This window comes from Pleurodeles waltl, chromosome 5 (genome assembly GCF_031143425.1).
Source record: "Pleurodeles waltl isolate 20211129_DDA chromosome 5, aPleWal1.hap1.20221129, whole genome shotgun sequence".
Classification (NCBI taxonomy): Eukaryota; Metazoa; Chordata; class Amphibia; order Caudata; family Salamandridae; genus Pleurodeles; species Pleurodeles waltl.
Window position 1 is genome coordinate 329,489,102 of NC_090444.1, and position 144,179 is coordinate 329,633,280.

Genomic DNA, 144,179 nt, shown 5'->3' on the forward strand with positions numbered 1-144,179 from the left:
GCTGGTCAGCTTCTTCAGGATTTGATGCAGGGGACTCTGGTTAGCTATTTTTTCACCTGTAGCAAACAGGGAGTCCCTCCTTGAACCAGTTGAAGCCAGGCAAAGTCCTTCTTGTGGTGAAGCCCAAGTGTGTAGCTGGAGCAGTCCTTCAGAGTGCAGTGTCCAGGTGCAGGTCAGGGGTCCAGTAGGGCAGTCCTTCTTCTCCTGATGTTCTTCTTTGTAGAGATCTGGTGTGTGGGTACAGTTCTGCCATATTTTTTCCTTGCTCCTAGGTGAAAAACAGGGGCTCCTGGGTATCCAATCAGAGGCAGGCTCCTTCCCCTATTGATGACCACTTCCTGGGAAGTGTGGCAAAAAGCAATGCCAGGGAGCAACATTCCTAAAAAATTCAACATGGCTGAAAGTGATTTTTGGAGGTTTTAATCTGGCTGAGCCCACCCACTGGTGCAGCTAAACAATCCTAAACACACCCCTCTCCTAATCTAATTGTCTGGGGTTGAGGATGCGAGGGAGGTGATGGGCTGCGCTAAATATCCTTCCCTGCCTTTGAAGACCTGTATGGCAGCCCTCCCCCTTACCGCTTCCCCATGTCCTGAGGCAGAGCTCCTCCCCCAGGCAAATCCTTTTAGTTCATCCCTGGCCACTTCACACCTCATCAAGGAAGCCTGGCCAGGCTGCCAGAGCTGGCCAATCAGAGAAGGGCATGGCAGAGTTGAGGTTGGTAACTTTCAGGTAGAGTTTTAAAACTTTTTACCTGAACTAGATATATTAAATCCAACAATTCTGAGTTGAGGGATTTATTATAACAATGAATTTGAAACCATACTTAAGGTATCTGACAATTAAGGGGAACTTATTAATTAAAATAAAGTCTCCCCATTTTAGCCTTCGGAGTCCATTCACTGCAGTGAGAGAAAAACACATTTGGCACATATTTTAGCCTACGGAGGCCATTCACTGCAGTGAGGAAAAAACACATTTGGCACATATTTTACCTTACCAGGGCTTATAAAACAATTCTTATAAGGTCCCTGCCTATAGTTACATGGCACCAAACCCTAGGGGCACATAGGGCACACCTTAGGGGTGACTTATATGTAACAATAAGGTAGTTTAAAACTCTGGAAGTACTTTTAATTCCAAAGTCGAATTTGCATATAACTTTAGTTTAAAAGCAGCCAGCAAGACAGGCTTGCCTTTAAAATGACATTGAGCACCTCACCAGTGCACCTATGGGTGCACTACCTATGCTGTAGTCCCTAAACCTACATGCCCTACCATATACTAGGGACTTATAGGTAGGTTGATACTGCCAATTTGAATTAGCCTAATTTGCATAGCCACTTTACACAGAGCACTGGCCCTGGGACTGGTAAGCAGTACCCAGGGCACAGATAAGAGTCAGTCACCACCAGTATTTGTCCAAAAAGTTTGGGAGTGGCCAGGGCAAAAAGGAGGACTTTCCTACACCTACAAGGAGAAGCAAGTATGTTACCACATTCTTAGATAATGTCACTACCTGACTTCACTGGCCTATGTTTTCTCAATAATTAAATATATTTGTTATTCATAAAAAGACCCCTCACCCACCAACCTAGTTGCCTAGAGCAGGAAAGCTGTGCTTCAACGCCTGATTACAGCGTAGCAGTTTTTTTATTTTTTTGTAGGCAGTTTTCAGGAAAGAGAAAAGTGAATTAAAATTGTCTTCAGGGTACCCACTAGGGTGGTGTATTTCAATGTCGGGCCCCTAGACAAGATTAAAAACAGTGAGAGATGTGCTGAGAGATCCTAATGTGCTTTCACTCCCTTAAAATTGGTCAATATTGGTTTACATGTTTCAGCCATTTCTTCCTGGTTGCCCATGCAAATGTTTAATGGTAGTTGAATTGCAGTTTAAAACAAGTGATACATTGCATTCCGAATCACAATTTGGAAGGAATGTCCCTTTTACAAATTCTCCATATTGTGATTTGGTATGGGTTACAAAACCCATCTTACACTTGTAAAAAGGGGCCTCTACTTAGGAAACATCAGTTTTGTTGCTGCAAATCGTGGAACTTTGTGAATGGCACGGTTTGTAATTGTAAAATTGGTTTATACTTCTGGCCCTTTGTTCTTCAGAGTAATTTGTAGTTCAATACCATAACATATATTGAAATGAGACTCTGGGTCTGATTTAGATCTTGGTGGAGGGATATGCCGATCCTGATACCTCCCTAGGATATTGTGGGATTGTAATGAGGTGGACGGGATATCGATCACATATGTGACTGAGCATTCCTCTTTGCCAAGATCTAAATCAGGCCCTCATCTCTTTATGTTGGTGACAGGTGACTGTAGGTGAATACTAATATAATAAAAATCTTATATTTTAAAATGTGCCAATTTTAAAATATCCTCATCAAGGCGAAAATTGATGAAGTAGCCAACAGTTTGTACATATGATCAATATTTGTAGATCAACAAAAGAAAGATGTACTGAGAGGTGATTTTCTGATTTCATTTGGATAGCACATAATACGATTATTCTAATATGTCATTTTGTATCTTCAGAAACAGGATCTACTAAGTATGAAGTGTAACTGAGATGGATGCCAGATTAATATAGACAACTTTTTAAATTAAATAGGATGCGTGAATAAAAAGAGCTATATTTTGCTATATTTAGGCATTTTTGGGAATTATGTTAACTCCATACTTTGGCATGAAGGAAATTTAAATTTTTCAAAATAGGTTTGTGATTGATAAGAACGGGTCCTGAATTTTCCATGTATGGTATGATAAACAATTCAAGTTTATGAGAAAGGATTTCCTTTTGACAGTAATTACAATTGCGTCTTAAGTACAGTTAGATCTTCAAATTTAAGAAATAGCCTTGTGAAGTAGAAATATCTTTGTATAGAAAAGTATGTACAAGTAGAATATAAAGCTTGGATACTGTTATTTTCCAGACCAATCCAATAGTAATGAACTAAGCATAGTGTGATGTAACACTATTCAGACCTGTTGGCATATCGCCACTGATCAAACGTTTTATTTCGTCATATCTACATTCCACAGTGGCACAAAAGATAGCTTCATAGTGGGTTATAAAGATATAGAAAAGCAGGTTCCTGCTTCATAGAGCTCTACAAATGTTTTCTGGCATGGTAATCACTGATGTAGCACAATCTGTCTTTTCATTAATTTAGTAGCTTAAAAAGGACTTCAACCAATTTGGATCTGGTGTTTTTAACTTTCATATGTACTGCTATCTTTTCAGCGTCTTTTGGGTATCTCTGTGAAATTTTATCCTTTACATTCAGTTTAAGCTCTGCCAAGTGTGGGGAAATCAAGGGTACTGATGGGCTCATACGCCAAAGTATCCTTTTAAGCAGGATAGTAGTATTTATTGTTTTAGCTATAAAGTTAGTACACTGTGGTGCCATCACTTATAATTTGTCATAAAATAATGGTAGAATGTGTTTACCGATTAGAAAGTGGTGTGGGTTGCCAAAAGTCTAAATCTAGGCCTACAAGCTTTGTTGGAGTTGAGGAAAGAGAATCTATAACGTTTTTTTGTTGTCAATCATAAAGGCGATGGCATAATCATCCATCCTGAATGAACCATACTATATGCTGTTATGGAAGTGTTAAAACAAATAAAGAGGGGAAATGTGCATCATGAGTCTGCACAGTGGGGGGTCTTCTCATGGTTAATAACAAAGGGAAGGCCACCCTGATGCTGAAATTTCTTTCTACAATAATGTGAAAATTGGCTTTAACTTGGTACTGAGGTTATGAGAACATTTTGGAGACCATGGATGTGCTCTTAGAACAAACATGACTTTATCACAGTGCGTTTGAGATAGGACTGATAAAATACTGTCAGCCTCCTTGTAGTTCTTGGAGTTCTATTTCTCTAGAGTGCATTAAAGAAAAACACCACAGCCCTGTTGACAGCTTTTGATACGCCAGAAAATGCAATATCACAATGCTCATCAACTAGTCCACCATTGGAATGCTAAGAGCCATAAGGATTGAGTCTTTGCAGTCTGTTACCAGCAAGTTTGTCTTCAGAAAACTACACATTGACTTATTCCTAAAAAGAGCAAGTTTTGTGAAAATAGTTCCAAATTCAGTACTCTCTCATTGATAGCGTGTTGCTTCATCTGATCTGAATCGAGGCAACACTATCTTAGCAAACCATTGTTCATATGTTTGCAAGAGTCTTTTTTTAAATTGAGTTGGTCTTCTTTGTATTTGTATTTTGCACTATTGTTTATGCCTACGTATATGGCTCCTACTAAGATAATAGTACTGTGTATTAGGATGACGGAACTTCTGAATGTGAATGCTAGATTCTGCAGCACACATATAAAGAGCAAAGCACCAAGAACAATTATTTATGTGCCAGACGATTTCCCTTCCTGTACATAAAAAAATAAATCATTAAATAATGACGATTTGCTACTTCTATGTCTGCTGCAGGCTGCACAATTGCAGCATACATATCTATAGCAAATCGCCATTATCAATTGTTTATGTGAAGGAAGAGACATCGTCCTGCACATAACCAATCATTCTTTGTAACGCAGGCAACCTTGCACTCTGGTGCTAGCCAGCTAAATTTAGCTCCAGCACTAGGGATACTACAAGGGTGTGCCATATTTTTGTAAATACAGTGCACCCCTGCATTTCTGAAGTGACGCAGCACCGCACTGCCAATTGTGGTGCTGTGCTGCGCCACTTCCTCGTAAATGAAGCCCTAGGTTTATGCACAATGTAATTATGCACTTGTATACCACATACCTTACACCTCATATACTCAAACGTATACCTGGAACTGATGAGAAGCCATGCCCTAGGTGTGCTTTAAGGGATGCAGATTTTCTACATATGATGTGAACTTACCCAGTGCTTACGACCTTCTGGTTGATGGTGACCTTGGTATTGGAGATGGTGGTGGATGAACACACCTGCTATTGAGACCTACCTTCTTGCGCTTTTCGACTGACCAGAAGAGAGGAGAGTGGGGTCTAAATTTCCAGACCTGGCCATGCTGCTAGCCAAGAAATCAATAGTGATACACTGGAGTCTCCAAAGGGTGCAACAGGTGCAGATGGAAAGACAAAGTAAACAAAAATGGTAGCTGCAGAGGGTGCCACCCTAGATATCAAGAAACAACTAGGGCAATGGAAATACACTTTGCAGCTCCCTGGGATGAACTAGTAAACTTGTTTATGGAAACCTCTAACTAAATACAATGTATGCAAGGGCCAGATGCACTCCAGATGCATGGAGAAATGTGCGCTAATCGAAGTGCTTCAAAAATGTATAGAGGAAAAGACTGCTGGTTGCCTTGAGTGAGTAGGCACATATACTGTAGTTTCTCTTCCTTTTAAAAAAAATATAGGCCTAATGTTTGGGACGGGCCAGGCGAGGGTTCTGTTTCATTGTTTTGTTAAACTAGTCTACATAATATATGGACTACCCAGCTCCCTCCATCCACATGTATGATACCACATTACTGGGATTAGGTAAACTTAAGAATGGTTAAAATGAGGCTCAGATAAATGCTTGTTCAAGGAGAGCATTGATTGCAACTTAGCTTTAATACAAATGATTACAGATTGAAAGACTAACATTTTGTAAAATCAATCAAAATAATTACAACAAAAAAAGTCCTTGCAATGAAAATGCCTAAAGAGCTATTTTCAATGTGGCAGGGTCAGCTTTTCGATAGGCAAGCATTGGAATGTTTCATTAAAGTTAATGCAGTTATCCCTGCCTAGAAACAAGATACAAAGTTAATCTTGGGATTTTTTAAATATTTATTACAAATCTAATTAATTGGTCAAATGAGATTTGTTTTAGAAATTGGATTTCTAGTTGGCAGAGGTATGCATCCTGTCTAAGTAGGGACCACAATTATAGTCAGGATAAGTATGATACACACCCTAAAATAGTCTGTGCTCACCCTCTGGTAGCTTGACACTGAGCACTCAGGCTTAACTTAATAGACAATGTGTAAGGTATTTGTGGAACACTATAGTTACAGTAGCACAAAGAAGGACACTGCAAAAAGACTCTACACTGGTTTAAAAAAAAATGATAATATATACTGGGGTAAACCAAGACCAAGATGACAAAAATCCAATCAGTAGAAGCCAAGATATAAAAAATCTAAGGGCCTGATATAGAGTTTGGTGGATGGGGTTACTCTGTCACAAATATGACTGATATCTCGTCCGTCATTTTACAATCCCATTATGTCCATAGGAAGGCCCTAAATATGAATACAGTGATTAGATGGCAATAGGGGTCAAAAGGTTACTTGAGGTTGTGAGGGTCCAGTGCAAATCCAAAATCCAGACTCACTGTGATGGAGGGTAGTTCCTCTACAGAACCCACGCAACGTCAGCTCAAACAGTACCTTTGATGGAGCAATGTGCCGATGGTGTGGGCATGATGCGTCCATACTTTTCTGCACTCAGGCACTGCATCCTCGTCAGGCTTGTGGAAGTGAATGTGTGGCATCATCGTCAGGCCATGCAGAGTGTCGCTGTAGGGCAGCCCAGACTGTGGATTCACTGTCATTGGGCAGCCTCTGCATCACCGTCAGTAAGTGATGCTCTGATTTTTCTTCCACACTTGGGGGGATACAATGCCTTTTTCAGGTTTTAGCAGCAGAACCCACTTCGGAGGCCCAGGACTGGAGGGGGCAAGGTGTAAAGTATCTGTGCAACACTTAATTACAGTAACACAGTGACGGAAACCACAAAAAGACTCCACACAAGTTTAGGAAAATTGATAATATTTATCTGAATAAAACAAAAACAAAATGACAAAAATCCAAACAGTAGAAGTCGTGACATGAATTTTTAAAGATTAAATGTGAAAACAGTGCTTAGAAGTCAATAGCGTTCAAAGGGTTACTTGAGGTTGTGAAGGATCGGTGTATAATCAAAATTTAGGCTACCTCAGATGGATGGTCGGCTGGCTACAGAACCCATGCAGGGTCTGCAGAAACAGTTCCTTTGATCAAGCAATGTTTTGATGGCTAGGCTACGATGCATCAATACCTTTACTACATTCGGGGCACTGTGTCGTCATCGGGATCCATGGCAGTGGATGCAATGCATCATTGTCGGGCTGTGCAGTGTTGAGTCATGCAAACTGTGGATCGGCTGTCATCGAGCAGCCACTGCATAGCTGTTGGTGAGTGATGGGCTGGTTTTTCTTCTGCATTCGGGGCGATGCATCGCTTTTTGTAGGTTTTAGCTGCAAAACCTACTTCTGTGGCCCACGACTAGAGGGAAACACCTCAGGCAAGTGTGGGACTCACAGGTGGCTTAGCCCAGCAGCACCAGGAGAGTTGCAAGCAGACTTTGATGTCCCTGAGACTACAGAAGAACAGGAGGCAAGCCAACAATCCCTTGGATAATCTTGGTTTCAGGGATGTAGAGAGCAAATCTAGTCCCTCTCAATGCAGACAAGAAACAACAGGCAGCAATCCAATTCAGCAAAGCAAGTAGAAAAGTGGCACTCCTACAGCACAGCAAGCAGTAGGCCAACATAGCAATGCAATTGAAGAGTGCCAGTCCAACCTTTGCAGCAAAACAGTCTTTCTTCCTGGCAGAGTGTCCTTGGTTCTGGTAGAGGTTTGATTTGCTGGTGTTCAGGCCCAACACTTACACCCAAATGTGCCTTTGAAGTAGTGGAGACTTCAAAGAGGCCTCTGCCCTTCCCTACCCTAGTGCCAGACACTCTACAGAGGATTATGCAACCCTATGTGTGAGGCGCGACACAGCCCTCTAAAGGTAATGGTAGCATTTTGTAACACATATTTTACAAGAGGTACTTAAGAAAGCCTTTACAAGCAATTTGCTGAGCCTCCAAATGTCATCCAGCCACTGAGGAGCTTCTTGAATAGGGGTAAAGTGGATCTCAGGCCTTTGGGTGTTGGGAGGTATTGTATTTCCCTAACAGGATGACCATCTAGACATTGGCAAGGGACGTATTTATATTCTAGGGTGCCTGCCCTGTCACAGGCAATGTAGCTCACACCAGGGCCTTCCCCAGCTATTGTTATTTTATGAAGATTTTGATAATGTCTAATCACCCACAAGGGTAGCCTGGCATTTCGAAGATTTGTGGTGCTGGGTGTGAGGGGCCAAGTCTTAATCTGCTTGCAGAATTAAAGAAGTGATGATCAGTGTAGGGAAGTCATTCTTTTTGCCCTGACCACCCCATTGTTTGCCTGATACTGCTGGTAGCTGACTCTGAAGTTCCCTGGGCTCTGCTAACCAGGCCCAAGGCCAGTAATCTGCATATGTTAATTGGTCTGATTCAAATTGGCCAAGATACCCTACCTAGTATACTTAAACAAGCACAGCTATGGTGTCTAGTGTCATTTTAAAGCCCAACCTGCCTTGCAGGCTGATTTTAAAATAAAACGATGTCCAAATTCGACTTTGGAATGAAAAGTACTTCCAAAGTCCAAATGTACTTTTTTATTATTTATAGGTCTCCCCTAGATGTCTCAGGTTTAGGGTGCTTTGTTATATAAAGCAAGGACAATATAAAATATTGTTTTATGCCCTGGTGGGGAATACAGCCAAAGTTGTTTTTCCCATTGTAGTGCTGCTAGCCCCCCAGGCTAACACTGGAAGGCTTTATTCAGCTAAAGTCTAGCATTTGATTGCAGTTAGCTAGCAAAATGGCTCAAAGAATCGAAATAATAGTTACAGTAAATCCAACATCTTCTAAGGTTGGATTTATTATAACTATTACAGGAAAGTAGTTTTAGAACTACTATCCTGAAGTTACGTTAAGCAGCCATGCAGCAGCCTCTTCTGGTTCTGTCAACTTTTTACAGCCTGAGCCAAGCTGCTCCTTGAGTAGGTGTAAAGAAGCCTTGAGGTGAAACAATACAGCCATTTGTGGGAGGATATCCGTGTCTTGGAGAAGTCCGGACAACAAGAGGGACCAGGAATTGAACTGAACCTCAAAGGTAGAAGCACCAATGTCACAGGACCCAGGCCAGCCCCAACTTCATTGATTGAAAGCCAGATGGGTGCACCCTTAATTAAATTAATAGAGAGGCTGAAAGTGGAGTGTAGGTGAAAGTTATCCACACCTGTTGAATGGGTTTCCCAGGCCTGCACTTCAAGGAGATAACTTCTCTATTCTTATTTTTGAGGAGCTGTGTATTCTGGGACAAAAATATGCCACACTTCCAGGATGTTGTTATCACAGAGGATGACAACTTGAACCCCACTGGCTGGTGTGTTACCCTTCATGCCTGCCCAGCATGTGGAAGAAATATGGGAGATCTGCAGGAACCCCATAGATACGGTGTGTTCCCCCTCATGCCAGCCCAGCATGTGGAAGAAATATGGTATATCTGCAGGAACCCTCTAGACACCTGCCTGAAACATTTAAAGAAGTAGGACTGCCCTGCTGGACTCTTTGACTGCATAAAGGAGGACTGCACTCAGAAGGATTGCATCTTATGCAATTTGAAGGTTCCACTCAAGAAGGACTTTGCCTGTCCTCAAGGACAAGGAGTGGACACCTTGAGTAGCAACAGGTACAAAAGTGCTGGAAAAACTGACCTGCAGCATCCACTAAGAGGACAACTCCAGCTGACCAGCTTCACCTGGTTTTTCTTGGACGGACCTAGTGCATTGTGGGATTTGGAGTCCCAGACCCCCAAGAAGCAAATCAGGTCTTCTGAACCCTTGGCTGGTGCTGTGGACCATTTCTGACCCTCAAGGAACCTTTCAAAAGATGATCTGAAAGTTTGGAAGCTTTTTGCCAACTTTTGTGCTAAAGCTTCAGAAGAAGACAGGTATCGATGATGAGAGTCAAGCAGGTGACGTTGAACGCCGATTCGGCCTGACTGCAGAGGTTTGCCCCGCTGAAAGCTCCATAGCTCCTTGCCTTTGAGACAAAGACAAAGGGGGCCATTCTGACCCTGGCGGTCGGTGACCGCCAGGGTCACCGACCACGGGAGCACCGCCAACAGGCTGGCGGTGCTCCTAAGGGCATTCTGACCGCGGCGGTTCTGCCGCGGTCAGATGCGGGAAACCGGCGGTCTCCCGCCGGTTTCCCGCTGCCCTGCAGAATCCTCCATGGCGGCGGAGCATGGGGATTCTGACACCCCCTACCGCCATCCTGTTCCTGGCGGGTCTCCCGCCAGGAACAGGATGGCGGTAGGGGGTGCCGAGGGGCCCCCGTAAGAGGGCCCCACTCAGTATCTCAGTGTCTGCTATGCAGACACTGAAATACGCGACAGGTGCAACAGCACCCGTCGCACCTTCCCACTACGCTGGCTCAATTCTGAGCCGGCGTCCTCGTGGGAAGGTTGATTTGCCCTGGACTGGCGGGCGGCCTTTTGGCGGCCGCCCGCCAGCCCAGGGCAAATCCCAAAATACCCTCCACGGTCTTTAGACCGCGGAGCGGTATTTTGGTGGGGGAACTTCGGCGGGCGGCCTCCGCCGCCCGTCGAAGTTAGAATGACCCCCAAAGACCTCTGTGGCTCACCAAGGCACCACTATGTAGCAAGCCACCCTTGTCAAATCATAATCAGAATCCGAGGAACCGATCGTTGGATATCGGGAGAGAAAGCTCTAAAAAAAAAGTGACTAAATGTGAAGGCAAAATCTTGACCTGGACTTGTAGCATTGGCTTTCATTGTACCAATAAGGCTGCTGGATTTGGGAGGCATTATCACCTGAATTATGGGGAACTGAGTCCAATCCAGCCAGCTAGCAGCACCTCATCTCTGCTCAACAGGAAGGATGATTGGTGGCAACTGTGCGCATGACATTGCGACTACTTGGGGAAATCGTGGTGCATCAGATATCATCCTTTTATCACAGTTACATTTGTCTCACACATGCAAAGACAAACAGAGGAAGGAAATGGTTCAATAAGGTTTAATGAATCAGCTGTGTGTAAGATAAAATAACATGAAATGCAATAACTAGAGTGATGAAACATACTAGAAGCAAAATGTTGACAAGAAAAGTGAAACACAAGAAAAGTCCCACCATACTGTCACTATGCAAGATGTGTGATTCCTACCTATGCTGCTAATGTTCTATGTTAGATTACAGCTGATTAAGCCCCAATTCGGCTTTCAGGATCCCCACGGGAAGTCATCATCCCCTAAACCTGATTTTGATAGTAGTGGTCAAACCGGTGGTCTCAGCAAGCAGCTGTAACAAAGTCAGACAGCATGCAGTTGTGTCATCTGGCTAGAAACTCCCTCTAACGTGCACGGAACAGGGAATTCTTTTTTAATAAAACAGCTGATGTTCTGAGAAAAGTAGCCCCACGTAAAAACACATATGTTTCTTTGAAATGTTAGAGACACGGTGTACTGACAATCCTATCTCTTTGCTGTCTTGAAGAAAGCACAGAGTGAAAGAATGTTGTGCTAAGAAATGTAAATGCTTTACTAGGTGAAAGGACAGCAAGATAAAGGAAAATAAATGTGGCTGATTCTATAAGAATACAATAAAATAAAATAAAACATTACTAGGCTAAAGGGCACAGGCAGCATGCCTAGTTGTTAAAATAATTTGCCCACTAAAATGGCTCCACAATAGACCAACCACTTAACCTATCCCACCCGCACTCTATCAGGGTCCATGTAGAACTTTGACTTTGACTGTCCCAGTCCAGCACGACCAGTTTGACTCAGTTGGCAATTTATGTTTTTTGGCGCTAGAATGCACAGTATAATATTCTCATTTTTATAAACTGATGTTGTTTTTTATTGTGTTGTGTCTTTTGCTTATTTACTGCTTTGGTGAGGTTAAATGCTTTACACTTACCTGTCTCCTAAGTTAAGCCTGACTCCTCATTGCCAAGCTACCAAGGGTTGAGCAAGTATTAATTTATTGAGACTTTACTGGACTTCATTAGTGATTGTGATATTATTACTAACTGAAGGTGCATACCTCTAGCTACTAATAATCCACTTTTCCACTAGGAGGCTCTAATGTGGTGTGGAAGGTTGTTTTAAGGTTTAGGAGCTATGCATGAAAAAGCTTGATCTTTTGTGTTGTTTTGCGTATGCATTGTATGTGTGCAGGTAAGAGTTCAGTTGAGCAGACATGGCCAGTGGGTTGGTGGAATTGCACTTGGGTATTCAGGTAGGCAGGACTTGTGTTGTATAGCACTTTGTATGTGTGATTAAGGAGCTTGCACCATGTGGCTTCTTCTCTTTGTCTGAAGTATTTTAGTGAGTTATGTTGATGAGACCCATTCAGGGGATGTTCCCGTATTCCAACCTGCTGGTCAAGAGGGCTTAGGTGATGGTTTTCCTGATGTTGTTAGGGAGCGACTTGAACATCTTTTGCAGCAGGCTCAGGGTGTGGAAGCAGGCCATGGAAATGGCACTGACTTGGATAGGCATGTCTTGCTTGCTGTCAATGATGATCATGAGTTTTCTTGCTTGTGTGCTGGTGGTAGGTCTGAAGTCCATTGGCCACCTGGCAGAATACAGTGACAAGGCATCTTTTCCTAAGATCGCTACTTCTGTCTTGTCTATGTTGCATTTGAGGCATTTGGACTTCAACCAGGTGGCCACTTTGGTCATGCATGAGTTGAAGTTCTTTCTGGTCTTGGGTGTTCTGTCTGAAAGGGGCGTTATCAGTTGAGCTGTTAGTGATACACCCAGCTTGCTTTTGATTTCTATGATTTGGTGGTAGTAACATCTCTGTGTGTGATATATGTATATATGTGATCTGATGTATGGATGAAAAGTAAACCAGGGGCAGAGCAGTACTCTGTTCAAATGCAGCGAGAGGTTAAGGTCAAGTCATCACCCAGGTAATGATAATGCTATATGTCATATTACAGAGTCATTGACATCTCTAATTGTGTCTAATTTCAAATTGCGGCCAAGATTCATTGGGCGTCATTACGACCCCAGCGGTTGGTGATAATGTGGCTGTAAGTACCGCCAACAGGCTGGCAGTACCTACCACCACATTATGACATTGGAGGGTTGGCTGAAGCCAACCCGCCAATGTACCACTCCGACCGCCACGTGGTAACAGCCGCCGAGCTGGAGATATCCATCTCCAGACTGGAGGCCGCCATTGTGCCGCCTGCAGGATTATGACCCACCCTACCATACCGCCATGGTTTTCGTGGCGTTCTTAATGCCACAAAACCATGACGGTAGGCCATATCAGTGACAGGGAATGCCTTTCCTGTCAATGATAGGGGCCTCCCCCCTTCCTCTCCAGTTACCCCCATCCCCCTTCACACCCTCTTCATATACACACGCATACACACACCCATTCCCACATGCTTACAAGCATGCATTCATCCAATCACACACACATCCGTACGCACTTCCAAACATACACGCACTCATTCACATTTCACATATACATACCCTCATACGTCCACACATGCACACAGGCAAACAACACACACCCGCATTCACACATACACATACATTCACACCCCCCACACACACAACACCCCTCACCTCCCTCCCCTGTCAGAGACTCGACTCACTTGGATCCAGGGGTTCCTCCGGCAGGAGATGGGACGAGGCTCTGCTACCACCAGCAGCGCCTGCCAGCAGAACACCACCAGGCCATATTATTGGTCTTTGTTAGAAATGGGGTCTTTTGTTGGCAGTCAGATTACCCCCTGTCCAAGCAAGGACCCTCACTCTAATCAGGGTAAGTCACACACAATCCAAATTATCCTGTGCCCACCCTCCGGTAGCTTGGCACTGAGCAGTCAAGCTTAACTTAGAAGGCAATGTGTAAAGTTTTTGTGCAATAAATCATTCAATAACACCATACAGCACCAGAAAAATACACAACACATTGTTTAGAAAAATATATAAAATGTATCTGATAAGATGCAAGTCAAATGATTAAAATGCAATAAGTAGATGTTGAGATATCACTGTAAAAGTGATATAAAGTGTCTTAAGCCTTTGCAAAACAAATAAATGTCTCTTAAAACCAATAAAGGTCTCTTGCAAGCACAAAATACCTGGTTCGCATTCAAAATGTCAACAAGGGACCACAGAGGAGGTGTGAAAAAAATGGAGGTGTGGGTCGGTTTCGCCCCTCCGCACACCGACTTGCGTCGTTATTTTCCACGCAGGGAAAGACTTTGCTTTGATTTCCGGCGAGCTGACTTGGTTCCTATTCGGGTTGCGGGGTTTTCTGGCGTCCCGGGGATGGTGCGTGGAATCCTGGGCTTGCGGAGCAAAGTCACAAGCGCTGTGTTAAAATTTCTCCTGCACGGCAGGTGCTGCATTGATTCTGCTCTGGAAGTGGGGCTGCGTCGTCCTGGGTCATCTGTGCGTCCATCTGGTGGCCCGTGCGTCGAAGTTCCGGTCGCAACACAGGCGTTGCCTCAATCTTTTCCTTGCCAAGTCAGGCTGCGTCGTTACGGTTCGGCGTGTGTTGAATTTCTGACCGCGGGGCAAGCTGTGCGTCGTTTTAGCAGGCTGTGCATTGAATTTTCACCGCACAAGGAGTCCATTTGCAGAAGTGAAGTCTTATTGGTCCTGAGACTTCAAGGAACAGGAGACAAGCTCTATACAAGCCCTTGGAGAGCACTTCTCAACACAGGCAGAGAGCAGCAGGGCAGCAGGGCAACAGCAAGGCAGCAGTCCTCAGAAAAGCAGTCCCAGTGAGTCCTTTAGGCAGCCGGGCAGTTCCTCTTGGCAGGTCTGGTTCAGGCATTCTTCACCAGCAGGTTTCTTGTCCAGAAGTGTCTGTGAGGTGGAGTGTGTACCCCAAGAAGTGTCTAAAGTCTGTGGTTTTGGGTCCTCTTCTTATACCCATTTTGGCCTTTGAAGTAGGCTTACTTCAAAGGAAAGTCTCACTTGTTTGTGAAATCCTGCATTGCCCAGGCAAGGCCTCAGACACACACCAGGAGGTTGGAGACTGCATTGTGCGAGGGCAGGCATAGCCCTTTCAGATGCGAGTGACCACTCCTTCCCTCCCTCCTAGCACAGATGGCTCATCAGAATATGCAGGCTACACCCCAGCCCCCTTTGTGTCACTGTTTGGGGAGAGGTGCAAACAGCTCAACTGTCAAACTAACACAGGCAGGGAATCCACAAACAGGCAGAGTCACAAAAATGGTTCAAGCAAGAAAATGCCCACCTTCTAAAAGTGGCATTATTACAACTTTGGAGGAGGTGGTAATCCGTCCCAAATGTGACGGATTTACCACCAGCCGTATTACGAGTTCCATAGGATATAAAGGACTTGTAATACAGCTGGTGGTATATCCGTCACTTTACCATCACTTTTGGGACGGATTACCACTTCCTCCAAAGTTGGAATAACCCCCACAATCTTAAAACAAACTTTACTAAAAGACATATTTTTAAATTGTGAGTTCAGGGGTCCCAAACTCCATATGTCTACTTGCTCCCAAAGGGAATCTATGCTTTAATCATGTTTAAAGGCAGCCCCCAGGTTAACCTATGAGAGAGATGGGCCTTGCAACAATGAAAACCAAATTTGGCAGTATTTCACTGTCAGGACATATAAAACACATTAGTATATGTCCTACCTTAACCATATACTGCACCCTTCCCATGGGGCTGTCTAGGGCCCAAATTAGGGGTGTCTTATATGTAGGAAAAGGGAAGGGTTAGGCCTGGCTAGTGGCAGGTCTGAGACATGATTACAGGACTACGTATGTGGGTGGCACAACCAGTGCTGCAGGCCCACTAGTAGCATTTGATTTACAGGCTCTGGGCACCTCTAGTGCACTTTACTAGGGACGTACTAGTAAATCAAACATGCCAATCATGATAAACCAATTCATAGTACAATTTACACAGAAAGCATATGCACTTTAGCACTGGTTAGCAGTGGTAAAGTGCTCAGAGTTCAAAAGCCAACAAAATAATGTCAGGAAAAATAGGAGGAAGGAGGCAAAAAGTTTGGGGATGACCCTGCAAAAAGGGAAAGGTCCAACTGTCACAATACAGCTGGCTTCAGTCTGCTGGTGTGGCACTGCTGGTGGTAGCAGGGCCACCTTACCATCATCCCTTCCTGTGGCAGAAATCTGGCTGTGGTCATAATATGGTAGACGGCTGGTTTTTACAGCCAAAGTTATAATAAGGGCAATAGTGTAGGCAATCACTGGCTGAACTTTCTGAACTCATGTTAAATCAAATAACATGGGTGGATATGAATATCACACCAACAATCCAAACCCTACAGAAGAGGGAATATCTATGGTAATGCCCAATTGAAGCAGTTGCAGTGTTTCCACTGATGGTGGAAAGAGAGAGCCTGCAGACGACAGGGAAGACCCAAAAGAAAGTTCAAAATCTGATGTTTTTGACCTAAAACCTTCTGTAAACAGGCTCACATTCAATTCTTGAGATCCTGAATGGCCAGAGAACTTTTACCTGACCCTTCATATTGAAAATATTGTGACAGAACCCTAAATTAAATATGCTACAAGATCAGTACATACTTCTTGAAAGCAAAAATGACAAAATGGAACTTATTCTTAGATTGAAGTCATTATTGTTGTAATTGGACGTAGGACGAACAAACATGATTACTGTTACAGATATCACAGATGGTAAGACCAGACAATTTACAAAGCTATAAGACATACAATTATGCTATAAGGTAAGGGAGTAATTTTGTTGTTCTTTACTTTCGAGCGTATTGCACAATCTATACAGCCATTAGGCAAATTAGCTAATAGTAATTGTAAGGATCTCCCAGCTACCAGGACACTCACCACTCAATTTGGGACAGAATATAGGCCACCCAAACCTCTTTACCCCTCCAAGTAACAATGGATGAACAATAAAAGTTTATCTCAACAAAGGTAATGTGAGGTCGAGTTGGTGTACAGAACAATGACATTGTCCCTACTGCAATAAAGCTTCCTTCGCATGCCTTGACCAGACTACTGTGTTCCTACACTCGTCATCTCTTAACCAATATGAAACTTTCACACCCCTCAGTAGTTTTGGGTCGAAAGAGGTTATCATAATTATTTCTCTGCTGGGGTCCTGGTCCATTCAAATGATTGTTTCCCCATGTCTTCATAAGCACCATGGTACTGATCCAGAGATAAGTGTCTGCTACAAACTCACTTAGGTCAGTGTGTGTGGAGTCCAATACTTGTTGCTTCCCTTCCATAAAATAATTTCTTTAAAGGTGTTCTTTCACCATCAAATTATACAGTCCACTATATGAATTCACTTTGCTGACTTTCTCCCACTGCTTCATTGATGGGGGAATCTTAACTGGTGGATTTAGAGTTTTCTGTAGAAAATGTAAAATGTTCAGTTATCTGATCGCGAAGGCTTACGTCACAAAGCAAAACTTTTGACTGGTGACAATCTGCCTCCCACTATCCATTATGTTTGGCCTGGAACCATGTCTAAGTTCTGGTCTACCACAAATATTGACACTTATTGGTACTTTATGATTTCTAGATTATTCTTATTATTTTTTTTAGCTACAGCTCTAATTCTCTTAATCCAAATCATACAATTTTTGTGTCTTGCTTATCATAATTTCATGATTTTTTAAAATTGATTTGTGTTTTTTCTTAGGGCCTAATTATGAGTGGCTTGTTTTATTCCTTACCTATTTGTAAACCTATTTACTCAAGAGGACGAATCACAAGATTGGTTTTATTTAATGCATCTGATAATTATTGGATGCATTTAATACCCCAACATTAATTACATTTTGGAAGGTTAAGCCTGCTGACAATTATCAGGGGAAAACATACATGATTTACTGTATCATGCAGATTTTGGTTGTTAACCACCACAGTCCCAATGTTATTCCCCATATACTTATGATAGGTGCTGTTAAATAAAATACCCTGTTGCATTGTTATTTTATCAGGAGCAAGTTATAATGCCTCAACTTGAATCAGGCCCTTGGTGTGTTGTCTGGCTCTGCTTGACCCAATCAATCATTTCTCTAGGGACAGCCTGGCACTTGTGCTATAACTATCAGGAATGGAGCACAGTTACTCAAGTTAACTGTATTGTAAATGAGCAAGGATTTGTCTTCTTAACATAATGCCCACCACACTAACATCTCCGTTTCTCCCAGCAACAAGGAATCATAAATGCTGAGTACTTCTTTGAGAAATCACATGATAAGCATTTCACTTCTTGGCGTAGGGAGTCACGTGACCTTTATAATTTATTTTACCTACCCAAAATAAACCACAAATTTGATTGATTACAGTGCGTTGGAATACAATCTCATGGACAGGGTTTTCATCATGCTTCATTTCATAAACCAAATTAGGATAAGTAATGTTATTGAATAAATATGTAATGTGACCTTTTATTGAAAACATAGTACAGTTCTTGTTTAAACAGACACTCTACTGAAGCTCCTCTACATCCCTAAGCACAGAGTGAACCAATACAGAGTGAGCAAACGCAAGTGAAGGGCAATACAAAGAAAAGAGAACCGGTAGGCTGTTTAACAAAAATTTGCTATTCAACCATAAAAGGTTACAAGTTATTACTACAAATAGTTTAATATTTCAGAGTACATGACAGTACATTTGAATTCGGCGGATTGCCATCTTAGTTTCAACGACATGTGGAGGGTAAAGCCAAGTAAAAAAATGCATCACACTTTAAAGTAGCTGCCCTTGCAGCCTAAGTGAATAGGCCTTATGATAACATGCAAGAAATATAATTTCAATTAGAGGGCCTTACCACTAACTCCATAAACTTGATGAGCAGTCTGTTATCTAAGGTGATTCTAATTATGTTAGAATTGTGTGGATGTCAACAGGTCATCTTTCATTATATCACCACAGTACAGAATTTATGCTAACTGGGAAACAAAATCAGTCGGGACCTTTTATTGTGATGTTCCTGAGAGGATCAGTCCTTCTAAACATTTACTCTCCATGCACGCCCTACACATTTTGCTGGACATGCATATTGAGCTAAAACAAAGAGGAGGGGTGTGGCCAAAATGGCGGCAGTTGTATATGCTCTGTAATTGTCTCCAGTACGGGCCCATCTTTATCCTGTGTTATCCTGCCCATCTCACCTCAAACAACACGTAATCTGCCTTTTGGATGTCACTGGGGCACATACAACCAATTGTGCCCTTGTATTAAATCCTCACAGCAATCAAATGACTTAATTCCTTCTTTATTTGTACAGAATATATATACAGAGCTGTAACTGCCTTTATGCACATCTAGAAGAATGAATCTTAACACTCTCCTCCACCCTTTTTATCCCCCACATCAGTGCATTCTAGATTCCATATTGCTACTACATTCCAAAACATGCTAGTCACTATCCATCCCCTTTTCTACCATTAAAAAAATGTAATCAATATAAACATTAATACTAACAATACACACTATTATAATTACTTGAACAACCCCCACTTCCTCCCATCATAAAAAAAAAGAAACAAAAAAAAAAAAAAAAGAAAAGCTTTAACCTATCATTCACACAGAAAGTTTTCCAGATTTCGTTTTTTTCAACATTCTTCCAAATTTGCTCCTTTTGTCACCCATCGTTTTTACATGGTCATTCTTCTCACTATTGCTTGCATCACAGCTATCACCAAAATAATCAGACCTTTCTTCCACATTTTGTGACACAACTTCTTCTACATCGGTTCAATAGTTCTATTCATTTATTCATTTTCCTGATCCAAATTAATCCACCAATATTTGTCATATTTGAATCTTTGTATATCATTTCTTTGTACATTATCCTCCATGCTCTCAATATTTCACATGCCCTCCTAGCAAATGCAATACGACTCAGACACATATATTCCCATCTTCCAATTGTACTGTATTTTTCCTGACTGCTTTAAACCTTTTAGGTTCCCTGAATCTGCTCTCACCCTTAGCCACTTTCCTGACAGATTTTGCTCCCACCCATTGTCCAGCCTTTAGATGCACCTCTTTAACACCATGCCTGCTGTTCTAATACACCTCATTCTTTTCCTGAGGCTTCAAAATATTTTTCCTGACATCCTCTGTGTTCCAAATCAATTACTTTCTCCTGCACATCCATCCTGAATTTAATTTGGAAAAAGGTACTCAAACCCTCATCAAACCAAAAAGACTCTACCCAACAGACTCATGAGGTGTTGATCTATATGACCATAGCATTTTCTTCAGTTCATATTCCCAATTCGTATACCTTTAATAACTCTATTTACTCTTTCCACTACAGCATTACCTCTAGGATGATACAAGGCTGTGAATCTTTGCTCTAGACCAGCCAACTTCACAAAATTCCTTTTCTCTTCTGACTTAAACTGAACTCCATTGTCTGTTAATATGGTAGCTGGAAACCCTTGTCTTATGAATACTTCCTCTAAGAACTCAATAACAACATTACTGTTGATCCTTTGAACTACTTCCATTTCTATCCATCTAGAAAACATATCCACAAGAACTATTATGTATTTGCATGTACCATCCTTCCATGTAATGGGACCCGTTATATCCAAAGCAACTTCCTTCCATGGTACATCTGGACACTCTAATGATGACACAGGTGGATTTAATGTTTTCTGAGTCTTGTCACTTGTCTCAAAATCAACACAGTTACATACAAATCTTTCAACGTCTGAATCAACTTTAGGCCACCAATACAATTCCTTTATAATTTTCTTTGTACAAGTTATTCCTAAATGTCATTCATGGCCAATAGCTATCAAACCTTGCCTAACATCACAAGGAGGAATAACTTTCCCACTCCTACATACAAAAGTTTCCTCAACACCCAGTTCACCCCTTACTTCCCAATATGCCTTAAATTCCTCTTTTATTTTTGCCTTCCACATTCTTCCCATCCATTCACAATCTTGCTTCTTACTTCTTTCAACACTACATCTTTCTCATACTCTTTCATTCAGACATCCTTCTGTATACTTGTTCCAACCCCATCTATGAAAATTCCAACTACCCCCCATTCATTCCAGGGATCCTGATTTAGTTCTTTCAAAGGTAACGTTCTGCAAAGAAAATCTGCAGTCACATTTCTTTTTCCTGGTACATATTGTACTTCATAAAGGAAATCTGGCAAGCTCATCGACAACCTTGCAATTCTTGCAGATGCTATAGACAGACTCTCTGTCAACAAAAGTTTAGAAAGTGATTTATAATCAGATCTTACAATGCATTTCCTTCCACAAACAAACGTGCAAAAATGTTCCAGTGCCCAGATAACTGCCAATGTCTCTCTTTCTATAACAGAAGGCGTCCCTTCACTCAGTGATAGTGACCGAGAAGCGAATGCAACAACACACTTTCCATTTTTGTTCTTTTGCGTTAGAACTCCACCCAGTCCTTTACTGCTTCCATCAGTGGTAATGACTGCTTGTGCCTCTGGGTTAAAACCCTGCAGAAGTGGAGCCTTTACAATTGCCTCTTTTATACCTTCAAAACGTTTTTGACAATTATCACTCCATTCGAACTTTGTTTTGTTTTTCAATAATAACCTCATTTCATGTGTTTTGTGGGAAAAATGCTCTACACATTTTGAGTAAAATTCTGCTAAACCTAAAAAAGGATCTTAACTCATTCTTCGATTTAGGAGAGGGTGCATTTACAATTGCTTGAATTAATTTCTTTTTAGGTTGAATTCCTCCTTGGTTAATTTCATGACCTAAATACGTAACACTCTCCTGAGCAAACTTACATTTACTACTTTCTGCTGTTAAACCTTTTCCTTCCAAAATAGATAAAACGTTCCTTAAAATGTCATCATGTTGTTTTCTGTGTTTTCCCATTACTAAGATGTCAACCTGAAAGAAAGTTACTTTGGGTATATGCTCAAATAGTTGTGTCATCAGTCTCTGAAATATTGCTGCCTCTGACACTTTGACAAACGTCATGCGCTTGAAATGGAAACATCCAAATGGTGCTCAAAACGTTGTAAGATGAACAGTGCTACGCTGTAGAACTTCTTGGTGGTAAACTGCAGACATGTCTAATGTGGAGAACCACTTAGCTTGCCTAGTTAACAATAACATCTTATCAATCCTAGGTAATAGAAATCGATCCACAATGATGTTATTGTTTAACCACCTCAAATACACACATAAACAAACCTTTCCATTCAATTTCTGAGCTACCACTATAGATGAAACCCATTTGGATGCTTCCACAGGTTCAATTATATCAAGTATAAGCAACTTCTTTAATTCTTTTTTTACTTCCTCTCTTACTATTAAAGGGATATTCCTAGACTTATGACTTTTTGATGTGTCTTCTTCCTTCATCTGAATGTTATGAATGAAACCTTTGAGTCTCCCAGTACCTTCTTTAAAAACTCTAGGAAACTCTTGGAAAACCCCTGCTTTAGTATCTTCTTCCTCACATGCAATTAAGACTTGTTCTGTGCTAATGGGGTCCAAACTTATATTCAACAACTATTGATCCTTCCTCCCCAAAAAGGAAGTTCATCTTTGGCGACATACAGTTTACCTACTGCCTCCCTGTCCTTAAATTTAAAAAAACGAGTTCTCTGAACCCTATGATATATATTATAGCCCCAGTATGACTTTCTGGGGAAATATCAGGGAATTCTAGATGTTCTCCTAACTTGTTGATGAGCAGATTATGCCATATATTCTCTGGTATAATGGTGAAGGGAGAACAAGAATCAGTAGCAACTTGTAAAGATACTCCTCCAAATGATACCCAACACAATGGCCTAGTACCTTTTCCTTCAGCTAAATTCAACACTACTTTATTACTTCTTTTGTATTTAACCATTTCATTAGCTTCCTCACTTTCTCCTGATGACCCCTCTTCATCACTTTCTTTCACACGTGCAACCTTCTTGTCATCACCCATCTTGAACTCCTGTTTACAAACTCTGGCAAAATGTCCAACTATGCCACACTGAATACACTTTGCATTTTTCACTGGGCACTTTTCAAATTTGGCCAAATGAAACGTGCTACCACATCGATAACAACACCCATTAAAGGTATTAAAACTTTTAACCTGACTTATATTGTCTCCCTTTTTTCCCTTTTTTAACATCAACATCACGTCCTCCAGTAGGCTTATACTTTTGTCTTCCTGCTAAAACCTTATTTATCATTTCTACATTTCTTGTCCTAAAGTGGCTTTAGCGCAACAATCTGATAATTCTGCTTTTTTACCATTGCAATAATTACATTAAGATTTGCTTCCCCTTCTACCCATAACCTTTCTTGTATAGCTCTGTTTTTAGTGTATCTAACTATCTGGTCTCGTATTCGTCACGCAAATTTCCAAATCTACTTGATGTTGCTAACTTCCTTAAGGAAGAAACATAGGCCCTCATTACAACATTGGCGGTAAAAGCCGCTTACCGCCATGCAGAAGACCGCCATCACATTCCGAAAGAAGGCCAGAGAGAGACAGCACCAGCAAGAACAACAGCATCCACAGGCACACAACACCATCACCCACAGAACTTCCACGCACCTCACACAACACACCACTACATATCAGCACACTTATCACCACACACTCCACCCCACACATCACCTACACCACCCGATGGCACGGCAAAGACACCCCAGGTTCTCGGAGGAGGAGCTCAGGGTCATGGTGGAGGAAATCGTCCGGGTAGAGCCACAGCTATTCGGATAACATGTGCAGCACACCTCAACTGCAAGGAAGATGGAGCTATGGCGAAGAATAGTGGACAGGGTCAACGCAGTGGGACAGCACCCAAGAAATAGGGAGCACATCAGGAAGAGGTGGAGCGACCTACGGGGGAAGGTGCGTTCCGTGGTCTCAGGACACCACCTGGCTGTCCAGCGGACTGGGCGGACCCCCACCTCCTCACCCACAACTAACAACATGGGAGGAGCAGGTCTTGGCGATTCTGCATCCTGAGGGCCTCGCAGGAGCAGGTGGGGGAATGGACTCTGGTAAGACAAATCTTAACTATTACATCCCCCACCCTACCTGCATGCCATCACATACCCCCACCCTCACCCTCACCCCCAGCACTCCAACTCCTCACATATGTCCCAACATCACAAACCACCCATCCCAACACCAAGCCCTGCATGCAAAAACAAAGCATGGACACCCATCACTAAAGCATGTCCATTGCACATACCTATACACCCCCCAAACCATCATCACACAAGGTCCCACACAGGAATGCAAGCACTGAGGTACAGGGTCACCCACCCATTGCACACCATGCCACACACAGATGTAATAACCATCCTTTTATACCCCTGCAGGACCCCTACCCAACGTCACCGGACAAGAGGGTCCACACATGTCCACACCACCAACAGAAGAGGCCCACAGTGATGACAGCAGCTCTGTCCAACTGGATCTAGATGACCAGCCCGGCCCATCGGGGACCTCGGGACAGTCGGTTCCCCTCACCCAGTCACAGGCCACCACAGACCTTCCCCCCTCTGGAAACACCAGCACAGCACCCACCCAGCGGGCCCATACCTCCGTCCCCAGGACACGTCAATCAGCTGTGTGTCCACCACTACAGGGAACCCAGGCTAACCCACCACCCCAACAACAACAGGGACCTGGGGGCAGTGGCAGTAGGCACACGGTCCAGGGGACGGAGGCCCAGGAACACAGGGGAAGTGGGAGGGCTGCTGTGCGACAGGGGGCGGACAGGCCAAGGGAACCCACTCTCCATGAGGCCCTCTCCTCCATCATTGGAGCCTACCACCACTCCCACGAGACGATGGCAACGGTACTGGCCAAGTTTCAGGAGACCCAGCGCCTGCAGGAGGAACAGTATATGGGCTTCAGGGAGGAACTCAGAACCATCAGCTCCACCCTGGGCACCATCGTAGGGGTGCTGAAGGAACTTGTGAACACCAGGAGGGACACTGTGGCACTACAAGGGGCCCCTGACACTAGCAGGGACGATGAACTGCCCACCACCTCCGCCGGCGCTAGTGGACAGGACGCCCCGCCACAGGACCACCACACCAGCACCCCGCAAACGGTCCCTGAGATCCAGGAACAAGACAGAGCACGATGCCAAGACCCCCGCCAAAAAATGAGACCACCCTGATTGTCATCTTACTGTCCCACTTTGTCACCCTGTCCATACTTAAACTGCCCCAGCTCCACTTCATATGCCCATGTGGGCAATGCACCTGTGACACTAATAGACTGGACTCTGCCATGGACATTCCTCCGCCATCACCCTTCACCATTTCACTACCCCCTCCAATATTGAGCACTTAAATAAACACACTTAAAGCACAAAACAATCTGGAGTCTGTCTGTGATTTCGAAATAGTGTATTAGCAATTACAGTGGCAAAATGCTCTTTCAATTGTAATGTCAACATACCTATGTCACACAGCTCTAGTCCATGATGAATCTAAGCAGATGTCACACAGTGGGACCCACATCTGTGAAATCGTAAGGGAAAGTGCCAACTCAGTGACCATACACTGGGTGAAAACAACATACAGTATAGAGGTAGTAGTGTTAAAGTACATGTAGTAGGCAGGTCTGTACTCTTACCTGGCTCTCACTGGAAATATTGCTGGATCACTGAGTCCCTTTTGTCCATGTCTTCTTCCTCTGCTTCCTCGTCTTCACTGTCCACAGGCTCCACAGCTGCCACAACACCGCCATCTGGACCATCCTCCTGCAGAAAAGCCACTTGTCATCGCAAAGCCAAGTTGTGAAGCATACAGCAGGCCACGATGATCTGGCACACCTTCTTTGGTGAGTAGAATAGGGATCCACCTGTCATATGGAGGCACCGAAACCTAGCCTTCAGGAGGCCGAAGGTCCACTCAATCACCCTCCTAGTTCGCCCATGGGCCTCATTGTAGCGTTCTTCTGCCCCTGTCCTGGGATTCCTCACTGGGGTCAGAAGCCATGACAGGTTGGGAAAACCAGAGTCACCTGCAAATGGCAAGGGAAAACTGTTAGACACGCACTAACCTGGAGGGATATCCCCAGACCCAGACAACCATTCCCACTGTCATGCTCCCAGGTGCTCACCTAATAGCCACACACGGTGCCTCTGGAGTTGACCCATCACAGAAGGGATGCTGCTATTCCGCAGGATGTAGGCGTCGTGCACTGAGCCAGGGAACATGGCATTCACATGGGAGATGTACTGGTCTGCCAAACATACCATCTGTACATTCATCGAATGATAACTCTTCCGGTTTCTGTACACCTGTTCACTCCTGTGGGGGGGGGGGATCAAAGCCACATGTGTCCCATCAATGGCACCTATGATGTTGGGGATGTGTCCCAGGGCATAGAAATCACCTTCCACAGTAGGCAAATCCTCCACCTGTTACGACTCGGTCGTCCCATTTCCAGGGGGCGCTGTAAGGGGACTGTCAGAAGCCTGGGAATCACCTTCAACACCTATCTAGAGTCCCTTGCTGACTCCTGTTTGTTTCTCTTTTCTCCATGGTACACTTGTGTAGGACTACATTTGCTTCTTGGGACTGCAAATCCCATAATGCACAGCTTGGTTGTCAGGAAAACCCGGATTCTGTTTCCCATTGTTTTCAATGGGAGAAGTCCAGTTGCTCCTTTTCACTGGATCCTCTCCTCCAGGACTTGCAAGTGTCTGAAATTACACACACCTGTGACCACTCCTGTGCAGCCCAGCATGGAACTGCTTATAAGCAGCCATTTCCTCAAGCTCCCCGTCGTGCATCGGACTTCGATTCCTTTGTGTTAGACCCTTTGTCGGATGGTGTTCCAGTTTTGTTCCTGTTCTGTTCCAGCTTGATCCTGTTTCCTGTTTCTCTGCCCTGCTCCTGATTGTTCCAGCCAGAGTCTGCTCCCTATCTCTTAGCCTTGTACCTGTTTGTTTCTTCCAAAGCCTGCTCCCTGTTTCTCTGCCCTGCTCCTGCCTTGTTTCAGCCTGAACCTTCTCTCTGTTTCCCAGTCCTGTTTACTGCTCATTTCCTACTCCCTGTATTCCAGTCCTGTCCTTGCCTGTTCCAGCCAGAGCCTGTTCTCAGTTTCCCAGTCCTGTCTCTGTCTGTCCCAGCCAGAAGTTTGCGCCCTGTTTTCAAGTCCTAGACCCGCCTTTGCTTCAGCCTGAGCCTGTTCCTAGTTCTTGCCTCTGCCTCTTTGTTTGTTCCCTTCTGTTTCTGTTTCTTCTTGGTTCTTTGTGTCTTGTAAGTGTTCTATCAGTCTTCACCAGTGCATACGTGTCCTCCTGTGTACTGGGGTTGGCTCCTGGTTTCCAGGAGGCAATTCCAGCCCCCATCCTTGTCCAGTGTTATACGTTGTATTTCGTGCCTAACAGTGACAGTGCGCTATTGCTGTTTTCTCAGGAATCGCCACTGTGTTTCCAGCTGGACCCACAAGAGCGTGTCCTGTGTATGTAAGTACTATCCTTGTTTGTGCTCTAGGGTCCAGAGACAGAATCACTTCTGCTGCCTCCTTTTCTATGGGGCTGGCTGGGTGACTATCTGTAAGAGCAAACTGCACAGAGGCATTGAGATTCCCTGTCACTGTAGGAGGTTCTGTGCCTTACTCTGTGTACAACCCCAGCATGTTTGTCCACTGGTAATCCGTTTCCTGTTTGTTCACACAAGGGTTGCTCTGCTTTTACTTTCCTGTTTTCTGTGCCTATCCATAGCTGTCCTTTCCGTGTATGCCTTTAGCTGCTCCTCTGCCCCAGTGTACTACCTCTTTAGGATATTCGGTGACCTCAAGGGGTGTCCCAACCAAAGTCCTGATCAGCCCCGCCCGAAACCGTGACAGAATGCACGACCCAAACATTTCAAGCTCCCCAGGCAGCAAAGGCACACAGAGACCTAAAATGCTTTCCTATCATGTTAAGACACCCCTTTCTAAGCCTATACATTCTCTGAAATCCTCTAAAAAAGGCCTTTGTTTAAAGGATTGACTTGTTAAAGAAAATCAAAGATTACAAATGCAGTACTACATTGCGTGGCTTGCTGATCCATCAATGTTCAACTATTATAATATCTGTGATTATGACCCCCAATCCCTGTCTGTGGAAGAATTACAAAGTAATATTGAGTTTTTGGAGGTTCTGTTACCTCAAACAGGGGAGAATGTTCCTAACAGTGAAAGTGCTTTTGCTACTTCTGCACAAGACATTTACTCTCAAGAAAAGATGGTTAATTCCTTGCCTCATGCTAGTGCATCCCAAATTCACTTCCAGGACTCTGTCAAAACAAAGAACCCTGACACTGTTCGAGAAGCCACACTAGGGATTCCCTTGTTTTCTGTTGAGTGATTCAGCCCATCTAGGCCAGTTTCTCAGAATTCAAAGTGCAGTGCTGACTCTTATAAAGACCTCTCAGTCCCTCAGAGTTTTCAAGTCAGGAGGCTAGACCCTGTATCTAAGGGATCAGTAAAGACTGTGGGATTCCTTAGTTCCACTCATAAGGCTTGTGCTCTTCCCAAACTATTTGATAATACACCAGTCTCAATCCCTAAAAGCTTTGCTAAACCCTTTTCTATTTTGAGTGGGTTTGATAACAATATGGACATACACACACTAAAAGAGCAGTTTTGGCAGATTAAAAGGCAGATATCGGACTTCTATGATGAATATGTTGTAACATACACAAGAAATCTTGCACATGTGCTCTTTTCATCCATACATATTTCACTGTTGCCAGAACCAGACATTCTGTTTATCTGTAAGGTAGAAAAAGTAACAGAGCAGATGACGGAAACTACTGCAAGGCAATTTGAAAACCTGAAAAAAGAAAATGATCACCAGCTTTGGCTTAAAGAACAGTATGCTACTTTGTGTGCCTCTCCAAAGACTACTATAGAGCAGATTTTCCCTGCTATGAATGAATGTCAAAAGACTGCTCCAGTTATAAATACATCAGCCTCTTCTTCGGAATCTCTCTCAGCTAGTAGTTTTCCAGAGAATATCCCTGTACAATTGACTGAATCTCTGAGAGATTTGACACCTCTTGATTCAAAGGATGGATCAGAGTCTTCAGAAGGAAGTGTCTCAGCCCCTCTAACAGAACAAATAAAGCCAAAGGAAGAAGAGAGTCATGATACAGATTCCAATAGCTGCACCTTAAGAAACCCAGATATGACTTTTCTGGAGATTAATGGAAAGTTGTGCAACAGTGTTGAAGAATCTGAATCTAGTGATGACAGTGGTTCCTGCCTTGCCGTGAACAAACCTGCAGATAGTGCTGTTCAAATGGCGCACACACCAGAATTTTCAGATTGTGGGGATACTCATGCCCTTTCAAACAATATCATAGAATTTTCAGATAAGGAAGAGACAGTTTCTGTTTCAAGTGAACTAATGGATTTTTCTGACTGTGAAGAAATACCCGCAATTACTAAGAATGTAATGGACTTCTCAGAAAATTTAAAAATCTCTTCTGTGTCAAAGCAAACCGTGGAGATTTCAGACAAGGAAGAAAGCCAGCAATCTGAAACTAAACAGCCTGTCATAAGAAATGAGAGCCTTCTCCTAGAACTGGACACAGTTGCAGCCTCAACCACTGATCCTGACCTGCTGATCCCTGCCAATGTGTATCCTGTTTCCAGCTCCACGATTAGTGAAGAACAGATCTCTGATCTACCGGTATCTGATTTTGATGTAAAATCAGCCACACCAATGCCACCTGCTGTGTCTCTGAAATTAAAGACTCCTGAAAACCAGCAATCTGAAACTGAAGCTCAAGTACTGAAAGATATATGTCCCACTAAAAGTAAAGACTTGAATTTGAATGTTGTATTCGAAGATCTGATGATAAATACTGTTCTTAGTGTTTTATTGCAAGAAACAATCATCAATTCAAAGGCAAGAGCTGAAAATTTAGATACCAATGTAAAGGCGATTTCTGAAGAGACTCCGGTTCCATTTCTTTCCAAAGAACAACCTTTCAGTGTTAACAGAGTTGAAGATCAACTACCTGTAGGAGAAACGCCTTGCAAAGAAACCATTTCTGATACCACGAACACACCACAGAGCACTTGCAATGAAGAAATCCCAGTCTTGTCTGAAGATCACCCTAAAGAATTAGTTTGTGGAACTTCTACATTTTCAGATGTTAATCCAGTTTCTAAAGACTTAAAAACTCTTGTTGCTCCTGAATTTGATACTCCGAAGTCATCCAAGACGAAAGAAAATTCTGACTTTTTCATGTTTACTTTGAGAACACCAGTTACCCATGTTTCCCAAGTCTCTATGCTTTGCAAGCCTCAGACCACAATCAATGTAAATACTGCTGCAGAAATAGACAAATCCTGCTTGTCAGAAGGTGTTCCAGACCTGACAGTTACTAATACACCAATCAGCTCCTCCAAAGAGGAAAGTATTGAACAGGAAACTAATGTCATAAAGATAACTGCCCGTAATGCCATTCCAGATCTCCTTGCTCCTGAATCTACTTCACCAGAAACCAACTCCATGCACTCCTCCGATATCAATCGAACAATAGAGAGGAAAGACATCGGAGCCCATATGGGTATTAATACATGCTTTGCTCATTGGAAGTTTCACCTATGGCAGGACTGTAAACTTATCCACCAAGGTTGGTGTTGGATTTTCTTGCTGTGGCTGTTCCTCTTCAACTTTTTTCAGCCAAAGGATCGCCTTCTCTTCTTGAGCAGACTGGTGGGAGGGGGTATACTGTTACGACTCGGTCGTCCCATTTCCAGGGGGCGCTGTAAGGGGACTGTCAGAAGCCTGGGAATCACCTTGAACACCTATCTAGAGTCCCTTGCTGACTCCTGTTTGTTTCTCTTTTCTCCATGGTACACTTGTGTAGGACTACATTTGCTTCTTGGGACTGCAAATCCCATAATGCACAGCTTGGTTGTCAGGAAAACCCGGATTCTGTTTTCCATTGTTTTCAATGGGAGAAGTCCAGTTGCTCCTTTTCACTGGATCCTCTCCTCCAGGACTTGCAAGTGTCCGAAATTACACACACCTGTGACCACTCCTGTGCAGCCCAGCTTGGAACTGCTTATAAGCAGCCATTTCCTCAAGCTCCCCGTCGTGCATCGGACTTCGATTCCTTTGTGTTAGACCCTTTGTCGGATGGTGTTCCAGTTTTGTTCCTGTTCTGTTCCAGCTTGATCCTGTTTCCTGTTTCTCTGCCCTGCTCCTGATTGTTCCAGCCAGAGTCTGCTCCCTATCTCTTAGCCTTGTACCTGTTTGTTTCTTCCAAAGCCTGCTCCCTGTTTCTCTGCCCTGCTCCTGCCTTGTTTCAGCCTGAACCTTCTCTCTGTTTCCCAGTCCTGTTTACTGCTCATTTCCTACTCCCTGTATTCCAGTCCTGTCCTTGCCTGTTCCAGCCAGAGCCTGTTCTCAGTTTCCCAGTCCTGTCTCTGTCTGTCCCAGCCAGAAGTTTGCGCCCTGTTTTCAAGTCCTAGACCCGCCTTTGCTTCAGCCTGAGCCTGTTCCTAGTTCTTGCCTCTGCCTCTTTGTTTGTTCCCTTCTGTTTCTGTTTCTTCTTGGTTCTTTGTGTCTGGTAAGTGTTCTATCAGTCTTCACCAGTGCATACGTGTCCTCCTGTGTACTGGGGTTGGCTCCTGGTTTCCAGGAGGCAATTCCAGCCCCCATCCTTGTCCAGTGTTATACGTTGTATTTCGTACCTAACAGTGACAGTGTGCTATTGCTGTTTTCTCAGGAATCGCCACTGTGTTTCCAGCTGGACCCACAAGAGCGTGTCCTGCGTATGTAAGTACTATCCTTGTTTGTGCTCTAGGGTCCAGAGACAGAATCACTTCTGCTGCCTCCTTTCTATGGGGCTGGCAGGGTGACTATCTGTAAGAGCAAACTGCACAGAGGCATTGAGATTCCCTGTCACTGTGGGAGGTTCTGCGCCTTACTCTGTGTACAACCCCAGCGTGTTTGTCCACTGGTAATCCGTTTCCTGTTTGTTCACACAAGGGTTGCTCTGCTTTTACTTTCCTGTTTTCTGTGCCTATCCATAACTGTCCTTTCTGTGTATGCCTTTAGCTGCTCCACTGCCCCAGTGTACTACCTATTTAGGATATTCGGTGACCTCAAGGGGTGTCCCAACCAAAGTCCTGATCAGCCCCGCCCGAAACCGTGACACCACCTGAGGAAAAACGATGTAGCTCCGCATGTGTTTCAGCAGGGCAGAGAACACTCTGGAAAATACGTTGGAAAACATAGGCTGGGACATCCCTGATGCTATGGCCACTGTAGTTTGAAAAGAACCACTTGCAAGGAAATGGAGCACTGACAGCACCTGCACTTGAGGGGGGATTCCTGTGGGATGGCGGATTGCTGACATCAGGTCTGGCTCCAACTGGGTACACAGTTCCTGGATTGTGGCACGGTCAAGCCTGTATGTGATAATCACATGTCGCTCCTCCATTGTCGACAGGTCCACCAATGGACGGTACACCGGAGGATGCCGCCATCTCCTCACATGTCCCAGCGGACGGTGCCTATGAAGGACAGCAGCGAGCACAGAGTCAAACAACTCAGAGGTACGTACCCACAGTTTACACAGAACACCATTCATACATAAAAGGTGGCCTGTATGTTTGTTGAGTCTAGGCCTAGGTATGTGTGACGCAGTTGAAAATGAAGCCATGTGGGCCCCTGAAATGGCGGCTGCCTGACCTCTAAAGTGGGACAATGGGATGTGAGCACAGCACAGAGTGAAAGAATGTTGTGCTAAGAAATGTAAATGCTTTACTAGGTGAAAGGACAGCAAGATAAAGGAAAATAAATGTGGCTGATTCTATAAGAATACAATAAAATAAAATAAAACATTACTAGGCTAAAGGGCACAGGCAGCATGCCTAGTTGTTAAAATAATTTGCCCACTAAAATGGCTCCACAATAGACCAACCACTTAACCTATCCCACCCGCACTCTATCAGGGTCCATGTAGAACTTTGACTTTGACTGTCCCAGTCCAGCAAGACCAGTTTGACTCAGTTGGCAATTTATGTTTTTTGGCGCTAGAATGCACAGTATAATATTCTCATTTTTATAAACTGATGTTGTTTTTTATTGTGTTGTGTCTTTTGCTTATTTACTGCTTTGGTGAGGTTAAATGCTTTACACTTACCTGTCTCCTAAGTTAAGCCTGACTCCTCATTGCCAAGCTACCAAGGGTTGAGCAAGTATTAATTTATTGAGACTTTACTGGACTTCATTAGTGATTGTGATATTATTACTAACTGAAGGTGCATACCTCTAGCTACTAATAATCCACTTTTCCACCATGAGGCTCTAATGTGGTGTGGAAGGTTGTTTTAAGGTTTAGGAGCTATGCATGAAAATGTTGACCTTTTGTGTTTTGCGTATGCATTGTATGTGTGCAGGTAAGAGTTCAGTTGAGCAGACATGGCCAGTGGGTTGGTGGAATTGCACTTGGGTATTCAGGTAGGCAGGACTTGTGTTGTATAGCACTGTATGTGTGATTAAGGAGCTTGCACCATGTGGCTTCTTCTCTTTGTCTGAAGTATTTTAGTGAGTTATGTTGATGAGACCCATTCAGGGGATGTTCCCGTATTCCAACCTGCTGGTCAAGAGGGCTTAGGTGATGGTTTTCCTGATGTTGTTAGGGAGCGACTTGAACATATTTTGCAGCAGGCTCAGGGTGTGGAAGCAGGCCATGGAAATGGCACTGACTTGGATAGGCATGTCTTGCTTGCTGTCAATGATGATCATGAGTTTTCTTGCTTGTGTGCTGGTGGTAGGTCTGAAGTCCATTGGCCACCTGGCAGAATACAGTGACAAGGCATCTTTTCCTAAGATCACTACTTCTGTCTTGTCTATGTTGCATTTGAGGCATTTGGACTTCAACCAGGTGGCCACTTTGGTCATGCATGAGTTGAAGTTCTTTCTGGTCTTGGGTGTTCTGTCTGAGAGGGGTGTTATCAGTTGAGCTGTTAGTGATACACCCAGCTTGCTTTTGATTTCTATGATTTGGTGGTAGTAACATCTCTGTGTGTGATATATGTATATATGTGATCTGATGTATGGATGAAAAGTAAACCAGGGGCAGAGCAGTACTCTGTTCAAATGCAGCGAGAGGTTAAGGTCAAGTCATCACCCAGGTAATGATAATGCTATATGTCATATTACAGAGTCATTGACATCTCTAATTGTGTCTAATTTCAAATTGCGGCCAAGATTCATTGGGCGTCATTACGACCCCAGCGGTTGGTGATAATGTGGCTGTCAGTACCGCCAACAGGCTGGCAGTACCTACCACCACATTATGACATTGGAGGGTTGGCTGAAGCCAACCCGCCAATGTACCACTCCGACTGCCACGGTGGTAACAGCCGCCGAGCTGGAGATATCCATCTCCAGACTGGAGGCCGCCATTGTGCCGCCTGCAGGATTATGACCCACCCTACCATACCGCCATGGTTTTTGTGGCGTTCTTAATGCCACAAAACCATGACGGTAGGCCATATCAGTGACCGGGAATCCCTTTCCTGTCAATGATAGGGGCCTCCCCCCTTCCTCTCCAGTTACCCCCTTCCCCCTTCACACCCCCTTCATATACACACGCATACACACACCCATTCCCACATGCTTACACGCATGCATTCATCCAATCACACACACATCCGTACGCACTTCCAAACATACATGCACTCATTCACATTTCACATATACATACCCTCATACGTCCACACATGCACACAGGCAAACAACACACACCCGCATTCACACATACACATACATTCACACCCCCCACACACACAACACCCCTCACCTCCCTCCCCTGTCAGAGACCCAACTCACTTGGATCCAGGGGTTCCTCCGGCAGGAGATGGGACGAGGCTCTGCTACCACCAGCAGCGCCTGCCAGCAGAACACCACCAGGCCATATTATTGGTCTTTGTTAGAAATGGGGTCTTTTGTTGGCAGTCAGATTACCCCCTGTCCAAGCAAGGACCCTCAATTTTAATCAGGGTAAGTCACACACAATCCAAATTATCCTGTGCCCACCCTCTGGTAGCTTGGCACTGAGCAGTCAAGCTTAACTTAGAAGGCAATGTGTAAAGCTTTTGTGCAATAAATCATTCAATAACACCATACAGCACCAGAAAAATACACAACACATTGTTTAGAAAAATATATAAAATGTATCTGATAAGATGCAAGTCAAATGATTAAAATGCAATAAGTAGATGTTGAGATATCACTGTAAAAGTGATATAAAGTGTCTTAAGCCTTTGCAAAACAAATAAATGTCTCTTAAAACCAATAAAGGTCTCTTGCAAGCACAAAATACCTGGTTCGCATTCAAAATGTCAACAAGGGACCACAGAGGAGGTGTGAAAAAAAGGGAGGTGTGGGTCGGTTTCGCCCCTCCGCACACCGACTTGCGTCGTTATTTTCCACGCAGGGAAAGACTTTGCTTTGATTTCCGGCGAGCTGACTTGGTTCCTATTCGGGTTGGGGGGTTTTCTGGCGTCCCGGGGATGGTGCGTGGAATCCTGGGCTTGCGGAGCAAAGTCACAAGCGCTGTGTTAAAATCTCTCCTGCACGGCAGGTGCTGCGTTGATTCTGCTCTGGAAGTGGGGCTGCGTCGTCCTGGGTCATCTCTGCGTCCATCTGGTGGGCCGTGCGTCGAAGTTCCGGTCGCAACACAGGCGTTGCCTCAATCTTTTCGTTGCCAAGTCAGGCTGCGTCGTTACGGTTCGGCGTGTGTTGAATTTCTGACCGCGGGGCAAGCTGTGCATCGTTTTAGCAGGCTGTGCATTGAATTTTCACCGCACAAGGAGTCCATTTGCAGGAGTGAAGTCTTATTGGTCCTGAGACTTCAAGGAACAGGAGACAAGCTCTATACAAGCCCTTGGAGAGCACTTCTCAACACAGGCAGAGAGCAGCAGGGCAGCAGGGCAACAGCAAGGCAGCAGTCCTCAGAAAAGCAGTCCCAGTGAGTCCTTCAGGCAGCCGGGCAGTTCCTCTTGGCAGGTCTGGTTCAGGCATTCTTCACCAGCAGGTTTCTTGTCCAGAAGTGTCTGTGAGGTGGAGTGTGTACCCCAAGAAGTGTCTAAAGTCTGTGGTTTTGGGTCCTCTTCTTATACCCATTTTGGCCTTTGAAGTAGGCTTACTTCAAAGGAAAGTCTCACTTGTTTGTGAAATCTTGCATTGCCCAGGCAAGGCCTCAGACACACACCAGGAGGTTGGAGACTGCATTGTGCGAGGGCAGGCATAGCCCTTTCAGATGCGAGTGACCACTCCTCCCCTCCCTCCTAGCACAGATGGCTCATCAGAATATGCAGGCTACACCCCAGCCCCCTTTGTGTCACTGTCTGGGGAGAGGTGCAAACAGCTCAACTGTCAAACTAACACAGGCAGGGAATCCACAAACAGGCAGAGTCACAAAAATGGTTCAAGCAAGAAAATGCCCACCTTCTAAAAGTGGCATTTTCAAAAACACACAGGGGGTTATTACAACTTTGGAGGAGGTGGTAATCCGTCCCAAATGTGATGGATTTACCACCAGCCGTATTACGAGTTCCATAGGATATAATGGACTTGTAATACGGCTGGTGGTATATCCGTCACTTTACCGTCACTTTTGGGACGGATTACCACTTCCTCCAAAGTTGGAATAACCCCCACAATCTTAAAACAAACTTTACTAAAAGACATATTTTTAAATTGTGAGTTCAGGGGTCCCAAACTCCATATGTCTACTTGCTCCCAAAGGGAATCTATGCTTTATTCATGTTTAAAGGCAGCCCCCAGGTTAACCTATGAGAGAGATGGGCCTTGCAACAATGAAAAACGAATTTGGCAGTATTTCACTGTCAGGACATATAAAACACATTAGTATATGTCCTACCTTAACCATATACTGCACCCTTCACATGGGGCTGTCTAGGGCCCAAATTAGGGGTGTCTTATATGTAGGAAAAGGGAAGGGTTAGGCCTGGCTAGTGGCAGGTCTGAGACATGATTACAGGACTACGTATGTGGGTGGCACAACCAGTGCTGCAGGCCCACTAGTAGCATTTGATTTACAGGCTCTGGGCACCTCTAGTGCACTTTACTAGGGACGTACTAGTAAATCAAACATGCCAATCATGATAAACCAATTCATAGTAAAATTTACACAGAAAGCATATGCACTTTAGCACTGGTTAGCAGTGGTAAAGTGCTCAGAGTTCAAAAGCCAACAAAATAATGTCAGGAAAAATAGGAGGAAGGAGGCAAAAAGTTTGGGGATGACCCTGCAAAAAGGGCCAGGTCCAACAGTCACAATACAGCTGGCTTCAGTCTGCTGGTGTGGCACTGCTGGTGGTAGCAGGGCCACCTTACCATCATCCCTTCTTGTGGCAGAAATCTGGCTGTGGTCATAATATGGTAGATGGCTGGTTTTTACAGCCAAAGCTATAATAAGGGCAATAGTGTAGGCAATCACTGGCTGAACTTTCTGAACTCATGTTAAATCAAATAACATGAGTGGATATGAATATCACACCAACAATCCAAACCCTACAGAAGAATATCTATGGTAATGCCCAATTGAAGCAGTTGCAGTGTTTCCACTGATGGTGGAAAGAGAGAGCCTGCAGACGACAGGGAAGACCCAAAAGAAAGTTCAAAATCTGATGTTTTTGACCTAAAACCTTCTGTAAACAGGCTCACATTCAATTCTTGAGATCCTGAATGGCCAGAGAACTTTTACCTGACCCTTCATATTGAAAATATTGTGACAGAACCCTAAATTAAATATGCTACAAGATCAGTACATACTTCTTGAAAGCAAAAATGGCAAAATGGAACTTATTCTTAGATTGAAGTCATTATTGTTGTAATTGGACATCAGACCAACAAACATGATTACTGTTACAGATATCACAGATGGTAAGACCAGACAATTTACAAAGCTATAAGACATACAATTATGTTATAAGGTAAGGGAGTAATTTTGTTGTTCTTTACTTTCGAGCGTATTGCACAATCTATACAGCCATTAGGCAAATTAGCTAATAGTAATTGTAAGGATCTCCCAGCTACCAGGACACTCACCACTCAATTTGGGACAGAATATAGGCCACCCAAACCTCTTTACCCCTCCAAGTAACAATGGATGAACAATAAAAGTTTATCTCAACAAAGGTAATGTGAGGTCGAGTTGGTGTACAGAACAATGACATTGTCCCTACTGCAATAAAGCTTCCTTCGCATGCCTTGACCAGACTACTGTGTGCCTACACTCGTCATCTCTTAACCAATATGAAACTTTCACACCCCTCAGTAGTTTTGGGTCGAAAGAGGTTATCATAATTATTTCTCTGCTGGGGTCCTGGTCCATTCAAATGATTGTTTCCCCATGTCTTCATAAGCACCATGGTACTGATCCAGAGATAAGTGTCTGCTACAAACTCACTTAGGTCAGTGTGTGTGGAGTCCAATACTTGTTGCTTCCCTTCCATAAAATAATTTCTTTAAAGGTGTTCTTTCACCATCAAATTATACAGTCCACTATATGAATTCACTTTGCTGACTTTCTCCCAGTGCTTCATTGATGGGGGAATCTTAACTGGTGGATTTAGAGTTTTCTGTAGAAAACGTAAAATGTTCAGTTATCTGATCGCGAAGGCTTACGTCACAAAGCAAAACTTTTGACTGGTGACAATCTGCCTCCCACTATCCATTATGTTTGGCCTGGAACCATGTCTAAGTTCTGGTCTACCACAAATATTGACACTTATTGGTACTTTATGATTTCTAGATTTTTTTTTTTTTTTTTTTAGCTACAGCTCTAATTCTCTCAATCCAAATCATACAATTTTTGTGTCTTGCTTATCATAATTTCATGATTTTTTAAAATTGATTTGTGTTTTTTCTTAGGGCCTAATTATGAGTGGCTTGTTTTATTGCTTACCTATTTGTAAACCTATTTACTCAAGAGGACGAATCACAAGATTGGTTTTATTTAATGCATCTGATAATTATTGGATGCATTTAATACCCCAACATTAATTACATTTTGGAAGGTTAAGCCTGCTGACAATTATCAGGGGAAAACATACATGATTTACTGTATCATGCAGATTTTGGTTGTTAACCACCACAGTCCCCATGTTATTCCCCATATACTTATGATAGGTGCTGTTAAATAAAATACCCTGTTGCATTGTTATTTTATCAGGAGCAAGTTATAATGCCTCAACTTGAATCAGGCCCCTGGTGTGTTGTCTGGCTCTGCTTGACCCAATCAATCATTTCTCTAGGGACAGCTTGGCACTTGTGCTATAACTATCAGGAATCGAGCACAGTTACTCAAGTTAACTGTATTGTAAATGAGCAAGGATTTGTCTTCTTAACATAATGCCCACCACACTAACATCTCCGTTTCTCCCAGCAACAAGGAATCATAAATGCTGAGTACTTCTTTGAGAAATCACATGATAAGCATTTCACTTCTTGGCGTAGGGAGTCACGTGACCTTTATAATTTATTTTACCTACCCAAAATAAACCACAAATTTGATTGATTACAGTGCGTTGGAATACAATCTCATGGACCAAATTAGGATAAGTAATGTTATTGAATAAATATGTAATGTGACCTTTTATTGAAAACATAGTACAGTTCTTGTTTAAACAGACACTCTACTGAAGCTCCTCTACATCCCTAAGCACAGAGTGAACCAATACAGAGTGAGCAAACGCAAGTGAAGGGCAATACAAAGAGAAGAGAACCGGTAGGCTGTTTAACAAAAATTTGCCATTCAACCATAAAAGGTTACAAGTTATTACTACAAACAGTTTAATATTTCAGAGTACATGACAGTACATTTGAATTCGACGGATTGCCATCTTAGTTTCAACGACATGTGGAGGGTAAAGCCAAGTAAAATAATGCATCACACTTTAAAGTAGCTGCCCTTGCAGCCTAAGTGAATAGGCCTTATGATAACATGCAAGAAATATAATTTCAATTAGAGGGCCTTACCACTAACTCCATAAACTTGATGAGCAGTCTGTTATCTAAGGTGATTCTAATTATGTTAGAATTGTGTGGATGTCAACAGGTCATCTTTCATTATATCACCACAGTACAGAATTTATGCTAACTGGGAAACAAAATCAGTCGGGATCTTTTATTGTGATGTTCCTGAGAGGATCAGTCCTTCTAAACATTTACTCTCCATGCACGCCCTACACATTTTGCTGGACATGCATATTGAGCTAAAACAAAGAGGAGGGGTGTGGCCAAAATGGCGGCAGTTGTATATGCTCTGTAATTGTCTCCAGCACGGGCCCATCTTTATCCTGTGTTATCCTGCCCATCTCACCTCAAACAACACGTAATCTGCCTTTTGGATGTCACTGGGGCACATACAACCAATTGTGCCCTTGTAGTAAATCCTCACAGCAATCAAATTACTTAATTCCTTCTTTATTTGTACAGAATATATATACAGAGCTGTAACTGCCTTTATGCACATCTAGAAGAATGAATCTTAACACTCTCCTCCACCCTTTTTATCCCCCACATCACTGCATTCTAGATTCCATATTGCTACTACATTCCAAAACATGCTAGTCACTATCCATCCCCTTTTCTACCATTAAAAAAATGTAATCAATATAAACATTAATATTAACAATACACACTATTATAATTACTTGAACAACCCCCACTTCCTCCCATCATAAAAAAAGAAAGAAAAAAAAAAAAAAAAAGCATTAACCTATCATTAACACAGAAAGTTTTCCAGATTTCGTTTTTTTCAACATTCTTCCAAATTTGCTCCTTTTGTCACCCATCGTTTTTACATGGTCATTCTTCTCACTATTGCTTGCATCACAGCTATCACCAAAATGATCCGACCTTTCTTCCACATTTTGTGACACAACTTCTTCTACATCGGTTCTATAGTTCTATTCATTTATTCATTTTCCTGATCCAAATTAATCCACCAATATTTGTCATATTTGAATCTTTGTATATCATTTCTTTGTACATTATCCTCCATGCTCTCAATATTTCACATGCCCTCCTAGCAAATGCAATATGACTCAGACACATATATTCCCATCTTCCAATTCTACTGTATTTTTCCTGACTGCTTTAAACCTTTTAGGTTCCCTGAATCTGCTCTCACCCTTAGCCACTTTCCTGACAGATTTTGCTCCCACCCATTGTCCAGCCTTTAGATGCACCTCTTTAACACCATGCCTGCTGTTCTAATACACCTCATTCTTTTCCTGAGGCTTCAAAATATTTTTCCTTACATCCTCTGTGTTCCAAATCAATTACTTTCTCCTGCACATCCATCCTGAATTTAATTTGGAAAAAGGTACTCAAACCCTCATCAAACCAAAAAGACTCTACCCAACAGACTCATGAGGTGTTGATCTATATGACCATAGCATTTTCTTCAGTTCATATTCCCAATTCGTATACCTTTAATAACTCTATTTACTCTTTCCACTACAGCATTACCTCTAGGATGATACAAGTCTGTGAATCTTTGCTCTAGACCAGCCAACTTCACAAAATTCCTTTTCTCTTCTGACTTAAACTGAACACCATTGTCTGTTAATATGGTAGCTGGAAACCCTTGTCTTATGAATACTTCCTCTAAGAACTCAATAACAACATTACTGTTGATCCTTTGATCTACTTCCATTTCTATCCATCTAGAAAACATATCCACAAGAACTATTATGTATTTGCATGTACCATCCTTCCATGTAATGGGACCCGTTATATCCAAAGCAACTTCCTTCCATGGTACATCTGGACACTCTAATGATGACACAGGTGGATTTAATGTTTTCTGAGTCTTGTCACTTGTCTCACAATCAACACAGTTACGTACAAATCTTTCAACGTCTGAATCAACTTTAGGCCACCAATACAATTCCTTTATAATTTTCTTTGTACAAGTTATTCCTAAATGTCATTCATGGCCAATAGCTATCAAACCTTGCCTAACATCACAAGGAGGAATAACTTTCCCACTCCTACATACAAAAGTTTCCTCAACACCCAGTTCACCCCTTACTTCCCAATATGCCTTAAATTCCTCTTTTATTTTTGCCTTCCACATTCTTCCCATCCATTCACAATCTTGCTTCTTACTTCTTTCAACACTACATCTTTCTCATACTCTTCCATTCAGACATCCTTCTGTATACTTGTTCCATCCCCATCTATGAAAATTCCAACTACCCCCCATTCATTCCAGGGATCCTGATTTAGTTCTTTCAAAGGTAACGTTCTGCAAAGAAAATCTGCAGTCACATTTCTTTTTCCTGGTACATATTGTACTTCATAAAGGAAATCTGGCAAGCTCATCGACAACCTTGCAATTCTTGCAGATGCTATAGACAGACTCTCTGTCAACAAAAGTTTAGAAAGTGATTTATAATCAGATCTTACAATGCATTTCCTTCCACAAACAAACGTGCAAAAATGTTCCAGTGCCCAGATAACTGCCAATGTCTCTCTTTCTATAACAGAAGGCGTCCCTTCACTCAGTGATAGTGACCGAGAAGCGAATGCAACAACACACTTTCCATTTTTGTTCTTTTGCGTTAGAACTCCACCCAGTCCTTTACTGCTTCCATCAGTGGTAATGACTGCTTGTGCCTCTGGGTTAAAACCCTGCAGAAGTGGAGCCTTTACAATTGCCTCTTTTATACCTTCAAAACGTTTTTGACAATTATCACTCCATACGAACTTTGTTTTGTTTTTCAATAATAACCTCATTTCATGTGTTTTGTGGGAAAAATGCTCTACACATTTTGAGTAAAATTCTGCTAAACCTAAAAAAGGATCTTAACTCATTCTTCGATTTAGGAGAGGGTGCATTTACAATTGCTTGAATTAATTTCTTTTTAGGTTGAATTCCTCCTTGGTTAATTTCATGACCTAAATACGTAACACTCTCCTGAGCAAACTTACATTTACTACTTTCTGCTGTTAAACCTTTTCCTTCCAAAATAGATAAAACGTTCCTTAAAATGTCATCATGTTGTTTTCTGTGTTTTCCCATTACTAAGATGTCAACCTGAAAGAAAGTTACTTTGGGTATATGCTCAAATAGTTGTGTCATCAGTCTCTGAAATATTGCTGCCTCTGACACTTAGACAAACGTCATGCGCTTGAAATGGAAACATCCAAATGGTGCTCAAAACGTTGTAAGATGAACAGTGCTACGCTGTAGAACTTCTTGGTGGTAAGCTGCAGACATGTCTAATGTGGAGAACCACTTAGCTTGCCTAGTTAACAATAACATCTTATCAATCCTAGGTAATAGAAATCGATCCACAATGATATTATTGTTTAAGCACCTCAAATACACACATAAACAAACCTTTCCATTCAATTTCTGAGCTACCACTATAGATGAAACCCATTCGGATGCTTCCACAGGTTCAATTATATCAAGTAGAAGCAACTTCTTTAATTCTTTTTTTACTTCCTCTCTTACTATTAAAGGGACATTCCTAGACTTATGACTTTTTGATGTGTCTTCTTCCTTCATCTGAATGTTATGAATGAAACCTTTGAGTCTCCCAGTACCTTCTTGAAAAACTCTAGGAAACTCTTGGAAAACCCCTGCTTTAGTATCTTCTTCCTCACATGCAATTAAGACTTGTTCTGTGCTAATGGGGTCCAAACTTATATTCAACTACTATTGATCCTTCCTCCCTAAAAAGGAAGTTCATCTTTGGCGACATACAGTTTACCTACTGCCTCCCTGTCCTTAAATTTAAAAAAACGAGTTCTCTGAACCCTATGATATATATTATAGCCCCAGTATAACTTTCTGGGGAAATATCAGGGAATTCTAGATGTTCTCCTAACTTGTTGATGAGCAGATTATGCCATATATTCTCTGGTATAATGGTGAAGGGAGAACCAGAATCAGTAGCAACTTGTAAAGATACTCCTCCAAATGATACCCAACACAATGGCCTAGTACCTTTTCCTTCAGCTAAATTCAACACTACTTTATTACTTCTTTTGTATTTAACCATTTCATTAGCTTCCTCACTTTCTCCTGATGACCCCTCTTCATCACTTTCTTTCACACGTGCAACCTTCTTGTCATCACCCATCTTGAACTCCTGTTTACAAACTCTGGCAAAATGTCCAACTATGCCACACTGAATACACTTGGCATTTTTCACTGGGCACTTTTCAAATTTCGCCAAATGAAACGTGCTACCACATCGATAACAACACCCATTAAAGGTATTAAAACTTTTAACCTGACTTATATTGTCTCCCTTTTTTCCCTTTTTTAACATCAACATCACGTCCTCGAGTAGGCTTATACCTTTGTCTTCCTGCTAAAACTTTATTTATCATTTCTACATTTCTTGTCCTAAAGTGGCTTTAGTCACTTTGTCACCCTGTCCATACTTAAACTGCCCCAGCTCCACTTCATATGCCCATGTGGGCAATGCACCTGTGACACTAATAGACTGGACTCTGCCATGGACATTCCTCCGCCATCACCCCTCACCATTTCACTACCCCCTCCAATATTGAGCACTTAAATAAACACACTTAAAGCACAAAACAATCTGGAGTCTGTCTGTGATTTTGAAATAGTGTATTAGCAATTACAGTGACAAAATGCTCTTTCAATTGTAATGTCAACATACCTATGTCACACAGCTCTAGTCCATGATGAATCTAAGCAGATGTCACACAGTGGGACCCACATCTGTGAAATCGTAAGGGAAAGTGCCAACTCAGTGACCATACACTGGGTGAAAACAACATACAGTATAGAGGTAGTAGTGTTAAAGTACATGTAGTAGGCAGGTCTGTACTCTTACCTGGGTCTCACTGGAAATATTGCTGGATCACTGAGTCCCTTTTGTCCATGTCTTCTTCCTCTGCTTCCTCGTCTTCACTGTCCACAGGCTCCACAGCTGCCACAACACCGCCATCTGGACCATCCTCCTGCAGAAAAGCCACCTGTCATCGCAAAGCCAAGTTGTGAAGCATACAGCAGGCCACGATGATCTGGCACACCTTCTTTGGTGAATAGAATAGGGATCCACCTGTCATATGGAGGCACCGGAACCTAGCCTTCAGGAGGCCGAAGGTCCACTCGATCACCCTCCTAGTTCGCCCATGGGCCTCATTGTAGCGTTCCTCTGCCCCTGTCCTGGGATTCCTCACTGGGGTCAGAAGCCATGACAGGTGGGGTTAACCAGAGTCACCTGCAAATGGCGAGGGAAAACTGTTAGACACGCACTAACCTGGAGGGATATCCCCAGACCCAGACAACCATTCCCACTGTCTTGCTCCCAGGTGCTCACCTAATAGCCACACACGGTGCCTCTGGAGTTGACCCATCACAGAAGGGATGCTGCTATTCCGCAGGATGTAGGCGTCGTGCACTGAGCGAGGGAACATGGCATTCACATGGGAGATGTACTGGTCTGACAAACATACCATCTGTACATTCATCGAATGATAACTCTTCCGGTTTCTGTACACCTGTTCACTCCTGTGGGGGTGGGGGGACCAAAGCCACATGTGTCCCATCAATGGCACCTATGATGTTGGGGATGTGTCCCAGGGCATAGAAATCACCTTCCACAGTAGGCAAATCCTCCACCTGAGGAAAAACGATGTAGCTCTGCATGTGTTTCAGCAGGGCAGAGAACACTCTGGACAATACGTTGGAAAACATAGGCTGGGACATCCCTGATGCTATGGCCACTGTAGTTTGAAAAGAACCACTTGCAAGGAAATGGAGTACTGACAGCACCTGCACTTGAGAGGGGATTCCTGTGGGATGGCGGATTGCTGACATCAGGTCTGGCTCCAACTGGGTACACAGTTCCTGGATTGTGGCACGGTCAAGCCTGTATGTGATAATCACATGTCGCTCCTCCATTGTCGACAGGTCCACCAACGGAAGGTACACCGGAGGATGCCGCCATCTCCTCACATGTCCCAGCGGACGGTGCCTATGAAGGACAGCAGCGAGCACAGAGTCAAACAACTCAGAGGTACGTACCCACAGTTTACACAGAACACCATTCATACATAAAAGGTGGCCTGTATGTTTGTTGAGTCTAGGCCTAGGTATGTGTGACGCAGTTGAAAATGAAGCCATGTGGGCCCCTGAAATGGCGGCTGTCTGACCTGTAAAGTGGGACAATGGGATGTGAGGTAACTCCCCTGGCGTTGTACACCGTTGCGGTAGGCGGTCGAAGACCGCGGTGCAATGCTGCATTGGTTAAGATTGGACCCTATGGGTCCCAGGAGCCAATGACGATGTACGCCGGCGGTGACGGTACGCACCACCGTGGACGTGACCGCCATTTTCCATCCGTTCAATCACTCGATACCTGATCTTCGATGAGAGAGGACCTACACTGCAAGTGCTGCTGTGACCTCGGTCTGGAAGAGACAATGGCTCGAGTTTCTGGGGAAAGGGCCCCTGCCTTCACATCGGAGGAGTTGGAGAAACTCGTGGATGGGGTCTTCTCCCAGTACACGCTACTCTACGGTCCTCCAGACAAACAGGTAAGTACACAGGGAGCATGATGTATGGGCTATGCCTGTGTGGAGAGGGCTGGATGTAAGAAGGAAGGGGGGAGAGTGCTGCGTGCATGAAAGACCGTGAATGCATGTGCCACATGGCAAGGGTAGGGATGGGGGCTAATCAGTTTGACGGTGAAGTTGGTAATCACTTACTCTTCCCCCTGTACATTTCATGTAGGTCAGCGCCCACCAGAAAAAACATACTTGGCGTGCCATCGCCAAGGATGTCCGGACCCTGGGGGTCTACCACAGACGGAGCACCCACTGCTGGAAAAGATGGGAGGGCATTCGCCGCTGGAGCAAGAAGACAGCGGAGGCTCAGCTGGGGATGGCCTCCCAACGTGGGAGGGGTGCCCGTCGCACCATGACCTCCCTGTTGTTCAGGATCCTGGCGGTGGCGTACCCGGAGTTGGATGGGAGCTTGAGGGCATCACAGCAGCCACAAGGGGGTGAGTACACTCTCATTCTGCTGACTTTGCGCACAGTGGAGGAGTCTGGGTGGGGGAGGTGGGTTGTGGGTTTCCCTAGGCCAGGGCGAGTTCCGTAGGCAAGGCCCCTCCATAAGGCAGGCCATGTGGCACCCCACCCCACCTCTTTAGAGTGGCAAGTACACCTAGTCATGCCCCTGTGTCATCTATGTGTGCAGATGTCGTCCATAGCCTTGTAGGCCATTTCCCAGGAATTGAACAGTGGAGCGCAAGAGCGCGGCGTAGTGCAGGGGGCTTCTGTGTCTGTCGTGTCTGCCAACGGTAGCGGTAATGCATGCACTCAACATGTCGTTCTTCTGTCGTCCACCCCCCTTTTTGTGGGCTCCCTGTTCTTGTGTGCATTAGCTGCATCAGGCGGAGGAGCAGTGGTACCGGAGCACCAGGGGGCTGCATCCCACATGACCATGGAGGGCCATACTATGGACTCGGACTTCACCAGTGACACGGACTCGTCCTCTGATGGGAGCTCCCTCGTGGTGGCGGCAACATCTGTGCCACCCCCATCTACAGGTACAGCCGCCACCCCCCCTTCACGTACCGCCCTCCCAGCAGCCCCTCAGCCTTCGCCCCGTGCCCGCTCACCCGGGAGGGTGGGCATCACCTTCACCCCAGGCACCTCAGACCCTGCCACAGTCACCCCTGCTGCCCTCAGTGAGGAGGCCATTGACCTCCTCAGGTCCCTCATTGTTGGGCAGTCTACCATTTTGAATGTCTTCCAGGGTGTAGAAAGGCAGTTGCAACAAACAAATGCATTCCTGGAGGGCATTCATTCTGGTCAGGCGGCCCTTCAGCGAGCTTTTCAGACTCTGGCCTCAGCACTGATGGCAGCCATTGTCCCTGTGTCTAGCCTCCCCCCTCCAGCTTCCTCCAACCCGACCCAATCCCCTGTACCTCAGCCTATCCCAAGCACACCTACAGACCAGCATGCACACACGTCAACACACAAGGGAAGCTCAGGCAAACATAAGCACCACACATCCCACAGGCACTCACGCAAGCATCACACACATGCAGACACACCAACATCCACTGCCTCCACTGTGTCCCCCCCCTCCTCCTCGTCTTCCTCCTCCCTCCCAGTCTCGTCTACACTCACACCTGCATGCACTACCTCTACAGCCACTACGTCCCTCTCCAGCACACCCACCAACACACCCCGCTCACGTGAAGTCACCACCCCCACTACCATTCACTCGTCCCGTGTGTCCTCTCCCAGTGTGTCTGTGACGCCCCCTCCCAAGATACACAAACGCAAGCACACACCCACCCAACAGCCATCCACCTCACGACAGCCTCCAACGCATGCACCTTCACCCAAAGTCTGCAAACGTACACCTCCTACAACACCACCTCTTCCTCCACTCCCAAACCCCCTCCAGCTACCCGTCCCAGTGTGTCCAAAAAACTTTTCCTGTCCAACCTTGACTTCTTTCCTACACCTCCCCCACCCCGTCCGTCTCCTAGGTCCCGAACAAGCACCTCAGCCACAACATCTCCGGGACCAGTGGTGCCTGTAGTCACCGGAATCTGGAGTGCATCGGCCACCAGGCCAGCCAGTGTGGCACAGAGCCACAGCACCCCCTGTGAAGCAACAGAAGTTGGCCAGTGCCCGGCGGGAAAGGGGAAAGACTCCAGCCACCAAAGCCACTCCCAGGGGTCCCGGTGGGAGTGTGGAGTCAGCTGTGACACCTTCCAAGGTGGGGAAGGGCCACAAGAAATCTGGCAAGTCTGGGAAGAGCAGCACAGCGGAGAAGACCGCCATCATCCCCTCTGCCCAGTCCAGGACCGCCAGCACAAGCCCAGCTGCCCAGGACAGGCCGGCCAGCACAAGCCCAGCTGTCCAGGAAAGGACCGCCAGCACAAGCCCAGCTGCCCAGGACAGGCCCACCAGCACAAGCCCAGCTGCCCTGGACAGGGACTCCAGCACAAGCCCAGCTGCCCAGGACAGGCCCGCCAGCACAAGCCCAGCTGCCCAGGACAGGCCCGCCAGCACAAGCCCAGCTGCTGAGGACAGGACCGTCAGCACAAGCCCACCTGCCCAGGAGGCCACCGCCAGCACAAGCGCTGCTGGGCCATGAAGGACAGCCAGCAAAAGCCCCACTGGGCCATGAAGGACCGCCAGCAAAAATCCGACTGGGCCATGAAGGACCACCAGCAGCTGAGTCCCTGCAATGGAGACCGCCACCTCAAGCACCGCTGAACAGGGCACCGCCATCTCAAGCACCGCTGAACAGGGCACCGCCGTCTCAAGCACAGGGCACCGCCATCTCAAGCACCGCTGAACAGGGCACCGCCGTCTCAAGCACCGCTGAACAGGGCACCACCATCTCAAGCACCGCTGAACAGAGCACCACCATCTCAAGCACCGCTGAACAGGACATCAAGCACCACTGAACAGGGCACTGCTACCTCAAGCACCGCTGACCACCAGCAGCTGAGTCCCTGCAATGGAGACCGCCGCCTCAAGCACCGCTGAACAGGGCACCGCCATCTCAAGCACCGCTGAATAGGGCACCGCCGTCTCAAGCACAGGGCACCGCCATCTCAAGCACCGCTGAACAGGGCACCGCCGTCTCAAGCACCGCTGAACAGGGCACCACCATCTCAAGCACCGCTGAACAGGGCACCGCCATCTCAAGCACCGCTGAACAGGACATCAAGCACCACTGAACAGGGCACTGCTACCTCAAGCACCGCTGAACAGGGCACCGCCATCTCAAACACCGCTGAACAGGGCACCGCCATCTCAAACACCGCTAAACAGGGCACCGCTGTCTCAAGCACCGCTGGCCCATGAGCGGCAAGGGCACTGACGCAACTCAGTCCGTCACGGGGTGAATGATGCTCTCTGGGCAAAAAGCCCCCTCCAGAACCAGTGGAGACTGTCATCCACTACCTCTGTCCTTAGCAGGATAAAGCACTCTGGGCACCATGCCCCCTCCAGAACCAGTGGAGACTGTCATCCACTACCTCTGTCCTTAGCAGGATGAAGCACGCTGGGCACCATGTCCCCTCCAGAACCAGTGGAGACTGTGATCCACTACCTCTGTCCTTAGCAGGATGAAGCACTCTGGGCGCCATGCCCCCTCCAGAACCAGTGGAGACTGTCATCCACTACCTCTGTCCTTGGCAGGATGAAGCACTCTGGGCACCATGCCCCGCCAGAACCAGTGGAGACTGTGATCCACTATCTCTTTTCTTAGCAGGATGAAGCACTCTGGGCACCATGCCCCCTCCAGAACCAGTGGAGACTGTTATCCACTTGAGAGACTGTGGCTTTGCACTCCCCAGGATATGGCAGTGGGCAAACCACCCACTGTAGAGACTTGAGAGACTGTGGCTTTGCACTCCCCAGGATTGAACAGTGGGCAACCCACCCACTGTAGAGACGTGTGAGACTGTGGCTTTGCACTCCCCAGGACTGAACAGTGGCCAACCCTCCCACTGTAGAGACTTGAGAGACTGTGGCTTTGCACTCCAGGATGGAACAGTGGGCATGTGGCCCCCTTGTGGATTTGGCGTTGTACACTCAAGCGGCTGAGGTGCCCCCTCTCTCGCTCCCCCTGAGGTGCCTGTTTAGTTGCTCTCTGATGCCCCTGCAGTGTTCTCTCCGTCATGGTCGGGGATCTTGTGTGGGCCTTGCCCATACCGTGTGGTCCCAGTGTTCCACGGACTTTCTTAGAGCACTACCTGGACTACTATGCTTGGTATATATTTTGTACATGGTGTATATATATATTTCTGCCTACTTGCTTTTAATATATTACAATGGTTACACTCATTTTCTATTGTCTTTGCAATCTTCTGGGGGATTTGGGGGTGTAACTGTGATGTATTGATATGCATTAGTGTGTGTGTTGTAGTGGGTGAGGGTGGGGGTGTTGCGTGTGTATGTCCCTGTTTTTTCCCCTCCCCTCCCCTGTGTCGTAGGTTCAGTACTCACTGTGGTCTTCGCCGCCGGCGTGCGTGCTCCTGGTAGAGGAGCAGGAAGACTATTGCAGGTAGAATTTGGAGTTCCTGATCCATGGCGTCCTCGTTCCTCGTAGGGTGTGTAGAGGTGAGCGTTTGCCCTTCGGGATTCCTGTTTCCGCCGTGTTTTTATCCGCAGTGAATCCGCCCCGGAAAAGGTGGCGGATTGGCCTGTCATAATAGTGTGAGCGGTACATTGTCTCCCGCTTGTCTGTTGGCGGTGACCGCCGCGCTGTACCGCTGGAGTGTTAAAGTGGCAATTTTGTTACCGCCGCATTAACACCGACCGCCAGGGTTGTAATGACCACCATAGTCATCAATGTTCTCATGCTTTTCCTGCTTTCTTTGAAAAAATGCATGACGTGTTACTGCAATGCATACAGCTGGTGAAAAATGTCCATAAATATCGTGTATAGCATTGGTGAAAACATCACCATCTCCACTTCCACTATCTTCTTTTTGTAGTTGATAGTAAATACGAAAGCCTTCTGGTCCTGAGCAATACATGAGAATCCTTTTTTTCATTCTAGTCTGAGTAGCCCATTGCAATCCTCCAGGTTATCCAACTAGTTTAGGAAATATTTATTTCACTCACTCCACTGTACCAATTGGCTCTCCTGGAATGCCAAAAGAAATTTTGGTGAATTCAAATGTAGTTATGCCAAGCCACCACTACGTGGGTCTCCACTAGTCAACATGTTCTTCCAGTATTAAAAAAAACACCCAAAAATATAATTTACAAATAATGTGTCACTGTATATATTTCTGTACTCACCTGAGGTGCTCACCATCCAACAAAAATAATAAAAATAACTTTTTTACTTACAGTAAAAACAGACACCCATATTGTAAAGGCAGTATTTACTTCCACATACGATCGTGAGAGCTCAAAGATGTCTCCGCCGCAAATAACAAGCCTGGCAAAAATAAAAAACCTTGTTTTCATAGGTGGTGGGGCTTGTTTGAAACGTGCTGAAAGTCTACACATGCTTAAAACGTGCCATGCGTCTACAACGCTTACATCCAAAGAAATGCGCTCCACGGAAAACAAACCAGCACCCAACAACAGAAGCCATTTCAGAAACATCACAGCACGCGAGGAAAGCTTCAATAACAGCGAGCGCGCACTAACCATTTAAAAGATTCAGTCCAAGTAAGTCCTCCAGTTTTCAGACTTCAGTTTAGGTATTCAGTATTTCAATGTCAGGATTAACACCCAAGACTGTATGCAAAGCTGAAAATAAAACTCAGGATATGGTCCTCGAAATCCTTCAAGGTCCTCGTTTTTTGTGAAAAATAGATAAGATTAATCACCTGCTAATGCACCTCATAAAGTTCATAGTCCTCACTCATCGCCAAAACAGTGTAGTAAATCCTCAAAGCAATCAGATTACTTAATTTCTTCTTTATTTGTAGAGGATATATATATATATATATATGTATATATGTATATATATATATATAGAGCTGTGACTCCCTTTTTGCACCTCTAGAAGAATGAATGATACCATTTTCCTCCATCCTTCTCATCCCCCATATCACTACATTCTAGATTCCACATTGCTACTACATTCCATTACATGCTAGTCACTACAGCCCTGTTGATTTCTGACTGAGCTGCTCCTGCCAAGGACTATCGGTGGGTGCTGCACAGGAGGTTTATCCCCTGTGGCCGAGACAGCGGTGGGGGAGCCTGCAGTTTTCCATCCACCGCTCCTCCACAGAGGAACAGTGCTGGTTCTCAGTGAGCAGGTCACTGTGGAGCTGTCAGGACGAGACCATACCAGTTCCATCGAGAGACGGAGTGTCGAGGCTGTGAGCACTGAAATTAATGTTAATAATGTTTTTACATGTATTCCTATATTTGACTTAACATATAATATGTAATTAGCATAGAAGATAAATGTGTGACACATAATGTGCCTACTTGATTGGCCACCACAGTGTATGGGGATGTTAACTAATAATGTATTAATATGAATTAAGAATTCAAATATGCTTGAAAATGAATTACTCTGTCATACTTGCAGCTAAATATTCTGAACTTTGCTTAAGCTAACAGAAAAGGCCTCAAGTTCTAACAAGGCCATGGTCAAATTGAGCATCTGCCAAACTGTTAAAAAGTTTTTACGTTAGTAGAACAATCTCATGTCTGCTGTATAACAAACTCTTTGTTTGAATCTCAAACTTGTTCAGAAATTGTATTAATGAAATGTGTTTCTTTTGAATAATTGTCGTATAACTCAAGAATGTTTCTACATCACTTGGACCATTGAGTCGAAGCGTATTTGGAAATGGAGAAAAACAATTCACTCTATGATAATGAACGGAAGGTTCCACAAGCTGATTCTTATTTTATCGACTGGCTGTATGTCTAACATATTTTTCCAATATGTAGTAAATCTGTAATTGGACAATCTTCATCGCAAGATGCCACTGACCAATGACAACGTGAGACAGATTTAATTTAACAGCTTTACATTTGGAGTTCGGAGGTCAGCCACTATTCAGATGTCACTCTATGACAAACAGCAACTTTGACTCTGTCACTTTGACTCTTGCCAGTACTGTATATCGACTGACGTTCTGGTATTTTACTATTTTGAGTTTATTTCTCATGCTACATGTAATGATGCTGATGCTTACTTTAGCGCTTGATGCTTAAAACTAGAGCACTTTGCTGCCTGCCTTTGACATTAAATTGATGGTTTGGAGAGCTTAAAGTCCAAATTCTGAACCGCCTCCCCTTTCCCAAATCCTCTGTCTTAATGCTGATGAAGAAGCTTAAACTGTTTTGCTGATCCATAAGGATAGGTAATATGAATAAACTGTGCATTATAGTTTGTCTTTTGTTTTTCAGGTACCGACTGCTGTTTTTGATAGTGCCAGAGCTAGATGTTTTCTACCTTTCTGTTACTAAAACTTTTACATGAAGCCCAACATACCAATGCTAATCAGCAGTTAGTGAGGTGTTACCTTCCCATCTATGACTCAATGTTATTCTGTTGCTGAACAAATGCATGCCATTTCTCATGCGCAGATATCATTGTTATTACTTTGCGTAATCTCCATTGAAATCATTGTGATTATAGCTCTGTTTAAATTGAAATTCTTTAGGCGATTTGGCCAGCCTGAGTTGTTCCTTTACATCTACCATTTGGTTTTGAGACTAACTTTTGTAACCTTAGCGTTGTTAATTAAGGGAAATAAATATTTTAACTGAAATTAAAAGGTGTGGTTATTCATGGGCAAAATAGGTCATGGTGCATTCTTTCCTGACTCTCTAATGATTTCTATTGTTTGCTACTGATGACTTTTATGTGCTACTTAGGGTATGATCATCTTAAACAAGTCAAAAGGTTCACCGGCCTTGAGGACGCTTCTGCTTATATTTTAATATAACTTAACAGATAAGCCTGGGCGTGCTCACAGGGCCTGCAGGGAGAATGGCCCGGCTATCAAAGAGAGCCATGGGTGGAGCAGCGAAGAAGCAGGGGACCTAGGTGCACCACAGATACGCACTCCTGGAATCGTCCCTCTTGAGGCACTTGTAGATAGAACATCCTCCCCCTGGGGCCAGAAGGTGAGCCGTAAATGCCTGAGCTGGAGGATGGCCTGGCTGTTGGGGACGACAGTGGAGGAGGCGATGGGTGCATTGGGAGTGTGTTGCTGCATCTGCACACCGCGCTGAGGGAATTGAGGTCTCAACAGAGCTGGAGGCCTATTTGCTGGTTGGTTAATAGGGAGAACCATTGGCCTGTGTCTGCCCAATACTATCGAGTCCTGTGGAGGCAGTGCCGATGGCGAGGCTAGCTACTTGAAAGTGGACTGGGGCCTTTACGAAGCTCCACTAATGGCCAGAAGTGATCAGAATCAGCACAGAACCGTTGGAGTGATTACACAGAGCAACACCTCCAGCATGAGTAATCGGCTGTGAATTGGAACTAACATGCACGGGCCATTGAGCGGAGGGGGGGGGAAACTAGACTGTGTGACGCACGGCCGCATATGTTCACGGATTATTTGCAGATATGAAACATGTTCCTACACAAGATATTGTATTGTTGGCCAATGCTGAGTGCACAGTCGGGGGCACAGCACTGCCCTGGGACACATCACCAGCCACATGCAAGTGAAATCAGGGTCTTGTAGCACACGTTCCCCTGTCTGATTATTGCTGTACTGGACAACAGAGGCCTTCACCAGTCCCCACTTGGAATCAGGGGTTTTCAAACTCAACCAACTTGCCGGTTTGCTTATATATGCACTATTTGGGTCCCTTGGTGCTGTTTTACTCCTGCACATTTATATAGCCACTTCCTTACTGGGAAGCTCTATTTTTACTCCAGAATGAAAACAAGGGATGTTAAAATGGTGAAAACTAAAATATCCAGATCCACGCCACAAGACCGCCTGGAACACTCCACAGTGGCATCCACCCCTTCGGACGCTCAATTGGAAGCACACTCGATTTGTGAAAATATTGCAGGCCATTCATGAAACTAAAACTTCACTGGAAGCCAAGGTCAATTCATTCTCCCTTAATGTAAATCTCCTCTGCGCGGACCACCGCAAACTGACCAACAGGGTGGAGGTTACGGAGACTTCTCTGTGTGCCATGAGGACCGCTGTTCAGGAACTGGAAACACAAATGAGGCAGCTTCACACATAGGTGGTGGCCCTACATTGCAGGGTGGAGCAGGCGGAGGGTCGCACCTGACAGAAAAATGTACGCTTCCCAGGCTTCCCTGAAAAAGCAGAGGGCATAGACACAGAGCTCTTCATAGAAACCTGGCTAAATTACACCGTCATCAAAGGAATAGTCCTCAAATTCTTCTCGATTGAGAGAGCTCATAGAATCCCAGGGGGAGACCACCACCGCTTGGAGCTCCGCCTCATCCATTAACTGCTCACTTACTTCACTACTGAGATCGAGACATGATTCTCCAAAGATTTAGAACTCACGGTCCATGGAAGTATGAGGATGCAAACATAATGTCATACCCATTTTCTACAGCAGAGGTGCAACTTCAGCGTGCCACATGCACAAATATCAAACAATGTTGACGGGAGCAGAACTACAACTATGCTTTGATGTTTCCAGATAGGCTCCACGTGGTGGATGGTAAAGAAGTCCACATTTTTCCCATGCCGGAGGACACCTGGACGTGGATGCATGCCAAAGGTATAGCTCGGTCCTCATCCGGGATGTGGACTCTGGTGAGTCTTTGACCCTACCTAACATGTCGCCTGGGTCGCCCTCAGTCCAAATTTACAAAATTTCAAGCAGTATAAGAAAGAGCCAAAGTGCTGTGGGAGACCCCTCAATATTCCACAAATACTTTTGCAGCACTGAGGGATACGCAATGACTAGACTCTTGTTCAGATGCAGACTGTTCCCACACTGCATCTACGGATATGAATAAGGGTCAGGACATTATTCCATGCATGGCTGATGATCTATAATTGCTAAAAATTGCACAGCTTGTGTTTCCATGTATATCTGACTGTTGTTTCCCGGTGAGCAATTCTATCACATGTGTTCCTGGGGGGGCGGGGGTGGAGTGGGCTCACAATTGCACTGGTGACCTGAGCCCCATGTGGGCTGCACTGGAGCTTCCATTCTCCATGACCACGTCTTGTGCTTTGATGGCACATTTTGATGAGCTCACCAGTCCAGCTCTACCAACACCCCAGTCGCCTTACCCAAGAACCATATTACTATTTTTTCACCCAGTTCAGATGGAATCATGATTGTCAGGGCTGACTTCCCCCTGGAATGTAAGAGCCTGCTATATGCACACCCCCACCTAATGGTTACCGTATAGACTGTCCTTACCATTAATCTTTGTTTAGTTTGCACAAGTTTTGTATCTGGAGTATTTGGAAGGGCACCTCTCTGTCACATGTTTGAGGGATTATTGTTTGAAGTTACAATGTTAAACATGTTACACTTGTTCCCACAGACCAGCTGGGGGGGGAACGGATCTTGGAGATGTAATCCTGCTGCGAGAGGTGTTCACACAAGACATTAGTCAGCTCATAGAGAAGGCAAGGCACTGATGCTGTAGAAGGCAGGCCATACTGATGTGACTGTCCTTAGACTACCCTATACTAATATGGAATTGCACAGGATGATGACACTGATTAAAAGATACCACATTCATACATTCCTCAAAATGCCATTGGGTGCATTTCTCCATCTTGTAGGAGACTCACCCCATGGATATTAAGCTTCGGAAACTCAAAACCAAGTGGCATGGTCAGGTGTATGGCACTTCATTATCCACATTCGCTAGATGAGTACTAATATGTATAGTGTCTGGTGTACCGTACACTGTACATCACCACAGGATTGATACTTGGGGTTGCTTCATTGTTCTGGAGGGCACTCTGAACAGGTCGCCATTGGCGTTGGTAGGTCTGCACTCTCCCAATCAAGCAGAGGGGGACTTCTTGAATACACTTCCCCCTGGGCTATTTCAGGATCCACTGGCCTCTGTCTGTGGGGTGGGACTTTAATTGTGTGTTCAATGTGGATCTCGATCGCTTGTTCCCCCACTACACTCCGCACCTGTTTCACAGCTTTTGAACCTGAGCCAATGATAGAGGACTTCATCATCTGTGGCACATTAGATATCCATTCACAAGAGAGTACTCCTTTTATTCCCCTGTCCATGACCTTCACACCAAGATAGATTTGATGCTAGGTAACACACAATTGGGACAAACAATTATCTGGAATACATGACCCACACCTTCTTCGATCATTGCCCTCTACTACTCACACGCAATGTGGCAGATCACGTCCATGTATAGCAACATTGCGTCTTTAATTAGACACCCTCTTAAATCCTAAAAATCAATAGGAATTATTCATGTGCCTTACACAGTATTGGGAGCATAACACCGGGTATACCGCACTTTGAGCGACTGAGGGGGATGCTCACAAAATGGTGGTAAGAGGGCATTGCCTCTTGACCACATGGGGAGTGAAGCACACATTACACGCTGAATTACATTCCCTAGTGCAGGACCTCTGTATGCTACAGACCAGGTGGCTGCACCTGATCACCTCTGCGATCTCCCTAAATCCTGTTGAGAGGCCCAAAGAAATGTAAACATGATCATAAGTTTCATGTTGTTAAAATGCACCTGGAGGGCGATTTGTGGTGTAAATTATTGGTGAGGCTTGTTAGAGATGGCCTGCAGCATACTCCTATAGGTGCAATTCAATTGCATGATGGATCATTGGCCATCATGCAAGACTCTGTCAATACTGCTTTTTGCGATTACTACAATACCTTACACCAGGCACCACCAACGAACGACCCAACACAATTGGCTGCATTTTGGTACGAGGCCACTCTGCCCTGGTTATTCCTTCTACAAACTTCTGAACTAGATGAGCTCATTTGGTTTGTGGAAATACATATGCAATCTCTCAATTGGCTAGGAATAAGTCACCTGGAGCCAAAGGCTTACCTATGGAATATTATGCCATGTATTCAGCGGCCCTTGCTCAACCCATGCTAAAAGTATACGAGGAGACGTGGGAGTGTGGTGAACTTACAAGCTCGCAATAGGAGGCATTGATTATAGCCTTATTTAAACCGGTAAGCAACCCCCCCTGATGTGGGCTCCTACAGGCTACTGTCACTCCTTAACATTGCTTGTAAGATACTGGGCAAAATTATTGCAATCACGCTTCTCCCTCTGATTACATCATTAGTTCACGAAGACCAATCTGGATTCATACCAGGGTGCAGTACTATTTTGAACATCAGGTGATTCCTACACATTCTACATTAGAAATTGAAAAACTTTTTAATACACTACAATGGGACTTCTTAATTGCAACTTTAAGCTACATGGGATTCGGCCCAGGTTCCCTCAAATTGCTCTGCATTATATACACCAAACCAACTGCCAGAGTGAGGAGAGGTCCTTATATTTTTGTGAACTTTCCGATATCCAGGGGCACCAGGCTTGGCTGCCCTTTATGGCCAATGACATGTGCACTGGCAATGGAAGCCTTGTCATGTCACCAGAGAGAGGACGCTAGGCATTGGGGTATTCAGGAGCTAAACACCTTTCATATAATATCACTATATGCGGACAATGCATTGATTTACCTCAGAGATGTCGGGGTCTCCATTTCCTCTCTTATGAATCTCCTGGGCAGTTTTGGGGCGGCTGCCTAAAGGAACCACCTTAATGAAGACTGCTCGCAAGTGCTGGAGCTGATATTTTTCGGTCAGTGCTGGCGACCATCAGTACTCCCCACTCATCCCCATGGTACAGAAGTCAGGTGGACTGGCACTGTTTAGGATGCATGACATAGCCCCCTGCGAGAAGGAGGCAATAACTTCACTGGGGGATCTCTTCCAAGAATATACTATTCTGTCATATGCTGACATCATAGAACTCTACTGTTTGCATCCGGGGCACTTTGCGACGTATCATGCTGTGCATAGGGCACTCCAGGACACTTGGGGCGTGGTTGATGTGGAACCCCCACAATCAACAATACTACATACTTTACTGTCAGGCATCAGTCGCAAATGAGCCATAAGTACATGAGGTGAGGCCTGATTGAGGTAAAATTCTATCATATGGTCTGGGAATGATGGTGGACACATGGCACACCATCTTGACCAAACTCCCTACAATAATAGAATGCACATTGATGACCACCCTGAAATCCTGTCTATTGGGTGTCCACTACAAGTCCAAAAAGGACAAATTCCTCCACTGATTCATAGACCTGGCATTTACACTGTTCAATTGACAGATCGCTATGCAATGGAAAGCGCTCTACCCACCGTCTGTCTCTCAGTGGCTTCAGATAATATTACAATGGGCTAACGGAGAGGCTAGCATATTACAAAGTAGAAGCAGCAGTCAATTACTCACTGGGGCCCATATTTATACTTTTTTAACAAAATCGGCACTGACTTACGAAATACAATTGTATTTTGTACGTTTGTGCTGTTTTTGTGTAAAAAAATGACGCAAATGCAGCACTAAAAAAGTATAAATATGGGCCTGGGTGCGAAGTATTAGAAGTTTTTGTAGTATGCATCAAGGCAAAAAATGACGACCGCTCCCCATGAAATGACAATCATTACTAACATGGGTCAGATAAGTCACAGGGTCCCCACACTCAACTGATATGAAACCTAATCACTGGGTTGACAATAGGTGTAGTTGTACACTGATGTATGAGTGGGATGAGACTTAGTGAATGTGACCATACTGAGTCGGGACTCATAAACAAACACATGCTCACAGCAGCCCCAACTACTGACTTTTTTGTTTTGCCATTATCATGTATTCTCCCTTATTGTGTGTTTGAAACATGCAAAAAGGTTGTCTGGTATGTCCCAGTACTGCTGTATATGCCTTGTTCTTATGTCTTTTGTCTTCCTTACATATCTCCCTCTCCCCTTGTTTCCTCATTTCCTCAATTACTAACAGTAGCCTACCCTCTTAGGATAATGTATTATGTATTTTTATGATCTGTACCCCAATGTTGCGATTGTTTATGAACACCATGTCTATACACAATAAAATAGATGTTATAAAAAACAGAGATTAATGTAAACAAATTAAAAACCCAAGTTGTATGCGCAAAATGTTCACTCAGTGGGTGACAGGTTCAGTCACAAATGATTTACTAATGACAAAGAATGATGCAAACTCTACTGGAAAATGTGACATATGTAACAAGCCGGCCCAAGCTGGAAGTAGGGGCGGCCCGTCTCTATGGCAGAGGGGCATCACCCCACTGCTAAAAAGGCCGCAGAAAAATAAAATGACAATATACCATTATCATTTTATTTTTCCGCTATCCAGGGCAGGATAGGGCAGGACGAGCATTCTCTGTGTCAGGAGGGAGGCAGAGTAGTGGTGCACTCTAAGTGCGCATATCATTTTGGTCGGCCGTCTGCGGCCGGCCAAACGTACATGCGCACTGAGAACTCTCAAACCGAGCTGTATTTTACAGCTGGGTGGAGGCCAAGGGCAGACTCCCACTCCCTCCGTGGCAGTACTTCAGCCCACTCAGGCCAATCCTGCCGCTTTTCTCATGCTATGTAACTGCATGAGAGAAGGGTCTGGATTGGGTGGGGAGGGGAGCAAAGCAAGCACCGAGATGGCAGGAGCGACAGAAGTGAGGCAGTAAGTCAGCAGGTAAGTGCAATATTTTTTTCTTATCCCCCATCCTGCTCCGTGCACTCTCCCACTAGCCCAGCCTGGTAGCAGCCATCACTAGCTGGATATGTCAGTACAACTGTTTAAAATTGATTTCCCTATGTAAAAATGTAAATCCAAAGTGTATAACAGACAGCAAAAACACTGAGAACACTCCACTTATCCTTCAATAAAAAATTTGATTAGTAAGTAAAACAGTAGAAAACAAAAATTTGGGACAGATTTATCAAGGGATCACATCATCCTTGTGTCACACAAGGCAACGCAAGAGTTTAAGGCTCAGATTTAAGAGGGCCTATCGCCATGTTAGCATCATTTTTTTTTAAGCTAATGTGGCATTAGGCTTCAACAATTGCTGTGCTGTATTTACAAAGTGGTGCAATGCATGCATTGCAACACTTTGTAACCCTTTTCACCACATGCATAAAGTATGCAAAGGGGGTGTTCCCCCGTTAGGGAGACCACAAAAATGGACCAGTGGAATCTAAGATTCCACTGCATCATTGTTTGCGGTTACTGAAAAGAGAGCACGCCACTGGTTACAATGGGCCCCTATGTACTGTCCAGGGATAGCGCCAATATCTGGTGGCGGTAGGGGCAGTAAGAGGAGCAAGTAAAATGGTGCTGCACGTTGTGCAGCACCACTTTTCTTTCATCTGCCCCTAAATGAAATTTACTATGTAATGCAGAGCCACCTTTCATGGCTCTGCGTAACATAGTAAATCTGGAGTAATGCAAGGCAAAGAACTTCCCTGGGAAGGCGTTCCATGGGTACAGCTGGGTGTTCCCATGCATTCACTAATAGTTTATGGACCATTTCCTGATTTACTTACACAAATAAACCTGGCAATGTGTCAAAATGCTTGGTCCTCCCCTCCCAGGTGAGGTGAAAAGAGGAGAAATATGTTTATTTCTCAAGGCTTTTTTCTCTTTATACATTTGTTGCATTCTGCAGGCCACAAAGGAAAAGGGAAAAGCCTCATATGACAGTTTTTGTGCAGGAAGGTGTTCCTTCCTGCACAAAAACAATCCTGCCTGTAATGCAGGAACCCTGGCACCATGGTGCATGGGTGCCTGTATTGGTACTAGGTTGCCCTCAAGTGCGCCAGTGCCGCAGAGGGCAGGAATGTGCCATATCTTATTAGATTGCTTAGATTTACAAAACATTCATGCATCGCACTGCAGCAAGTATAGTTGCTGTGCAGTATTGCATGAAAGGGGAAAGAGCCGATGTTGGAAAATGGGTTATTGGTAGGGCAGGTAGGTACCTACACCTAGCAACAAGCCACTAACCTCCACATAGGTACAGTTAGGTCTCAGTAAATTAATCCCAGCTCAACCTTTGGTAGCTTGGCAACGAGCGTCAAGGCTTAACTTAAGAGACAAAGTGTAAAGCATTCAAATATCACAAAACAGTAATTAAATAAAACACAGGAAACAGTTTAAAAATCCAAAACCAATTTATAAAAATAGCTTATATTTTTATCTTTAAAATGACACAAAAACGATTAAAATCGGTTCAGGGGAACCGGAGATATGAATTTTTAAAGTATTATTATTTTCTAGCGCTTAGAAACAAAAAGCGCCAATCGGGTCATCTGATTGCACCAGGACCGGGGCAAAGTCAAACTTTCAGGCCGACCGCGATGGAGCCCTGCTCGGCTACAAGTCGCGGAAGGCCTCGGTTAAAAAGTTACCTTCTGACTTAGTCTCTTTTTTGATGTTTTTCTTCCCCGGGACGAACCTGCCAGTTGAATCCGACCTCCTGGAGCCCTTGTCCGGATACGCGAAGTCGGTTTCCTCGGTGGTGATTTTTACCTTCGGACTTAGTCGTTTTTTCGAGATGAAAATCCTTCGACGGGGTAAACCTGGATCTTGATCCGACGTCCGTGGAGCCCTTCTCGGATACGATGGCTGGGAGGTCCCGGTCAACTTTTTAAGTTCGGACTTAGTCTCTTTTTTGGATGTTTTTCTTTACCGGGACGAACCACGAAGTCAGGCCGGGTCGCGGTTGAGGCAAGCCGGCTAGAATTTCCGCGTCGGGTCGGTCACTTTATGGAGCTTTTTTTCAAAAATTCTCCAATCTTTTCCAAACTTCTGGGGCTTCACCCAGATGTTCTTTTAAGGTTCTTTTGGGGTCCACAGCTCACCCCAAGGGTCCAGAAGTTCTGTGATGGTCCTTGGGAAGTGCGGACTTCAACTCCCAGAATGCACCTGGCGCAAACTCCTTTTTGGCCACTGGACAGTGGTCAACTGGTCACTTTTTCAGGAGTTGGTGCAGGGGACTCTGGATAGCAATTTTTCACCTGTAGCAAACAGGGAGTCCCTCTTCGAACCAGTTGAAGCCAGGCAAAGTCCTTCTTGTGGTGAAGCCCAAGTGTGCAGCTGGTGCAGTCTTTCTGAGTGCAGGGTCCAGGTGCAGGCCAGGGGTCCAGCAGGGCAGTCCTTCTTCTCCTTGTAGTTCCTTCTTCTTGAAATTTGGTGGGGATTTGAGGTGTGGGGTCAGGTCTGCCAGTTTTATCCTTGCTCCTGGGTGAAAAGCAGGGGGGTCCTGATCCTCCAATCAGGTACAGGGTCGTCCCCCTGTGATGACCACTTCCTGGGAAGTGTGGCAAAAATCCATCCCAGAAGGCAACAGTCTCCAAAAATCCAACATGGATGAATCTGATTTTTGGAGGTAACATCTGGCTGAGCCCACCCACTGGTGTGGCTAAAAATCATAAACACACCCCTCTCCTGCCCTCTCCTAATCTAATCAAGGGGGCACCTAATTGTCTGGGGTTGCAGGATGTGGGGGTGTTGTTGGGTGCTGCAAATGTCCTTCTCTGCCTTTGAAGACCAGTTTGGCAGCCCTCCCCCTTCCTGCCTCACCATCTGCTGAGGGGAGATTCTCTCCCCCAAGCACATTCCTTTGTGTGAAGTCAGGCCACTTCACACCTCATCAAGGTAGCCTGGCAGAAGCTGCTGCAGGCTGGCCAATCAGAGCACAGCAGCAAAAACAATGCAGAGCTGAAATTGGCAACTTTTTAGGTAAAGTCTAAACTTTTTACCTGGACAAGTTATATTAAATCCCACAACTGGAAGTTGTGGGATTTATTACAACAATTAATTTGATACCAAATTCTTGGTATGTAACATTTAAGGAGACTTTAACATTTAAAATAAAGTCTGCCCATTCTAGCCTATGAAGGCCATTTACTTCAATGAGGGAAAAACGAATTTGGCTGTTTTTACCTCACCAGGGCTTATAAATCTATTTTTATAAAGTCCCTGCTTATAGTTACATGGCACCCAGCCCTAGGGGCACATAGGGCACACCTTAGGGGTGACTTATATGTAAAAATAAGGTAGTTTAAGACTTTGGAAGTACCTTTAATTCCAAAGTCGAATTTGCATATATTAATTTAAAAGCAGCCAGCAAGGCAGGCTTGCTTTTAAAATGACACTGGGCACCTCAAAGGCATGTTGGTGGCCTCCTGTCCACCTGGGATGGGGCTGGCGGGGCCCTCCTGGCCAGCTGGGCTGATGGCGGTCTTGTCGGGTGTGCTGCCCTTCCCAGCCTTCCCTGATCGCCTGTGGCCCTTCCCCACCTTGGGCGGTGTGACAGCTGTCTCCACACCTCCTGCCGGAGCCATGGTAGGTGTTTTTGTGCCTGGTGTCTTCACCCTCTCGCGCCGGCCACTGCCAATCTTTGATTGTTTCTCCGGGGGTGGGCTGCCCGTGCCTTGGCTCCGTACTGAACTGGCTGCCCTGGAGGGTGGGGGACTCCATAGTCCATGGCAGACTGTCATGACAGGGTCCGGTTTTGTGGTGGCTGAGGTGCTGACTGGAGTCCTATGACATGGACGGGGTGGGGGAGTTGGTGGAAAGAGGTTAAGTTTGGACAGGAAAAGCTTTTTAGGAGCAATGGGAGGGGTAGGTGTAGTGGGTATGGGAGTGGAGGAAGAGGATGTGGTTGTAGGAGTTTGAAGTCTGGTGTCTTTGGGTGCAGGTGCTTGGGCTGGAGGCTGTCGTGAGGTGGATGGCTGTTGGGTGGGTGGCTGCCTGCGTTTGTGTATCTTGGAAGAGAGGGTCACCGACACACTGGGAGAGGACACACGGGACGTGTAAATGGCAGTGGGGGTGGTGGCTGCACGTGTGCGGGGGTGCTGGTGTGTGTGCTGGTGATGGACGTAGTGGCTGAAGATGTAGTGCATGCAGGTGTGAGTGGAGACGTGACAGGGAGGGAGGAGGGAGACGAGGAGGAGGGGGACACAGTGGAGGCAGTGGGTGCTGGTATGTCTGTATGTGGATGTTGCTTGTGTGAATGCCTGTGTGATGTGTGGTGCTTATGTCTGCCTGAGCTTCCCTTGGGTGTTGAGGTGTGTGCAGGCTGGTCTGATGGTGTGTCTGGGATAGGCAGAGGTACAGGTGATAGGGTCTGGGTGGAGGAAGTTGGAGGGGGGAGGCTAGACACAGGGACAATGGCTGCCATCAGTGCTGAGGCCAGAGATTTGAACGATCGCTGAAGGGCAGCCTGACCAGAATGAAGGCCCTCCAGGTATGCATTACTCTGGTGCACCTCTCTTTCGACACCCTGGATGGCATTCAATATGGTAGACTGCCCAACAGTGAGCGTCCTCAGGAGGTCAATGATCTCCTCACTGAGGGCAGCAGGGGTGACCTGGGCAGGGCCTGAGGTGCCTGGGGCGAAGGAGATGCCCACCTTCCTGGGTGAGCGGGCACGGGGCAAACGCTGAGGGGCTGCTGGGAGGGTGGTGCTGGTGCGCTGGGTGGCGGCTGTACCTGTTGTTGCGGGGGGCACAGATGTTGCCGCCACCACAAGGGAGCTCCCTTCAGAGGACGAGTCCGTGTCACTTATGTCTGCCCGAGTCCCCGCTGTGGAGCTCCCCTCGCCCTCCGTCCCACTGGTGAAATCGCAATCCGTTGCATGGCCCTCCATGGCCATGTGGGATGCAGCTCCCTCGTGCTCCGATGCCACTTCTCCTCCGCCTGATGATGCTAATGCACACATGAACAGGAAAACCACAAAAAGGGGGGGGGAGAAAATAAAGACATGTTGAGTGCATGCATTGGCGACACCGTTGGCGGACAGGACCGACACAGAAGCCCCCTGCACTACGCCGCGCACTTGGGGTCCACTACTCAATCCGTGGGACATGGCCTACAAGCCTATGGACGACATCTGCACACATAGATGACACAGGGCCATGAATAGCTGTACTTGACACCCTACAGAGGTGGGGGCGGGGGCACAGGGCCATGCCTTATGGAGGGGCCTAGCCTACAGAATTCGCCCTGGCCTAGGGATACCCACAGCCCTCCTCCCCCACCCAGACACCTCCACTGCGCGCAAAGTCACCAGAATAAGAGTGTACTCACCCCCTTGTGTCTGCTGTGATGTCCTCACACGCCCATCCAAATCGGGGTAGGCCACCGCCAGGATCCGGAACATCAGGGGGGTCAAAGTCCGACTGGCACCCCTCCCACGTTGGGAGGCCATCCCCAGCTGAGCCTCCGCCGTCTTCCTGCTCCAGCGTCGGATGTCCTCCCATCTCTTCCAGCAGTGGGTGCCCCGTCTGTGGTGGACCCCCAAGGTCCGGACGTCCTTGGCGATGGCACGCCAAATATCAATCTTCTGGTGGGCGCTGACCTATGTGAAATGTACAGGGGGAGAAAAAGAGTCATCACCTTCTGCACCCTCAATGTGAGTGGCCCCCCATCCCTACCCTTGCCATGTGGCACATGCTCTCATCCGTCGTTTGATGCATGCCTCAATCGCTCCCCTCCCCACCATCTTTCATCCACCCCACTCAACACAGGCATTGGCCACTAAGCATGGCCCCAGTGTACTTACCTGTTGGTCTGGAGGACCGTAGAGTAGCACATACTGGGGGAGGACCCCATCCACGAGTTTCTCCAATTCCTGAGCAGTGAAGGCAGGGGCCCTTTCCCCAGTCGCATGAGCCATTGTCTCTTCCAGACCGAGGTCACAGCAGCACTTGCAGTGTAGGTCGTCTCCTGTCGAAGATCAGGTATCGAGTGATTATGCGATAGAAAATGGTGGTCACGCCCGCGGCGGTGCGTACCGCGACCGCCGGTGCACATCGTCATTGGCTCCTGAGACCATTAGGGTTCAATAATAACCAATGCTGCTTAGCGCCGCGGTCTTTGACCGCCTACCGCACGGTGTGCCACGCCAGCGCATTTACCTCACATCCCATTGTCGCACTTCATAGGTCAGGCAGCCGCCATTTCAAGGGCCCACATGGATTACTTTTGACTGCGTCACACATACCTAGGCCTTGCATCAACACTCATACAAGCCATTCAATGCATTGGGAATCGTGTTTTGTGCAAGCTGTGGTTACGTACCTGTGGGTTGATTGACTCTGTGCTCGCTGTTGTCCTTCATAGGCACCGTCCGCTGAGACATGCGAGGAGATGGAGGAATCTTCCCGTGTACAGACCGCTGGTAGATCTGTCGACAATGGAGGAAAGACATGTCATACTGACATACAGGCTTGACCGAGCCACTATTCATGAACTGTGTGCCCAGCTGGAGCCAGACCTGATGTCACCAATCCGCCAACCCACAGGGATCCCCCCTCTAGTGCAGGTGCTGTCAGTACTCCATTTCTTTGCAAGTGGGTCATTTCAAACAACAGTGGCCATATCATCAGGGATGTCCCAGCCTATGTTTTCCAAGGTGTTGTCCAGAGTGTTGTCTGCCCTGCTGAAACACATGCGGAGCTACATCGTTTTCCCTGAGGTGGGGGATTTGCCTACAGTGAAGGCTGATTTCTATGCCCTTGGACATATCCCCAACATCATAGGTGCCATTGATGGGACCCATGTGGCTTTAGTACCCCCCAGCAGGAGTGAACAAGTGTACAGAAACAGGAAGAGTTATCATTCTATGAATGTACAGATGGTGTGTTTGGCAGACCAGTACATCTCCCATGTTAATGCTAAGTTCCCTGGCTCAGTGCATGACGTGTACATCATGCGGAATAGCAGCATCCCTTACGTGATGGGTCAACTCCAGAGGCAACGTGTGTGGCTAATTGGTGACTCGGGTTACCCCAACCTGTCCTGGCTACTGACCCCAGTGAGGAATCCCAGGACAAGGGCAGAGGAACGGTACAATGAGGCCCATGGGAGAACTAGGAGGGTGATCGAGCGGACCTTCGGCCTCCTGAAGGCCAGGTTCAGGTGCCTCCATATGACAGGTGGATCCCTATTGTACTCACTAAAGAAGGTGTGCCAGATCATCGTGGCCTGCTGTATGCTTCACAACCTGGCTTTGCTACGCCAGGTGCCTTTTCTGCAGGAGGATGGTCCAGATGGTGGTGTTGTAGCAGCTGTGGATCCTGTTGAGAGTGAAGACGAGGAAGCCGAAGAGGACGACATAGACAACAGGAACGCAGTAATACAGCAGTATTTTCAATGACACACAGGTAAGATTCCAACCCGGCATATTACATATACTTAACCCCTAATACCTCTCTACTGTCTGACCTTTTCCACCAGTGTATGGTAACTGAGTTGTGACTTTCCCTTCCAATTTCAGAGATGTGGGCCCCACTGCGTGACATCTGCTTTGTTTCCCCATGGACTACAGCTGTGTGACAGTGGTATGTTGGCATCACAATGTAAATATGCATTTTTGACACGGTAATGTCTATTACATTTGTACAAACTCACAGCCAGACTCCTGATTGTTTTGTGCAATAACTGTGTTTATTTCAGTGCTCTATATTGGTGGGTGATTGCAAATCGGTGAGGGGTGATGGTGGAGGATTGTCCATGGCAGAGTCCAGACTATTAGTATCACAGGTGCATTGTCCAAATGCCTGTGGAAAGTGGAGCATGGGCAGTATAAGGATGGACAGGGTGTCAATGTGGGACAGTGGGATGACAATCAGGGAGGTATCCTTTCCTGGCGGGGGTCTTGGCATCTTACTCTGTCTTCTTCCTGGATCTCAGGGCCCGCTTGCATGGTGGTTCTCCTTCTGCAGGGGGTGGGGTGCTGGTGGCCTGTTGGTCCTGTGGCGGGGCCTCCTGTCCACTAGCGCCGGCAGAGGTGGTAGGCAGTTCTTGGTCCATGCTAGTGACAGGGGCCCTTTTGTGGTGCCACAGTGTTCCGCATTGTGGTGACTACCTGATTCAGAGCCCCTACAATGGTGGCCAGGGCGGAACTGATGTTTCGTAGTTCCTCCCTGAACCCCAAATACTGTTCCTCCTGCAGAAGCTGGATCTCCTGAAACCTGGCCAGGACCGTGGCCATCGTCTCCTGGGAGTGGTGGTAGGCTCCCATGATGGAGGAGAGGGCCTCGTGGAGAGTGGGTTCCCTGGGCCTGTCCCCCCCCTGTCGCACAGCAGCCCTCCCAGTTCCCCTGTTTCCCTGGGCCTCTGTCCCCTGGACCGTGGGCCCACTACCACTGCCCCCAGGTCCCTGTTGTTGTTGGGGTGGAGGGTTAACCTGGGTACCCGGTAGTGGTGGACACACCGCTGATTGACGTGTCCTGGGGACAGAGGTATGTGCCCGCTGGGTGGGTGCTGTGCTGGTGTTCCCAGAGGGGGGAAGGTCTGCTATGGGCTGTGGCTGTCTGAGGGGAACTGACTGTCCAGAGGTCCCCAATGGGCCAGGCTGGTCATCTAGATCCAGGTCGACAGAGCTGCTGTCCTCACTGTGGGCCTCTTCTGGGGGCGGAGTGGACATTTGTGGATCCTCCTGCGCGGTGACGTGGTGTTCGGGTCCTGCAGGGGTATAAAAGTATGATTATTGCATTTGTGTGTGCTATAGCGTGTAATGGGTGGGTGCCCGTGTACCCCAGTGCTGACATTCCCGTGTGGGGGCTTTTGTGACGGTGGTTTGGGGGGGGATGGGTATGTGCAGTGGGCATGCTTTGTTGATGGGTGTCCATGCTTTGTGGTTGCATGCAGGGCTTGGGGTTGGGATGGGTGGGCTGTGATGGGGAGACATTTGCAAGGAGCAGGATGTGATGGGGGTGAGGGTGGGGGTATGAGTTGGCATGCTGGTGGGGTGGGGGGCATGAAGTAGTGTAGATGAGGCTTACCAGAGTCCATTCCTCCAGATACTCCTGCAGGCCCTCAGGATGCAGGATTGGCAAGACCTGCTCCTCCCATGTTGTAAATTCTGGGGGAGGAGGTGGGGGTCCGCCGCCAGTCCGCTGCACCGCGATGTTGTGCCTGGATACCATTGAACGCACCTTCCCCCGTAGGTCGTTCCACCGCTTCCTGATGTCGTCCCTATTTCTTGGGTGCTGTCCCACAGCGTTGACCCTATCGACTATTCTGCTCCATAGCTCCATCTTCCTGGCAATGGTGGTGTGCTGCACCTGTGTTCCGAAGAGCTGTGGCTCTACCCGTACAATTTCCTCCACCATGACCCTGAGTTCATCCTCTGAGAACCTGGGGTGTCTTTGTGGTGCCATGGGGTGGTGTGGGTGATGTGTGGGGTCGATTGTGTGGTGATGTGTATTGGTGTGTTGTGTGAAGTGCGTGGAAATATTGCTGGGTGAAAGTAAAATGCGCGTCTGGGTGCTGAGTTCTCTTTTTCTCAGTGCGTGGTCCCAATTCTGTAGGAGTGGGGGTTTGAGGGTGATGTGGGTGTGTGTTTTATATTTAATTGGGTGTGTGGGAGTGGTGTGTGTATGTGTATCAGGTGTGTGTATCTGTAATTGTCCAATGTGGCTGTGTTTTGTAAGTGTGTGTGTATTTTGAGCGGGCCGGTGTGTACCGCCAATGGTATACCGCGGTTGAAAAACCGCTGCATGGATTCGTGTGTCGTGATAGTGTGGGCGTATTTCTGTTGGCGTGACGGTGGAGGTTTGGTCATCGCCAGTTTCTCGCAGCCCTTTGGTGTTGCGGACTTTTGTGGATGTCTGTATTTTGGCGGTTTCCCTGTTGTGGGTCAGAATGACCGTGGCGGTTTACCGCGGCCACAGCGGTATGTTGGCGGTCTTCTGACAGCAGTAAGCGGCTTTTACCGCCAAGGTTGGAATGACCACCATAGTGTTCACTGGTAAGTCTTCACAAACTTCACAGCTTCAGCCCAGTTCATTCTGTTTTCGCACTTGAGGCATACCGGCGCTCTTGATCAACAGGCATTACATTTGCATTTGTGTGTGCAGCTGTGTAATCATGCCTCCCTCATAACAAGAATTACATCTTTTCACACCATTCCTAGAGATTTTCTTCACTTCATTTAAATGTTAGTTGAATGCGCATAAAAAAAACCTGCAACGAGAATCACATCGGAGTTAGAAAGAAACTAAGCCAACAGAAAATAAGTGCGGACGCATTCACATTTAGCCACACCTCTGGTATGTAGTATCTTTTGTATATTGAATCACTTCTCAGGCAGAAAACAATGTTTAATTTTCACCATTTAGAGATTAAGGGGCATATTTAAGAAAAGTGGATCTGCACAAAGTGCAGCGCCACCATTCTGTTGCCCTTTATCTCCTCCCTACCACGACCATGTGTGAGCTGTATTTAAAATAAGCGCACTGTGACGCAGGGTAGGGGGCAATAGCATAATTTTTTATGACACTATTGATGTACTCTGCAGAAGTAGCACCAAAATGTTGGCACTACTCCTGCAGAGTACATAGGGGCCCATTGTAAACAATGGTGTGCCTCTTTTAACGCCTGCTCTGGGCACGCGTTAAAAGTGCCGAAAAAATTGATGCAAGGAAATTTGTTAGGTTTGCATACATTATGACAGGCGCAGGCATAATGTAGCGCAAAGGGTTACAGAGTGGCGAAATGCATGCATTGCAACACTTTGTAAATATGTCAGAGGGATTTTGGCGATCTAAGGAAAGCGGAAAATAATGATGCCAATGTGTTGGTAGATGTCGCTAGGGAATCTTAAATATGCCCACAAAGGTATAATACTTTTGCACGTCAATAATTAAAATAGTTTTGAAACTTTTTGTGTTCAGTAAATATCTCACATATCCAAAATTACAGTAGAATACCCTCCTGCCCCACCCCCATCATTCAATGTCTACCACTTTGAGAGAATAAACAACCACAGTCTTGTCATGCTCTCAGTCAGGCCTTTACCACTTCCCCAACTAACTGTATGTGAATAGCTTCCTGCAAGCATTTTGAGAGGATGTTCCCTCATTACTCAAATTCCTGCCTCTGCTGACTCTGGGTAAGAGGGGCTAGGGCAGGACCAGACAGACAACGACCAATGAGAGAGAAAGATCTGCCTGATCACTGCAACCCTGTCCTTTATGCCACATGTTAATTTTGTTGAGGTATGAAGGAGATGCCTAATATGTTGCTGGGAATGTTCATGCTAATGATTAGAGGTGATCAAAAAAACTCTTTTACCTGCACTTGTTACTCAGGCGCCTCCCGCCCTATATCTATCAGGCCAGGACCCTTGTTGCTAATTTGTGGAATAATTGTGATATGTAGAACAAACAGGGGTCGTCAGTATGCGCTTTGCAGTAATGATCACACCTTTGAGTTTTTCATGTGAAAATCCTCTGAAAAAAGCCAAACGTGAGTATTTAGGGGCATATTAATAATCCCCTAGTGCCACAATAGTGTCATTGTCTTTTATGTTAATGTGGCCCAACGAGGCGGAAATCCCTGTACCATATTTACAAAGTGGCGCAATGCATGCATTGCGCCACTCTGTAACCCGTTGCACTACATTATGCCTGTGCCAGGCATAATGTTTGCAAAGGGGATGATCCCCCGGTCAGAGGGGCCGGAAAAATGGCGCAAGGAAATCAGATTTTCTTGTGCCATTTTTCACGGCTCCTTTATCACCTGCTCAGAGAAAGCTTTAAAAGGGGGTTCCATTATTTAGAATGGGCACCTATGTACTCAGCAGGATTAGCGTCAACATTTTGGCACTACTCCTGCAGAGTACATCAATGGCGTCATGAAAAATTACGCTATTCCTCCCTTCCCTGTGCCATGGTGCATCATATTTTAAATACTACGCACACATGGTGGCGGTAGGGGGGTGCTAAGGGGCGCAGGGAAATTGGCGCTGCACTCAGTGCAGCGTCACTTTCCATAAATCTGGCCCTCTGTGTGTTACATGCCTTTTCTGCATGTTATACCTCATTTATAAGGTAAACACGTTTGAGCCAAAGGTATCGAGGCCACTTATTTATGGCCTTTATCGATTTGAAATCTGCGTTTGACGTTGTCCTGCGTGCCAAGCTCTGGGAGGTCCTGAGTACTACTGGAGTTCCGGGCTCTATGATCAACATTATTAAAGATCTTTATTCTGACAATTATGCTAGAGTTCGTTGGGGTTCGGCTGGCGATTTGTCTTCAGCTTTTTCTACAGCCCGTGGTGTGAGGCAGGGGTGTGTTCTTGCGCCTACCTTATTTTTACTGTTTATTAATGCATGTATTCCATATCTCTTAGATTTTAATGGCGATGCTCCAAGCTTGGGTGGGCAAAAGTTCTCCTGCCTTTTGTTTGCGGATGACACCCTGTTACTCTCACGAACTGCAATGGGCCTTTCAAGATTGCTCTCCCGTTTTACGGAGTTCTGCAAGGACCACTGGTTGGAAATCAACTCAGCAAAAACATAATACATGGTCTTTGGGGACAATAGGTGCAGAATGAAGAGGCCGGTGTACCTAGAAGGTGCTCCCCTGGAAAAGAGTGGGCTCCTTCGATTACTTGGGTATTAAATTGGAAGACTCGCATCTTTGGCATGCTCATCGCCAGAAATCTTTACTGTGCTTGAAGCAAAGGGCGGGTGGCATTGTAAGATTTGCTTCTAGATCTTCCAAATTTGCAATGTCTCCTGCCCTTGAAATATATAAATCTCAAGCCGGGGGGGGGCCTATATGGTGCTGAACTCTGGGGCCATTGTAACCTGGTGAAATTGGCAAGGGCAGAAAATCAATTCTTAAAAATGTTGCTAAAAGTTCCTTCCAGCACTCCATCTTTGCCCATCCGAATGGATGTAAACCTTTTTTCTATTTCACGGATAGCCGCTTTAAGGCCCTTGTTATTCTGGATCCGGTTTTGGTCAACAGATGCACTATCTCCATTTCGCTGTGGGCTTCTTAATTTGGTGGGTCATAATACTATCATCAAAACTAAATGGTGTGCTCATGTTAAACAGTCTTTAACTCACCTTGGTCTAGGGTCCTATTGGTTGGACCCATCTTCCATTCCTAAAAATGCTGTACAGGTATTGAAGGATGCTTTTTGGCACAACGCCCAGATTATGCAATTTGCTAAGATTGTCCCGCTGTCTATGTCGGATAGTTATCTATCAATTAAATGTCACTGTGAATTCGAGCCTTTCATGGACACTGCATTATCTCTATTTGCTCGAGCTCTTTTTGTTAAATTTAGAGTAGGGTCTCTCCCTTTATGTTCTTTAACGCACAAATGGCCTAGTTCCACTAACAGATCCAAGCTCTGCCCGATGGGTTGTAAAAGTGAAGAGTCTGTCTCACATGTTTTTTTCTATTGCCATGTATACCTCAAACAAAGAGCTCTCTGGATCACCCCGCTTTGTAAATCTATAGGTGTCAGGTCTTATCTTCATGATGAGAGAATTTTAAAATCTGATCCATCGGTCCAGGTAGTTTTACCAGTGGCAAAATTTCTTGAAGCAATTTGGCGTCTTAGATTAGTAATTTTAAAGAATAAGATTGGGTAGCTAATTTTTAGATTTATTTATGTATATTTATTGTCTCTTGATGGTTGATTTTAATATTTTCTTCTAGTACAAATATATTGTTTTACTATATTATTGAGTATCTATGGACCCTGGGAATTGGTCCCTCGTTGAAGGGACCCGTTTATTGTTAAGAGACACATCCTTTGATACTTTGGCTGGGTCATACTCTTCCTTTACTTCTTAATTCTCTATCGTGTATGAATTTTTAGCGTTTTTTAATTTTAAATGTTATTGTTTGTATTGTACTTTTATGGTATGTTTCTTACTTACCGAAATAAAGTTAAATGATGATGAGCCAAAGGTATTTACTAAAACTGGAAAATTGCTCACCTTTGCTTAGTGAGTATTTCAGTGTTTGCCATCCTACATCAAAAATCCAAGGCAAGCATAACTTAATAATGTGTAACATGATGAATATTAAGGAGAATAGTTTTTCAAACGATAAAAAATATCTGCAATTTTATTATGTGTAAGTAGCAAGGAGAATTAAATATCCAGAGCTCTTTCGGATTCAATTGCACACACAGTTAAATTCAAATATATCTATTGGAGTCAAAGATTCACACAAGAATGTGAACAGTGTTGTAGACATCTTTAAAGTGGGCTCAGATAAACAATTAAAAGGTCTTATACTTGGATGCTTCAGGAAACTGAGTGGATTCAGGGCAGCAAGATTGTCACTGAAGTGCACCATCTGCAGTTTGCGTGGCAGATATATAGTACTAGACTTTGATATCATAATGGGGTTTCCCATGATCTTTTGGTGGCTATACAATCAATATTATTGTTGCATTATATTTTACATTTTTAAAATTCAAAATAGGTTCTTAACCCTTTCACTGTAAGGTGCGTCGCCCCTCCACCCGCGTGCTAATCCTCTTTTTGTCTTTTTGAGGTAGTTTGCATCTAGCCCTCCATAACCTTTTGTCCAGATTACCTAACCATTTCATATTTGTGTCCTTTTTTCCAGCATCCTAGGAGTTCTTGAGGTACCCGAGGTTTATGGATTCCCCTTGAGGAGACTGAGAAATTAGGCAAAATATAGCTAATTTGTTTCTGGATAAAAATGGTAAAAAGGGAGCTGCAGAAGAAAGTGTCTGATTCTTTTCTTGCAAATGGCTTCAATAAAAGGCTTGCGGTTCTAAAGTCATCTTGCCAACTTTCAGGAACAAGCAAACGTGATCCAGAAAACAAATTTTTTTAGCACAGTATTGGCATTGTATTGGGAGATAGCCCTATTTTCTGTGCTTTCAACCTTTTCCCAGTTTGCACTGAAAATGGGTATGAAACCCATGGTGGATCCCAACAAGCTACACATTTTTTAAAACTAAACAAAATTCAGAATTCAACAAAGGCTGTTTGTGTAGATCCTTCAAAGTTTTCCCAAAGAAACCACGTGTTGAAATAAAAAATACATTTAAAAAATCATAGGAAAAAATAGGCATTTGTGACAACATTTTTATTTGTAACTGCTCATCATAATTACTGACTTCCAAAAGCATATACCATTACATCTGCTAGACCCTTCTGGTTGTGCGGTTACATTGTGTTTGTTAGTTTTCGAAGAACTCAAGTCTCTCAGAGCCAATAACAGACCTTCAACTTGCAATGATTTTTCATTGTGTAACAGGTATAGAGCAATTGATATGTTAAAATATAAATAGTGTAAAATAGATATCAAGGAAACCTATGAAATTCCAAAATGGGTACAAGATTTGGAGTTTAGACGCAGGAGTTATTTGCACATCTCTGAATTTGTGGGTACCTGTTAGAAATGGGGTTTCTGGTTGGCTAAGGTATGCACCTAAGCCAGGCAGAACCCACCCACTCTAGTCAGGGCGAGATAGTTAGACACCAAAGAAAACCCCAGCTCGCCCCCTTGGTAGCTTGGCATGAGCAGTCGGGCGTATCACAGAGGCAATGTGTAAAGCGATTGCACAACACACACACAACACACTTGAAGCACTATACCCACCACAAAGGAAACACAACAAGTTATATAAAAATAGACTGTATTGTACACAACATCGTTAGACCAAACACAACATGTCAGTAATACCCTCCTGCCATAGCAATTTCCAGAACATTACACAATACTGTTTCTCTGCAGAAATCAGCAGTAATCACCTAGAACACACAGGTTACTTATTATTCTGCAACCTAAGCAGTAGTTAAGAAAAACATTACTACAATAATGCACATGTAACAGGAGCCTCATAAATGCCCATACTAGGAACATCAGGAAACACATGGCAAGTCATAAAAACACATCCTCATAAGATTCCCAGAATGCCCACCAAAGGAAAATCAGAAAATATATGGTGGAAGTTATGAAAAACACATCAGCATATATGCCCATAACAGGAACATTAGCAACAGTGAAACATACCTTCATCGTTTCTCATAATAGAGAACATCCGGGAGTGCCTGGTCGATCATCAATACACATCATCCCACAGATAAGGTCAGCCTAGCGGACACCCAGCACAAAAGCCCCTATGCTCTGGCTGTGTATGTATCCCATGAAGGGCCACTGCGCACCTACTCTGGGGACATGATAGCACAGAAAGTGGCTTAACAGGGCTGGGAAACCTCCAATGAGGCTTCCACCCCCACCCAGTCTGCAAGACAATCAACAGAGAGAGGTTTGACGGGGAAGGGAACCTCTGCCAAGGCTTCCCACCGAACCCACGAACCGTACCTGGTGCTCTGCACTCTCCTAGGGCCTCTGCCTTCCCAGCAGTAGTGTGGCAGCTCCAAATTCACAATCAATCCGTTAGCCGGGCAAGTCAGAAGGCCGCAATCCTCTTAGGCCCTCCACAGGCAAGCGCTCATAAGTTGCCTCGCCTACTGGCAATGCTCGGAGGGTGGCCAGAGCCGCACGGTGAAGACCTCACACATGTTGCAGTCAGTGGGTGCCCCAGGGGCAATCTCCTCAGTGCCTGTCACTATGGGGCACCGTGAGAAACGCGCTCTCTCCATTTTTTGTTTTCCTGTTCCCCAAGGGCACCTAATGGAGCGCATTTGAGACGCTCTCCAACTTTACAGCTGGGCCAGGTTGCGGTGATGGTTTTACTCCTTCAGCCACACGACAAAGTGCTCTCCAAGCACTATAGGTCAGAGAGGAAGGTGCTCTCAGAGTGCCAGCACAGAGGGGATGCAGACAGTGGCAGTTCCTCCAAGTGACCAAGCAGGCCACAGATCTGCACAGCAGCAGCAGTCCAAGGCGGTTCCTGGTGAGTCCCTCCAGCAGCATTCTGTGCCAAATTACAAGCATGATAAAAGTGTCAAGTGTCTCTACAGCGTCACTTTCATGGAGAAAATCCCCTGTACATAGACTCAGCTCTGCAAAGGTTTAACAAAGAGGGGGAGAGGAGGTTCCAACCAGTTACAACTGGTTCCAGGAGTGTCCCCTCTCTCCTCCAGCACAGGCCTCAGACATCAGTTGGGGGTAGAAAAAATCCTTTGTGGGAGGCCAGGACACAGCCTTTACAAATGCAGATGTGCCCCGCCTCCTCTTCTCACAGCCAAGGAAGACCATTTGAGATATAGATGCACCTCTGTGACACCTCCACCCTCCCTGTGTACAGGCTGTATGAAAAGTATGGACAAAGCCCAACTGTCACTCAGCCCAGACACGGATTGGAGTCAAGCTGCAAAACACCAGAGTCATAAGCACAGAAAAATGTTCACTTTCTAGAAGTGGCATTTCTGTAATGGTAATAGAAAATCCACCTATACCAGTAAACAGCATTTCTCATTACCATTACAACCATGCCAAACATGCCTATTCTACCCCTCATAAATCAGACAATGCCCCCTAGACATAAGGCAGGGCATCTTCAATGCCATCCTATGAGGCAACAGCACTCACAGCAGTGAGAAACCAAATAATCTGTTTTTCATTACCAGGACAGGCCATGCAACCAGGCACATGTCCTGCCTTCTACATGCATAGCACCATACCCATAAGGCTAACTGGGGCCTACCTCAGGGGTGACGTACATGTAGTAAAAGGGGAGTTCTGAGCCTGGCAAGTAAATTTAGATACCAGGCCCCTGTGGCAGAAACTGCGCATTCAGGCCTTGTACTAGCAGGCCTGAGACAGGTTTGAAAGGCTACTTCAGAGGGTGGCTTAAACAGTGATGCAGGCCCACTAGTAGCATTTAATTTACAAGCCCTGGGTATAGGGATAACACTGTACAAGGGAGTTACAGGTAAATTAAATGTGCCAAGTAGGTGCAATCCAATCATACCAATTTTAGAAGGGAGAGCACTTGCACCTTAGTACTGATCAGCAGAGTTAAAGTGCTCAGAGTCCTAGAGCCAACTGAAAGAGGTCTGAAAGAAATAGGAGGAAGAAAGCAAAAAGTCTGGGGATGAACCTGCAAAAAGGGGTAGGCCTAGATCCTGCAACAGGAAATGGCACAAATTGCAACATGGATACATAAAATTTTTCCATGGAAAACTGACCCGTCGTTTGCAAAGTGGGTAGCTTAGGGTTTTGGGCCCTAGCTCAGCTGGCACCTAGGGAAACCTAGCAAACCAGTAAATTGTTTAAAAACTGGATACCTATGAGAATCCAGGGTGGGATGACTTGCTTGAATCTCACCAGGTTGTTTTACCCAGAATCTTTTGCAATCCTCAAATGTTGACTAAAGACACAAATATTCCTGTGATGGAAACTCCCGGAATCCACAGGAATCCACAAAATTCATATCACCCAACATTGCACCACTTCTGCCAATAAGACTGCTGTACCACTTGTGTACCTGGGACTATTGCCAGTGAGAGGAACGGACGATGGAAGTGCTTGTGTAGATACTTCAATTGACCTCCTATCCCTGGCACTAGGCTAGTGTGCAGCATTCTCATCAGCAGAAGTGAGACAATGCTGGGTGCTAGGAATTTTGGGGCATATTTGGAGCATATTTATGAGCAGTTAGTCCCACCATTGCATCATCATTCTTGATACTACGACTGCACAGTCAGTTCTTTATATTTACAAGGCGGCTTATTTAAGCCAATGCGTAGGTTTTTGAAGGCTTGCATTGGAAAACACCTTTACCAGAACCGGCAGTGCCACACAAATCTTAAAATATACAATGTAGGCATTCCTTCGTAAACTGTAATGTAAAGCTGACACGCTGATATTTACGAGTTTCTGAAATAGTGACACATCATTGGCAATCGGCGTGCAGGGCCTGAAATGAGTCAACATTCCTGTGCATCAGCAACCCAGGCATAAGAAATGATGCAGGGTCTCTGGCTCATAAACACAACATGCACAAAACAGTATGGAAAGCTCAACTATGCCATTGAGGTGCTCATTCTTTACTGCGGACTAGCGAGGAGACCATGCTCACCAGCACATAGGAAGCACAGCAGAAGGGAGCATGTCTACTGCCAGAGGGTTTCCATCATTGACCTGAGGGAGGCTGAGGTTATCACATATTATAGAGTCAGGAGGGAGTGTATCATAAGCCTGCTGTAGCAGATTTCATCAAGGTTGCAGCCACCAACTGACAGGCCTACCAACAGGTCAAACTGATGGCAGTCCTCTGCATGCAGGCATCTGGTTCATTCCAGGTCACAAAAGCCAGACTGGCAGGAATACCCCAGGCATAATTTTTTGTATTCCTCCCCTATGTCCTTGATGCAATCATCAGCCTCACACTCCAATAACTCCTGTTCCCCAAGACACAACATCAGCATCTAGATACAAAGCAAGGCTTCTATGTCATTGCTGGGTTTCCACCTGTCTTTGTGGCCTGTGAACTGCACACATATGCAACTGGTTCCCCTTGCTTCAACATCACAACTATACAGGAATCAGAAGCACACATACTCAATCAATGTGCAGGCCATTATGGACCATCGGAGGATCTTCACAAATGTGCTGGCAAGATACTAAGGGAGTGTGCATAATGCATACATCTTTAGACACTCCATCATAAATGACCAGTTTTAGAATGGGTGATAAGGGAATGGCCTACTTGTTATTAAGCAAAACTGAAGGACATTACAGGCCTACTCACAGTAATAAATGTGTGACATAATATCCATCTCTATCATTTGATGACGATAGAGTCATTTGTCTGATGGGTGTACCTCATACATGCACCATGCATTACTGTGTGCAAGGGGGATTTCCATGTGATTTGTAGGAGTGTCTCCATGCAACTCCCATGGTTCATGAGGCATGTCATGTATCGCATCCCAGGTAAACTTTGAAATGTGACAAATTAATTGTGTCCCTCAGGTGATGCGTAACAAGGAAACTGAACTGAAGTCAGCCAAGTCACTAACACTTCCTATGCGTGCTACAGCCTGTGACAAACATACATAGACTATCATGGCTCTGAGTCTGTGTCTGTGCTAGGCAGCACATCGGTCCATATTTTGGGGAATAGGTGTAGGGCAGCACAGCAAGCCCTCTTGCAGCACTGCCCTTCCCCAATGCGAAAGGGCAGGAATGCACCGTATTTATAAAATATGGTGCATTCCTTTCTTTTACCCTGTGCTGGCACACAAATGGCTGCCTAATGCCAATGCAGGTACCCTTCAACCATGGTATAGGGGTGCCTGTGTTGCAAGGGGATTGCACAAAAAATGTATCCCGAGAGCCATTTTTCTATTGCTATGTGTGCTGCATTATGCAGCACACATGGAAAGAGGACAAAATTAGAAGATATCGCATTATTTCTCCTCATCATGCCTGCTTTGGGGAGACAGAAGATTTTGGCACTGCCCCAGGTTTATGTGATTAAGTAAATCTGGGGAAATTTCAAAATCCATTGCTGTTGCATGGGAAAACCCACCACAATGACCATGGAACATGTTTCTTGTGCAGAGTTAGGCAATGCATACATTTGCACTCCTTTGTATGACTCCATATGCATAAGGCCTTGCAAAGCCATGCAAAGAGGCTTTGCGTGACCTCATAGGTATGGTTGAGAGGCTTGGCTGACGTATCACCCAAAAAGTGACCCTCTGAAAGGGCAAGCCTCTCATAAATAGGCCCCCTTGTATGCCAGTGTTGGGGAAGAGGTCAGGAATGGGCATAAATACTGTGCAGTACTGTCCTTTCTCTGAGATGCAGTGCAGCTAGATGACTTGCAGCACTGCACAGTGCTTCTTTCCCTAAAACCTGGGCCTTGTGTCATCTGTACATAGTGGCAACAATGCACTGCAATGTAGAGATAATGATGTTACACATTGACATACACTTACTACTCCTCCAATGGCTGTAGCGACAGAACATCAGTGAGTAGCAATTTGTCATTTCTTTCTATGTTGATGGATGGAATTGTTTTGTAGCCATTTTAGGTATAATTTTACACACAATATTTTAGCAAACTAGGCCTGCCGTTGTGCACTTTAACCTAGACATACTTTATTCAGCTTCACTTTCATTATTTTAAGAATAGCTACATTTACGTTCCTGTTTTATTTTCCCTATCTAGCTATTCCTTGCCTAGGCCAGCACTGCATTCTTAAACAAGACATTTCTTTCACTCTGTGCTTTTCTCAAGGCTGAAGTAAGATAGGTTGCTGGAAAAAGTGGTACGCTTTGTCTCTAATGTTCATAGAAACATACACACTCTTACGTGGGGATCCTTTCTTGGAACATCAGCTGTTTTATTATAAAAACACTACTTTGACCCATGTACATTAGAGGGAGATTCCAGCCAGATGACCACAACTGTCTGCTGATTGCTGAGTGCTTCGCTGCAGCTGCTTATATAGACTACAGGCCTCTTGTTCAGGTATGAGGGATGATGTCTTCCCAGGGAAACCGGGAGGGCAGAATTAGAGCTTAACCTGCTGTGCTCTAACATAGCCTAGGTAGGAACAATTTTTAACGATCTTGGTGACACAATGATCGCATTATTTTTATGTTTCACTCCCACAGAAAACAATGCAGAAAGTGCTTCTTATATGCAGTCTATAATGAAATTTGGAAGCTTTCTCAATAAGAATCTGCTGCCCGGTTAAGGCAAATAGATCAAGAGAATTTACAGAAAGCATTAGCTGTTGTAGATAATGGGATTAATGCACTGTCTGACCGTATACACACCTTCAATAACATAGTTCCTTCTGCAATAGACATAATACAAAGTTGCATGTCTTCTTTACACCATTGACAGAATCAACTAAGGTCCATTATGCAGGTAGGTGTGACACGACAAACACTGAACACAGGTCGCGTTCCGTGGCAACACGTTAGCGCAAGGGACATATTTTCTATATTTAATTTAACGCGACAACAACAGCTAAGAAGGAAGTGACTTATGCCATGTTAAATATTGAAAAATTAGAAAAGTTGCCTTCTACTGTGGCTGAAATACCATCTGCTGAATGCTTACTACACGGGGTCATTAATCTGCCTATTTCACACTTCAATTCATGTCCTGCTTAAAACATATTCCAGTGAGCAGATATGAAAGGCTAGGAGATAGTTGCATCATGAGGTGTGGGAAGTGCCCTTCTCGTACAAATGTCTCAGTGGCATGAAAGAGGTCTTTCTTAGTGGTAGTGAATACAAGACTTCTGTCAGCCATTCAATGGTTTGTAAACAGCTGTCCTTGCATGGGGCCTGTAACGCTTCGGTAGCAAACTTGGCTTGTTATCTGAAGGGAGTTCCAGTCCCCTTGATTAGACCTGCGTTCCAGGTGCTCTTGAATGGCAGCTATGTTCTCCTCAATAGTAAAACTGTTGTGGGACATGAGCAGGAATAGTTTATGTCGTTTCGGTCTCTAAGATTGTTACTTGCTGTGAGAACGTACTTTTTCCTCCTACACGACAGAGGGAAGTAGCTAAGCTTTGGTCCCATTTCGCTACTTCAAATGTGAATTTTGACAAGTTGAGCAGACTCAAGGCATTATTTTTTCCAAAACATGTGGTGCTTACATCTGCATGCGAGACCTATGCACTTCAGGTTGCAAGGTCATCAGCAGAGGTACAGTCCCTTTTAACTACTAACTTTCAGAGACACTTTGGTGAGCTTGTGGGAGGAATATGTAACGCTTCCACTAATACTGGAATGACAAATTTCTTTAAGGTCTGTTGGTTCTGGTTTTGTTCACACTTTCTCCTTTATATTCGGCATTATACCTTCAGCCATCCACTCAATATTCTGAAGCATTTTGGGGGGATTTCGCTGTAATAGGTGCCATATTGCTATTGCTACTTGTTCTGTGCAATGGCTGTCCCATCACTACAAGGAGGACTGAAAGCGCGGCCACCAGCGCAGCTGTGTCCTGAAAGCATGATGCAGTACTTTGGAGCATCATTCCTGGAACAATTGGAGTGCGACTGGTCTCTGTCATTCAGACCGGTTTTGCATTGTGTGCAGCCCATGTTTCGGTGCCTCTGGTGTTCCTTCGAACACGCACTAAAAGTTTGTCTTTCTATGCAGAGTTTGCTATCATTGGACACTAATCTGTTGATGTTCTCGCTGAGGGCTTATAACCAGACATGCACTGTTAGAAATGTTTTTTTTGGTTGGCAGTCAGGTTACCTCCTGTCCAAGCAAGGACCCTCACTCTAGTCAGGGTAAGTGACTCACAATCCAAATTATCCTGTGCCCACCCTCTTGTAGCTTGGCACTGAACAGTCATGCTTAACTTAGAAGGCAATGTATAAAGTATTTGTGCAATAAATCATGCATTAACACATTAGAACACCACAAAAATACACCACACAGTGTTTAGAAAAATATATAATATTTATCCTACATGATGCAGGTCAAAAAAAGTAAAATGCAATAAGTATATGTTGAGATTTCACTGTAAAAATGATATAAAGTGTCTTCAGTCTCTTAAAAGCAATAAATGACTCTTTCAAGCACAAGTAACTAGTTAGCGTTCAAAATCTCCGCAAAGAACCGCAGATGAAGATATGCGTGGAAGACAGAGGTGTGTGCGTTGATTTCTCAGGCCGCACACGGCGATGTGTTGTTTAGTTTTCCTGCAGGGAAGGCTTTGTGTCAATTTTCGGCTTTTGGTTGTCGATCCTCTTCATGTTGCGGGGTTTTCGGACACCCCGGGGATGATGCGTGGATTTCCGGCGCTGACAGGATGAAGTCACAGGGGCTGCGTCGATCCGGTGGGTGTTGAGTGGAAATTTCTACCGCACAGCAGGCGCTGCGTCGATTCCTCTCTGGAAGTTGAGCTGCGTTGTTCCGGCTCAGCTGTGTGTCGATCCAGTGGGCCGTGCATCGAATTTCCAGCCACTACGCTGGTGCTGCATCAATCTTCTCGTTGTGAAGTAAGGCTGCATCATTCCTATTCAGCGTGCAGTTAATTTTTCACGGCAATGCAGGCTGTGCGTCGTTTCTGGCGGGCTGTGCGTCGATTTTTGCCTCCCAAGGAGTCCTTCTTGTTGAGATGAAGTCTTTTTGGTCCTGAAACTTCAGGGAACAGGAGGAAAGCTCTATCCAAGCCCTTGGAGAGCACTTCTCAGCACAGTAAGAGAGCAGCAGGCCAACAGCAAGGCAGTAGTTCTTCAAAGAAAGCAGTCAGGTGAGTCCTTTCCGCAGCAAGGCAGTTCTTCTTGGCAGGTTGTAGATTCTGGCTCAGGTTCTCTTCTCCAGGAAGCGTCTGAGTTGGTAGGGGCAGAGGCCCTGTTTAAGAACCTAAATGTGCCTTTGAAGTGGGGGAGACTTCAAAGAGTGGCTTAGAAGTTCATAAGGTCCCCTTTCAGGTCAATCTTGTCTGCCAGGGTCCCAGTAGGGGGTGTGGCAGTCCTTTTTGTGAGGGCAGGCTACTGACCTTTGACATGTAAGTGTCAAGCACTCTGGCCTCCCAGCCCAGGAAGACCCATTCAAAATGCAGATGTATGCAAGTGAGGCTGAGTATCGTGTGTTTGGGGTGTGTCTGAGTGAATGCACAAGGGAGCTGTCAACTGAACCCAGCCAGACATGGACTGTAAGGCACAGAAGAATTTAAGTGCAGAGAAATGCTCACTTCCTAAAAACATCCTGCCCTATGGGTTACCTAGGCCATACCTTAGGGGTGAATTATATGTAGAAAAAGGGGAGTTGTAGGCTTGACAAGTACTTTTAAATGCCAAGTCAAACTGGCAGTGAAACTGCACACACAGGCCTTTCTATGGCAGGCCTGAGACAAGGTTAAGGAGCTACTTAAGTGGGTGGCACAATCAGTGCTGCAGACCCACTAGTAGCATTCAATCTACAGACCCTGGGCACATATAGTGCACTTTACTAGGGAAATTAAACAATCCAATTGGGTATGATCCAATGTTATCATGTTTAAAGGGAGAGAGCATATGCACTTTAGCATTGGTTAGCAGTGGTGAAGTGTGCAGAGTCTAAAAACCAGCAAAAACAGTATCTAAAAAGTGGAGGCAAGCAGGCAAAAAGTTAGGGGTGACCACCTTAAGGCTGTCAGGTCTAACATGCAGGTCTAACATGCACATTGAGGGTGCATTCGCTACGGGAAGCTGCTTATGAGTTGCCCTTTGTGGATTATGCATCTCTAAACTCATTGTTGGGCACACAACGGAATGCTGCTGCCTTGGCTTGAGCTCAGGCTTTGGAACACGAATGCTCCTTAGTTTTCCTTGGCAATGAACTTCCTACTTTACCACCTGCTGAAGTGGAAGATTTCCTGTCTTCAATTATCCCGAATTTAATTGACAACTTCTCAAATGGCTCTGACTTTTGAAATTCTGCCTTTTTGGCACCACACTTAACATTTTAAATTGTCCTTCTAATACATGCTCAAATGTCCTTTAACTTGTCATTATTGACATTCTTGTTTATATGTCTTAGGTTGAATTTTAGTTGCTTTTATACATAATTAGGCTTTGAATCACCTTTGACCCGGCAAGGGGAGGGTGTTGTGTAGCCATTTTAGCTATATTTTTACACACTGTATTTTAGCAAACTAGGCCTGCTGTTGTGGACTTTAACCTAGACATACTTTATTCAGCTTCACTTTTATTATTTTAACAATAGCCACATTTGCGGTCTTGTTTTATTTGCTCTATCTAGCTGTTCTTTGCCTAGGCCAGCACCATGTTCTTAAACAAGACATTTCTTTCACTCTGTGCTTTTCTCCAGGCTGCAGTACGATAGCTTGCCAGAAAAAGTGGTATGCTTTGTCTCTAATGTTCACAGAAACATACACACTCTTACGTGGGGATCCTTTCTTGGAACATCAGCTATTTTATTACAAAAACACTACTTTGACCCATGTACATTAGAGGAAGATTCTAGCCAGATGACCACGACTGTATGCTGATTACTTTCACTGCAGCTGCTTATGTAGACTACAGGCCTCTTGCTAAGGTATGAGAAATTATGTCTTCCCAGGAGATACTGAAGGGCACAATTAGAGCTTAACTTGCTGTGCTCTAGCATAGCCTAGATAGGAGCTATTTTTAACGATCTTAGTGACAATATGATAGCATTATTTTTATGTTTCACGCTCATTGTCACAATTTTAATCCTCTCATGCTTCATCATCCTAGTCACTGCATGACATGCTTTATTATCTTAGATGCAGTTACTTCAATAAAACCTTATTGAACTATATTCTTCCCCTGATTGTCCTTGAATATGTGAGACTAATGTGATTGAGAGAAACGCATGAGATCTGAGTGACCATGATTTCCCTGAGTAGTCAATTGTGTCATGCGCTCGGTTGCCCAATCATCCCTGCTCTTGGGTGGAGATGAGGCATTGCTAGTTAGCCGGAACAAAACCCGGATTAGTGTCACTGGTAGTGGGTTCAGAGTCAGTCCCCCACAATACAAGTGATTCTGCCACCCAAATCCAGTAGTCTCATTAGAATAATGAGAGCCTATGTGACAGAATCACAACAAATGCACAGGGTAAAGACTCCTGAATGAAATCATGTGGCAGTACAGTCAAGGCAATTATGAGTTCAAAGGCAACACAAGATCAAATAATGAGGTGAGTGTTCCCTCAGTGCCGTACAAACACCTGTTACCAGTCAAAGTTCCACAAGGTCAGTGTTGTGAGAACAAGTACTATGGAAATGAGTGTTCCAAACTTGACTGTATGTTGCCCAAAGTGTCAGGACCAACACATGAAGAGGTATGTTGAAGGTACATGTCTGCCATGCCATATAAGTGAAGGCCCGGGAGATGTGTAAATATCAATCCTGGATAACATTGTGACACCAACAATAAAAATAATTCATATGCCTCTGCAAAACTGACAGTATTTGAACAAACATACACATACCTTGATGGCTGCATTGAATGTGGTAAACAATGTGGTGGCTCACCTAATCCATGGAGTAAGTAGGCCAAATGTAAAGCACAATATGAAACCCACTAAGTCAGACACAATTCGGCCAAACATCAGTCACCACCTTCGATTATATTTCAACCTGGACAAGGTACTACAGTGTACTCAGGATACCAATCTCCATATACATGTTCCACAGCAATGAGGCACAAATCAAGGCATAGAACTCTACAATCCCCTACAAGTCAGTGTCATACACATACATGTGAAAAGAAACTATGTAATCTGTCTAAATGTGGAGTACACAGCTCCTTCTAACAACATCAGTGTGTCCCACATAACAATGGCACAGATTTCAATACATATGTGTGTATCAAAGTGCACCATGAGAACTGCCCCGCCAAAACCAGTAGTTGAATGCTGATAATAAATAGTATTACAATGCATGTGATGTGTTTGATATGCACCTAATTGATTAATTTAAATCATACAGCAAAGTTAGTGAACAATGAATCAGCTCTGCCAATGTCATGTAGGCACCAACTAAATCTATTGTTCATCATAGACATATGTATGTGTCAGTGTTGTACAGGCTGGCAATGTCACACGCCACTTAGGGAGGAACAACTTGCCACACTACTGATCAACAATCTGTCACTTCTCTCATGTTGTCAGTGTGCAGAACATAGAGCGATCAGGAACATTTAAAAATAGACATCCAAGTAAGCTCCTGTATAGACATGAAATCTAGATGTAAAAGTGTACAATGTATCAGGCCATGCTCATCATTTGCTAATGCACAGAGAACTGGGACAGAAGTGTAAACCTATGGGCAACTGTATAAGTAACGGATATTCCAAAATCCCATAAGAAAACTGTATGAGTCAATACACATGGCACACATGGACAGGAACGTAGCAGTAACAGAGAGCAAAAGCACTGATTGTTCTTATTTCTGTTTACCTTTCAGCTGGCCAAGGATATGGTCTCCAAACATGGTTCAAGACCCAAACTCAGATCCCCAGACTGGGCTGGAACAGAATTATAGCTAGGTACTGATCAAGACCCACACAATTGTGGAGAGAAAATTAGGTGTGCTCAAGTCCAGGTTCAGATCCCTGGACATTCAGGGGGCAGATTGCTCTACTCTCCCCCTTTGGTCTGCAAGATCATATTAGTATGTGCCGTCCTCAACAACACCTCTGTAAGACAAATGTCCTGTGGGACATGAACTATGATGCCTAGGACCCAATGGAGGATGAGGATGAGACATGATGAATAAAAGATCCAGAATACAGTATCTGTGAATAGTCAACGCACTCACATCGTGCAATTGTTTTTTTTTTCCTCGAGTGGCGTACTTTGACAGACTGAACATCCTAACATAATAGGATGTTTCTAAATGTAAATAAACATTCATGTTGACGTGTATGTCACAGTCCCAGTATACATCAACTTAGCCATATCTTGTCAACTAGAAGAAGGCCTCAAAATGTAATTATCATGCCATCCAACCTGTTGACCAACATTGTGCATTGCCTGAAATCTACCATATGTTCACAGACAGAACTGCTCTGTGAAGCAGTGTACTGCATTAAAGGGACAGGCCTGGCATGCAACATTTCATGATCGTAATGTATCATCACTCTCCCCTTGCACTTGAGAAGTAAAGAGCTACAGAGCTGGCAGTCTTGCTGAGTATTGCAACAGCCAGGTGTACAACAGATGGTTCTCAGAGAGTTTAGGAGTACAAACCACAAACTCACATACCCGAGAATAACCTTGCATTGCAGTGTATCACACATATGTGTTCGCCTGCAGATTAATTGTGTTTAACTCTAACTCATGTTGCAGTAGATACTATCAGAGATCATGAGTGACAATTGTCATGGACAAAGGTCTACTGTCCTGCAAACAGGTAAAAGCAGTAACATGGAAAGAATGCATACATGCATGTGTTGTTTACCTCAAAGCAAAGCAAATGTGAAATAGTGCCTGGCTACAATGTCACATATACCTCATCATGTTACAGTAGATAAAAGCAATGATGACCAATGGGCTGTAAAAATACAACATGAGCAGAGGACATTGCGCAGTGCATAAATGGCCAGAGCACTATGAAAGTGGATATGTAATATGCAAACATATGAACATATGAAGGATACAGCGAAGTGAAGAGTATTAAAATTCAGACAAAAATGCATGTGCAAACACACAAATCATTGCACATGGATGGAGTGATTTAGATTTGAACTTACCTTAGCACCTCTGACTTGAGTGTATAAGTGCATAGTTGAGCAGATTACAAATATACTCTCCACCCAAAGGTGAAATGTAAGATGAGTGTGTGCCATTATGTATGACTATGTCAGGGAATGCAGTATCCTTGGACAGGGAGCCATCTACAAAGCCCTACACTCAGAGTCTATGTAGTGCTACTAACGTTGACAGGAGTAAGATACACATCATGTGTGAATGGCAGCATCTGGTTACTTGAACATCACAGTAATACAGACTATTTAACGATGTTTCACTGAAGTGGTGAATGATTGCTCACTCACCTATTCAAAAGGTCTGTTGATGTGTAATACACTCTCCCCATATCTACATTGTGGTTTATGAGATATGTGTTCATGATAACACCATGTGCAGCACATGTGGGCCTGAGCAACATATTCCCAAATGAAATATTGCATTGAGTAACATCTGTACGTGCAGAGATTGTATGTGCTGTTACAGTGTGTAGGCCTGGGCATAGAACTCCAACCTGTTAGTGAAGTTAGCAGAATTTGAATACTCCGTGCTACTTTAATTAGTGCGGGGTTCCCAAATTCTTCTCTCTAATGTGGAGGGCAGTTTGTTCATGCTCGCAAGATTTGTTCTTGGTGCTCTTTCGTGAGCGTCACAATTCTCCTGGGCCGCTAGCAAGCATGTGCGAGATCTTGCGTTCTCTCGCGCTGCTTCCAGCCCCGCCAGCAGCCAAAATGACCTTTAGATTTAAAGACTTCGGCCCTAATTATGACCCTTGTGATCGGTTGAGGTAGAGTTCTGACCGCTGTCAAAGCGGTGGTCCGACCGCTTTTGTAGCGGTTGGGCCACAGTCAGGTCACCAGCACCGCCAGTTTCCCTCTACTGGAGGGACTGGCAATGCTGGCGGTCCGAATCCATGTAAAAGCTGGCAAGGAAGGGGTACTGGGCAGTACAGGGCCCCCCACGGGCATTGCAGACAGTGAAAAGCGGGACGGGTGGTGTTGCACCCTACATACCACAACTTTGCCACCTGCTCAATTATGAGCCGGCATCAGTGTTGTGGGCTGTTCCCGGCTGGGCCAGCGGACAGAAAGACTTTTCCACCCACTGACCCAGTGTGGTACTCCTAATGTGGCCCACGGGAAGGCAGCCGGACTTGCCGCAACCTGACCCCTGGAGTTTGGCAGGCGGCCTTTTCTGCCCGCCAAGTTCTTAATGACCCCCTTTGTTTTTGTGGTAGCATCTAACAAATAAGTTTTAAAACTATATGGAAGAAGGGTGTTGTTTGTTTGCTTGGGCAAGCAGCTGTATTTATTTGTAATTTAATTTGATTTAAAAAATGTATAGTGGTGGGTGGCCTCGAGTTTAAGTATGGCCATTGTTTTTATTTATTTTGCATTTCATTTAATTTTCACCTTATGTAAATGAAAAGTAGTGAATAGCTCAGCACCTTTCAACATGTTTCCATTTGTAATATTATTTTAGTATGTGGCAGTATATTTTGTTAAAATTTCATTTAGGGCAGGAATGGCATTGAATTAATTTAAATGTAAAATGTTGGCTATTGTTTGCATTTCATTTTTCTGCTAAAACTGCATATATTGCTGGGTAATAATATGTGATGGCATAGGAGGATGTTGTTTGACCTTGTGGCTGTTTGGCAGCCATTTTGTCCATCCAGGCAGTGTCCTTTGCCATAGCCTTAAAGGTGTTCTTTGTTTGCCATGCCTCCTTGCTCCTTGTTGTTGTTTGACCATGTGGTTGCAGCCATTTTGTGCATGTAGCAAGTGTCCCTTTTCCATAGGCCTGCATGTGTTCTTCTTTGTTCTCCTTGTTTCTTGTCATTGTTGTTTGGCCATGTGGCTAGCTGATAGCAATTTTGTGCATGTAATCAGTGTCCCTTGCCATAGGCTTGCATGTGTCCTTTATTCTCGACGCTTCCTGTGAGAAAGTAGCCTCTTTTTAGCCTTGTTACCCCCACTTTTGGCCTGAGTATATGTCAGGGTGTTTTCACTGTCTCACTGGGATCCTGCTAGCCAGGGCCCAGTGCTCAAAGTGAAAACCCTATGTTGTCAGTATGTTTGTTATGTGTCACTGGGACCCTGCTAGCCAGGACCCCAGTGCTCATAAGTTTGTGGCCTATATGTATGTGTTCCCTGTGTGATGCCTAACTGTCTCACTGAGGCTCTGCTAACCAGAACCTCAGTGGTTATGCTCTCTCTGCTTTACAAATTGTCACTAACAGGCTAGTGACCAATTTTACCAATTCACATTGGCATACTGGAACACCCTTATAATTCCCTAGTATATGGTACTGAGGTACCCAGGGTATTGGGGTTCCAGGAGATTCCTATGGGCTGCAGCATTTCTTTTGCCACCCATAGGGAGATCTGACAATTCTTGCACAGGCCTGCCACTGCAGCCTGACTGAAATAACGTCCACGTTATTTCACAGCCATTTACCACTGCACTTAAGTAACTTATAAGTCACCTATATGTCTAACCTTCACCTGGTGAAGGTTGGGTGCAAAGTTACTTAGTGTGTGGGCACCCTGGCACTAGCCAAGGTGCCCCCACATCGTTCAGGGCAAATTCCCCGGACTTTGTGAGTACGGGGACACCATTACACGCGTGGACTATACATAGGTCACTACCTATGTATAGCGTCACAATGGTAACTCCGAACATGGCCATGTAACATGTCTAAGATCATGGAATTGTCACCATTCTGGCATTGGGGAGACAATTCCATGATCCCCCGAGTCTCTAGCACAGACCCGGGTACTGCCAAACTGCCTTTTCCGGGGTTTCACTGCAGCTGCTGCTGCTGCCAACCCGTCAGACAGGTTTCTGCCCTCCTGGGGTCCAGCCAGGCCTGGCCCAGGAAGGCAGAACAAAGGACTTTCTCAGACAGAGGGTGTTACACCCACTGCCTTTGGAAAAAGGTGTGATGGCTGGGGAGGAGTAGCCTCCCCCAGCCTCTGGAAATGCTTTGATGGGCACAGATGGTGCCCATCTCTGCATAAGCCAGTCTACACCGGTTCAGGGATCCCCCAGCCCTGCTCTGGCGCGAAACTGGACAAAGGAAAGGGGAGTGTCCACTCCCCTGACCTGCACCTTCCAGGGGAGGTGCCCAGAGCTCCTCCAGTGTGCTCCAGACCTCTGCCATCTTGGAAACAGAGGTTCTACTGGCACACTGGACTGCTCTGAGTGGCCAGTGCCATCAGGTGACGTCAGAGACTCCTTCTGATAGGCTCTTACCTGTGTTACTAGCCTATCCTCCTTCCTAGGTAGCCAAACCTCCTTTTCTGGCTATTTAGGGTCTCTGCTTCGGGGAATTCTTTAGATAACGAATGCAAGTGCTCATCAGAGTTCCTCTGCATCTCTCTCTTCACCTTCTGCCAAAGGATCGACAGCTGACTGCTCAGGACGCCTGCAAAACCGCAAAAAAAGTAGCAAAGATGACTACTGCAACCTTGTATCGCTGATCCTGCCGCTTTCTCGCCTGTTTCGTGGTGGTGCATGCTCTGGGGGTAGCCTGCCTCCTTCTTGCACCAGGAGCTCTGAAGAAATCTCCGGTGGGTCAACGGAATCTTCCCCCTGCAACCGCAGGCAACAAAAGACTGCATCACCCGTCCTCTGGTCCCCTCTCAGCACGACGAGCGTGGTCCCTGGAACTCAGCAACTCTGTCCAAGTGACTCCCACAGTCCAGTGACTCTTCAGTCCAAGTTTGGTGGAGGTAAGTCCTTGCCTCCCCACGCTAGACTGCAGTGTGCACTCTTCCAGGATTTTCTTCGTGCACAGCCAAGCATGGGTCCCCGACACTCTAACCTGCAGTGCACAACCTCCTGAGTTGTCCTCCGGCGTCGTGGGACTCCCTTTTCTGACTTCGGGTGGACTCCGGTTCACTCCTCTTCTAAGTGCCTGATCCGGTACTTCTGCGGGTGCTGCCTGCTTCTGTGAGGGCTCCCTGACTTGCTGGGCGCCCCCTCTGTCTCCTCATCCAAGTGGCGACATCCTGGTCCCTCCTGGGCCACAGCAGCATGCAAAAACCCTAACCGCGACCCTTGCAGCTAGCAAGGCTTGTTTGCGGTCTTTCTGCAAGCTTCTTCACAACGTGGGACATCCATCCTCCAAAGGGGAAGTTTCTAGCCCTCTTCGTTCTTGCAGAATCCACAGCTTCTACCATCCGGTGGCAGATTCTTTGCACCCTCAGCTGGCATTTCCTGGGCATCTGCCCACTCTCGACTTTGTCGCGACTCTTGGACTTGGTCCCCTTGTTCCACAGGTACTCTCATCCGGAAATCCACTTTGGTTGCTTTGCTGGTGTTGGTCTTCCTTGCAGAATTCCCCTATCACGACTTCTGTGCTCTCTGGGGAATATAGGTGCACTTTACACCAACTTTTCAGGGTCTTGGGGTGGGCTATTTTTCTAACCCTCACTGTTTTCTTACAGTCCCAGCGACCCTCTACAAGCTCACATAGGGGTCCATTTGTGGTTCGCATTCCACTTTTGGAGTATATGGTTTGTGTTGCCCCTATACCTATGTGCTCCTATTACAGTCAACTGTAACTTTACATTGCTTGCATTACTTCCTTTTGCTATTACTGCATATTTTTGGTATTGTGTACATATATCTTGTGTATATTTGGCATCCTCATACTGAGGGTACTCACTGAGATACTTTTGGCATATTGTCATAAAAATAAAGTACCTTTATTTTTAGTATATCTGTGTATTGTGTTTTCTTATGATATTGTGCATATGACACCAGTGGTATAGTAGGAGCTTTGCATGTCTCCTAGTTCAGCCTAAGCTGCTCTGCTATAGCTACCTTCTATCAGCCTAAGCTGCTAGAAACACCTCTTCTACACTAATAAGGGATAACTGGACCTGGTACAGAGTGTAAGTACCCCTTGGCACCCACTACAAACCAGGCCAGCCTCCTACACTTCCTCCTTGATGTTGTTGTTTGACCATGTGGCAGCCTTTTTGTCCATCCAGACAATATCCCTTGCTAAAGGCTTGCAATTGTTCTTTGTTCTCCTGGCTTCCTCCTTGTTCTTTGATGTTGTTTGACCATGTGGCTGCCTGGCAGCCATTTTGTGCATGCAGCCAGTGTCCTTTGCCATAGACTTGCATGTGTTCTTTGTTCTCCATCCATCCTCCTTGCTCCTTGTTGTTGTTTGACCATGTGGCTGGCTGGCAGCCCCACTGTGCAGCCAGTCTGTCTTTGAGTTGACAAAGGCTTACATACCAACGTTGTTAATTACTGATCATTTGTTTGTTAAGTTTATATTTTTATTATTTTTTTCTATTTTATTTTTTACATTTTTATTTGCAATTTTAATTTAGTTTTATGCCATTTGTTCTTACATTTTTTTATTTACTTTTATTGAAAATTTTATTTGTGAGCTTTTTTATGATTTTTTACTTTAAAAAAAAGTTTACATTTTCATATTTACTTTATAATTGTGTTAATATTTTGTTTTCTTTTTCATTTTGTAATATTTTATTTTTATACTTTAACAATTTGTTATATATTTTTTAATTTAAATTTTAATTTTTATTTAATTCTATATTTTGCCTCGATCTATCCATCCGATCCCTTGCATTCCTCCATCCATCCATCCACCAAAGCATTTCCCCTGAACTACCTTGCTGCCATGTTATTTTAATTAAAGGATTATTCCATTTACCTCTGCGCCTCTCTCTGACTACCCAAGGTGTCTCCTAAAACAGATGCAAATAAAGCAAAGAGCTAGATATGCATTTTGTGCTGCCTTATTTGAAATGTCATTTTTTATGGTGTGGTGGTGTGGTATGCCTTTACAATAAACACTAGATATATTACATAAATAACCAATCACACTCAGATTGCATTTCTCTGCACTATTTTCAACCTGCTGCAACAATGGCATGCCATATTTCATTAACTACATGTATTTCTTGCTTGGTTGTTTTTGGGTGTACAGGAGAAGAGTTCCCACATCACACGCAGTACTGCCAAAGAGAATACCTCACAGATACTTTGGTCTACAGTCACCAAATGCTTTCGTTGGTGCATCTTAGTGCCACTGCCAAACTAGAGCTAGTTAAGATGGCCCCAAAAGTAAGCTTCTTCCAAGAAAGTGGTCGAAGAGAAGAAGCAGCTTTCCACTAGTGGCTTGCCAACCGTAACCTTTTTCAGGAGACGTGTGCCTGCTGCCACACCGGCCTCCAGGGGTAGAACTTGGGAGCATTCCTGAATCAACAGCACCACCCCAACCCAAGCCCATGATGATGTCTGTCAGTGAGGCAGCAACTGCAATGATGGCAACCCCAGCGAGCATTGATGTTGAATTGGATTTGTCTCTTTCACAAAGTAGTACCCAATCAGTTAAGGAAATAGAGCAAAGTGGACAGCAGCCACACCCAGATCTTCTGAAGTTGGAGCAAAACAGGAGGTGTAGCGTTCTGTTGAGCAAGAACCTCCTCTTTTAGAATCAAGGGTTCTCAGATCTCCAGCAGGAAAAAGGAAGAGTACTACTACTACTACTACTACTACTACTACATCATCTTCTTCAAGCACCACTTCTGATGACGATGATAGGGAGATGGAGTGAATTCTGGCCGAGTCCGGGAGATGCCAGGGGAGGCAAATGAAAAGAAAAGTCCTAGAGAGCCTTTGAATCATGGAAGGGGATGATGGTGAGGATGATGACAACAACAAAGTCATTTTAGAAGCTGGCACAGAGGAGTCCGTCGTTACTATCAAACCTGCTCATCGGGATGTGGCACAGACAGCACCGCCAGCTCTCACATTTGTAAGGCTCCAGCAGAGAACTGCACCAAACCCTACCTCAGTACAAGTATGAACTGCAGAGAGGCAATCGATACACCCTCAACCACTTACTTCCAGCTCTTCAGGCATTGGCAGCGGCCCAAAAAGAAAGTACTCCTCTCCATTTTGGGACTTTTTTTATAAGGAAACTGGAGGAGAACATTGCCATATGCTTCATTTACCATGCAAGTATTCATTGAGGGAAGCCTGGTTCACATAATGGTACTAGAGGCAAGACCACCTATATGAAAAAAATCACGGCATCTGATGGGAGCATCACCTTAAACAAATGGCTCAACGTGGTTGCGGTGGAGAAGGCGAGGAGAGCCAGGAAATATCAGCTACACCTGGTCAAATTACGGTGAAAACTGAGGAAGAAGAGGGTGACATCATCCTCACGCAAAGCAGCCCTGTCCCCAGCAGTGCACCAAAATCACCCGCCTCAGCGAAGTCACAATGGTACAGGAAGACTCAGAGTCAGATGGAGACTCCACAACATATGGTCACTGTCTCCACATGCATTCAGCCTACCACCACCTACATCTGAAAAGTCACCTGAGTCAGTAGCCCCACAAAAGAAGAGAATCCAGGCTACAATTACAGGCATGTGTAGGCAGGAGGGGCCATACAACTGCAACCACCCAATGTGACATTTGTACATTGACAGGCTAGCAAAAATGTTAGCGCTGGACCACCTCCCTTTCTCTTTTGTGGAAGGAGTGGGATTCTAAGAATTTCTGGCAGCCTTCTGCTCAAAATGGAAGGTTCCAACCCGGACCTATTTTGCCAGAGTTGTTATTTCAGCGCTGCATCATGATGTGCTGCAATTGGTTGGTAATGCTTTTGAGCAAAGAGTTGTCCACAATATCCATTTGATGACAGATATGTGGACCAGTTGTCAGGTGACTGATTACACATGCATCACTGCATACTGGATCTCTTGTCTGGGGGGTAAAGCAAAAGCTATCTACAGGTCTTGGCCCTGAAGAAATTTTTAAGAAGAAGTCACACAGAGCTACAAACATCTTGGAGGAATTTAATAGCAAGGCGTCTGAATGGCTGCATCCCAGAGGTCTTTGAGTTGGATTTGTTGCCACGGACCATGGTAGTAACATAATCAAGGCCATGGCAGATAGTGGCTATTTCAGGGTCCTGTGTTTGGTGCACTGCATAAACCTGGTTGTGAAAAACATTCTTAAATAAGAAGACATAGTCAGCAATATACTGACCACCTGCAGACACATTTGAACTCATTTCAGCCAATCTTTGAAAGCCCAGACACAGTTATGGATTATTCAGCATCATAACAGAGTACCAGTTAAAACCCTGATACAAGATGTCAACATGTTGGAACGCAACCTATTATATTTGGCAACAGCAGTTTGAGCAGTACAAACAGATCAATGACATGTTATTGAAAAAGGAGCTGATGCAATTGGGAGAGCTATGACCATGGATGTGGACTAATGGGGCCTAATCAAATGCCTCATACAGCTGCTGCTCCCATTTGAGGTTTTTGTGTTTGAAGTTAGCAAAGAGGACAGTACAATGGGTCAACTCTCCCATTATTCCATCTGCTACAAGAGCAGCTGAAGAAGGTGCCTGAAAGGTATGCATTCGGGGTGTGAACGAAAACCCAGAAGGTCATGCCTTTATTATTAGCCTAAGATATCACTTGACTTGTAACGTAAGGCTGCCAAAAGACATCATCTTGTTGAAACAGTGCATCATTTTCAGCCTACTTGATCCATGCTACAAACATTCTTCTTCTCGCTATCATTGCTTTTTCGGAAGGGAATGTTTCACAATACAAGAGGTGGAGTGTTGAGCAAGCAGGAGAACTGGAAGAAGAAGCATGGCTGGGACTTAGAAGCCCACTGAGCAGTTCTGGGGTACCATCTTCAACTTCCAGAGAGGGCATTCTTGTCTCACACCATCAAGAAAAACTGTGACAGCAGCAACAGAAGAATTGGACTCAACCTCTGCATTGGCTTGCTTTCAAGTGGCAGGTCATAAGCCCAGTGGAGAGGCGATGAAAAAAGCAGTCGAGCAGGTAGTAGCACCAATGACTATTCAGAGGATTTTCCAGGGGTATCTGGATGACCCGAAAGAGGTGTATGTGGATCAAAGCCAATTGGTGTATTGGTATGGAAAAGCAGCACCAATGGTCATAGCCCAGCAGGCTGGCAATGAAGCATCTGGCTTGTCCTGTGGCAAGTGTGTCTGCTGAATGTGTGTTCAGTGCAGCTGGTGTAGTTGTTACAGTCAGAAGAACCAGTCTCTCTTCTCAAAGTGCGGAGAGATTGACCATGATCAAAATGAACCAGCATTTCATACCACCTGATTACACCATTCCTAAAACACCACAGGAGAAGGAAGAGAATGAATGGTTCACATCAAGCATGTTAGCTGACTGACTTCTGGGTGAACCACCTAGATTTGAAGGCAAACTCTGCTTCTCGTGTTTGAGTATGCCAGTGCCACCATAGAACGTTTTCATTATTTCTCGTTCAGCTTCTTTTTCTCTATCAACGTTTGTTAGCAAATAACTGCTAGTGCAACAGTATGTTTGTGTTGGGTTTATGCTGCCCCACCATTGATTTTATAGTCACATACAAGCCCTGATTGGAGTTGGACCCATGTGCAGTGAAGAAACCCCCACATACCCTTCATGAAAATTGCAATTCTGCCTGCCTCCCTCACATACAATCCTATTTTTACATCACCTAACAGGGCTGCCCTTGAAAACCATTGATTAAAAGGCTGCCAGTGCCAATGTCTAATTGCAATGTGTGGATACTATCAAAGAGGAGGTATTATTTTGTTCATCCATCATGCTTGGATTGGAATAGGTAACTAAGTAACTGTTGCACCAAGGAGTGGTGATATATTGATTGATTGTGATTGTGAATTTGGGAGCGATGACTGATGCATGTGGAGAATGATAGTGAGGGAGTGAGTTCAACAAAAGTGTAAACTTGTTTCCGATGGTTTGCAATGTTGGGGGTTGATAAGTGATCATTTTTTTCCTGAAAGTGAATGGCATTTCAAAAGTAGTGAAATTTACTTGTAGGGTCTGCTTCTTTTTTCTGGTTCCTCGCAACAAACCACCCACTTTAGTAAATAAACACAAATCTGCACAACAAAATACTCCAGTTCAGTTTCTTTGTTGTTTTTCAACAGTAGTGTACTTCACAAGTCTACCTTGTTTGGTTTGGGACTAGGACGGAGTTACTCAGAATCTGGAGGAGGAAGATGGAAGGACTCAGGGCTGGGCTACCTCAACAGCTAGAAAAGAGCTACTTTTCAACTTCAAAGAGAATCCATGATGATGGTGAAGACTCTGAGGCCTGGTACTCCCTCAGCTCTGTGAACTGGAGAGAGTTGTATTGATTTGGAAATGCTGCTGAGTCTGTGGTTTTTGCATTGGTAGCTCAAACCTGAAACTCCTCTTATGTTCTTGCTCTGACTCTGAGTCTTCTTAGTACACTCCTGAGTCCTGACTCCTCAGAAAGCTTACCTTGCTTTCTTTTGTCATTTTCCTTTATTCCGTAATACAGCTACTATTTTTTTCAACACACAGGCCTTCACCTAATCATCTCCTGCACAAACAAAACTTGGACAGCTCAAGACTCCAGCTTACCTACCGGACAAGTTCAGACAGCCACCACAGTGACAGACATTCCAAGAGGAATAGATATTTATCACCCAATTTGGCAGTATAGTTTATTTTTCCTTTTAACAATCATAATTGTTAGAACTGGGTGGGTTACATTCAAATTTCTATATTTCCAAACTAAAAGACATAACACTTAGGATATATTATCTGAGGTCTCTCTTGGGCAGATGGACTGTTTCCAATCAATTTACTGAACTGTGTCATACTTTCTTACTTATCCCTTTGTTTCCTTCCACAGCAGATTGATGATGGTATGCTGCTCAGTGCTTCACCAAATATTGTTGTGGTTTCTTTTTTTGGTGTTTGTCTTTGTCACACCTTTTCCCAAATCTCCTTTCCCTTCCATTCATTTAGCCCCTAACCCTTTTCCCCTGGGCTGTGTGATTTTTTGAGGTATGGCCTAATTTCACACCATAAATGAGTCACACACTTGCTGGGGATGAGTTAGTGAAAGCAATACCAACTTACTGCATGACCTTCTACCATCTATTACCTCAGCAATATTCCAAACAAGCCCCAGTAACATCTTCATTCATGCCTTGTGTGTGTGTTCCATAAATGCTTAACCTGGTCCACACACTCTTGAGTCTGAGGCGACTTTTGACTCCACAATCTCACTTCTGAAGTTTAGTTTTCTGCTATAGCTCCCTGCCATTGTTCAGAAGAAATTGATATTCCTATGTCTTATTATCATATCAGGTCTTTGCTGTGTGTCAATACTGTTATTGTGGTAGTCTTGTATCAGTCTTCCTACAGTTATGATATATGATGATATCCCACTAACTCTCTATTTTCTTTCATTCAAGTTCACAGTGATGGATAACCCTTTGATTAATCCTGTACTTGGAGTTCACATAGGTAGGAGTGGCTCTTTCTGTCAAGTTCTGTCTGCCCTGTTAGCATGCTAGCCTGCTGCTACTTCTACTACTCCCTACAACCCCCTTAAGATGCCATCTTGGAAAAACCCTGAAGTAAGAAGAAGACTCCATTGTGTCATTTATTCAGGTAGGAGGAGAACTATGGATTGAAGTGAACTTACTCAGTTTGTATTTAACTCCTACTGAAAAAGATGTTGTCTGCATGTACTGGGTTTTTGTAGGCAAAATAGGCAAGGGCAATCATCCCCTAGTGGTCACTAATAGTTGCAGAGAGCAATAGAGCAAGGGTCTCAGTAAATAACATACACTTTTTGGCAGATTAAAAATAACAGGCTACACTAACAGACAGCAGTGCAAACAAGTCTAAAACACCAAAATAAAGATTTGAGACTTAAATGAAATAAAAAATCCTCTTTATTATTTACAAATTTAAAACTTCCCTCTCCACACACATCAGTCCCAACCCTCTCCCCAAACAAATATAACCCCGTCCCCAAAAAGTCCAAATAAATGTAAAAGTCCAAACTTACGGTACAGCCCAAATCCTTCCCTAGTCTTTCCACCCACAACGAATCCCTCCCGCCAAAACAAAAAAAGTAAAAAAAGAGGGCTTTAATAAGGACACTGTCTATATGGTTCCAAAGATGGTCGATGCTCTGTGCTATCCTGGGGAGCCAGCTCTCCATCCTGTCCATCCATAGCAGGAGGCGTCAATGAAATGCCCTGGTAGAGCGAAAGGGTGCAGCAGCAGGTGCAGTCAGGGACATTGACTGCTGCCAGCGACACTGGCAATGTACTGGCTGGGAGGTTGCTTTGTAAATCTGCTGGGTGCTGGGTCTGAGGCGGCTGTTTCGGCCTCTTCCTCCTCCAGAATCACCAAGCGCTGATACTAGGCCTAAATGTTTCACAGCCTCTGCTGCCACATATGTGCTGCTTTCTCCTGCTTAGTTGGTGGTGGTCATCCGGCAGGAGTAGGTACATTGGAAAAAAAAATATACCAAAAGGCAAATTGTAAACAATGGTCTGAACAACCACTTGTTCACAGTACCACTACATTGGTAGTCCATTTGGGATAATGGAATTCAATATGATTATTATTTATGATTAGCAGAGTCACAGGGCCAATATTTTATTTGTTTACCTACACATGCCTCATATACGAAGCACTAATTGTCTGGTAGAAAATAATTAAGGCAGAATAAGACCAGAATATTAAGCTGGTGATTTCATTTTTTTTACTTTTAAATTCTTTCCTAGTGACTAATTAGACAGATTTGGTGGAAAAATAAAAAAGAATTACCTCTCATTATGAAGAGTAAGGCATTACGCGTGATAGCCAGTGCTTCAAGTACATTGTTACTGTCTACAGCTCGGACAGCTGTAGCTGACAATTATCTATCTTTAATTCCAATGGCCCTGCTCTTCCCCACATGCCTTTTACTTAGTTTAGTTTCTACCCTGACTGCAAAGAGGCAGATGAATAAATAAGGTACATCACAAATGTCAGGATATATTTCATCCTGCTTGCTGTAAGTAGATGTGGGGGGATGCATTGCACTACCGGGAAAGGAATGGGCTATATAGATTGTATTTGGCACGTTCTTCACAGAGTATTTCCTACACCAGACTTGGAATCAAATTGGGCACTTACTCACTTGTCTTGCCCACCAACACAAATTTGTTCCAACAAATTGATTCGCTGGGTAGTAAGGAAAGTAAAGAAACTTGACTCACTCTACTGCAGAGTATGACAGATGGATTAGACAGGTAGGCAGGTAGGTAAAGCTTTTGCTATAGAAGAACAGAGGGGTGTCACAGATCTATTTACAAAATAAGTTCTCCCTTCTTTATTGATCCAAACAATTATCCAATCGTCCTTTCATTCTTCCTCTATATACACCCATATCCACCATGATTTAAGATTTACATTTGCTTATTCACTCTTCCACCCAATTTCACAATCCTTTCTCCATCCATTCAGTACCCACAATATCCACCTTTCTTTCCATCATCTTTACACCCATCCATTCATTTACTCAATACTATAATCACCCATGCATCCTTTTTCATCTACCTGCGCATACTTTCCTTTCACTCTTTTCACCCATCCTTTCTTTTAGCCTTCCGTTCTTTACCGTTTCCATCAATCCATCAGTTTTAGCATACATTATGTGCCTCATTACAACCCTAGCGGTCATGAGACCGCAGGGCCACAGTGGAGGTCAGACCGCCCCCGAAGCAGCGGTCTGGCCTCCACATTATCACAGTCGGACCGCCAACACCACCAGGTTGCTGACAGCCTGGTGGTCTCGGTGGTCTCAATCCGCCAGTGCAGCACTGCTCTGGGGATTACAAGTCCCCGGGGCTACCACCATGCAAAGGCTGGTGGAAAGGTGGTGCCGAGGGTCCCATGGGGGACCCTGCTCTGGCCATGCACTTGGCACGGGCTGTGCAGAGGCCCCCATGGAAAGCGTGACAGGTGCTGCTGTACCCGCTGTACTGCCCAATTGCCGCTGGATCGATTATGAGCAGACATCACTATAAAGGCCCTGGTTACCGCAGGTAAACTTGTAATAGGGCCGGCGATGTTCTGGCTGCGCTGGCAGTCAGGTGGCAGTACAAGTTTGGCAGACGGCCTCCCCTGTCCGCCTGTAGGAAAGTACCATCTTCCTTGGCATGTTACCACCATTTTTACCTGTATGTCAGTATGTTTTTGCCTGTCTCACTGGGATCCTGCTGGTCAGGACCCCAGTGCTCATAGTTTATGGCCTAATGTGTGTGTCTGTATACTGCTTGACTGTCTCACTGAGGCTCTGCTAATAAGATCCTCAGTGCTTATGCTCTCTCTGCTTTTAAATTTGTCACTGTAGACTAGTCACTTAATTTACCAATTGCAATTGGCAAACTGGACCCCCTTTATAAGTCCCTAGTATATGGTACCTAGGTACCCAAGGTATTGGGGTTCCAGGAGATCCTCATGGACTGCGGCATTTCTTTTGCCACCCATAAGGAGCTCAGACAAACTCTTCTACAGGCTTGCCATTACAGCCTGAGTGAAAAAGGGCACACAGTATTTCACAGCCATTTTCACTGCACTTAAGTTACTTATAAGTCACCTATATGTCTAACCTTCACTTGCTGAAGTTTAGGTGCAAAGTTACTAAGTGTAAGGGCACCCTTGCACTAGCAAAGGTGCCCTCGCATAGTTCAGGGCCATTTCCCGGGACTTTGTGAGTGCAGGAACATAATTACATGCGTGCACTACATATAGGTCAATACCTATATGTAGCTTCACAATGGTAACTCAGAATATGGCTATGTAAGGTGTCTAAGATCATGGAATTGTCCCTCCATTCCAAATATGGTATTGGGGAGCCAATTCCATGCATTCTGGGGTCTCCACAATGGACCCCCAGTACTGTCAAACCAGCTCTCTGAGAATTGCACTGCAGGTACAGCTGCTGCCACCTCACAGACAGGGTTCTGCCATCCTGGGATCTGAGCAGCTCAGTCCCAGGAAAGCAGAACAAAGCATTTCCTTTGGGAGCAGGGTGTTACACCCTCTCAATTTGGAAATAGGTGTTACAGGCTGGGGAGGGGTAGCCTCCCCCAGCCTCTGGAAATGCTTTGAAGGGCACAGATGGTGCCCTCCTTGCATAAGCCGGTCTACACCAGTTCAGGGACCCCTTGTCCCCTGCTCTGGTGTGAAACTGGACAAAGGGAAGGGGAGGGACCACTCCCCTGTCCATCACCACCCTAGGGGTGGTACACAGAGCTCCTCCAGTGTGTCCCAGACTTCAGCCACCTTTCTGTGCAAGGTGTGGGGGCACTCTGGAGGGCTCTGAGTGGCCAGTGCCAGCAGTTGATGTCAGAGATCCCTCCTGATAGTTCCTTACCTGATAAGGAAGCCAATCCCCCTCTCAGGGCAATTTAGGGTCTCTCCTGTGGGTTCTCTTCAGATTCTACTTAAAAGTTTCCAGCAGGAATCCTCTCCAACTACCATTTAATCCTCTGACCTCGAATCAACCACAGCCTGCTCCAGGAACCACTGTAACAGCAACAAAGTATCCACAAGGGATACATTTCTTCTGCAACTTCAGCTCCGGTCAGCAACTGCAATAGTTTCCATGGTGTGCACGCTCTGAGGATTCCCTGTCTTCATCCTGTACCAGAAGGACTGTAGAAATCTCCCGGGGGTGACGGAGTCACTTCCCTGCTCACGCAAGCATCTTCCAAGTCAACGACCGGTACTTCTGGACTCCTCTCACAGCAACAAGCATGCTCCTGGACTCACAGAGGGTAGACCCCATCGACAAAGACTGTCCTGAGGTCCTGCTGACGCAATTTGGAGGAGGTAAGACCTTGCCTTCCTTGAGAGTGACAGTACCCCTGTGCACTACGTCTTCTTCACCTCCTGAGGCCTCGGTGCACTCTTTTCAAAATTCCTTTGTGCACAGCCTGGCCCAGGTCCCTAGCATTCTATCCTGTGACGCACAACTCACTGAGATGACCTCAGGTGACGTGGGACCCTTCGTTGTAGTGCTGCATCAACTGCATTTTGCACCCCTCTTCTCCCCATGTTTTGGGACTCCCGTGGGTGCTTCCTGGTATCCTGAGGGCTCTCTAAGGTGCTGAGAGCCCCCTCTTCCTCCTCACACAGAGTTGAGGCCCCCAGGTTCCTCCTAGGTCCAGCCAGCGTCATTTTGATGTAAAAAGCAACTTTGTCTTAACCAAGGTTTGTTGGCGACTTCTAACATGAAATCACATCAGCATCCATCTTCACATCGTGGACAATCCTTTCAATCATGGAGGAACCCGCTGACATCTTCCTAGGGTTCATTCCTGCAGTCTTTGTCCAACTGGGAACTCTTCTTTTGCACCCTCTTCTGGGTTGTCCTTCCTGGAACTTCTTTCAACATCTGGCCTTGGTCCCCTTCTTTTGCAGGTCGTCAGGTCTAGAAATACAGCAGTTGTTGTTTGCAGACTTGGTTGGTTACTGCAATAATCCATATAACGAGGTGTAGTGTGTCCTAAGGAAACTTGCAGTACTTTACTCCTGCTTTTCTGGGCTCTGGGGTGAGGTAATTTCTTTACCTTTACTGTGTTGTTACTCTCCCAGCAATTCTGCACAAACTACACTTGTCTAGGGGGGAATTTGTGATTTGCATTTCACTTTCTTAGTATAAAGTTTGTGAAGCCCCTAGACCTACTTCCTCCCATTGCATTCTATAGCATTTCCTACTGTTTGCACTATCCTATGCCTAATTACTTGCCTTATTTTAGTGTCTAGTGTATATATTGTGTGTAATACTTACCTCCAGAAGGAGTATTGCCTCTAAGATATTTTTGGTACTGTGTCACCCAAATAAACTACCCTTATTTTTGGTAACACTGAGTATTGTCTTTACTTGCATGGAAATACTGTGTAACTATAAGTGGTATACCATGAGCTTTGCATGTCTCCTAGTTCAGCCTAAGCTGCTCTGCTATAGCTACCTCTGTCAGCCTAAGCTGCTAGAACATTGCTACATTTCACTAATAAGGGATAACTGGACCTGGTATAAGATGTAAATACCCAAGGTACCCATTGCAAACCAGGCCAGCCTCCTACATTGGAGGTGCAGCAGTGGGATACGTACTTGCAATTGCTTTACCGCTTTGTTACTGGTGCTTTTCACAAGAAAGGCTTGCTCCAATACTTAGAGCATACATAGTATATATCTTGAAGTAATTTGCTAACTTTTTAAAAAGTTCTTTAGACTTTTCAAAAGTTTTTACAAAGTTCTGAAAGGTTTTTTTTCTTTTCTCTAAAAAGTTACCTCTTTCATTCTACTAACTTTTTAATATTTTTAATCACTTTGCCAAACTTCTTTTCTCTTTCAATATGCCTTCTGTAGATGCTACCCCTAGAGCTGTGAAAACAACATATGCAAATCTTATCTTTAAAAGTTTGAGGGTTCTCTGTATTGAAAGAGGTTTGGGGATTGGGAAGAACCCCAATAAGGAGATCCTCCGACATCTTCTCCTACAAGATGATCAGGGACTCAGCACTTGTCCAGATCAGGCAGGGGAAGAGGTGGAGGATGATTCCAACCAGGAAGGATCAGAGGAGCAAACCGAAAATCCTGGGTAGGGTACTTTCACCGATCTATCTGTCAACAAGCCACTTAGTACAACTGGAAGTGGGAAGGGTTCACACACAAGTAAGGCTCCCTTCACCCCTAGAGGCCAGGTCACTAGAGTGGCCCTTGTTAGAGATAGATAAACCTCTGCACATTCACATGATACCTCTGTTTTAGAGACATCCCACACATCTAACCCTGAGGACCAGTCCATATATAGGGAACTCAGAAAGCTGAGGTTAGAGGAGATCAGACAGAGGCTAATGCAGCAACAGTTGGTCTTAGACAGGGAATCCCTGGCTGTGGAGAAAAAAAGGCGGGTGTTTGTGGTTAGTTCCCCATGGTGGCAGTAGCAGTTTTAGAAATTAAAATGTTTGGGAACATTCATTTGATTCTAGAAATCTGCCCAAAGTTGTCCCTCCTTACAATGATGGTGATGACATCTACAGGTGGTTTGGTGCACTTGAGGGGGCCTGTAATGTTCAGAGGGTCCCTTATGTACAGTGGGCTGCTATCCTTTGGTTATCCTTCTCTGGCAAAGGGAGAGACAGACTTCTTATTGTCAGAGAGTATGATGCAGATAACTATCAAACTCTGAAAAATACACTCTTAAATGGCCTGGGCTTAACCATTGAACAGTACAGACTTAAGTTCAGAGAGACCAGAGCGGGATCATCGCAGGACTGGACAGACTTTGTAGACTGTTCTGTGAAGGCCCTAGAAGGTTGGTTAGATGGCAGTAAGGTGCCTGACTATGAAAGCCTATACAACTTGATTTTGAGAGACCATATTTTGAATACTTGTGTGTCTGACTGGTTACATCAGTATCTTGTGGACTCAGATCTGTCCTCTCCCCAAGAATTTGGAAAGAAGGCAGACAAATGGGTCAGAACAAGGGTGAACAGAAAGGTTCATACAGGGAGTGACAACAATGGCAAGAAGAAGGATGGTAAGTCACATGACAAGGGTGGGGACAAAGAAGAAAAAATCATCATAGCCTTCATCAGGCCCACAAAACTCCTCTGGGGGTGGTGGGTCCAAATCCTCTTCTCACATAGATAAGAAACCTTGGTGTTATATGTTTAAAGCCAAATGCCATTGGGCAACTGAGAGTCATTGTCCAAAAAGAAAAACCAAACATCCCACCACCACAACCCCAACTGGAGCCACTAGTGTCCCTAGTAATAGCAGTGATGGTGGGACAAGCACTAATAGCCAATCAAAGGGTGCAGCTGGGCTCACCATTGGTAATGAAGTTGGAATTGGTCTAGTGGGGGAGATCACTGAGGCTGTTTTAGTCTCTGATGGTGGCATTGACCTAGCCACTTTAGTTGCTTGCCCCCTTAATATGGATAAGTACAAGCAGCTGCCCCTGATTAATTGTGTTCAGGTTGAGGCCTACAGGGACACAGGTGCCAGTGTCACTATGGTGATAGACAAACTGGTTGCCCCGGAGCAGCACCTACTTGGTCACCAGTACCAAGTGACAGATGCCCATAGCAGCATGGTAAGCCACCCCATGGCTGTTGTGAATCTCAACTGGGGGGGTTACTGGTCCAAAGAAAGTTGTGGTAGCCACTGATTTACCAGTAGAATGTCTGCTAGTCAATTATTTGGAGACTTTAGCTTTGGCTGAAGTGGAGTTGGAGGCCCATGCAGCAAAGCTGGGCATTCCTGGGCATAGCATTGCTCTTGCGAGGACTCAGGCCAAGAAGCAAAGAGAACAGGGAAACTTGGATCCTAGAATAATGGACCAAGTGCTCCCGAAAACTAGGGGAAAGAAGAGTAAACCCTTGTCCACTATCCCTCCCTCGACAGATGACTCCCCTTTTGAGGAAAAGGAAATCTCTCCCTGTGCAGAACCTACACCAGAGGAGCTGGAAGCTGATCCAGCTGAGCTTTTGGGTGCTGGGGGGCCTCCCAGGGAAGAGCTGAGTGTGGCACAGCAAAACTGTCCCACATTGGAGGGCCTCATACAGCAAGCTGTCAAGCAGCAAAATGGTGATGTCACTGACACACACAGAGATTATTGGGAGAATAATCTCCTTTTACTGGAGCAAGGGACCCTAAACCTGGTGCCACCAGGAGATTGGTCATCCCCCTTCAGTACAGGGAATTCCTCCTATCTCTGGCTTATGGCATCCCTTTAGCTGGGCATTTAGGCCAGAGTAAAACATGGGACAGACGTGTTCCACATTTTCACTGGCCCCATATGTCAGAAGACACAAATAAGTTTTGTCGCTCCTATGTCACCTGCCAAGCCAGTGGCAAGACTGGTGGCACCACAAAGTCCCCCTTGATCACACTGCCAGTGGTTGGGGTGCCCTTTGAAATGGTAGGGGTTGATATTGTTGGCCCCCTTGACTCACCAACAGCTTCTGGCAATAGATTCATCCTTGTGGTGGTGGACCATGCAACAAGGTATCCAGAAGCTATCCCCTTAAGGACCACTACTGCTCCTGCAGTGGCAAAAGCCCTCTTGGGAATCTTTTCCAGAGTGGGCTACCCTAAGGAAGTGGTGTCAGACAGAGGTAGTAACTTTATGTCTGCATACCTAAAAGTAATGTGGAATGAGTGTGGTGTTACCTACAAGTTCACCACCCCTTATCATCCACAAACTAATGGATTGGTTGAGAGGTTTGATACAATTCTCAAAGGCATGATTATGGGACTCTCTGAAAAACTCAGAAGGAGATGGGATGTCCTACTACTATGCCTTATTTTCGCCTGCAGGGAGGTACCCCAAAAGGAGTGGGCTACAGCCCCTTTGAACTCCTATTTGGTCACCCTATTCGGGGCCCCTTGTTCTTTTGTAGGAAGGTTGGGAACAACCGTTAAAAGCTCCAAAACAAGACATTGTGGACTAGGTACTTGGCCTGAGAAGTAGAATGGCTGAGTATATAAAAAAGGGCACTAAAAACCTTCAGGCCAGCCAAGATCTCCAAAAGCAATGGTTTGACAAGAGGGCTGTCCTGGAAGAGTACCGCCCAGGACAGAAGGTGTGGGTATTGGATCCTGTGGCCCCAAGAGCACTCCTGGACAAATGGAGTGGACCCCATTTAATTGTAGAAAAGAAAGGTGAAGTCACCTACCTGGTGGACCTGGGCACTGCCAGAATCCCCCTTAGGGTGCTTCATGTCAACTACCTAAATCCTTAATATGACAGGGCTGACCTAACCCTACTCATGGCTACAAAAGAAGAGAGTGACCCTCTCCCTGATCTCTTCTCCAACAATGAAGGTGATGGCTTAGTGGAAGGAGTGGTTCTGGAAGACTGTAAAAATCACCTTGATTAGTTTTCTGAACTCTTCTCACTCACACCTGGTAAAACTACTTGGTGTGAACATGCAATTGACACTGGAGACAGTTTACCTGTCAAAAATAAAATTTACAGGCAACCTGACCATGTTAGAGATTGCATAAAAGCCGAAGTTCAGAAAATGTTAGACCTTGGAGTTATTGAGCCTTTTGATAGCCCTTGAGCCAGACCAGTGGTGCTGGTCCCCAAACCGCATAGCAAAGGAAGAAAGAGAGAAATGCGGTTTTGTGTAGACTATAGTGGTCTCAATACAGTAACCAAGACTGATGTTCACCCTATACCCAGGGCAGATGAGCTAATAGATACATTGGCATCTGCCAAGTATCTAAGCACTTTTGATTTGACTGCAGGGTATTGGCAGATCAAAATGTCAGAAAATGCTAAAGCAAAAACTGCATTTTCTACCATAGGAGGACATTATCATTTCACAGTTATGCCTATGGGGTTTAAAGAATGCAGCTGCCACTTTTAAGAGGCTGGTGAATACAGTCCTCCAAGGTTTGGAAGATTTAAGTGCAGCATATTTGGATGGTATTGCTGTATTTAGCTCCACCTGGGATGATCACCTGGTCCACCTTTGGAAAGTTTTGGAGGCCCTGCAAAAGGCAAGCCTAACTATCAAGGCTTCAAAGTGCCAGATAGGGCAGGGGAAAGTGGTTGATCTGGGCCACCTGGCAGGTGGAGAACATATTGCACTACTACAGGGCAAGATTCAGACCACTATGGACTGGGCTACTACTCAGACCCAGGTCAGAGCCTTCTCAGGTCTCACTGGGTATTACAGGAGGTTCATTAAGAGCAATGGCTCCATTGCAGCACCTCTTAATGACCTCACCAGCAAGAAAATGCCTAAAAAGGTATTGTGAACAGCTAGCTGTCAGAAAGCTTTTGAGGAGCATAAGTAGGCAATGTGCTCTGCACCCTTCTTTAAGAGCCCAAACTACTCCAAAAAATTCATTGTTCAAACAGATGCTTCTGAATTAGGGATAGGGGCTCTACTATCACAACTGAACTCAGAGGGCCAGGATCAACCTGTTGCCTTCATTAGCAGGAGGTTGACCCCTAGAGAAAAGAGTTGGTCTGCTATAGAGAGGGAGGCCTTTGTTGTGGTGTGGGCACTGATGAAGCTGAGACCCTACTTGTTTGGGACTCGCTACATTGTTCAGACTGCAAACCACTATAATGGCTTAAACAAATAGAAGGTGAAAACCGTAATTTGTTGAGGTGGTCCATTTCCCTACAGGGGATGGACTATACAGTGGAACATAGCCTTGGGAGTACCCACTCTAATGCCGATGGACTCTCCAGATATTTCCACTTAGACAATGAAGACTCATCTGGGCAAGGTTAGCCTTATTGTCCCTCATTTGGAGGGGGGTTGTTGTGTAGGAAAGTACCATCTTCTTTGGCATGTTACCCCCATTTTTAACTGTATAGCAGTATGTTATTGCCTGTCTCACTGGGATCCTGCTGGTCAGGACCCCAGTGCTCATAGTTTATGGCCTAATGTGTGTGTCTGTATAGTGCTTGACTATGTCACAGAGGCTCTGCTAATCAGTACCTCAGTGCTTATGCTCTCTCTGCTTTTAAGTTTGTCACTGTAGGCTAGTGAATTCATTTACCAATTTTAATTGGCACACTGGACCACCCCTTATAAGTCCCTAGTATGTGGTACCTAGGTACCCAGGGCATTGGGGTTCCAGGAGATCCTTATGGGCTACAGCATTTCTTTTGCCACCTATAAGGAGCTCAGACAAACCCTTCCACAGGCCTGCCATAGCAGACTGCGTCAAATAGTGCACACACTATTTCACAGCCATTTTCACTGCACTTAAGTAACTTATAAGTCACCTATATGTTTAACCTTCACTTGCTGAAGGTTAGGTGCACTAGAAAAGGTGCCCCCACATAGTTCAGGGCCATTTCCCAGGACTTTGTAAGTGAGGGGACACCATTACACGTGTGCACTACATATAGGTCAATACCTATATGTAGCTTCACAATGGTAACTCTGAATATGGACATGTAAGGTGTCTAAGATCATGGAATTGTCCCCCATTCCAAATCTGGTATTGGGGAGCCAATTCCATGCATCCTGGGGGCTCCACCAGGGACCCCCAATACTGCCAAACCAGCTATCTAAGGCTTGCACTGCAGCTGCAGCTGCTGCCACCTCACAGACAGGGTTCTGCCCTCCTGGGGCTTGGGCCGCCCAGACCCAAGAAGGCAGAACAAAGCATTTCCTCTGAGAGCAGGGTGTTACACCGTCACACTTTGGAAATAGGTCTTACAGGCTGGGGAGGGGTAGCCTCTCCCAGCCTCTGGAAATGCTTTGAAGGGCACAGATGGTACCCTCCTTGTATAAGCCTGTCTACATCTGTCAGGGATCACCCAGCCCCTGCTCTGGCGCGAAACTGGACAAAGGAAAGGGGAGTGACCACTCCCCTGTCCATCACCACCCCAGGGGTGGTGCCCAGAGCTCCTCCAGTGTGTCTCAGACCTCTGCCATCTTGAATGCAGAGGTGTGAGGGCACAATGGAGGCCTTTGAGTGGCCAGTGCCAGCAGGTAATGTCAGAGACCCCTCCTGATAGGTGCTTACCTGGTTAGGTGGCCAGTCCTCCTCTGATGGATATTAAGGGTCTCACCTATGGGTTTCATCGGATAACGAATGCAAGAGCTCACCAGAGTTTCTCTGCATCTCTCTCTTCAACTTCTGCCAAGGATCGACCGCTGACTGCTCAAGGACGCCTGCAAAACCGCAACAAAGTAGCAAGACGACTACCAGCAACATTGTAGCGCCTAATCCGGCCGGCTCTCTTGACTGTTTCCTAGTGGTGCATGCTCTAAGGGCTGTCTGCCTTCACCCTGCACTGGAAGCCAAGAAGAAATCTCCTGTGGGTCGACAGAATCTTCCCCCTGCTAACACAGGCACCAAACTTCTGCTTCACCTGTCCTCTTGATCCCCTCTCATCTCGAAGAGCCTGGTCCCTGGAACACAGGAGCTGGATGCAAGTGACTATGACAGTCCAGTGGTCCTCCTGTCCAGATTTGGTGGAGGTAAGTCCTTGCCTTCCCATGCCAGATAGTAATCCTGTGTACTGCATGAACTGCAGGAATATGGCTTCTGTGCACTTTTGCAAGGAATCCTTCATGCACAGCATAGCCAAGGCCCCCAGCACTCCGTCCTGCATTGCTCAACTCGCTGAGTTGACCGCTGACTTTGTGGGACCCAGTTTTGTAGTGTTATGACAAACGCCAAGCTCAGATTTCTTGAACGCCTTTTCAAGTGCTTCTGCGGGTGCTGCCTGCTTTTGTATGGGCTCTCTGTACGGCTGAGTGCCCCCTCTGTCTCCTCCTCCAAGGGGCAACCTCATGGTCCTTCCTGGGCCTGGGCAGCACCCATTATCTTCAACTGCAACCTTTGCAGCAAGCAAGGCTTGTTTGCGGTCTTTCTGTGTGGAAACAACTCTGCATCCTCCAGCACACCGTAGGACATCTTCTCTGCAAAGGAGAAGTTCCTGGCTCCTTCCGTTGTTGCAGAATCTTCAGTTTCTTCCACCCAGAGGCAGCCATTTTGTACCTTCATCCGGGGTTTAACGGGCTCCTGCCCCCCCGGACACTTTTGTGACTCTTGGACTTAATCCGTCTTCAGTGCTTCGCAGTCAGTTGTAGTCTTTGCAGGATCTCCTATCACGTCTTTAGTGTGTTTTTGGGGAAGTAGGGTAACTTTACTCCTACTTTTCAGGGTCTTGGGGTGGGGTATCTTGGACACCCTTAGTGTTTTCTGACTCTCCCAGCGACCCTCTACACACCACACTAGGCTTGGGGTCCATTCGTGGTTCGCATTCCACTTTTAGAGTATATGGTTTGTTTTGCCCCTAGGCCTATTGCATCCTATTGTATTCCACAGTGTTTGCACTACTTTTCTAACTGTTTACTTACCTGATTTTGGTTTGTGTGTATATTTTGTGTATTTTACTTACCTCATGAGGTAGAATATCCTCTGAGATATTTTTGGCACATTGTCACTAAAATAAAGTACCTTTATTTTTAGTAACACTGAGTATTGTGATTCTTATGACATAGTGCTATATGATATAAGTGGTATAGTAGGAGCTTTGCATGTCTCCTAGTTCAGCCTAAGCTGCTCTGCTATAGCTACCTCTATCAACCTAAGCTGCTAGAACACTACTAATCAATTAATAAGGGATAACTGGACCCGGCACAAGGTGTAAGTACCATCAGGTACCCACTATAAGCCAGGCCAGCATCCTACATTGGTGGTGCAGTGGTGGGATAAATACTTGTAACTGCTTTACCACTTTGTCATTGGTGCTTTTCATAGGAAAAACATATACTAAATACCTAAAAATTTACACAGTTAACCTAAACAGTTTAACTTTCTTTCTAAAAACTTTCTAAAAAGTTTCTGAAAAGTTTTCAAAAGTTTTGAAAAGTTTGAAATAGTTTTTCTCTTTTCTTTAAAAGTTTCTAAACTTTTTCTCTCTGTCCTAAACCCTTTCTAACAATCATGTCTGCAGTAGAACTTACCCCCACAGTTGTACAGGCAACCTATGGTAGTTTAAACTTTAAAAGTTTGAGGGGTCTCTGCATTGGAAGGGGTTTAAGCATTGGTAAGAACCCTACCAAAGATCTTCTCTTTAGCCTTCTCCTAGAAAGTGACCAGAACCCGTCTGGCCTGTCCCAGGATCAGGGGGTAGAGAAAGGGGGTACCCAGAAGGACTCAGAAGAGTCCCCTGAGGATGCTGGGGAGGGTTCATCCAAAGACCTGCCAGCTAACAGGCCATCTAGTGACACTGGTAGTGGGAGGGGGTCACACACTAGTAGGGCACCTTTCAACTCCTAAAGGCCAGGTTAACAGAGTCCAGTCAGTTAGGGACAGGTCTCACTCTGCGAATTCCCACATTACTTAAGTGTCTCAGAATTCCCAAGCCTCCCACCCTGAGGATAACACTATGGAAAGGGAACTCAAAAATCTGAGGTTGGAAGAGGACAGGCTGAAGCTAAGACAGCAGCAGCTGGTCTTAGACACAAATCTTTAGATGTAGAGAGGGAAATTCAGAGGTTGGGGTTAGTTCCCATGGTGGCAGCAGCAGTGTTATTTATAGCAATCCTGTGAGAGAAAAAGATTCCAGAAACCTGTATAAGATTGTCCCCCCTTACAAGGAGGGGGATGGCATTAAAAAGTGGTTTGCTGCACTTGAGAGGGCCTGTATGGTACGGTTGGTCCCTCAGAGGCAGTGGGCTGCTATCTTGTGGCTATCTTTCACTGGTAAGGGTAGGGATAGGCTCCTTACTGACAGAAAAAGTGATGCTAATAATTACAAAGTTTTGAAAGATGAACTCTTGGATGGATTTGGCTTAACCACTGAGCAATACAGGATTAAGTTCAGAGACACCAGAAAAGAGTCCTCTCAAGACTGGACAGACTTTCTACTCTGTTCAGTGAAGGCCTTGGAGGGTTGTTTACATTGCAGTAAGTTGACTGACTATGAAAGCCTGTATAATCTAATCCTGAGAGAGCATATTTTGAACAATTGTGCGTCTGATTTGTTTCACCAGTACTTGGTAGACTCAGATCTGACCTCTCCCCAAGAATTGGGAAAGAAGGCAGACAAATGGGTCAGAACAAGAGTGAACAGAACATTTCATACAGGGGGTGACAAGGATGGCAGGAAGAAGGATGGTAAGTCTTCTGACAAGGGTGGGGACAAAGCTAAAAAAAAAATTGAGTCTTCATCACCCTCACAAAAATCCTCTGGGGGTGGTGGGTCCAAATCCTCTTCCCACAATCAAAAGAAGTCATGGTGTTAATTATGTAAAAGTAAAGGCCATTGGGCAAGTGATTCCACTTGTCCAAAGAAAAACACCAAACCTCCCACTACCACAACCCCTACTGCGAATTCTAGTGCCCCTAGTAATAGCAGTGTTGGTGGGAGCAAACCTACTAATAGCCAATCCAAGGGAGTAGCTGGGCTCACTTTTGGTAATTTAGTTGGGGTTGGTCTTGTTAGGGAGACCACAGAGGCTGTGTTAGTCTCTGAAGGTGCCATTGATTTGGCCACCTTGGTTGCTTGTCTCCTTAATATGGATAAGTACAAGCAACTTCCCCTAATAAATGGTGTTGAGGTTCAGGCGTACAGGGACACATGTGCCAGTGTTACCATGGTGATAGAGAAACTGGTGCACCCTGAACAACACCTACTTGGTCAGCAGTACCAAGTGACAGACGCTCATAACAACACTCTTAGCCACCCCATGGCTGTTGTGAATCTCAACTGGGGGGGGGTTTACTGGTCCAAAGAAAGTTGTGGTTGCCTCAGATTTACCTGTAGACTGTCTACTAGGGAACGATTTAGAGACATCAGCTTGGGCAGAAGTGGAGTTCGAGGCTCATGCAGCAATGCTGGGCATTCCTGGGCATATTTTTTCTTTGACAAGGGCTGAGGCCAAAAAGCAAAAAGGACAGGGTAACTTGGATCCTGGAACAATGGACAACATGCTCCCTAAAGCTAGGGGTAGCAAGGGTAAATCCCTACCCACCATCCCTCCCTCTACAGATGATTCTCCTTCTGAGGAAGAAGAATTTCCTCCCTGTGCAGAACCTTCACCAGATGAGCTGGCAGCAGACACTGCTGAGCTTTTGGGTGGAGGGGGGCCTGCCAGGGAAGAGCTGAGTGTGGCACAGCAAACCTGTCCCACATTAGAGGGTCTCAGACAGCAAGCAGTCAAGCAGCAAAATGGGGATGTCAGTGACTCACATAGAGTTTACTGGGAGGACAACCTCTTGTACACCGAGGCAAGGGACCCAAATCCTGGAGCAGCCAGAAGATTGGCCATTCCCCTGCAGTACAGATAATTCCTCCTAACTCTTGCACATGACATTCCTTTGGCTGGGCATTTGGGCCAGATCAAAACATGGGAAAGGCTTGTCCGCCTGGTTCACTGGCCTAGGATTTCAGAGGACACTAAAGATTTTTGCAAGTCTTGTGTGACCTGCCAAGCCAATGGCAAGACTGGTGGCACACCAAAGGCTGCCCTTATTCCACTACCTGTGGTTGGGGTCCCCTTTGAAAGGGTAGGGGTTGATATAGTTGGCCCCCTTGACCCTCCTACTGCTTCAGGCAATAGGTTTATCTTGGTGGTTGTGGACCATGCCACAAGATATCCTGAAGCAATTCCTCTAAGGACCACCACAGCACCTGCAGTGGCAAAAGCCCTCCTGGGAATCTTTTCCAGGGTGGGTTTTCCAAAGGAGGTTGTATCAGACAGGGGTAGCAACTTTATGTCTGCATACTTGAAAGCTATGTGGAAGGACTGTGGTGTAACCTACAAATTCACCACTCCTGATCATCCACAGACTAATGGACTGGTAGAGAGGTTTAATAAAACTCTCAAAGGTATGATAATGGGACTCCCTGAAAAACTCAGGAGGAGATGGGATGTCCTGTTACCTTGCCTCCTTTTTGCTTACAGGGAGGTACCCCAGAAAGGAGTGGGCTTCAGCCCCTTTGACCAACTCTTTGGGCACCCTGTAAGAGGTCCACTAACACTTGTGAAGGAGGGTTGGGAACAGCCTTTAAAAGCTCCCAAACAGGACATAGCGGACTATGTACTTGGCCTAAGATCCAGAATGGCCAAGTACATGAAAAAGTTCAGTAAAAACCTTCAGGCTAGCCAAGAGCCCCAGAAGCAATGGCATGACCAGAAGGCTGTTCTGATTCAGTACCAACCAGGACAGAAGGTGTGGGTATTGGAGCCTGTGGCCCCAAGAGCACTCCAGGACAAATGGAGTGGACCCCATCTAATTGTTAAGAAAAAGGGTGAGGTTACCTATCTGGTAGACCTGGGCACTGCCAGGAGTCCCCTTAGGGTGATTTATGTCAACCGCCTAAAACCTTACTATGACAGTGCTGATCTCACCCTGCTCATGGCAACAGATGAGGGGCAGGAAGAAGAGAGTGACCCTCTCCCTGATCTCTTCTCCTCCACTGAAGAGGATGCTTTAGTGGAGGGAGTAGTTTTGGCAGATTGTCTGACTGCAGAACAGAAAGACAATGGCATGAATCTCCTTGGACAGTTTTCTGAACTCTTTTGAACTGTGCCTGGCACCACATCTTGGTGTGAACACACAATTGATACTGGAGACAGCATGCCTGTCAAAAGTAAAATCTATAGGCAGCCTGACCATGTCAGGGACTGCATAAAACAAGAGGTTCAGAAAATGCTTGATCTAGGAATGGTTGAACCTTCCTAACGCCCACGGGCGAGTCCTGTGGTGCTTGTACCAAAGCCTCACTCAAAAGATGGAAAAAGGGAGATGAGGTTTTGTGTAGACTACAGAGATCTCAATCAGGTAACAAAAACTGATGCTCACCCAATACCCAGGGCAGATGAGCTCATAGATACACTGGCATCCGCCAAGTATCTAAGCACATTTGATTTGACTGCAGGGTATTGGCAGATCAAATTGGCTGAGGATGCTAAACCTAAAACTGCATTTTCAACTATAGGAGGGCACTACCAATTTACAGTGCTTCCCTTTGGTTTAAAAAATGCACCTGCCACTTTTCAGAGGTTGGTGAACACAGTCCTGCAAGGGTTGGAGGCTTTTAGTGCAGCATATCTAGATGATATAGCTGTCTTTAGCTTCACCTGGGATGAGCACCTGGTCCACCTTTGGAACGTTTTGGAGGCCCTGCAAAAGGCAGGCCTCACTATCAAGGCCTCAAAGTGCCAGATAGGGCAGGGAAAGGTGGTTTATCTGGGACACCTGGTAGGTGGAGAACAGATTGCACCACTTCAGGGGAAAATCCATACAATCATGGATTGGGTTCCCCCTACAACACAGACCCAGGTGAGAGCCTTCTTAGGCCTCACTGGGTATTACAGGAGATTCATTAAAAACTATGGCTCCATAGCAGCCCCTCTTAATAATCTCACCAGTAAAAAGATGCCTAAAAAGGTAGTGTGGACAGCTGGCTGTCAGAAAGCTTTTGAGGAGCTCAAACAGGCCATTTGCTCTGCACCTATCCTAAAAAGCCCATGTTACTCCAAGAAATTCATTGTTCAAACTGATGCATCTGAATTAGGGGTAGGGGCAGTCTTATCACAACTGAATTCTGAGGGCCAGGATCAACCAGTTGCTTTTATCAGCAGAAGGTTGACCCCTAGAGAAAAGCGTTGGTCTGCCATTAAGAGGGAGGCCTTTGCTGTGGTCTGGGCACTGAAAAAGTTGAGGCCATACCTGTTTGGCACTCAATTTATTGTTCAGACAGACCACAAACCTCTACTTTGGCTAAAACAAATGAAAGGTGAAAATCCTAAATTGTTCAGGTGGTCCATATCTCTACAGGGAATTGACTATACAGTGGAACATAGACCTGGGAGTACCCACTCCAATGCAGATGGACTCTCCAGATAGTTCCACTTAGACAATGAAGACTGATCAGGTCATGGCTAGTCTTATTGTCCTTCGTTTGGGGGGGGGTTGTGTAGGAAAGTACTGTAGGAGGCTGGCCTGGCTTGTAGTGGGTACCAAGGGGTACTTACACTTTGTACCAGGTCCAGTTATCCCTTATTATTGTAGAAGAGGTGTTTCTACCAGCTTAGGCTGATAGAAGGTAGCTATAGCAGAGCAGCTTAGGCTGAACTAGGAGACATGCCAAATATACACAAGCTACATGTACACAATACCAATAATATGCAGTAATAGCAAAAGGAAGTAATGCAAGCAGTGTAAAGTTACAGTAGATTGCAATAGGAGCACATAGGTAAAGGGGCAACACAAACCATATACTCCAAAAGTGGAATGCGAACCACAAATGGACCCCAAACCTATGTGAGCTTGTAGAGGGTCGCTGGGGCTGTAAGAAAACAGTGAGGGTTAGAAAAATAGCCCACCCCAAGACCCTGTAAGGTGGGTGTAAAGTGTACCTACAACCCCCAGAGAGCACAGAAGTCGTGATAGGGGGATTCTGCAAGGAAAACCAACACCAGCAAAGCAACAACAGTGGATTTCCGGACCTGAGTACCTGTAAGAGAAGGGGACCAAGTCCAAGAGTCACGACAGTGTCGAGAGGGGGCAGATGCCCAGGAAATGCCAGCTGAGGGTGCAAGGAAGCTGCCACCGGATGGGAGAAGCTTGGTGTTTTGGTGCTATACCTAGGTGCTCCTATTGCAATCTACTGTAACTTTACACTGCTTGTATTACGTTTCTTGCTATTACCTGCATAATTTTGGTTTGTGTACATATATCTTGTGTATATATCTTATCCTCATACTGAGGGTACTCACTGAGATACTTTTGGCATATTGTCATAAAAATAAAATACCTTCATTTTTAATACTTCTGTGTATTGTGTTTTCTTATGATATTGTGCATATGACACCAGTGGTACAGTAGGAGCTTTACATGTCTCCTAGTTCAGCCTAAGCTGCTTTGCCATAGCTACCTTCTATCAGCCTAAGCTGCTAGAAACACCTCTTCTGGCAGGTATAGAATGGACCTCTGGCCGAGTTGCAGTGGGCACTTTCCTCCACTGCTCCCCTTTAGCAACGTATTTAAGCTACACTTAAGGAAGTGTCTCCATAGCCTGATTCAGTCGGCTTTCTATCGGTAACTCGAATTTTATGTTTGACGATTTAAATACAGCAACTGGCAATTTTCTCATTACCGTTTCAGGTACCTCATCATTAACTTTGACAGTTGCATTGAGCACATATTCTTTTCATCATAAATTCCGATTTTTACGACTTTCCGGTTACTCCTTCACTCTACTTTGACTTAGAGGGGTGACTGGAGTACATTACAATAGACAATGCGGACTTTGACACCGGGTAGAGTCAAGCGGCATCAGTCCTTCTGACCATGATATTTACTTTGTGTGATAATATATACAGATGCACCATTTTGTCATGAAATATTAATCTACCCATATTATCAATGAATCAGTTGTTTGACAGCAGTACCCTAACATGACATTGTTGTTTCAGAAATGTGTAACTACTTTCTTTATTATAATTTTTTCATATGTAGTGTACTCTTCTTGGGTATGAGGTTTTACGCGTCCCTATGATGCCCGGTTCCTACATGGGATGGTAAGCCCCTTTTCTTTCCTTCTCTGCACCTGAGCACTCCTCTCTGGGAGTATACGCTGACCATACTCTATGCGTATTACTCCCATCGTTACTACGACACCAATGAATGTCTGGTTGTTGAATTTTTTCTTTTTCTTTATCTGTGTTTTTGTCTCTTACACAAGGCGACTAACTATTTGACTGACTGATACGATAGATCTGCAGACTGTAAGTGACCTTCCAGCATTTATTGTCTTGTTTTATGGAGAAGTAACTATTACCGGTCCTGATGAAGCGCCATTGGATCTTTCTCTGACCGTGTGGGCGCGAAACATGTCGACCAAGTGTTAGGAGCAAAAAAAAATTCTCCTCTCTAGTTTGAAGGAGTATTGGTAGCATTATTTCCCTGAATACTCCCATTTGTGTTTTTAATCTTGACCTGATCCTCATTGAAAACATTAAAACTAAGTCTGAGGTGTTCAGAGCCAATTTTATACCTCTCCCTCTCCTTTCTCTTCTCTGCCAGCATGTGCTGCAGACTTTACTTGACCTATTAAACATCCTCCTGGTTGAAGTGCCTCCATCTTATGGATGTTGGCCCGTCAGATATTGCAGTGCCAGTCTGGCGAGGAGTCAGCCCGATGATGATGCCTAGCATCCTAATGTGATGCTTGAGGGTACTCCTACAAATTCTTGATTTCAGTCTATTCTTCGTCCCCTGTGACAACTTATCCTGGAACAGTGTACTCACTTTGATTACAGAGCCAACTACACCTAGTCAGGCTCCTGTGACTTCCATGTGTGCAGCAATCGGGCATAGGCCTTGTACCCCATGTCCCTGTGATTAATTTGGGAACTCTAAGTGCACGGCGTAGTGCAGGGGGCTTCTGTTTCTGTAGTGTCAGCCAACAGTAGCGGTATTGCATGCACTCAACATGTCTTTCTTCTGTCCCCCCCCTTTTTGTGGTCTCCCTGTTCTTGTGTGCATTAGCATCATCAGGTGGAGGAGCAGTGGCACCGGAGCAGGAGGGAGCTGCATCCCACATGGCACTGGAGGGCGAGACAACGGAGTCAGAAGCCACCAGTGGGACGGAGGGCGAGGGGAGCTCCACGGCGGGGACAGTAGCTGAAACAAGCGACACAGACTCCTCCTCTGATGGGAGCTCCCTTGCGGTGAAGGGCCCCTCTGTGCCCTCCGCATCTACAGGTACAGCCGCCACTCCCCCTACCAGCACCGCCCTCCCAGCAGCCCCTCAGCATGTGTCCCGTGCCCGCTCACCCAGGAGGGTGGGCATCTCCTTTGCCCCAGGCACCTCAGCCCCTGCCCCAGTCAGCCCTGCTGCCCTCAGTGAGGAGGCAATTGACCGGTTATATGACGGAACACCGAATCTTAAACTACTACTAACCTTAATAACGAGGTCGGAACACCGACCTCGTCTTTACTACCAATGATTTTACCATGAATGCCTTAACAACGATATTTCGTTGTAAAGGCATTCCTGATAAAATCATTAGCAATAGGCACCATTCACCCTACATCCCTCACCCCACCCCCCCAACCCCACCCTAAAACCTAAAACCCCCTGACCCCCCACCCACTCCCCAAAACTTAAAACGCCCCACCCCCCCAACCCCACCCCAAAACCTAAAACCCCCTGACCCCCCCACCCACTCCCCAAAACCAAACACGCCCCACCCCCCCAACCCCACCCTAAAACCTAAAACCCCGACCCCCCACCCCCTCCCCAAAACCCAAAACGACCCACCCCCCAACCCCACCCCAAAATCTAAAACCCCTGACCCCCCACCCCCTCCCCAAAACCAAAAACACCCCACCCCCCCAACCCCACCCCAAAACCTAAAACCGCCTGACCCCCCACCCCCTCCCCAAAACCTAAAACCCCCCACTTACCTGAGTCGTCACCTTGTCATCTGCGTCGTCCTCCTCAGCCGACTCCCTTGTTTGTACCTTAACCATGCATGTTCGTTGTTCAGGACATGCGTGGTTAAGGCACAAAATAACGAAGTCGTGGTTAAAGAAAGCGTTGTTCCGCTTTCGTTAACCAGGACTTCGTTATAAAAAATTCGTCATAAAGGATGTTTACCCAATTGACCTCCTCAGGTCCCTCACTGTTGGGCAGTCTACCATTTTGAATGCCATCCAGGGTGTAGAGAGGCAGTTGCAACAGACAAATGCATACCTGGAGGGCTTTATTCTGGTCAGGCAGTCCAACAGCGAGCTTTTCAGACTCTGGCCTCAGCACTGATGGCAGCCATTGTCCCTGTGTCCAGCCTCCCCCCTCCAACTTCCTCCACCCAGACCCAAACACCTGTACCTCAGCCTATCCCAAGCACACCATCAGACCAGCATGCACACACCTCAACACACAAGAGTGGCTCAGGCAAACATAAGCACCACACATCCCACAGGCACTCATGCAAGCATCATACCCATGCAGACATACCAACATCCACTGCCTCCACTGTGTCCCCCTCCTCCTCGTCTCCCTCCTACCTTCCAGTCTCGTCTCCACTCACACCTGCATTCACTACATCTTCAGCCACTACCTCCATCACCAGCACACCCACCACCACACCCGCTCACTTGCACTCACCACCCCCACTACCATTCACACATCCCCTGTGTCCTCTCCCAGTGTGTCTGTGAGCCCACCTCCCAAGGTACACAAACGCAGCTACACACCCACCCAACAGCCATCCACCTCATGACAGCCTCCAGCCCATGCACCTTCACCCAAATTCAGCAAAAGTACACCTCCTACAACCAATACCTCTTCCTCCACTCCCAAACCCCCTCCTTCTACCCGTACCAGTGTGTCCAAAAAATGCGTCCTGTCCAATCTTGACCTCTTCCCCTCACCTCCCCCACCCCTTCAGTCCCCTAGGGCCCGCCTTTCCAGGTCCCAACCCGGCACCTCAGCCACAACATCTGCAGGAACAGTGGTGCCAGTAGTAACCGGCTTCTGGAGTGTGCCAAGCAGCAGGGCAGCCAGTGTGCCAAGGAGCCAGACCACGGACAGTCCCCCACTTCAAAAGCACAAAAAGTTGGCCACTGCCTGGCGGGAGAGAGGCAAAACATCTACCACCAAAGCCTCTCCCAGGAGTACAGTTGGGAGTGGGAAGACAGCTGCGCCACCATCCAAGGTGGGAAAGAGGCACAGAAAAACAGGCAAGTCGCCGAAAACCTGCACGGCCGACAAGACCGCCACCAGCACCACTGAACAGGACACCACCGCCACAAGCACCGCTGCCAAGGACACTGCCCCCACAAGCACCGCTGCCAAGGACAAGACCGCCACAAGCACCGCTGGCAAGGACAAGACCGCCACCAGCACCGCTGAACAGGGCACCTCCGCCACAAGCACTGCTGCCAAGGACACCGCCACCACAAGCACTGCTGCCAAGGACACCGCCGAGACCAGCACCGCTGAACAGGACACCACCGCCACCAGCACCGCAGGCCAATGAGCGCCAAAAGCTCCAACGCTACTGAGGCCGCCACGAGCAGGATGAAGCACTCTGGGCACCAAGCCCCCTCCAGAACCAGTGGAGAAAGGCATCCACTACCTCAGTCCTTTGCAGGATCAATCACTCTGCGCACCAAGCCCTCTCCAGAACCAGTGGAGATTCACATCCACTACCTCAGTCTTTGGCCGGATGAAGCACTCTGGGCACCAAGCCCCCTCCAGAACCAGTGGAGTATCACATCCACTACCTTAGTCCTTGGCAGGAGGACGCACTCTGGGCACCAAGCCCCCTCCAGAACCAGTGGAGAAAGGCATCCACTACCTCAGTCCTTGGCAGGATGAAGCACTCTGGGCACAAAACCCCTCCAGAACCGTTGGAGACTGTTATCCACTTGAGAGACTGTGGCGTTGCACTCCCCAGGATAGAGCAGTGGGCAAACCACCCAATGTAAAGACTTGTCAGACTGTGGCTTTGCACTCCCCAGGATAGAGCAGTTGGCAAACCACCCACTGTGAAGACTTGTGAGACTGTGGCTTTGCACTCCCCAGGATAGAGCAGTGGGCAAACCACCCACTGTAAAGACTTGTGAGACTGAGGCTTTGCACTCCGCAGGATAGAGCAGTGGGCAAACCACCACCTGGAAAGACTTGTGAGACTGTGGCTTTGCACTCCCAGGATACAGCAGTGGGCATGGAGCCCCCTCGTGGATCTGGCATCGTGCACTCATCCAGCTGAGGTGCCCCCCCCTTCCCTTCCCCCTGAGGTGCCTGTTGTATTTCTATCTGATGCCCCAGCAGTGTTCTTTCCGTTTTGATCAGGTATCTCGTGTGGGCCTCGACCATGCACTTTGGGCCCAGTGGTCCACGGACTTTAATGGTGGAATACCTTGGACTTCTATTCTTGGTGTATATATTTGTTTATAGTGTGTACATCTATTTTTGATTACTGTATTTTAATAGATTACAAATGTTCAACTAATTTCCTTTTGTCCTTGCATTCTTCCAGGTGGGGTAGGGGGTTGTAAATGTAATGTATCAACATGTACTTGAGTGTGTGTTGTAGTGGGTGAGGGTGGGGGTGGGATTGTTGGGTGTTGCGTGTATCACTCTTTTTTCCCTCCCCCCTCCCCTGTGTTGTAGGTGCAGTACTCACCGTGGTCTTTGCCGCCGTCTTTGATGTTCCTGGTAGAGGAGCAGGAAGACAAAGGCTGGGAGTATCTGGAGCTCAGGTTCCATGGCGTCCTGGTTCCACGTGGGGTGTGTAGAGGTGAGCGCTTTCCCTTCCAAGTCCTGTTTCCGCAGTGTTTTTGTTTGTGGTGAGTCCGCCCCGGAAAAGGTGTTGTATTGGACTGTTGTAATACAGTGGGCGGAACCTTGTCTCCTGCCTGTCTGTTGGCGGTTACCGCTGCGGTGTTTGTTTGTACCGCTGTGGCGGTCGGAGTGTTAAAGTGGCTGTCTATGTTGGTGGTTTCTGCCACGATCGTGATTTCATTTTTTTTACCGCTGGCCTGTTGGCAGATTTACCGCTGCTTTAACACCGACCCCCAGGGTTGTAATGACCACCATTGTCTCTAAAATAAGGTACTTTTATTTTTAGTAACACTGAGTATTTTGATTCTTATGATATAGTGCTATATGATATAAGTGGTATAGTAGGAGCTTTGCATGTCTTCTAGTTCAGCCTAAGCTGCTCTGCTATAGCTACCTCTAGCAGCCTAAGCTGCTAAAACACTACTAATCTACTAATAGGGGATAACTGGACCTGGCACAAGGTGTAAGTTCCATCAGGTACCCACTATAAGCCAGGCCAGCCTCTTACAGTGCAATAACATTGTACTTAAATCAGATCGCCGATGGTACAATGCTAGTATGATCAACTAACGTTTTAGTTGGCTATACTCCTAAAATCCCTATTACAAATTTCTTTAAGAAAAATAGAACATCTACATTTAGAAGTAATGCATTGTAATGAATGATCTTTCATTCTACTCTAACGTCTCAAGCCCCTTGACGGACCAACTCAGTCCCATTCTAAAATACCTATCTGTAGCTTCATAATGGTAACTCCAAATATGGCCATGTAAGGTGTCTAAGATCATGGAATTGTGCACCCATTCCAAATCTGGTATTGGGGAGCCAATTCCATGCATTCTGGGGGCTCCACCATGGACCCCCAGTACTGCCAAACCTGCTCTCTGAGGCTTGACCTGCAGTTACAGCTGCTGCCACCTTACAGACAGGGTTCTGCCCTCCTGGGTTCTGAGCAGCTCAGTCCCAGGAAGGCAGAACAAAGCATTTCCTTTGGGAGGAGGGTGTTACACCCTCTCCCTTTGGAAATAGGTGTTACAGGCTAGGGAGGGGTAGCCTCTCAGAGCCTCTGGAGATGCTTTGAAGGGCACAGATGGTGCCCTCCTTGAAAAAGCCCGTATTCACTGGTTCAGGGACCCACAGTCACTGCTCTGGCGAGAAACTGGACAAAGGAAAGTGGAGTGACCACTCCCCTGTCTATCACCACCCAAGGGGTGGGGCCCAGAGCTCCTCTAGTGTGTCCCAGACTTCAGCCATCTTGTTTTCGAAGGTGTGGGGACACTCTTGAAGCCTCTGAGTGGCCAGTGCCAGCAGGTGACATCAGAGACCCCTCCTGATAGGTGCATACCTGGTTACGTAGCCAATCCCCCTCTCAGGGCTATTTAGGGTCTCTCCTGTTTTTTTCTCTTCAGATTCTGCTGACAAGTTTCCACCAGGAATCCTCTGCAACTACCACTTCATCCTCTGACCTCAGATCAACCGCAGACTGCTCCAGGAACCGCTGTAACTGCAACAAAGTATCGAGAAGGGCTACATTGACTCTGCAACTTCAGCTCCATCCAGCAGCTGCAACAGTTTCCAAGGTGTGCACACTCTATGGACTCCCTGTCTTCACCCTGCACCAGAATGACTGAAGAAATTTCCCATGGAGTGACAGAGTCACTTCCCTGCTCCAGCAGGCACCTACTAAGACGACAACCGGTTCTCTTAGACTCCTCTCCTGGTGACGAGCGTGCTCCTTGGAACACAGGTGGTGGACTCCTTCAACACACACACTGTCCTAAGTGCATGCTGTCCAAATTTGGAGGCGGAAAGAGCTTACCTTCCCTGTTTGCGACAGTACCCCTGTGCACCGTGTCATCTTCACCTCCTGATGCCTGTGTGCATTATTTGTAAAAATCCTTCATGCACATCCTGGCCCAGGTCCCCAGAATTCTATCCTGCAAAGCTCAACTCGCTGAGTTGTTCTCCGGCGGTTTGGGACCTTCTTTTGTAGTGCTGCAGCAACCACAATTTGCACCTTCTTTGTCCCGGTGTCCTGGGACCTCCATGGGTGCTGCCTGGTCATCTGTGGGTTCCATCCACTGTTGGGAGCCCCTCTGCCTCCTCAATCCGAGTTTAGGCCCCCAGGTACCTCCTGGGTCCAGGCAGCGCCATTTTGAAGCAATCCGCAACACTGCTTGAACCAAGTCTTGTTGGACGAATCCAGCACTGCAACCCGCCTGTATCCAACATCTCCACGTGGGATATCTTTTGCATCATGCAGGAACCCGCGGCCATCTTCCTTGGTGCTTTTCTGCAGTCTCCTTCAAACCGGAGACTCCTCTTTTGCACCATCTTCTACGTTGTCAGGGGGTCCTGTCCTTCCTGGAATCTTCTGCGACTTCTGGACTTGGTCTCCTCTCTTTGCAGTTCTTCAGGTTCAGGAATCCAGCGTTTGTGGTTTGCAGTCTTGCTTGGTTCTTGCAATAACTCTAATCACGACTTGTAGTGTGTCCTAAGGAAACTTGCAGTACTTTACTCCTGCTTTTCTGGGCTCTGGGGTGGGGTATTTTACTCACATCTGTGGTTTTCTTACTCTCCCAGCGGTTCTCTACAGACTACACTTGTCTAGGGGGGAATTTGTGATTCGCATTCCACTTTCACAGTATATGGTTTGTGTTGCCCCTAGACCTATTTTTTCCTAATGCATTCTATAGCATTTCCTATTGTTTGCACTATCCTATGACTATTTACTCATCTTATTTTGGTGTCTAGTGTATATATTGTGTATAATACTTACCTCCAGAAGGAGTATTGTCTCTAACATATTTGTGGCCTTGTGTCACTAAAATAAACTACCTTTATTTTTGGTAATGTCAGATCCGGCATCAAGCTGTGTTGTGCAGAGGTTGAGTCAAAATCTGTTGTCTGAAGAGCTGTGATGCACGGTCCTGCGTCATCATCAAGGACTGTTGTGGGGCTTGCCAAGACTTCCTCTGTGATCTGTCGACCCAAGGGACGAGATGTGTTGTGCTGGGATAGTGTCATAGTCAGTCTATGTTGGCATCAAGGAAAATACTAGGGCTTGTGAGGACTTGTACTGAGATGTGTCGGCATCAAGGATGAGCTGCATCGTGTTGGGCCAGAGTCAATGGCGGGCTGCGTCACGATGCATCAGTTCTCATAAAGATGCATTGACATTGAAGAAGTCAGTTATTTGCTTGTGGCTTGAACAGGGTGCTAGCCGACTGGCCCTTGGAGACTCCCTGGAGTCCTGGGTCCAGACAGATAGACTGGGTTCAGCAGGGCAGTTTACAGCAGCAGAAGAGACCTTGTGTAGCAACAGCTGGCCTTGGCAGCAAAGCAGTCCTTGTTCAGCAAGTAGGTAAGCAGGGTTGACTTCCAAGCTGGGCAGTCCTTCTTCCTCGGAGGGTCCACAGGTCCAGAAGTGATCTGAAAACTTGGGTATAAGGGTCCAATTTTTATACATGGTGCCTTCTTTGAAGTACGAGAATTTTCCGTAGTTTTCCCCCCTACAGAGATGTCTGGAACTTCCTGCCTTCCTGCCCTGGTCTCAGTCTGCCTCAGGGCACAATAGGCTAGTATGAAGTTCTTTGTGTGTAAGCTGAGCCAGTGCCTTTCATGTGCAAGTGTAGTAGGTTACAGCTCCACTTCCCCACACTGTCAGAGATGGCCCATCCTGCCAACAACCAGACCCTTATTTGTGATTTTGTCTTGAAGGAATACACAAAGGCCAGTTGCCAGCTGCTCCTAGTCATGTCACTCAGGAACAGGCTTAAGGCACCAAATAGGTCGTACAGGAAAATTTCAACTTTCTAAAAGTAAAATTTTCAAAATTGTGACTTAAAATCGGACTTTACTATTAAGGAGGATATTAAATTACAATTTCTCAGATCCTAAACAAGACTTTCCTATCAGTTCCAAATTAAAGGTCGAATGTAATAAGGTAACCCAATATTATCCAAATAGAGAGGTAGGCCTCACTGCACAGACAGGCTGCAAAGGTAGGCCTGACACATGTAAGGGCTACAGGTTCACTAGTGGCCTGTAATACACCAGCCCTGGGGTTGTGCTATACCACTTTATTAGGGATTTATAAGTAAATTAAGTATTCCAATCAGATGTAAACCAATTTCACCATGTTTAAAGGAGAGAGTACAAGCACTTTAGCACTGGTTCTTAAAACCAAAAAAACGGGTTCAGAAAACATAGGATGACATTCCAGAGAGGTCCAACAAGCAGCAAGTATAACATTATTCTATATTGCCATCTTGGCTTCTGGCAACATTTGCGAAGCATTCTGTCTTTACCTCATGGATTTTGATGCTATCCTTGTAATATTAGGCCATATTACAGGTTAACCTGTTTTGTATCATATACTTACTTTATGAAGGTTGATGGCACGTTTGAAATGTAGTAAAAGTTAAAAACATTATACATATAATAACATTGATTTCTGTAGTGTGAGTGGCTTGAAAATAATTTTTGGGAAACACACAGGGCCTGATTCACAAACCACACTTTTGGGTATTTTTATACTTTTGAGTAAGTTTACTACTTTTCAGTATTCACAAACTGCTATTTTTGTAGTAACTAACTCTTCTGTAATAACTAAAACTTTTGTATTAAGTTGATCACTGCACATGGCCAACACATTGTGCAGCTGCACCCCCCCCCCCCCATAGATAATAAAAGACATTAGGGTTGAAATTGTTAAAATAGTGCATATTTATTTATTATTTAAAAATAAAACATTTTAACAGTTGCGAGCTCAGGACAGCTCAGAGCCATCCTCCGTCACAGTACTCATGTGCAGAGGACACCTCCAAGCAGTCCTGTGCACTTGAGCATGAAATTCCTCTGGTGGGCGGACAGAGAATTTTCCTCCAACTGAACTAGCTAACTCAAATAGCCTCATTAGCTGGGGAACACTACTTAAACATAAAAATCTAAACACATTTATTCTTTTTTTATTTTTATATTTACATTTCTTTTATTTATTTCTTTTAATTAAAAACACACTATACATCAGCCCCCACACACTAAAAACAAATCCATCCATAAAAACAACTAAAACTACTCACTATAAAAATATTATACTAACTTATACTACCCTAACCTATAACTATTCTAAAACCTATTCTAACCTATGCTAAAATGACTAACTATACAAACAACTGTTAAACAACACAGAAAAGGGAAAAGTCTGAGGGAGATTCATATTTGGACACTGATACTGCCCACTGTCTGCTGCAAGATCTGCATCATGGCCTGCAGACTAGAGAGTTCCCCCTCAAAGGAAGACATCCTCTGTTTAAGTTCTTGGAGGTTCTTCAGGGCCTGTGTCTCTAAATTTGAGCCCCCTGCAGGGGTAGTGAGCAGGGCCTATATTGGTTGTCCCACCTGTGTTGATCATGGTTATGGAATAGCCACTAGGACTCTGATCTGGTGCTGGGGCACATCCTCAGGTGTTGTAGCCTTTGAAGGTCCTCGTTACTCCTGCCGGCCTGGCTTCCAGGGACCAGCCACCTTTTCTTTGTCATATAGTTCGCCCATCCTATAGTAGGCCTTTGCCCCTAGTCTCATGTGGATGTAACACTGCAAACTGATGATATGTGCTTTCTCTTCATCTTTTCTCATGTTCGCTGATGGAGATGAAGTAAATATGTATCAGCAAAAGCTGAACTTGTACATGATGTCAGCATTAATAGGCTCACATTTTCTAAGCATCACATGTGGCATGTCCACCCAAAACCACATTTCGGCAAAGAGAAATCAAAAATATTCTTTACAAATATATACTTCTCCTAATGTAACAAGGCAAATGTACTCAAGTGCTGGCAATGTAGGTATATGAAATGGCAGAGTCCACTCAAATAAACGTATAACCATATCAATCCAGAGACTGAGTTGGAATCGTGATGTGGTGTACACATTATATTGAACACATGGTCCACATAGGGACCCCCTGGTGTTGGTTATGCACCATGCAACAGGGTATGTTTTGTGCTCAATTACCTGTATGGAAATGGCTATTTCAAGCAAGTATAGGTAGTGTGCCTCATCACGGTTTAACTCATACGCCGAGTACAAAAGGCCCCACACATTACTGCATTGACTGACTCTGTGCCAGGTGTTAAACATAGATGGAGGTTGGGTAGCTACCTCCCGTAAAACAAACATGTTGGGCACTTTTCCAATATAGACTCAGGTAAATACCAGAAACCCTAACAAATAGCTTACGGAACACAGTTCCTGAAATACCATGGGGATCTTTACATATCCTAGTGTCTGTCCACATGTCAGAAGGGCTTTTTCCTTGATGCACATTATCAAAAAACATATTCCTGTAATGAGTGTGGGCATGCATGCTGTAGATCTCATGTTTACAAGTACTTTGTGCTGTATGTTGTAGGTAATCTTCCACCATGAGTCAAAGGTGACAGTTTTGGTGCTATTCAGTAGGAGTAACGCCACTTATAAGTGAACAGTGTAATGGGCTGTATGCTGCTGACACAGTGATTATCTCCATGTGGCCCTTTCCATGTTGCATTAAAATTGAAACAATCACTGCAAAGGTATGATTATTTTTCCAAAATAGGTGTAGGAAAGTACTATCTTTCTTGGCATGTTACCCCATTTTTACCTGTATGTCAGTATGTTTTTGCCTGTCTCACTGGGATCCTGCTGGTCAGGACCCCAAGTACTCAAAGTTTATGGCCTAATGTGTGTGTCTGTATAGTGCTTGACTGTGCCACTGAGGCTCTGCTAATCAGAACCTCAGTGCTTATGCACTCTCTGCTTTTAAATTTGTCACTATAGGCGAGTGACTTCATTTACCAATTTCAATTGGCACACTGGACCCACCTTATAAGTTCCTAGTATATGGTACCTACGTACCTAGGGCATTGAGGTTCCAGGAGATCCTTATGGGCTGAAGCATTTCTTTTTCCACCTATAAGGAGCTCAGACAAACCCTTTCACAGGACTGCCACTGCAGCCTGCGTGAAATAACGCACGTTATTTCACAGCCATTTTCACTGCACTTAAGTAACATATAAGTCACCTATGTGTCTAACGTTCACTTACTGAAGGTTAGGTGCAAAGTTACTAAGTGTGAGGGCACCTTTGCACTAGTAAAGGTGCGCCCACATAGATCAGGGCCATTTCCCCAGAATTTTTGAGTGAGGGGATGCCATTACATGCGTGCACTAGTCGATACCTATATGTAGCTTCACAATGGCAACTCTGAATATTTCCAAGACATTGCCCCTTTTTGTTGACAGGTCCTAAGTGCCGGGTGATGCAGCTTGATGCAAGCACTTCACATCTCAACAATGCCACAAGTTACTTTTCAGTGAACTGAACTCAGTCCTGTATCCAGACCACGCTCTGTCGTAGCCGGCCTGAACTTATTTGACCAGATGGCCATAGCTGGTGTTTTCTGCTTCTTAGTGCTTGATTTTCACAAAACGATTAAAATTGCATATCCCTGGTTCTACTAATTGAATTTTTGTTGTTTTAGTGTGCTGCTAAATACTTTACAGATGTCTCAAAGTTAAGCCTGACTGCTTTTGTGCTAAGCTACCACATGGTTGAGCACAGGTTAATTTGAACTTTGCTTGTGTTTCACCCTGACAAGACCTGTAATTCCTGTTTGATTAGGGAGTTAACCCTGTGAATTATTAGCCCAATTTTCTACACTGCTCATTATATAGTTTTTATTTGAAATTGCTTTTTTGGGGAAGTTCCTTTAAACATGGGAAAGGTTTTTAAAACTAGTAAGTGAAATACTGGATTATATTGTTTAGTTGTGTGTATTTAAATGAGATAAAACACATAGGCCCTCACTACAACCTTGGCGGTCGGTGTTAAAGCAGCAGTAATACTGCCAACAGGCCGGCGGTAACAAAAATGGGATTTTGACCATGGTGGTAACCGTCATCTAAAACTGCCACTTTAACACACCGACCGCCAGAGTGGTAATGCCCGTTGGGCTGGAGACTTCGGTCTCCAGCCCGGCGGCCGTCACAATCCCACCCTCAGGATTACGACCCAGCCTACCGCCATGGTTTTCGTCCCAATCTTACCCCCATGAAAACCATGGTGGTAGGCACTTTTAGTGCCAGGAAATCCCTTTCCTGGCACTGATAGGGGTCTCCCCCTCTCCCACTCCCCAGAATTCTCCCCCACAATCCCCCTCCCTCTCCTGCCCCCGAACATATATACACCCACACGCGAACCCATATACACAAATTCACACATGCATACCCACCACCACCCACGCATGCACACATACATACCCACACACCGAAACACACACCAACATACCTTGTCACACACATGCATTCACAACACACAACACTCACAATCACTCATTCATGCATGCATCCTACATGACTTACACCCGCATGCATGCATACCAAAACATACCCCCCCCCCAAATACAGACAACATCCCCCACCCCCCTCTCCGGTCAGAGAACCCGACTTACCTGCTTGCAGGGGGTCCTCCGGCTGGAGTCAGTCTGCGGCGATGCTGTCAGCAGCAGCGTCCGCCAGCAAAACACCACCAGGCGTATCATTGGTCATGATACGGGCGGCAGTGTTTTGCTGGTGGTGCTGCTGCCAGCAGCGCCGCCTTGCCGCCGTCCGGCGCCATAAATGTCGGCGGTGTACCACCAGCATTTTGGTGGAATACCGTTGGCGGTCATGATACGCGTACACGGCTGGTAGCCACGGCGACAGTATGTTGGCGCCCGTCGCAGTGGCTGTAAGCGGTTAAGGTTAATACCACAATGTTGTAATGAGTGTCAATGTTATGTAGTTATAAATGTGGAATTGTAATTGCATTTCCTAAAACGCATGGTCTGATGCTGATGCTCTTCTCTTCAATCAATCAATCAATCAATCAAAGGCATTTGTATAGCGCACTGCTCACCCGGAGGGTCTCAAGGCGCTGGGGGGGTGGGGGGGAACGCTACTGCTCGAACAGCCAGGTCTTGAGTTGCTTCCTGAAGGCGAGATGGTCTTGCGTTGTCCGGAGGTGGATGGGGAGGGAGTTCCATGTCTTGGCTGCCAGGTAGGAGAAGGATCTTCCTCCGGCGGTGGCTCTGCGGATGCGGGGGACGGTGGCGAGAGCGAGGCTGGCGGAGCGGAGCTGGCGGGTGGGCTTGTGGAAGGTCAGGCGGCTGTTGAGGAACTTGGGGCCCAGGTCGTGGAGGGCCTTGTGTGCGTGGGTGAGGAGTCGGAACGTGATTCTTTTGTTGACGGGGAGCCAGTGCAGGTCTCTCAGGTGTCCGGAGATGTGGCTGTGTCGGGGGATGACCAGGATGAGTCGTGCTGAGGCGTTCTGGATCTTGGCGTTGGAGTTTCTTCTGGAGTTTGGCGGCGGTGCCGGCGTAGAGGGCGTTCCCGTAGTCCAGCCGACTGGTGACGAGGGCCTGGGTGACTGTCTTCCTGGTCTCGGTGGGGATCCACCGGAAGATCTTTCGAAGCATGCGCAGGGTGTTGAAGCATGAAGATGAGACGGCGTTGACTTGTCTGGTCATCGAGAGGGAGGAGTCCAGGATGAAGCCTAGGTTGCGAGCGTGGTCCGTTGGCTTGGGGGTGGCTCCCAGGGCGGGGGGCCACCAGGAGTCATCCCAGGCGGAGGGTGATGATCCCAGGATGAGGACCTCCGTCTTGTCTGAGTTCAGTTTCAGGCGGCTGTTCTTCATCCATTCGGCGACGTCTTTCATCCCTTCGTGTAGGCTGGCCCTGGCGGCGTCCGGGTCGCTGGTGAGGGAGAGGATCAGCTGGGTGTCGTCGGCGTAGGTGATGATCTTGAGGTTGTGTTCAAGGTATATCTAACAATGGATAAGGATTGGAATTAGAATGTTTAGGTTTTAGTTAGCGTTTATGAGTAGTGGGTTGGTAAAAGAAAGGATATGGGTAAGGGTTAGAGGAATGATACAATTCTGTTGCTGCAACATTTACCATGTAATTAAGATTTTATTGTACTTGTCACATAATTTGATTCAGAATTTCAAAAGTTTAACAAACATGTTGTTTGTAGCTTTACTGAATTAAAATGATGCGTAAAGAGAACGTGCCAAATATTTCCACATAAATTGTCTTTCCTTGCCACATTCTTTAGATTACTCTGATGAATATTTTGCCCTCCCTTTACCGTGTAATGTTGGTGGCATTGGAAATGGTAAATCTCTGGTGAATTTTTATCCTTATAATGATGAAACCCAGATTTCACAAGGTCACATGAAATATTTTCCATAATCTCTGTGTCTCTGGGAATTATGTGTTTTGAAATAAAATCACCAAATTATGTACTTTGAAACAATTATTGCTCTAATTGTCAACAATTCTTATTTCCTCTGAAACAGACCCTGTTAATTCTAAATACAATCACATATAATTCTTTCATGTTCTATGACACTAAAATATCATATGCAAAACTCTCTTATTGCCATCCTATAATATTCATTCTGCATATTAGACTTTAGACGAAAGAACAAACAGACCATTGTTTTGAAAATTATGCATGCCCGCTTAAAAACATTTTAAATGAGCAGCATTTACAATTTATGTGTAAAATTTTCAGAACCTGAGGACACATTTATAATTCATTCTTATCTTATGAATAATTAAAGCCCCTGTCAGACACTCTTATCTTCTGCTAAGGCCATTTTGTATACATGACACTGTTTGCTGTTAATAAAATTTGTAGGCAGCAATTCACTGGAAAGTGCATTTTGTCAGTCAAGCTCTGAGAGGTGTATAGCAAATCTAATTACAAGTGAAAATGCAAAACTAATTTTGGGGATCTCTAAAAGTGGTTTATTTAGGGTATAAAATACAAGTAAATGACAAAGCATGGAGTAGTTTGATTTTTTTCTGTTTTTTGTCCTATTTAAGATGTTAATTGTGATTGCTCTATTTGTGGAAATATGTATTTAACAAAAGGTCTTAAGAAGAGACAAACTTACTAATGTATTATTTGGCAATGTAGGGCATCATTTGCAAGAAAGTGGCACAGCGCAGTGCTGCATAAAAATTGGCAGCACCACGCTGCTTCACTTCTGGAATGCAGGGATGCCCCGTATTTTCAAAAATATGGTGCACCCCTGTGTTTCCTCTAGTGCTGGCTCTAAAATTAGCTGTTTAGCGCCAAGGCAGGCAGCCTTGCACCATATTGCAAGGGTGCCTGCATTGCAGGGAATGATTGTTTATGTGCAGGAAGACACACCTTCCTGCACATAAACAATCATTGATGGCTTTTGATATTTCTATGTATGCCGCACATTGCAGCACACATAGCAAAAGAAAAAAATGAGGAGAAATAAAAGTATTTCTCCTCATTGTGCCATGCTAACGGCACCCCTGGGGTGGTGTTAATTTTTGGCGTGGCCTTAGGTTTACAATTTCTCATAAATCTGGGGCAGTGTCAACATGCAAACGGTGTTGCGGTGGAACGCCCACAGCAACACCAACTGCATCCCCCTTTCACGCTACATGATGCGTGTAAAGGGGCATTATGTACAGGTGGCACTAAGCCACAAAAAGTGGTTTATTGCCGCCTTGTAAATATGGCACAGGACATTGCACCACTGCAGTATCACTAACAGTGACTCTTTAGTGGTGCAGGGGCCTCGTAAATAAGGCCTATTATTTCATGTCAAAACAATAAAGCTTCATGATCCTTTTTGAACTCTGATTTTTGTTCCTAAACAATATTTTTAGATACAAATTCTACAACGATTTGAATAAGCAAAATAATCAGAAATCAAACCTTCTTTTCTATTTTTTCTACTATATTTTCTGTAATGTCTATGGGCCTCATTACGAGTACAGCCGTCCATGGACCGCTGCAACCTTGGCAGTCCGATATTCACTGTATGATGATGTCAGTCAGGCCACCAGCACACTGCCGCCACTAACAGGATCAAAGATCCGAATGGGTTGGAGGCAGCGCAAGTGGAGGTCAGCAACTGCGGTGCTGAGTTTTGCACCACCGTGCATATTACGACTTGCTTTTCTGCCGACCTTCCCATGATAGAGACCCTGCCATGAAAAGGCTGGAGGAAAGGTAGGGATGAGGCCATAGAGGGACCCCTGCACTGCCCATGCCAATGGCATGGGAATTGCAAGGGCCTCCCTCTCAGCACCCTCGGAATGCGCACTATCTGCCATGGCAGACATTGCACATTCTGAGGGTACTAGGGGCACAATCTGTGTGATGGCACTGGCCCTGGCTCTCTGAGAGGTGAGGCCAATGGCCCCACATTGTTTTTCCCAGCCAGCCCAGCAGAAACCTCATAATACGATGGTGGGCAGGTCGCCGGGTTGGCTGCTGCATCCCCACTGGCGTATTGGAGTTCTGACAGTCCGACCGCCAAGCTCCTAATTAGGCCCTATCTTCTGAATGGTCATTTTTACAGAACCCAAGCGTTTTTTAGGTCAGGTGTAGCCAATTCCATTTGATTTTACTAAAATTATATGAATAATATACTTAATGGGGGTTTTGTCAGCTTTCTTCATCCAGTGGTCTGTAGTTATGCCATTCACATTTTGCTTCCAGCCACTACAGTATACAGCAAGGGACAATGGATCAGTCTACTTAAGCCACTGGTTCACTTTATTTTGAGTAACTGCATCTGCACACAATGTTGTTTCCTTCAGTGCCAGTGTTTTTGGTTTTACCTATTTTGCTTTAGTTTTGACATTTTGTTTAGAGCATGATGTGATAGCAAAAGCTTTCTACCAGATGTGAGCAGAGGGCACCTTCCAGCTTTATCAGTTCCTGTCTCCATTTAATGCATTTATAAATTCCTTTTAGAGTGTTCTTCGCGTTTCAATTCACAGCACCTCAGATTCTCTCCAGCTGACACTGTCATAAGTGGAGAATTCTTCAGAACACGTTCACTCTGGACTAATTTTCACCAATGGTTTCTGAATAAATTTTGCCTAGGAAAAACACATCCTTTGTTGTGTTTAATTTGCAGCAGTTGTAACACCTTTGTCTTTATTTCATATTCTGTATTTCTTTCCTTCTTTGTTTTGCCTTTCTTGTCTTCTTTTTTCTTTCCATTTTTTGTTTCTTTTTTCTGTTTGCTCTTTCCTCCCTTGTTACTTTTTTCTTTCTTTCTATCTATCAATCTTTTTCTTTCTTTCTTTCTACCAGTAACCATGCTTTTTTTTTTAGATTGATGAAGGCCCAGCAGCTTCCTAAACAATGAGGTTTTGCAAAAACCATGATATAACAGGAGTTGCCCATTAAACATCTAGATATATATCTATTCTTAATACATAGATATTCAATAAATAACAGAAACTGCTGAATATATATTTGATAGGTATGTCAAAAAAGTATTATTTCACAAATCCAAACTGACATATGTATATGTAACACTTATCTTCTCTCAATTCGTAAAGTATCTAATGTCACACAACATGTACCTAATAATACTATTCATTTAGGCATACTTAATTAGAACATCCATGTGTTTCTTTAATATATTTGTTTTATTTACAACCATTTCTAGTAGTGAATATATCAAAAACAATAATGGAAATAATTGAGGAAGAAAATACATGAAAGATATCCCAGCCCACTAGGAACAACAGGCAACAAACCCTAATCACATCAATGTCTCATTCACACTCTTTCATAACCAGACTCAACCATCATACCATAAAATCTATTCAATAAAAAGTCCAATGACTAATACAAAGTACTTCTATAATTAATTCAAAGAAATGACAACAAAGTGATATAAAGAATATATAAGATCAGATACATCAGACTATAATTAGGGAATTCTTCTTATCAACTCATAATATAACAAGACAGTTTCATAAGGGATATCTTAGTTGAATCAATAGGACAGAGTTTTGAAACAAGCTGCCTATGCACGTTTCGGCATCCCTCTTATAGGGATGATTTGCCTGGCCAGGGTATTGGATGTAGGATACGGCATGGGAGTTTACTATCAGTTGGCAATTTTAAAGATCCTGTGACTACGAGTGTTAGTTTAAGAATCTGTATTCAGAAAGGACGTAAGACAATTACATTATAACCAAAGACAATTTGCTATACTGCAGTCCCTGGTATCTTTAGGAGACCGTTTGACCTTGTGTAGGAGGCTGGACTGGCTTGTAGTGAGTACCAAGGGGTACTTACACCTTGCACCAGGCCCAGGTATCCCTTATTAGTGTAGAGGGGTGTCTAGCAGCTTAGGCTGATAGAAAAGGTAGCTTAGCAGAGCAGCTTAGGCTGAACTAGGAGACGAGTGAAGCTCCTACAGTACCACGAGTGTCATATGCACAATATCATAAGAAAACACAATACACAGATATACTAAAAATAAAGGTACTTTATTTTTATGACAATATGCCAAAAGTATCTCAGTGAGTACCCTCAGTATGAGGAAAGCAAATATACACAAGATATATGTACACAATACCAAAATATGCAGTAATAGCAATAGAAAACAGTGCAAACAATGTATAGTCACAATAGAATGCAATGGGGGCACATAGGGGTAGGGGCAACACAAACCATATACTCTAGAAGTGGAATGTGAACCACAAATGGACCCCAAACCTATGTGACCTCGTAGAAGGTCGCTGGGAATGTAAGGAAACAGTGAGGGTTAGCAAAATAGCCCACCCCAAGACCCTGAAAAGTGGGTGCAAAGTGCACCTAAGTTCCCCAAAGAGCACAGAAGTCGTGATAGGGGAATTCTGCAGGAAAGACCAACACCAGCAATGCAACAACGATGGATTTCCAGACGAGGGTACCTGTGAAACAAGGGGACCAAGTCCAAAAGTCACGATCAAGTCGGGAGTGGGCAGATGCCCAGGAAATGCCAGCTGTGGGTGCAAAGAAGCTGCCACTGGATGGTAGAAGTTGACGATTCTGCATGAACGACAAGGGCTAGAAACTTCCCCTTTGGAAGATGGATGTCCCACGTCGCGAAGAGTCGTGCAGAAGTGTTTTCCCTGCAGAAAGACCGCAAACAAGCCTTGCTAGCTGCAAGGGTTGCGGTTAGGGTTTTTGGATGCTGCTGTGGCCCAGGAGGGACCAGGATGTCAACAATTGCGTGAGGGGACAGAGGTCGTGCAATACAGGTTAGAGTGCCGGGGACCCAGGCTTGGCTGTGCACAAAGGTAATCCTCGGTGAGTGCACAGGAGCCGGAGTAGCTGCAAAACATGCGGTTCCCAGCAATGCAGTCTGGCGTGGGGAAGCAAGGACTTACCTCCACCAAACTTGGACTGAAGAGTCACTGGACTGTGGGAGTCACTTGGACAGAGTTGCTGAGTTCGAGGGACCTCGCTCGTTGTGCTGAGAGGAGACCCAGAGGACCGGTGATGCAGTTCTTTGGTGCCTGTGGTTGCAGGGGGAAGATTCCGTCGACCCACAGGAGATTTCTTCTGAGCTTCTAGTGCAGAGAGGAGGCAGACTACCCCCACAGCATGCACCACCAGGAAAACAGTTGAGAAGGCGGCAGGATCAGCGTTACAATGTCGCAGTAGTCGTCTTTGCTACTTTGTTGCAGTTTTGCAGGCTTCCAGCGCGGTCAGCAGTCGATTCCTTGGCAGAAGGTGAAGAGAGAGATGCAGAGGAACTCTGATGAGCTCTTGCATTCGTTATCTAAGGAATTCCCCAAAGCAGAGACCCTAAATAGCCAGAAAAGGAGGTTTGGCTACCTAGGAGAGAGGATAGGCTAGCAACACCTGAAGGAGCCTATCAGAAGGAGTCTCTGACGTCACCTGCTGGCCCTGGCCACTCAGAGCAGTCCAGTGTGCCAGCAGCACCTCTGTTTCCAAGATGGCAGAGGTCTGGAGCACACTGGAGGAGCTCTGGGCACCTCCCAGGGGAGGTGCAGGTCAGGGGAGTGGTCACTCCCCTTTCCTTTGTCCAGTTTCGCGCCAGAGCAGGGCTGAGGGACCCCTGAACCGGTGTAGACTGGCTTATGCAGAGATGGGCACCATCTCTGCCCATCAAAGCATTTCCAGAGGCTGGGGGAGGCTACTCCTCCCCAGCCCTGACACCTTATTCCAAAAGGAGAGGGTGTAACACCCTCTCTCTGAGGAAGTCCTTTGTTCTGCCTTCCTGGGCCAAGCCTGGCTGGACCCCAGGAGGGCAGAAACCTGTCTAAGGGGTTGGCAGCAGCAGCTGCAGTGAAAAGGCAGTTTGGCAGTACCTGGGTCTGTGCTAGAGACCCGGGGAATCATGGGATTGTCTCCCCAATACCAGGATGGCATTGGTGGGGCAATTCCATGATCTTAGACATGTTACATGGCCATATTCGGAGTTACCATTGTGAAGCTATACATAGGTAGTGACTGCGTGTAATGGTGTCCCTGCACTCACAAAGTCCGGGGAATTGGCCCTGAACAATGTGGGGGCACCTTGGCTAGTGCCAGGGTGCCCACACACTAAGTAACTTAGCACCCAACCTTTACCAGGTAAAGGTTAGACATATAGGTGACTTATAAGTTACTTAAGTGCAGTGTAAAATGGCTGTGAAATAACGTGGGCGTTATTTCACTCAGGCTGCAGTGGCAGGCCTGTGTAAGAATTGTCAGAGCTCCCTATGGGTGGCAAAAGAAATGCTGCAGCCCATAGGGATCTCCTGGAACCCCAATACCCTGGGTACCTCAGTACCATATACTAGGGAATTATAAGGGTGTTCCAGTATGCCAATGTAAATTGGTAAAATTGGTCACTAGCCTGTTAGTGACAATTTGGAAAGAAATGAGAGAGCATAACCACTGAGGTTCTGATTAGCAGAGCCTCAGTGAGACAGTTAGTCATAACACAGGTAACACATGCAGGGCACACTTATGAGCACTGGGGCCCTGGCTGGCAGGGTCCCAGTGACACATACAACTAAAACAACATATATACAGTGAACTATGGGGGTAACATGCCAGGCAAGATGGTACTTTCCTACACAACCCTCCCCCCCCCCAACGAAGGACAATAAGACTAGCCATGACCTGATGAGTCTTCATTGTCTAAGTGGAAATATCTGGAGAGTCCATCTGCATTGGAGTGGGTACTCCCAGGTCTA